Here is a 144,179-nt window from a genome sequence, read left to right as displayed (position 1 = left end):
TTCAAGGATTGATCAAATCAACACAAATTTCTCTTCAAGAGATCAAAGATGCAAAAATGGAGGCTAAGGGGACGTTTAGGTTTTTCTGGAGGTTTAGGGACAAGCAATGAGGCCAACCCTAAAGGTTAAGGATGAATATATAGGGTGCAACACCCTATGTTAGGGTTTCTAGAAGTCACACGTACGTCCAACGTACATAAGCATACGCCCAACATACGCACCCGGTGTCCCGATCCTTCTCAAGCTAGTACGCTAAGCGTACCAAGTGGTACGCCCCGCGTACTACTCCAAGGGCTAAAATGAAACTTATGCATTAATGAATGGAAAAAGTGAAACATACCAAGATCAGGGTGTTACAATTACAAAACAATGCTCTAAGCGGCAAAACATTTAACAACTAAATGATTAGAGCACATGCAACTTAAAGAGGATCTATGTCTTTCACATAAAGACAACATACTATTAACTATCAAACTACAAAATTTCCTAATGAAATCTGAATTCAAGAGGAAGATTACATACCTTGTTAACTGTTGTAGTAAACACTCAAGATTCCTTTCTTCAAGGCTTTTGGAAGAAAGCACCATAAGTGTCGTGCCTCTGATGGTTCACACCTAACCCTATTAGCTAGGATACTTGAAGAAAGAGGAGAGGAGAGGAGATATGTAATTTTTGGCCTTGGCTCTCAACAATGATGTGGTAGCCAAAAATTGAAGGCTAGGGGATGTTTATATAGTTGAAGGAATATTAGGGTAAAAGCAAAGGTTCTTGGGGATAAAGCTTAGATTTATTAGTATAATAATCAAACTATCTTATCTCCTTATCTAATCACCCTTGGACGAAAATTCTAGATGATCTCCAACCAATTTTCGTCCATCCCATCCCATGGGGTTATAGAGCATTCCTGCTTCATCTTTCAATAAATAACCAAATAGTCCATACACTTTTAATTAATCCAATTAATTCCAAAATTAATCTAATTAATTTCTGATTAATTATTAATTAAATAACATAATTTCTAATTAATATATTATTCTCATAACATATGTAACATCCCAAAATACGGGCCAAAATTTCATTTTTTTTATTTAAGTGATTTGCAAAACGTTTATAACAAACTACCATACGATCATATCATTTAATAAAACATGTCTCGTAACTGTAAACCAAAACGTAAAACATAATATTGTCATAGTACAAATCCCAGAATATCTCGTAGTGCGGAAAACAAAAGCGTGTGTGTGATATGCCGCTACCGCGCCAGCTCCTTCCCCTTCGCTGAAGAGGCACCTGAAACAACAACTGAAAACCGTAAGCACAAAGCTTAGTGAGTTCCCTCACCGTACCACATACCATATAACCACATAACATACATATACTGTCAAGCATATCTGGGTGTCCGATCTACCCCTTCGGTCCTCTCGACCGGATGCTGACTAACATATCTGGGTGCTGGTCTCCCCTTCGGTCCTCTCGACCGGATGCTGACTAGCATAACAAGATGTTGGTCTCACCTTCGGTCCTCTCGATCGGATGTTGGGGACTATTTCACCCCCTATTACTACCACATAACACGTATCACATAATCTATCTAGCATGGCTGGGCATGACTGCCCCTTCGGGCCTATCGACCGGTAATCTGGGACTATCTCCCATACTGTCACTAGCACATAGCATCATGTCACACTAGCACATAAACATATCACAGGTAGTAGCAACCCTAGATGAATATCACAGAGACAATCATCTAATCATACAACTCCTACTAGTGGGCCGACATTGTGGCCGTAGACACACTGTTACTGGAAGGTAACTCACCTCAAAAAGTAGCTGCCGAAAGTCTGCTTGCTAAGCGCCTGACTGCTGAACCGGTAATCCTTCGGCTATAAATCATAAACATAGATTAGCCACTCATAAACACCCTTAGGTCAGATGACTGACCCACCCCTAGTCCAAGATCAACTCATTGGCCAAAGTCAAACTTCCAGTTGACTGGACTCGCCGAGTCATGGCACAGACTCACCGAGTCCTTCTCCTACTACCCCGGTCCTACTCGACAAGTCCCTCTTCTAACTCACTGAGTCACCCTTAACTCACTACTTGGGACGAAAGAACCGACTCGCGATCCGACTCACCGAGTCCAAGAACAACTCGCCGAGTCCCCACGAGCAGATCTCTTACTCGCTTCCAAATCCTCACCGGAGCATCCTTTTTGAGGATTTAGGTTTCTGGGATTATTGCTACACGTTAAATTGCTAATTTCGCATGCAGATACGAAGGGTTGGACCTTCAACACCTAAACCCCTCTTACTCAGTAACAGTTCATATGACTCGCTGAGTTTGAAGAACAACTCGTCGAGTTCCAGACAATCTTCATAGGACTCGTCGAGTTGTTCATCCAACTCGCCGAGTCTAAGACCATCTTCATAGAACTCGCCGAGTTCCACTTTGGGACTCGCCGAGTCCCTTCAACCCACTTCCCATACAGACCAAATCTGAGACATGCAACGCTTCCAAACCATAGATCTATGTTCCTAGGGCATGCTTATCACGTAAAGTTGCAAACTTTACGTGCATGCATGGCCCTATAAGCTCCAAAAGGCAAATCCAAGCTCTTTATGAGGTCATACACTCAATAGGGACCTCAATCACTTCAACCACATAGACTTTATACTTCTAACGCGTCCATAAGGTCTAGATCTGAAGTCCTTTCGAATCATAGAGCACAAACACATGGAGTTTGGTGTTTTAGGGCTTGAAAACCACCAATTAGGGACAAAAGGGGGATCTAATGAACTAGTGATCAAGATAGGGACTTTTCTACCTGAATGGAAGCCTCTTGCAGGGTAGATGTCGGATCTACTTCTCCTCCTTGCACTCTTCCACCTCCTTTTTCTTCTCTTAAGCTTCAAACTTCCTTCACAAGGCCAAAATCACTCACAAGGACAAAAGGGGGCTAGGGTTTTGCTCTACAGCTCTTCTGGAAGTGTTAGGGACAAGGGAGACCGACTTAGAGTGTTTAAATAGGATGTAAACACCCGGGTTAGGGTTTTTGCCCAAACAGGGCCTACTCGCCGAGTCCAAAGCTTAGACCCCGTGTCTCATCCCGCTTCTACTCGGCGAGTTGGTCCTTCAACTCGCCGAGTCCAAGGCAAAATGTATTATTTAAGAAATATTAGATACAAGGAATACGTACCAGGAACCAGGTGCTACAACATGTTAACAAATCCATATTGGTTTCAAATTAATTTATTAATGACATAATAAATTAATAAATCAGTTTCTCTCTCTCTCTAAAAATCATCTTATTCAATTACTAGGTTTGAGTGCAACCTAAAAAGACTTTGCTAATAATTCAAGATTATACTAATTCAGTTATTGACTTAGACACTCAATCCAACATTTACACATAAAACTCCATCTTCAAAGCATCTACATGTAGGTTGTAATCTCCAAGGTTTGCTGCGAGGCAAGTGGAGAGAAAAATACAAATTTGTAAGTGTTTTTTAATAAGAAAGAAAGAGGGTATTTTATTTTTAATTGCTATAATAAAAAAAAAATGGAAAAGTAAATAATAAAAAGACAAAAATGCTTTTATATAAAAGTTCAAATAAAATTTTACAAAATTTGGAACAAAACGAAACTTTTAGAGTTCTCATGTTAGCCCAAACTTGTTTTAACCAGAAATGCAATTTTTTAACTAACCATAAAGAATATTTTTACAATTTTGTCTAAAAATTATTAACATATAAAAAAAAGTTGAAAATTTTAAAATATGTATATTTTCTAAAGGTTCAAATAAGGGTTAGAATATAAGGATTAAAAAGGCAATTCATCCAAAAACAGCGACTGTTGCTTAGCCTTGATGCTTTACTACTTTTCACACACTAATCTCTGTACCCACGTCTGACAAATAAAAAATTGCCACGTCAGTCAAATCACCTACTTCACGCGCTCACTCTCGCACGAACATTCACGGGCAATCCTGCGGCTAGTATTGTCCCTTAAGCTTCATCCGTAAGTACGTGTTTACACTCTCTCTTAACGCGCGTCGCTACTTCACTCCTTCTTTCTCTCTCTTCTCTTACTTTCTCTTTCTAAAAACTCCGAAAACCGCATTTTAGCAACATAGCTGTTGCAGATTATTCCCTTTCACCCTTGCCATCACCACCAACCACCACACGTCTCCACCGTTCGTCGGAGTTATCGCTGTTTTTACAATACACATCAAGTAGCTGATACTCGTGAATCTGGTTCTACGAGTTTGTTTGATTTGAGATCTGGAAGATCTAGAATGTCGAAAATATGGGGGAATATCGGCGCCTGGGCGGCGGAAGCGGAGCGTGCAGAGGCCGAAGAGAAAGAACAAGAGGCCGCAGCAGCGGCGGCAGCCGCGGCTGCTCCACCACAGAGTTATCCGAGCTTGAAAGAGGCGGTGAACACTAACAAAGGGAAGAAAAAGACGAAGATGACCTTGCAGGAGTTCACGATGGGCGGAGCTGGAGGTATCGGCGGTGGAGGTTCGCGTCGAGACTTGGCTTTCGAGCAGAAAGGATTGACTCCTGAAGAGATGATGCGGCTTCCGACCGGGCCGAAAGAGCGGTCTGCAGAAGAAATGCAATACGGGAGGATAGGCGGTGGTTTCTCGTCGTACGGAGGCGGTCGGTCTGGCGGAGGTCCTAGGATGAGAGATAGAGAAGCCGATGGTGACGGTTCATGGGGGAATAATCGGAGATCTTACGGTGGATTTGATGATGATCGTAGAGGTCCGCCTTCTCGGGGCCCGGAATACGAACAAACATCTAGGGCTGATGAGGTTGATAATTGGGCAATGGCGAAGAAACCTATGACTCCTTCATTTGATGCTGGTAGTAGACCTAACCGCTACAGTTCTCTTGGTGGAGGCGGCGGCCTTAGCGCAGGAGGAGGAGGAGGAGGGGGATTTTCTAGGGCTGATGAGATTGACAATTGGGCAATGAATAAGAAGCCTGTACCACCTGCTAGATCTTCTAACTTCGGTTCTGGTTTTCGTGATTCTGGAGGACCTGAACCTGACCGTTGGAGTAGGGGAGTTGTGCCTCGCGATGGTAACCAGGAACGGCTACCAGAGCGCCGGCGTTTGGTACTCGATCCACCTAAGGGTGAAAGTTCTCTGACTCAGCCCATCGTCAAGACAAATAAACCAAATCCTTTTGGGAATGCAAGGCCGAGAGAAGAGATATTAGCCGAGAAAGGTTTGGATTGGAAGAAAGCGGATTTAGAACTTGAAGCTAAGAAAATCAACAGTCGACCCACAAGCTCTCATTCTAACAGCAGGCCTGGGAGTGCACATTCTGGGAGGTCGGCAGAGGGTTCGATTTCATTGCAGGGATTAGAGAAGCCGAGGCCTAAGGTGAATCCTTTCGGTGATGCTAAGCCTCGGGAAGTCTTGCTTCAGGAGAAAGGTGTTGATTATCGGAAGATTGATTCAGAGTTGGAGCGGCGGCGCCTTGGCAGGTTCTAATCCTATATCTTATAATCTTATCTTTTACTGTCACTTCTGCTTAACGCTATTGACTCTGTGAACTTGGTGTCCAATGGGTCATTAAGAAACTATACCAAAATATATCTTGAATATCTGTCTTTGTAAAAGCCATTTTTGTGTCTGAGGTGAGACCTTAAGTGGGGATTTAAAGGTTATACAGTTATTAAAGCTGTGAAGAATATCATTATCAAGCAAGTTATTGTCTTAACAAATACTTGTATCACAAAATCATAGGACTACTTGATTCCATTTTGCCAAACACTCACCTATGTGTTATTTGGGAACTTAGTTTATGGCTTTGAGTGCATGGAAATTTTATGAATTTGACCTGTATAGTTTGAGTCTAACATGAAACCATCTTCTATCATCTCAACGTATTTGATTGTTGATACGAGTTCTATGCTTTGTTTGTTCTTTATGTCTAAGATGTTCAAGTGCAGTTCTTGTGATGCATTATTGAGAACATTGAGAATATGGTCTCATGAAAAATAGTGGATTTATTGCTACTGTCAGGTTCATAAGTTCCTGGTTTACAATGTATCTGCAAAGGTTTTTGATTAAATACATCTTTTAAGCATTTGGAAGGCAAGAAAACATGAAAAACTTAAAGGAGTTTTTGAGCATTTCTATTGCAAAACATGTTATACATTAACAGTTTCTATGTTTTTAGTGCACTAGCAAGAAGCATAAAATTGAACTTAAACTGGGAGCTTCAATGCTTCATAATATATAAAAAATTACGAATGCTTTTCAAATTTTAATGTATAACATGTTTTGCTATAGAAATGCTCAAGAACTCCTTTATGTTTTTTTTTGCTTCTTTTGGCCATAATAACTTAATGCTTCATGTGTACTTGACCACACATTACTATCAGCCTGAGCTTTATTTATGTGGAGGCCCCACATAGCTTTACCCTAAAAAAACTCTTAGTTCAACAAAATGATTTTTATTTTAGGTGGATTTACTCGCATAGGTGATGCTTGTGCATTTATATGGCATTCATTGTCAAATTGCTTTAAGTAGATTCTAAATTCTTGATTCTTGGTTTTCTATTCACATATCTTTTTTCTTCTCTTACTCCCAACTTTTTACAAGTTTGTCTTCTCTTATTTCTCTTTCGTTTCTCCAAACATGTCATCCATTGCTTGAATATCTTGTATTCATCTTATTATTTATATGTTTATAATCACTTAGTATATTGGTATATACATATTTAAATCAACATATTTCATAACTATATCATCTTATACTACATTCTAAGATATTTCCATTAGTTATCACATAACAAATACATCTGTACATCTTTTTGATTTAGAATTTGCTAAATTGTCATAATAATCTTTCATATTCAGTGATTCCTATTATGTTACTTGTCTTAAATGTAGTAATAATTTCACCTCAATAGTTTCTAAAACTTAGCAAAACATTATTCATATAATATGATATCATTACTTCAATACATCTTTTACATCAAATATTCAAGAACTTAAAGTGAGAAGGCAATGAATTATAAATTTTCAGGTTGGAGACAGAGGCAGAGAAGAACTTAAAGGAAGAAATAGATAATTTGAGAAGGGAGTTTGAGAAAGAGAAAGAGACAGAGTTACATGAAATGATAGTTGAGAAAGAAAGGGAGCTGGAACAATTAAGCCATGATCTGGATGATAAACTTCGGTTCAGTCAAAAAACATTTGAAAGACCAGGTTCTGGAGCAGGAAGACCGCCTTCTCAATCTGGTTCCTTTGATGACTCCAGAAGTGTTGACTTCTCAGACAGGCCTAAATCCCGTGATGACAGAAGAGGAGGTTTTGGTGGTGGAAATGGAAAAGATAGAGGTTTTTTGGGTAACACTGATCTTTCCAGGTAAATATTTTTTTTTTTTTTTTGCATCTGAAAATTCTTTAATAATAATAATAATATTAATGGCAACATTGTTATTGCATTTTGCTTTACATATAATAATAGCAATATGTAATTATGTTGGTCTAATATATGTGCATGTAAAATTTTGTTGTAGGTCTAGCTCAAGGGAGAGATGGTGACAAGTAGTTGAAAAGTAAGGGAGGAATAAAAAAAAATATAAAATTTTGGCGTTCAAGGAAAGAGAATGAGGGTTCTAACTTTAAAGAAGAAGTGTGTTGTTATAAGTAAGTGTCAACAAAGCTTCTTTCTATGAATGATGATTGATTTGGTGAAAAAAGGAAGGGAAGGAAGGACTAAGGAGGACTTAGCTGTGGTCTTGTGTTACTTATTATTATTTTGATTGTACATCTGGAATGAATTTATTATAACTCTTTCTTTGTTTCTTCATCTAAAACTAAAACTAACTTTTGTTCATTTCTCTCTCTGACCCAAAATTTGAGCACCTCTAGTTGAGTTGAATTGTGATTTTGTGAGAAGCTTTATTACAAATTGGGAAGAATACAAGTAGCTGCATAAATTAAATACTTTGTCACTCATTTGTCTGAAAAATGAAAATGGTTCCAAGTGTTTTGACAAATCACAACAACGAAACAGATGTAAATCTGAATAAGTTACTTAATTTGGGTTAAGTTATTATTATTTTTTTTTTTCCGGAAACAACGAATATTATTATTAATTTGGGTTAAGTAAGTGTGTGGTTTGTTGCTGATCGATGATATTTTTGCGTTGGAACAGCATAACTTACTCTGGAGCTACTTCATTGTTTTATTTTTTTTGGGAATGCGAAAATATATATAAGGAATAAAGACTGTGACTAGCAAGAAACCAAGGAGTAAACACTTTTTTTTCCAAAAACGATGGGATTTCTGCTTGGTTAAATGGACATGAAAGCCTACTCGGTATGAGTCTGTTGAGGGTTTAGGGACGATGTGGTCAAGCCTTTAATTTTGGATTCTGATATATCGATAATCAATTATTTATTATATGTATTGCTTCAATGTTAGATATACAATTGATTATCGATATATTAGAATCTAGCTTTAAGTTTAATAGAAATTTTTTAGATTGTTTTAATGTTTTACGAAAAAAATTTAGTTCTTGTTTATTAATATTTAAACTTACAAAACTCATGATTAAACAAAATGATAATGTTCTTCAAAGTTACATATAAAGTTTTTAGAATTTAATATAGTGGGGTGATGATATTAAATTTGTAATACGGAGAGTTGAAAACTATTGTGAAAGATGAATTGTAAATTTAACTTTTTGGTATATATTCATAATGATATTAAAACCTTCTTACGACAATTGTTTCAATTGTTGGTGAATTGATTTTTAATAACGATGACTTTTGAATATGAGTATTTATGAACAGATATGTAAAAGGATGAATATTCATTATCATGTTTATGATACTGCATATGCATATATTCTTATGAACAAAAGATTGAATATGCAAAATAATAATAAGAACGTTACTTAGCTCTGATACCAAAATTAAAGACATGTCATAATTAATAGAAAGTTATGATAAGATTATACATGAATGATGCGTCGGGATGGATTGCTTGAATTATATGGATGTTTATATGGATAGGTTTGGATAAGGCTCTGCTATTCAGAAATAGATAATCTATTTCAACAGAGGAAGAACTTTGAGATTCAACTCAAGTCTTAAACACTAAAATATCTCTTGTTTATTTCTTATGGGGAAAGGCCCTATTTATAGGCTCGAAAGAGCCGGTTACAATTATTGTTGCAATCGTATGATTGCAAACGACAAACATATATTTACATTTTAGACCCCTAGACTATGGAGGGTCTTACACTTTATGTTACATCCTACTGACACTACTTTATGTCATATTCTACCGAAAAATACAAACAATAATTATACAACGAAAAATAACAAATAATAATTCCTTTCACAACGAAAGGACAAGTGTCTTCAATATTAATGACTTTATATGTCATTGCGTGCGTCAATTCCCCCCCCCCCCCCCCCCACACACACACACAAACAAACACAATCGTTTTGATGGGGTTTGTGCAGTATGAAAACTATATGAACCTCCTCAACAATCAAAACTCACCACAAATACCATTTCATGAAAACTATTTTAATCCCACCACACCTCCAATGTGATTTCGTACATCGTCCTACATGCAACAAAACCCAAACCTACAAAAAAACATTTTCAATACTTTTTCTTCCATGCCACAAACAACCACACAACCACCACCCACACAACCAATGCAAAATACAATCGTCGAAATGTAACCGGGAGGTAGTCGGAGAGGAAGAAGGAAAGGGAAAAGGAGAAGGAAAGTGATCACGGAAAGTGAAGAACCTCCACTATGGCGGACACCGGATGAGGCGTACGCTTTGGCAGTGGCATGATGCTATACTTCAAAAAGTGAACACATATTTCACACTTATGAAGAAACTTGCATATCACAATACCGATATGCTTAGTAGCAAGTGAAATCCAATCAGTCGTAGGTACACCAACTTTAATGGGATCTACAACAAACTTGTTTCTCAAAAGCAAAGTGGTGCCAACGACTTCGATTTGTTTAAAGCCGCGAGAGATCAATATCGCATCAAAGTATGTCACGCTTTTGAGTATGAAAAAACATGTGAGATTGTGTGAAAAGATCCAAAATGGATAAAACTCCAACATCATCGAATGTACAATCGAAGAGGTCTCGAAATTCGAGCTCGTTTGACATTTCAAACACACGGACTAACATTGACCTCAACATCGACACCGATGAGATCCCGAACAACATTAAAAAGATCTCTCTCTCTCTCTCTCTCTCTCTCTCTTTCTCTCTCCCCCCCCACACACACATACACCATGATCGGTGGGGCGCGACAAAGCGAAGCAAGCTCAACGACATAAATATGAAACTGAAAGAAGGGCACACAAGTTGGTGAAAATGAAAGAAAAGTTCGACACCCACAACTTAATAGCAAAATAAAGAGTTGAAGTACAACGTCGAGTCGACACTTGGAATTCTTTCGTAGTCAAGCAGAGAAAGATCAAATAACGAAGGATTTGACACTCAACACTAGCGAGGAAGATTTGACGTCCCGAGATTTGGGTGTGCTTCAAGCAATGAATGAGAAGATCCACAAGAAATATTTTGACTAGGACTATCGTATCGTTTTGAGGGGGCTTAGAGGAAATTTTGAATCAAGTAAGAATATTTGAGATATATTAATTTTCAATTGGAAGTTTGGAAGCTTGAATCCACACCTTGTTGGAAAAAGGTAACCAATTCCTCATTTTCTCAAAATCTTATTCCTAATTCTACGAAGCTTCATAATTCGAATATGAGATATATATGTGTTAATAAGAAGAGTTTAGATAATGATTTCAGTCTAAGGATACAGTTCTAGTTTCAATCAAATTATGTTTCGGGAGTCTCAAAACCCTAAAAATAGAGGAATTCAAATTTGAGATTTATTAAATGAATTTAATGGTTGATTTAGCTTGGATTTGAGTTTCCTAAACTCATATTTAGCTAATGAATCCAAAATATATAATTATTGACTTCCACTGAACAAAATGAAGATTTCAAGTTATCAATGCAGACTCAATTGAGTCCTAAGTTGATTTGGTTCTGGATCCATTGGAACTCTAAGTTATGTCATAAATCTAGTTAAGATGATCAACGTGAATCATGTGTCACATAAAGATTGTCTTATTTAGAGGTTATGTGACTTCTATTGGATCTAATCAAGATTTGAAGTTATAAATCATTAGATCATCATATTATGATTGTAAATCATTGGGTTTATATGAGATGCTAATTAAATATTAAGGAATATTAAATAGCCGATATGATAATTAGTAGGTGAATGGAATATGTTAGGGTTGGTTCGGATATTAAATGGTGATTTAATTATGCAAAAACTATGAAATGGTGCGGCCTATAGCTCCACTTAACTAGGTAATATTGTGGACATATTTAATGTATCCCTCATAACTTTTGCATACAAGATCCAAATCAATTACGTTTTCTTCCAATGCCTTTCTATGATCATATGAAGATATGTAATGATTAAAATGAGAAGTTTGAGATTTATAACAATAATTAGAATGATTAGAGTGTAATTAGTTAATAATTACCCGAAGCATGTGTATCATTCAATGACTACTAAGTGTATAAACAACTTGAGAAGTAAAGTAAAGGTGTTACAACTAGTTAAGATGAGTTATCACCAAGAATAGATGTCATTATCTTATCATCTTTACCTCTTTTTTGATTTACATCTTTACATATTCTTTGGTTACCCATGACAAGTAGTCACATGCATTTCATCCCATCCGATCTTTCATAGAACATTAAATTTCCTCTCCATCTCAAATATTTGAATGTGAATCATGATAGGGTCGGGGTCCTATAATAGGAAGGTATTGGACTCTACTAGTTCATCAAAGAAGGTATGATTCAATATATCTCTTTTTAGTTTATTTATGTTGCTAAAAGGTCACTAGAACAAGATCCTTGATTTGTTGTGATAATCAAAGTTCTTTTTTATTATTTATTTTATAATAATAATAATAATAATAATAATAATAATAATAATAATAATTATTATTATTATTATTATTATTATTATTATTATTATTATTATTATTATTATTATTATTTTGCTTCCATTGTAATTTGTTTGAAAGATTATCATAATTCAACACTTGTTTCGTCATCCATACTTGAGTGTAACACCCCATTTCCGTTGGTGTTTTTCCATTCTTTAATTGGGGGTTTTATACTCCAAAGGAAAGTAGAAGGATGAGACGAAGCATGAATCCATTAATCGCACTTACTAAAAATCTATTAACCTAGAACTTATTGCATGAGACGCGGGGCGCCCTTTAAAAGACATGGCGCGCCTTCGGCCTATGGACTGACCGCGTTTTTAGGGTTTTGGGGTATTTAAAGGCCATTAACCCCTAGGGTTTGTCATTTCTTAGCCTCCATCAACCCTTGATCAATCCTTGAGAAACCCTAGCCTTCATTTGAAGGTTTTAAGCCTAACCTCTTTCCTCTCATATATTTTGGTGTGTTTTGGAGTGATGTCTTCTTGCAAGATTGATCTTTAAAGCTTTGCAACTGAAGGAATCTGTAACGCCCTGTTCCGAATCAATTCCTAATTCGAGGTTGTGGCCCGAAGAGCGGTCATCATAAGTATTAGGGCCTTTGAAAAGGTAAGATTTAGGCCCATATGGATGTGGGTAATGTATATATGTGACCTAATAGTTCGGTTTGCACTTTGGAGTCAAAGGGTAAAATGGGAATGTAGTGGTTTAGACTTCTTTTATGAAGTATGGATTTTAGTTCGATGTGTTTTAAGTTAAAAGTAATTAGATAGGGTTTTAGAGCTTCTCAATACCTTTCCATGGATATAAAGAATGTCGAAAACAGAGTTAGAACGATGAAGTTATGACTGTTTGAAGTTTGGGTGGTTTTGGGCCAAGCTGAGTACATTTGGCGTACAAAAAGGTGTACGCTGTGCGTACGCAATCAATGCCTAAACCTTATTTTCATGGTTTAATCCCTATTTAATCTCCTTAACTCCCCCACACCCACTCCATTCTCAGCCTCCACCTCTCCAACACCCCTTTCATGAAACCTTGACCGTTTGATGCTTAAAGTTTAGTGCATAAAGTTTTGGATGTTATGAGCTTTTGGTCATTTTAGTGCATAAAGTTTAGATCTTGAAAGTTAGTGACCTTTTTATAGATAAAGTTGGAAACTTTATCAATCTAAACATCATTGTGATTCAGATATGAAGCTTGGAGACTTGGACTTAATGGATTAAGTTGAAAAAGATGCATTTTTGGTCCCATTTGATGCTTAAAGGCTAGATCTTGGTGGTTTGGACCATTCTAATGGATAAAGTTGGAAACTTTATCCATTATGGAGCTTTTAGGATCCATAAAAATGTAACCTTGATCCTTCTATACCTTCCATGAGAGTGTCATGATGTCTTAATGGATTGATAAGTTAAGGTTTTAGCTTTTGGACCTTTTCTAGACATGGAAAGTCATAAAGGTGGAAACTTTATGACTTAGAATGATGTTGTGGGACTAGATTTGAGTGTTGGATGAAAGGACTTAAGAGATTAAGCACTCGTATGGGGGCCCGATTCTGGTTGGTAAGTACGCCGTGCGTACGAGCTGAGTACGTTGGGCGTACTCAGCCTGAAGTTTGACTAGTTGAATTTGACTTCCGTTGGCCGTTGACTTTTGACCAAGTTTTACCTTGGGCCAAACTTGAGGGTTTTGGCCTATTAAATAAGATTTATCTGGTTCTGGTATTGATAGCTCGGGAAGCCGGCGAGGCAGCAACTAAGGATTTCTTCCGGGGAGCTTTTGCATTCGAGGTGAGTCTCCTCACCATACCAATGGGTCGAAGGCACCAAGGCTGACCTATTACATGTTATGTGGTATGCTAGTTGATTATATGGTACGTGATATGCTAATTGTCTTTGTGATACTTGCATGGAAGACCCCGGGGGGAGCCCGTGGCACTTGGATGTCAGACTATGTGGGGGTGCCCATGACATTCCAAGTAGAGACCATGGGGGGGGGGATGCCCATGACACTTGGTTATAAGAACATGTGGGGGTGCCCATGGCATTCCAGGTAAGGACCATGGGGGTGCGCATGTCACTTGGTTATACGACCATGTGGGGGTGCCCATGACATTCCAAGTAAGACCATGGGGGGTGCCCATAACACATAGGTGTAAGACCCTGGGGGGAGCCCACAACACCCCTATAAGTTTATATGCATGGATTTTGTGATTGATATGGTTTATGTGATTATGTGGATTATGTGGGGTATGCTTTGGGGAAACTCACTACGATTTGTGCTTACAGTTTTATTTATGGTTTCAGGTATCATCGGTTTCGAAAGGAAGGGCCCGACTTGATCGCACCGCACTCACTCGTGTTTTCCGTAATATGTGATTTTGGGATGAACTCTGATAAATTTTTTTAATTAGCAATGATTTGGAATGTTGAATTAAACAATATCTGTGTTTTGACTATAATAAAAATGAAATTTTTACCCTTGATTTTTGGGTCGTGACAAGTTTATCAGAGCCTTGGTTTGAGGGATTCAAACATACTCTTGAGTGTGTTTGAAATAAAAATGAGGATTTGGTAAAGTTTTCAAAAGAGAAAAAATATTTTGAGAAAAGAAACTTTCTAAGATAAGAAAAAGGGTGTGGTGCATGCAATCAACTGAGCTCAAGTAAGTTTTACCAGAATACCCATATATGTTATATGTTATGACATTATTTATGAATCTGAGAATCGCATGCTAGTTAGCGCTAGGAGAGACGCCTTTACATGTATGAGCTGGTGGACTTACATGCTAGTGCTGAGTAGTCAGCGATAGATTGGCCTGATATGTGATGCTTGTAGCCTTGGGGATATTAGATGCTATGTTGGAATGGGAATGACTATTGGTATTAGTAACTGCTAAGTGTATGCTTTAAAAATTGTATATGGTTAGGATCTTATAGCCTTAGAATAATTGATTCGACCTTATTTCCTGTTCCTTGTCTGGTTGTGATCCTAGAGTAGAGTCTATTATTTGACAGTCTATTAGATCCTGTACTATGTATAATTTGCATGCATAAGGCAATCAACAATGAGGGTGGATTTGGATAGCATGAGTTGTGGTATGTGGGTTGAATGTTCTATGATAGTTTCATGGGTTGGAGAGTTACTGCACGAATGCTACTTGCTTTGTGCTTTGTGGAACTCTTGAATGATGGGATTCAGCTACTAAGTGAATATGACGATATTCAGGAGGTGGATGGCTGGCATCATGGGGAGTTCTTCAGCAGCTGATGGCAGGGTGAGGTTGGAAACCTAGGAAAGCCTAGGATATGCTCCAGTGAGTTAGTGGGGCGGTTCAGTGAGGTTGGGAGCCTAGGGGTTGCTTCGGTGGGTATTGTGCTGCTGTTTGGCGGATATTTGGTGTATCGGTAAAGTAGGTGACTTAGAGGATTCAGGAGGATTGCTGAGGAAAGTATGGATAGGTGTGGAAGGTAGTATTGGGCCCGTACTATTGAAAGAACAAGATCCATACTTGAAACGTTGAGAGTCTTAGAAAGTCTAAGAAGCTTATGGGAAGGAGAATTCTTGGTTATGCTTGGACCGTGGGAATAGCTGCTTTGCAGGATGAGGATGAGCACGCATACGGAAGGACCAGGGTTTGGTCCCGACTCCAGTGGTGAGCCAGTTAGTGGAAGGAATGCCAGGGTTTTAAGTTCGCATTGGATTAAGGAGAAGAAAATGGGTTTCCGCCACTAGTCCTTACCCCATAGGAGCTAAGGTTCGGTTCGACTTGGATCTCTTGTATCAGGCGACAAGGAGTTGTTGGGGATTGATTGTGCGATCTATTGCGCTTTCGGGATTGGAGATTATGTCTTAGGAGTAGTTTGTAGCTCGGGTTAGGGCAGAGTTTGCTCCAACTATTGCAGTTCAGCCGTTGACGATTGAGCTGGTGAGTGTGTCAGGGTGCTAGACCCTGAATGATATGAATCCAAGAGTCCAAGGGCGGGAGATCCATTTGGGGTACCTCGGGGAGAGAGTATCAGGTCAGGTACATTTAGTGGAGGGTCTCGGGAAGAGACCCAAGACTTTTGAACAGGGTTGGAAAGGCCAGCAGGGTCGGGGTCAGTGTAGCGCGTGTGAGAAATGCATAATGGAGCTTGCTAATCTAGATGTATGGGTTGCTATGAGCGTATCAGGTTGCTCATGTCAGTAGAGATTGTTCTCTAGGGGAGGCAAGGGAAGCTAGTGCTCCAGCAGGTAGTTCGGTGGGTGTGTTATCATTTACGATTCTTTTGGTTGCTATCAGTTTCTTGTTGCTTGGAATCTTATAGTACGTTGGGTTCACGTTATCTTTGGGTTGTGATTATGTCATCGTCAGGCTGTATATCTCGGGGAGTATCTTACGTCTTTTCATGTCGTGAATCATTAGTGGCTTATTGAAGGGTCACTTTTCTTATAGCAAGCTCCAAGTGTTCGGTTGCATGTTGGGTGGTACTCAAGATCGGTTAAGGGGCGTTATGTGGATGGTTTATGGTCAGGATTCAACGGGTTAACTCTCCCGTATTGTTAGGATTCAATAGCTTTTTCAGGCATGTCTTTGGAGTTTAGGGGCGACTAGGGATGTGGTCCATTGTAGAGGTTTTAGTTTGAGCATCAACTCTGAGGGTTGCAATTGTAGGGTATAGTATCATCTAAAGTATTTGGGATCAATCATGTTGTTGGGCTTCAGAAAGTGTTCAACAGATCTTGTAACACCGTAAATTTTAAAACAATTTTTCGCATTTTATAAAAACATAATTCATTTAATATTCATAAAAACATCAATGTTTGAAACTCAATCCATGTCCTATAAAAATCCCAAGATCTCATAACATAAAAATCTCGTGTGTGTATACTGATCAAGCCGGGGCCTTTCCACGGTCGTCACTAGTACCTGAAACAAATAACACCAAACACTGTAAACACAAAGCTTAGTGAGTTCCCCAAAATACCACACATAACACATATTAGCCACTCGAGGCTATAACTCTGTGGGTCCGTGGACCCTACTCTGTGAACCCTCTGGTTCTATCTCTGTGAACCTTCCGGTTCCAACTCTATAAACATACACAACATAAATCACATAGAAATAATGCAGTACAACACATAATATACATATAGCATACAAATACTCTGTCACATAACTCCGATTACCTACTCAAGGTAAAGTATAGTGAGAAGACTCACCTCGCGTATCTCGATAACTCGCAAATCCCGGAAATCACTCGCGCTCGATCCCCCGAGCTATAATCCTCCTATAACACAATATATCTCTAATTAACACTTTCACAACTAAGGTTGACTAACCCTATTAAGTCAACATTGGTCAACTCTGGTCAATGGTCAACGGTCAACTTTAACCGGACTCGGCGAGTGCACTAGAGCGACTCGATGAGTCTATACGTGTTCACTGAATCCCTCGGATCCTCTATTGACACGTCGAGTACTTCCCTAACTCGACGAGTTCCACCTGGCATGGATCGCGGGACCACCACGACTCAACTCGCCGAGTCTCAAGAACAACTCGGCGAGTTCCGGCTTGACTCAGCCCCCTATTGACTCTCCCTGACTCACTGGGTCATCCCCCAACCCGACGAGTCTACTCGCTGAACAATTTACGTGAAACCCCAACCCTACTCGCCGAGTCTCAAGAACAACTCGGCGAGTTCATGCCATGCACAAACTCTATTGACCTTCTGAGGTCAGATCTGCTTCCCCAACCCATAGATCTGGCCTTCCCAAGCATGAATGTCACGTAAAGTTCGGAACTTGATGCTTGTATAACCCCCACAAGGCATCAAAAGGAGATTTGGTCCCAAAAATGACAACCTAGGTCCAATAACTCCATAATAACCCAAAAAGCTCCAAGGGTTAGGGTCTCTGGACCTCTTTGAGTTTAGATCCAAGGCACAAACTCGAAGAGGGACCATTTGTGTCACATAATCACTCTCCAAAGGGGGTTAGAAAACCCTAACTCTAAAGATCAACCCTAAAACTGAAGGAGGTTCGAACTATTACCTCAAAATGAATCCTCTAGACTCTGGATCTGTTGGAATCTCACCTCCTCCTTGCTCTTGCCACCTTCTTCTTGCTAAACAAGGAATACAAAGGCCCAAAAGTGACTTCCTCTCTCCCAAAACGATTTTAACTCTCTTAGGGTTCTCTCAAGGGACTGGTAGCCGCAATGGGAGGCTATAAGTGCCCTTAAATAGGCTCCAAACCCGGGGAATTAGGGTTTCATTAAACAGCGTGGACTCGCCGAGTCCAGACGCGAACCCGTGCCCATAACCGCGATCATACTCGGCGAGTTTGGGCTCCAACTCGCCGAGTCTCCTCACAAATCACCAAAAATATAAGAATGAATAATACCTGGGGAATCTGGGCTGTTACAATTCTCCCCCACTAGAACTAGACTTCGCCCTCGAATATCCTCAGCATAATTCAGGCTCGCATCCACCTGAATATCCTTTAATGGAACCACTGCCGACCCATCGGCTATACACTTCCGCAATCGCGACATGTGGAAAGTGTCGTGAATCTGTCCCAAGTTTGCTGGCAATTCCAAATGATAGGCGACCCTGCCTACCCTCGTGAACACCCGGAATGGACCAATATATCGGGGCCCCAACTTGCCCCTCTTCCTTAATCGAATCACTCCTTTCCAAGGAGAGACCTTCAGGAGCACAAAGTCGCCGACCTGAAACTCAAGCTCGGACCGGCGTCTGTCCGCATAACTCTTCTGACGACTCTAGCTCAATCTCCCTTTTCCGGGCATTTGCCTGAAGCTCGGCAAATGTTCGGTACGAGGAGTTCGCCACGAACTCCCAAATGTCTCGCCTCAAAATACTAGGAGAGGTTCACTGCCATGTTCCGAGATGAGTAAGTTTCCCAGGTGGAGAGGGTGCATTTGGCCCAGGAGTTTCTGACCCTCAAGCAGGGTACTGAGTCTGTTACGGTGATTACCAGGATGTTCCACGAGAGGGCGATGTTCTGCCCTGAGCACGTGTCCACTGAGCATGCACGTATGAGTCGATATTTGAGTATTTTGAGGCGAGACATTCGGGAGTTCGTGGCGAACTCCTCGTACCGAACATTTTCTGAGCTTCAGGCAAATACCCGGAAAAGGGAGATTGAACGCACCCTCTCCACCTGAGTCTCTAGCTCAATCTCCCTCTTCCGGGCATTTTCCTGAAGCTCGGCAAATGTTCGGTACGAGGAGTTCGCCACGAACTCCCGAATGTCTCGCCTCAAAATACTCAAATATCGGCTCATACGTGCCTGCTCAGTGGACACGTGCTCAGGGCAGAACATCGCCCTCTCGTGGAACATCCTGGTAATCACCGTAACAGACTCAGTACCCTGCTTGAGGGTCAGAAACTCCTGGGCCAAACGCACCCTCTCCACCTGGGGAACGTACTCATCTCGGAACATGGCAGTGAACCTCTCCCAGGTCACTGCCGCAAGCTCAACAGGCGTAAAGTGCGCCGTCACAAACTTCCACCAGTCCTTTGCTCCCAAGCGAAGCTGGTTCAGCGCAAACCGAACTCTCAAATGCTCAGGAGATGAGCAAGTGAAGAAACACCCCTCTATGTCAGAAATCCTTCTCATAGCCGCCACCGGGTCCTGGGTCCCATCAAACTCTGGCGGTTTTGTGTTGCTGAACTCTCGGAACAGCAACGCATCACCACCCTACGGCCTCGCGGCAGCAATAGCTGCAGTGGCTGCTGCAACAGCAGCCTCAGAAAGAGCAGCATAACGCTCATCGAAAGTCTCAATCAACGTGGTCTTAATAGACCCGAACATCTCTGGTATCTCTACCCTGATGGCCGCAGCCACCTCCTCATGGATGATCCGAAGGATCTCCTTATCACTGGCCCCACTGCTCTCAGGCATAAGACGTGTCCTCACCATGATCTACCTCTAAAATACAACATACGATAAATTAGAATCCATTCGAGCATACTCACACTCGACAACTCATTCCTCCTTGATCCTTGGCATTCCAAAGATTCTTACTTGGGTTGTACACCGCCCCGGTGCTTTCAGTAGTACGGGCCCAATACTACTGTCCGCACCGTATTAGAATACACCCCAAGTCCTCCTCTTTGGATCCCAAGTTCCAAGTACTCTATTATGCATAATCCACTCTCTAACAGATCTCTCATAAGCCCCTCGCTGCTACCTACTCACTCTCAAGCATCTCATAGCAGCTCACCTCTCCCTAGGCTAAGGTATCACAAATCAGGCCACTCTAGTCCTAATAGGAGTACCTAGCCTACTCTAGCATGAGAATACATCATATCAATATCAAATAACATGAGGGTATTTTGGGAAATCACCGTTCGGGCGCGGACTGATCGTACACAGAACTCTGCTCTGCGTTTTTCCAAAAATCTTTTACTCTTTTTGAAAATACTTCTCAAATCCTTAGTTTGAGTTCAAATACGCCCGAAGGTGTACTCGAATCCCTCAAACCAAGGCTCTGATACCAACTTGTAACACCGTAAATTTCAAAACAATTTTTCGCATTTTATAAAAACATAATTCATTTAATATTCATAAAAACATCAATGTTTGAAACTCAATCCATGTCCTATAAAAATCCCAAGATCTCATAACATAAAAATCTCGTGTGTGTGTACTGATCAAGCCGGTGCCTTCCTACGGTCATCACTAATACCTGAAACAAAGAACACCAAACACTGTAAACACAAAGCTTAGTGAGTTCCCCAAAATACCACACATAACACATATTAGCCACTCTAGGCTATAACTTTGTGGGTCCGTGGACCCTACTCTGTGAACCCTCTGGTTCTATCTCTGTGAACCTTCCGGTTCCAACTCTATAAACATGCACAACATAAATCACATAGAAATAATGTAGTACAACACATAATATACATATAGCATACAAATACTCTGTCACATAACTCCGATTACCTACTCAAGGTAAAGTATAGTGAGAAAACTCACCTCGCGTATCTCGATAACTCGCAAATCCCGGAAATCACTCGCGCTCGATCCCCCGAGCTATAATCCTCCTATAACACAATATATCTCTAATTAACACTTTCACAACTAAGGTTGACTAACCCTATCAAGTCAACATTGGTCAACTCTGGTCAATGGTCAACGGTCAACTTTGACCGGACTCGGCGAGTGCACTAGAGCGACTCGACGAGTCTATACGTGTTCACTGACTCCCTCGAATCTTCTATTGACACGTCGAGTACTTCCCTAACTCGACGAGTTCCACCTGGCATGGATCGCGGGGCCACCACGACTCAACTCGCCGAGTCTCAAGAACAACTCGGCGAGTTCCGGCTTGACTCAGCCCCCTATTGACTCTCCCTGACTCACTGGGTCATCCCCCAACCCGGCGAGTCTACTCGCTGAACAATTTACGTGAAACCCCAACCCTACTCGCCGAGTCTCAAGAACAACTCGGCGAGTTCATGCCATGCACAAACTCTATTGACCTTCTGAGGTCAGATCTGCTTCCCCAACCCATAGATCTGGCCTTCCCAAGCATGAATGTCACGTAAAGTTCGGAACTTGATGCTTGTATAACCCCCACAAGGCATCAAAAGGAGATTTGGTCCCAAAAATGACAACCTAGGTCCAATAACTCCATAATAACCCAAAAAGCTCCAAGGGTTAGGGTCTATGGACCTCTTTGAGTCCAGATCCAAGGCACAAACTCGAAGAGGGACCATTTGCTTCACATAATCACTCTCCAAAGGGGGTTAGAAAACCCTAACTCTAAAGATCAACCCTAAAACTGAAGGAGGTTCGAACTATTACCTCAAAATGAAGCCTCTGGACTCTGTATCTGTTGGAATCTCACCTCCTCCTTGCTCTTGCCACCTTCTTCTTGCTAAACAAGGAATACAAAGGCCCAAAAGTGACTTCCTCTCTCCCAAAACGATTTTAGCTCTCTTAGGGTTCTCTCAAGGGACTGGTAGCCGCAATGGGAGGCTATAAGTGCCCTTAAATAGGCTCCAAACCCGGGGAATTAAGATTTCATTAAACAGCGTGGACTCGCCAAGTCCACTTTTGGACTCGGCGAGTCCAGACGCGAACCCGTGCCCATAGCCGTGATCATACTCGGCGAGTTTGGGCTCCAACTCGCCGAGTCTCCTCACAAATCACCAAAAATATAAGAATGAATAATACATGGGGAATCCGGGCTGTTACAGATCTTCGGGGATTGTATAGTCTTTTGGGATGGTTAGTGATGGAACAACAGCATTGGTAAGCGCGGGTTGTCAGCAGACCGTTTAGGGTAAGAAGGATTGGGGAAAATCCTTCAATTCTCATGTGCCGTGAGTACTTTTCGAATCGAAGTAGGGGAGAATCATTCAGGTATTTAGGAGTTGGAGCGATTATGAAACTAGGATGAGTTTCACATCCCCGTCGGGGAGGAAGGCGGCCCAAGTGGCTGTTTGGTTTGAGGGTTGTGTGAGTTGGCAGTTCGGTAAAAATTCCACAACATGTGAATCACATCTTCTTGGTGCTTGATAGTTGAATTTGGGGAATCAGGTTGGGGTTCTAGTCATGAAATGAGTTTAGTTGAGTGTTCGATCGAGTGCATGCTCGACTCTGTGTGCGATTCGAATTGATAGATTAGGGGTAAGGCATTGGGTTGCGATTGTGTTAGGGCGAAAGTATTGTAAGACTGCGGGGGAGCCGTAACATTCACTAATGGTCAGTTGAGGTGAAAGTGTTGTAAGACTACGGAGGAGCCGTAACATTCAATAGTAGTCAGATAGTATGGGAAATGTTGCAAGACTGCGGGGTGGCCGTAGCATTCATAAGCGGTCAGATAGTATGGAAAGTGATGTAGGACTGTGGGGGTAGCTGTAGCATTCACAAGCGGTCAGATAGTATGGAAGGTGTGTAAGACTGCGGAGGAGCCGTAGCATTCACAAGCGTCCGAATAGTGTGGAAAGTGTAGAAAGACTGCAGGGTAGCCGTGGCAATCAAAGAGTCCTTCAGATGACTTAGGCCAGGGTGGACCAGTTCGCAAGTTTGTGAGTATGTCACAAGCATGGAAGGGGGATCAGCTCGTGCTTTGGGGCATGCCGACCAAGGTTGTCAGGGAATTATTCTCTGTTCTAGGATGAGGGTCTTTGGGATCCGCGGGCAAGCTTGGGCGATTATGGAAATTCAGGTTGGAACTAGTAGAGACTGTTGAGTCAAGGGTTGAATCTTGAGTTGCAGGACATGCGGGCAACCAGTGTGTGACGCAGATGGGTTCGGGCTGGGTAGCTTGGTTGTTGACTCTTGGGAACATGGTGGTTGGACCAGGTGCGAGATTGGAAGTCTCGAAGAGAGTTTGGGTATACCAATCCATTGGTTAGGTAAAGGGGTTGGAAATCAGGAGGATGTGGTGTTAGATGCAGGTGCAGATTCGTAGATGTTGGGTTATGAGTGTGTATCAAATCAGTTTTGGGTAAGATCTCAAGTCGGGTATTGCACATGATTTTTTTTCGTTCCATCAGGATAAGGATGGAGATATTTATACGCTGAGGGCATCAATCGCAGGGTTCAAGGGTAATGGATGGGTCTAGTTGATGGCAGTTCGAGTTACTATGATGTTTCAGATGGGTTTTAGCCATATGAACATTCCTATGTGCACATGCAACCCTAATGCTTGGATGTAGGTTTCTCTAATTGAACATACATTGAATCCAAGACTTCTAATGGCTAATATACAATAGCAATAATATGAAATCAGAGATTAGAAGCTTACCTTGAATCACTTGCTTGATCTTGTTGTCCTTGAGGATTTAGAGTCACAATTGTCACTCATCTAGTGGCTTACAAACACCAACTAGCAAGGAGGATGATTTGAGAGAGAGGAGGGAAGAGAAATTCGGCCAGGGTTTCTTCTCTAAGCACAAGTGCCGAATTCCCTCAGCCTTAGGGATCTATTTATACTTGTAAGGCTCCTAGGGTTTCACCCTTAAACCCTAATTGGATAACTTAATCCCTAAGCAATCCAAATCCTTTCCATGATAAGCCTTGGACGATTTTATGGCTATCCTTAGCCCTAGAAATCGTCCACCTCTTATCCTTAAAGGATTTATAGCCCAAAGTGTAACTATCAAACAATTGACAGTTTATACCCCTTTATTTAATTAATCTTTTTAAGTCACCAAATTAATTCCTAATTAATTTATGACTTATATTAATCAAATAATAATATTATTATTCCTTATATCATTCTTATAATATATTAATAATATTCCTTCTCTCATTATAAATCATCCTGTCAAGTTGCTATGGTGAAGGCAACCCAAAAGGACCATGCACAACCGGGTCAAACACTTGCCTAATATAGTTGCAGCCTTAGACACTATTCCAACAGTCTCCCACTTGGATAAGTCAAGTAACTATATGCTCAAGTACAATCCGATTTGCAATCGTAGCTCTCAAAGACGCTGTCAAACTCTGATCTAATCAATCCTGTCCTTCAGATAAGGGATCATACAGTCCTCTGTTTAGACATCATTCTGACAATTCTATGGAACAATTTGTCTAGCATTTGGTTTTCTCGATCTCCGATTTATTTGACATAGAACTTAATCGAACACATCAATTCAGTTCTAACCGGGCCCGGCACATAAGTCAAATCAAATCATCGAGCGGCCGAGATATCGCTTTTACCCTCTTGGGATAAAAGTAACAGATAAACTTCGACTTATATGCATTTACTTATTCATTAATCAACTATACACAACAATGCGTTTTATAACATCAAGTTACTGATGCGGTTTTGCATTATCAATGTACAACCAATTAACAAATAACAAACCATATATCTTGGTTTTAAGACTATATGATATTATCGTCTTGCGATCACCCCTTTTATCACATTCCATAAGGTGATTCCAGCAAGCGCGGGTTTGTTCCAATGCTCAAAACTAGTTCATAAGCACTCATGAACGTTGCAACAAACTTTTGCTATGTCTAATACCATTTAGACAGTCTACACACCAATTCATGACAATCTTCATTCATACCTACTTCCAACATATGAACGATTGTGGAAAATTTGAATAATTCGCTTATTCTTAATAATCTCAATTATTCTGGAAGTCAAAACATGCAAAATGAAACAATAGTTAAACAATTAACATAAGACAGTAACATTACTCATAAATAATACTCTTTTATTTAATCATCAAATGTTAATTACATTTATCTATTACACGTTTCTACTACTATCTAATCTATACTAATATCATCCTTCAACCCAATACTCCTAGCATGCTGCAAGTTCTTAACCCTACTCAGTCCCTTCGTAAGCGGATCTACTGGGTTATCTTCTGATGATATCCTCTTCACTACGAGTTGTCCTTCTTCTACACGATGTCTAATAAAGTGATATTTTCTGTCGATATGTCTAGATCTACCATGATCCCTCGGTTCCTTGGTCAGGGCGACCGCTCCTTCATTATCACAGAAAATCTCCATGGGCTCCTTTATGGCGGGTACAACTCCAAGATCACCGATGAAGTTCTTTAACCATATTGCCTCCTTCGACGCTTCGCTCGCTGCAATGTACTCTGATTCGCACGTTGAATCAGCTACGGTTTCCTACTTGGAACTTTTCCAAGTTACTGCTCCTCCATTCAGGGTAAAGACCCAGCCCGACTGCGAACGGTAGTTGTCCCTGTCGGTCTGAAAGCCGGCATCACTATACCCTCGCACCTTCAAGTCATCACTCCCTCCAAGGACTAAGAACCATTCCTTCGTCCTACGAAGGTACTTAAGGATATTCTTGACCGTAATCCAATGGGCTCTGTCAAGGTTCTCTTGATATCTGCTAACCATGCTCAAAGCAAAGGCTACATCAGGGCGAGTACAAGTCATAGCATACATGATTGAGCCAACTGTGGAAGCGTATGGTACTCGGCTCATTTCTGCTATTTCAGCTTCGGTACTCGGACTTTGAGTCTTACTCAACTTGGCATTACTTTGTATCGGTAATTATCCCTTCTTCGAGTTTTCCATACTAAAACGTTTTAGTACCTTATCTAAGTAAGTGTTCTGACTAAGTCCTATTAGTCTCTTACTTCTTTCTCTCACTATCCTTATTCCCAAAATATAGGAAGCCTCTCCGAGGTCCTTCATAGCGAAGCACTTCTCGAGCCAGGACTTAACCTCCTGCAGAGTCGGGACGTCGTTTCCTATGAGTAGTATGTCGTCGATATACAGAACGAGGAAGCTTACTATACTCCCACTGGCTTTGACGTATACACATGATTCATCTTCGCTTCGTACAAATCCAAACTCTTTGACTTTCTCATCGAAGCAAAGATTCCATCTGCGAGACGCTTGCTTAAGTCCATAAATGGACTTCTCAAGCTTACACACTCTATTCGGATGCTTCGGATCGACAAAACCTTCTGGCTGAGCCATGTAAACATCCTCAGCCAACTTCCCATTAAGGAAAGAGGTTTTGACATCCATTTGCCAAATCTCATAATCATGAAATGCGGCAATAGCTAGCATCACTCTAATAGACTTTATCTTCGCAACTGGTGAGAAGGTCTCATCATAGTCAACTCCGAGAGTTTGAGTAAATCCCTTCGCAACCAATCGCGCCTTATAGGTGTGTACATTTCCATCTACGTCGGTCTTCTTCTTGAAGATCCATTTTCACCCAACGGTCTTACGTCTGGGCACATTATCAACCAGATTCCAAACTTGGTTGTCTTACATGGACTGAATCTCGCTGTCCAGACTCCGGGCCTGCCATGGCTTCCTTATAGCTATTAGGTTCATCAAGATTTATTAGTGTACCATCACTAATATACGTTTCCCCTTCGGTGGTAATATGAAAACCATAAAACTGGGGTTGAAATCTAACTCTTTCGGAATGTCTAAGAGGTAATGACTCGTCAATCGGTTCAACCGGAGTTTCCTCCTCGCGTTGAGCGCCAGCGGTAGAGGTTCCTTCATCTATTGATTCTTGAATCTCTTCAAGCTTGATTTGCCTCCCACTGTCTCCTTGGCTTATGAGTTCTCGCTCTCGGAAAACTCTCTCCTCGCAACAAAGACAACATTGTCCTTCGATCTATAGAAGAGATACCCAAAGGATTTCTGTGGGTAGCCGATGAAAATACATCGCTCACTACGAGGTTCGAGCTTGTCGTGAGTATCTCGTCTTACGAAAGCCTCGCAACCCCAAACCTTGATATGTGCCAATGAGGGAGCTTTCCCTTTCCACATCTCGTGAGGTGTTTTGGCAACCTTCTTAGTAGGGACTCAGTTAAGGATATGGGCGGCAGTCTCTAAGGCATACCCCCAAAAGAGATAGGCAGTGAAGCACGACTCATCATAGAGCGAACCATGTCTAACAAGGTTTGATTACACCTTTCTGCCACACCATTCAACTGCGGTGCCCTAGGTGGCGTCAATTGTGAAACTATTCCACACTCCTTGAGATAATCGTGGAATTCAAGACTTAGGTACTCTCCTCCTCGATCGGATCGAAGCATCTTGATTTTCCTGCCCAATTGATTCTCCACTTCATTTTTGAACTCTTTGAACTTTTCAAAAGTTTCCGACTTTTGCTTGATTAAGTAAATATACCCATATCTACTATAGTCATCGATAAAAGTCACATAGAAGCGGTTTCCATCCTTCGTGGTTGATCTAAACGGTCCACATACATCGGTATGTATTAAGTCCAATAGACCCTCACCCCTTTCACATGTACTTGTGAAGGGTGACTTTGTCATCTTTCCAAGTAAACAAGACTCGCATGTGTCATCTTCCCTAAGGTCGAATGACTCCAACACTCCATCCTTTTGGAGTTGGGCTATGCGCTTCTTTTTGACATGTCCAAGACGACAATGCCACAAGGATGCTCTATCCACACCATTGGAAGAATCCATGCATAAAACATCATTTCCTAAGTTATCTACAATCATAACAGTTTCATAAATTCCATTACATGGTATAGCTTCAAAATACAAGACACCATTTAGATAAGCAAGAATAGAACCATTCTCATTATTAAAAGAAAATCTAAAACCTTGTCTAAACAAACCATGAAATGAAATGATGTTCCTAGCCATTTCTGGAGAATAGCAACAATTGTTCAAATCTAAAGATAAACCATTCCTAAGCACTAAAGAATACACTCCAATCTTGGTCACAGGCGATGATCTTCTGTTCCCCATGATTAGATTTATTCTTCCATGCTCCACATCCCTATTTCTTCTTAGTCCCTGCAAATCGGAACAAATATGGTAACCACAACCGGTATCAAGGACCCAAGAATTAGCATGAGATGAATCATTAGATTTAATTGTATAAATACCTGCGAAAGATGGCTTGATCTTTCCTTCCCTTATGGCTTGCAGGTAGTCTGGGCAGCTTCTCTTCTAATGCCCTATTTTATGGCAATGATGGCACTCTGCCTCCTTAGGGTTAGGATAGGGTTTAGCAGGATCAACTTTGGTCCCACTAGAAGAGGAATCATCTCGGGACTTTCCCTTGCGGTGGCTCTTAGACGGAGCCTTCCTCTTCTTGCCTCTTCCTTGCCCAATGGCCAAAACATGAGCAGCGGGTGGATTAGGAGTGGGTGCAACAGACTTGTCCTTTAGGTTGCTTTCAACAACCCTAAGGAGACCTTGGAGCTTGCTTAGGGTGACCTCTTCCTTGTTCATGTGGTAGATTATCCTAAATTAATTGTAACATGGAGGCAAAGAGTGAAGCACCATGTCGATCGCCAAGTCATACCTAAAGTCAACATTCAACTTGCGAAGACGATCGACAAACCTTTGCATCTTTTGCAGGTGCACGGTAAGAGATTCTCCATGACCCATTTTAGCGGAAATCATGTTAGTGAAAATCTCGTAACGCTCTTGCCTCGCGTTCTGGTGGTATCTCTCCAACAAGTCTTGGTGCATTTCATACGGATACATGTCCTCATAGGACTTTTGGAATTCGGCATTCATGGTGGCTATCATGATGCAATGTACCTTCGTTGCATCACGCTCGTGAGTTTCAAAAGCGGTCATTTCAGCCGGAGTAGCGATTTCTGGGTTGATTTTCTCGAGCTTCTCATCTAGGACATACTCCTTGTCCTTATAGCGAGCAATTGTGCGAATGTATCTTATCCATTCGCTAAAGTTCGTCCCATCGAAAGTAACCTTTTGACAAAGGCTCATCAATGTGAATGAACTAGCAGCAGCGTTGTTTGCGTTCGACATCTACAAATAGAAAGGACAAAGATAGATTAGAATATGAATCCCTAATTATCACCCAATAAGAAAAATTAGGGCTAGGATCCAACAACAATATTTACATATTAGAAAAGGGATGTCGTAATCTAACATGCAAACAATTTGAAGGTAAGTGAATGACGATTCACTAATTCTCCACCACATAACTTTAAGTTCTAAATGTATTGAGAATTCCTAGGTTTGGAGGAGATTCATTGAAAACTTTTCAATGGCATGTTTAAATCTCGATATGCCCCTCTCGTTTGTGACTGGGATACCGAGGATCACAAAGTGGGTGCGAATTACCATGCAAATTTACATGGTGCCTTCATTGTAACGATCACCTATTCGATGTGCCGGTAAACCACACACGCTCCATCAAACTATGATAAACAATGAATCACCCTTTTCCACCTTTTCTTAGAACCAATTAGTGTGCTGGTAAACCACACACGCTCCACTAACTTCTTAGCAAGGGTGCAAAGTGTAGTTTCATGGGATTGCATCAATTCACTTTTCCTAAAGTAACTAAGATTGGGAAATTTTTGAAAAACATGTAGTTACTTTTTATTTTATATTATACTTTTAATGTAGAGATGAGATTGCCCTATCCTACCCGTTCGGCTAACAACCCTCCACCGATCAAGCAAGCGGTGGGTGTGAGTGTACACCCATTAAGCGCCATTTTATAGGCAGCAACCTTATACCCACCTTATAGACCGGTTTCGTGAATGAGGCCTACTAACGGTAAGACTAACATTTTAATTATACATATATATATATATATATATATATATATATATATATTAATCTTGTAATATTATATTAGTATAGGGTTGGATTTTAAACTTGTAAAATTCTAGGGTTTGAAATTTAAATTGTCTAAATTAAACTTTTAATCACAACACATAAATTTTAAAACTTGAGGGGAAGTTTTAAACTTTTAAAAAACATAGAGGATCAAATAACAAATAATCTTAATTAACAATTAATTCCATAATTATCCATATTTGATTTATTTAATAATTTCTTGCAAAACAATTTACCAATTTAATAAAATAATTAATCAATTATCACATAAGGAAAAAAGTATTTTATTAATTGATAAATATCTTCAATTAGGTCAAGAATATACTCATATATATATATATATATATATATATATATATATATATATCATAAAATCGGATTTATATTGATCTAATATGATTAAGGCATGTATCTCAAAGATAAACAACAAGAAATCCCGAAGTTTCCTTTTTCTGACGTTCGAACTCGCCGAGTACCCAGATGGACTCGCCGAGTTGAGCCTACTCGCCGAGTACCACCATGGGACTCGCCGAGTTCATCAGCCAAAGAACAAAAAACGATTTTTTCAGCAACAAACAAGCAATCAAAGTATGAATTCAATAGAAACCAATCTAGGCTCTGATACCACTGATGGGTTTTAGCCATATGAACATTCCTATGTGCACATGCAACCCTACTGCTTGGATCTAGGTTCCTCTAATTGAACATACATTGAATCCAAGACTTCTAATGGCTAATATACAATAGCAATAATATGAAATCAGAGATTAGAAGCTTACCTTGAATCACTTGCTTGATCTTGTTGTCCTTGAGGATTTAGAGTCACAATTGTCACTCCTCTAATGGCTTACAAACACCAACTAGCAAGGAGGATGATTTGAGAGAGAGGAGGGAAGAGAAATTCGGCCATGGTTTCTTCTCTAAGCACAAGTGCCGAATTCCCTCAGCCTTAGGGATCTATTTATACTTGTAAGGCTCCTGGGGTTTCACCCTTAAACCCTAATTGGATAACTTAAGCCCTAAGCAATCCAAATCCTTTCCATGATAAGCCTTGGACGATTTTATGGCTATCCTTAGCCCTAGAAATCGTCCACCTCTTATCCTTAAAGGATTTATAGCCCAAAGTGTAACTATCAAACAATTGACAGTTTATACCCCTTTATTTAATTAATCTTTTTAAGTCACCAAATTAATTCCTAATTAATTTATGACTTATATTAATCAAATAATAATATTATTATTCCTTATATTATTCTTATAATATATTAATACTATTCCTTCTCTCATTATAAATCATCCTGTCAAGTTGCTATGGTGAAGGCAACCCAAAAGGACCATGCACAACCGGGTCAAATACTTGCCTAATATAGTTGCAGCCTTAGACACTATTCCAATAGTTTCTTGGGTTGGTTTTATCCGTGAAAGAGCCATAGTGTAACACACATAAAAATTCAAGCCAATTTAAACTTTAAAACATGTCAAATCCATTAAACATTACAACTTGTTTTCAAAATGTATCACATCAGAGTATCCCAGAAACAAATTTATAAAAAGTGAGGAGCTGTACGATCACGCCTTGGCCTTGCCCCGATCCCCTGAAGTACCTGAAACAATAAACTGAAACTGTAAGCCCGAAAGCTTAGTGAGTTCCCCCAAAATACCGATACACATACAGTCCACATAACCATGTCAGCAACATCATAACACAATCAAACAGAATGCAACGGGTCCATAGCTTTACAGAATGGATTACCCCCTGGGACCACAGTGTGAGTCTGGATTGCCTTGCGGGCCCACAGCTCGCATCTGGCTTGCCATCGAGCCCACAATACGAGTCTCCCTTAGCCCGTAACTGGAATGCTCCCGGGTCTGTTGGTTACCGCACGAAGCAGTCCCACCTCAACCCATCCCACATAACATATCAACATATAGAATAACCACTGAGCATGCAGATAATCATATAACAACACAGGTAGTCCTACAGATCTACCTAACTGGCATAATCAATAAGCATGCAGATAATCATATAACAACACAGGTAGTCCTACAGGTCTACCTAACTGGCATAACCATTGAGCATGCAACATTAACTTCATACTCAACATACTAACGCTGCAAGGATAACATATTCAATGGGCCAACCTTGGTGCCTTAGACCCCTTAGTATAATGAGGATAACTCACCTCGCAAATGCCGACTCGGTAAATAAACTCCAACTCTCGGATCACTGCCGCAAACTCCACCACCTATTATCATAGTATAACCATATTCATAAGTTCCCAACTCTTCAAGGTACCCCATAAGTCAACTAGGCAACCCCTGGTCTAAGTCAAAGTCAACAATCAAGGTCAACAGTCCATGTTGACCCTTACTCGTCGAGTACCCTCGGCTACTCGCCGAGTTCCTCGAGATACTAGTTCACACGCCGAGTCTCCGGAGTGACTCATCGAGTTCCTAAGGTTCGCGGTCGAACCCTAAGGCCACTCATCGAGTTTACTTCTTGCAGCTCGACAGGTTCACACACATTCTTCAATATGGGGAAACATTAACCGACTGGCCGAGTTGTTCATCTAACTCGTCGGGTCTACGACAATCTTCATCGGACTCGCCGAGTTGTTCATCCAACTCTTCGAGTTCAATGCCTATCTTCATATGACTCACCGAGTCCCTTCAACCCTTTAACCATGCAGACACTTTTCAAGCCATGCCAAGGCCCCAAATTGCAGATCCAACTTCCTTAGGCATGCTTATCACGTAAAGTTACAAATTTTACGTGCATGCAAGGCTTTAAGACCTTAAAATGGCACAACTGAGCCTGCAATGAAGTCACTTCCTTGGGGGAAGGCTCATACTAGACAAGGCTGATGGCTTTATGAATCTAGAAGCCAAGGGGAGTCCAGATCTGAAGTTACAACTTCAGATCTTGGGAACCCTTTCCTAAACTCATGCACAAAAGGGTTTAGGAGAAAATGAGACAAGGGAAAACGATCTAATACCTTCAAGAGAGCCCTTTCTGATGTAGAACTTGAAGCCCTCAAACTCTTGCTTCAACTAGCTTGTTTCCCCCAGGTGATTCCTCCACCAAAACTTCCCTTCAAGCTTATACCTCTAAAGAATATACATACACTCGAGTTAGGGCCTTTCTAGACTCTCAATGGACTGTAAGGAGGCCAAAGTAGGCTTGTGCTTCTTTAAATAGGGTGAAAACCCCCGAGATTTAGGGTTTCATCTGCCAGCTCCTACTCGTCGAGTCCCTTCTTGGACTCGGCGAATAGGTCACTAAAACACATGGACCAACCCGTTGCTATTCGACGAGTAGGGAAACCAACTCGTTGAGTAGACCCAAAGACCAAAAAGGATTCAACATAACTCAATATCTGAAAATCGAGGCGTTACAACTCTCCCCCACTTGAATTAGACTTCGCCCTCACAGTTCGATGCGATGAACAATGTCGGGTAATGCTCCCGCATTTCTGCCTCCGGCTCCCACTTCCACTCAGATCGCTTCCGATGCTCCCATTATACCTTCACCAAAGGTATCTCCTTATTCCGCAAAACTTTCATCTTCCTCTCAAGTATGGCCACATGCCTCTCCACATAATTCAGGCGCTTATCTACCTGAATATCATCCAATGGCACCACTGCCTCCTGATCTACAATGCACTTACGCAACTGCTAAACATGGAAAGTGTTGTGGATCTGACTAAGCTCCTCCGGAAGCTCTAACCTGTATGCCACCTTGCCAACCCTGACAATGACCCTGAGCGGCCCAATGTATAGGGGACCCAATTTCCCCTGCTTCCTGAAGCGAATCACATCCTTCCAGGGCGATACCTTCAGGAGCACCATATCATCTACCTAAAACTCTAACTCGGATCGACGTCTAGCTCATCTGTCCCATCTGTACCATAGGCTCAGGTGTTAGCGACACCTCCTGGCCTCCGTCCCCTGATCCTGATCCCGACCCGGATGTAGTCACAAAACGTCTCGTCATCACCATGCTGAAAACACACCAACAGATATCAGAGGGTCGCATAACAATAGGGGACCAACTCCCGACTAAACCCTAGAGGTTGTGACTTCCTGGTTACACGTATGGGTCCTATGCTTTCAGTAGTACGGGCCCATACTACCTTCCACACCTACCCATATTTGTCTTAAGTATCACCACAATACACTAACAACATACATATCATAGCTAGCGCCCAACCCTCATTCCTAAAGCAATGCTAAACTATCGCACGACTGGCCTCACGGCCTCTCACTACCCATCCACCCATGAAACTTCCATCAACCCTGCAGCGCTAATGTATGCTAGCCATACATAACGCTGGGCCTTATAGACCTTCAAATATCCGATCCTACCTTAAAGGTCGAATTAAACATTCTCATACTATAAGATCTTGATTATATACAGTCGTGATGCATACACAAGTAACTACAGTAATGATGTCAATCTCATATAAGGAAAACCCTAGGCTAGCAGGCATCATGTAATCAGGCAATTCCATCATGCAACTCCTAAAGATCCCTAGCCTAGTACTAGCATGTTGTTCTAACATATCACATAATCAAATAGATGTATGGTATTTTAGGGATCTACTTACTGGCTCCGGCTGATCGTACAACTTGCATCCTCCTTTACTTATTTTGAAAACCATTTAAAACCATTTTGAAAATCTTTCCTTGATTTGAGACTACATTCCCACGAATGTTCCTCCATTTCACTCAAACCAAGGCTCTGATACCAACTTGTAACACCCATAAAAATTCAAGCCAATTTAAACTTTAAAACATTTCAAATCCATTAAACATTACAACTTGTTTTCAAAATGTATCACATTAGAGTATCCCAGAAACAAATTTATAAAAAGTGATTAGCTGTACGATCATGCCTTGGCCTTGGCCTTGCCCTGATCCCCTGAAGTACCTGAAACAATAAACTAAAACTGTAAGCCCGAAAGCTTAGTGAGTTCCCCCAAAATACCAATACACATACAGTCCACATAACCATGTCAGCAACATCATAACACAATCAAACAGAATGCAACGGGTCCACAACTTTACAGACTGGATTACCCCTGGGACCACATTGTGAGTCTGGATTGCCTTGGTGGCCCACAGCTCGCATTTGGCTTGCCATCGAGCCCACAGTCCGAGTCTCCCTTATCCCGTAACTGGAATGCTCCCGGGTCTGTTGGTTACCGCACGAAGCAGTCCCACCTCAACCCATCCCACATAACATATCAACATATAGCACAACCACTGAGCATGCAGATAATCATATAACAACACAGGTAGTCCTACAGATCTACCTAACTGGCATAATCACTAAGCATGCAAATAATCATATAACAACACAGGTAGTCCTACAGGTCTACCTAACTGGCATAACCACTAAGCATGCAACATTAACTTCATACTCAACATACTAACGCTGCAAGGATAACATATTCAATGGGCCAACCTTGGTGCCTTAGACCCCTTAGTATAGTGAGGATAACTCACCTCGCAAATGCCGACTCGGTAAATAAACTCCAACTCTCGGATCACTGCCGCAAACTCCACCACCTATTATCATAGTATAACCATATTCATAAGTTCCCAACTCTTCAAGGTACCCCATAAGTCAACTAGGCAACCCCTGGTCTAAGTCAAAGTCAACAATCAAGGTCAACAGTCCATGTTGACCCTTACTCGTCGAGTACCCTCGGCTACTCGCCGAGTTCCTCGAGATACTAGTTCACACGCCGAGTCTCCGGAGTGACTCATCGAGTTCCTAAGGTTCGCGGTCGAACCCTAAGGCCACTCATCGAGTTTCCTTCTTGCAGCTCGACAGGTTCACACACATTCTTCAATATGGGGAAACATTAACCGACTGGCCGAGTTGTTCGTCCAACTCATCGGGTCTACAACAATCTTCATCGGACTCGCCGAGTTGTTCATCCAACTCTTCGAGTTCAATGCCTATCTTCATATGACTTGCCGAGTCGACTATGCGACTCGCCGAGTCCCTCCAACCCTTTAACCATGCAGACACTTTTCAAGCCATGCCAAGGCCCCAAATTGCAGATCCAACTTCCTTAGGCATGCTTATCACATAAAGTTACAAACTTTACGTGCATGCAAGGCTTTAAGACCCTAAAATGGCACAACTAAGCTTGCAATGAAGTCACATTCTTGGGGGAAGGCTCATACTAGACAAGGCTGATGGCTTTATGAATCTAGAAGCCAAGGGGAGTCCAGATCTGAAGTTACAATTTCAGATCTTGGATTAAACACAAGAACCCTTTCCTAAACTCATGCACAAAAGGGTTTAGGAGAAAATGAGACAAGGGAAAACGATCTAATACCTTCAAGAGAGCCCTTTCTGATGTAGAACTTGAAGCCCTCAAACTCTTGCTTCAACTAGCTTGTTTCCCCTAGGTGATTCCTCCACCAAAACTTCCCTTCAAGCTTATACCTCTAAAGAATATACATACACTCGAGTTAGGGCCTTTCTAGACTCTCAATGGACTGTAAGGAGGACAAAGGAGGCTTGTGCTTCTTTAAATAGGGTGCAAAACCCTTGGATTTAGGGTTTCATCTGCCAGCTCCTACTCGTCGAGTCCCTTCTTGGACTAGGCGAGTAGGTCGCCAAAAAGCTTTGTGTTTTAGGTCACTAAAGCACAAAAGGGTTTAGGAGAAAATTAGCCAAGGGAAAACGATCTAATACCTTCAAGAGAGCCCTTTCTGATGTAGAACTTGAATCCCTCAAACTCTTGCTTCAACTAGCTTGTTTCCTCCAAGTGATTCCTCCACCAAAACTTCCCTTCAAGCTTAAACCTCTAAAGAATACACACACACTCGAGTTTGGGCCTTTCTAGACTCTCAATGGACTGTAAGGATGCCAAAGGAGGCTTGTGCTTCTTTAAATAGGGTGCAAAACCCCGAGATTTAGGGTTTCATCTGCCAGCTCCTACTCGTCGAGCCTCTTCTTGGACTCGGCGAGTAGGTCACTAAAACACATGGACCAACCCGCTGCTACTCGACGAGTAGGGCAACCGACTCTTCGAGTAGACCCAAATACCAAAAAGGATTCAACATAACTCAATATCTGAAAATCGAGGCATTACACATAGCGTGTTTGAGGTGTGGAAAAGATTGGTTGTTGGAGATCGGGTAGGAGATGAGACTGTAGTGGGCCTTATAGCGTTCATTTTGTTAGCAGAAGTTTTGATAGCAAGGTGTGTTATGCAAGCCCTTCCAGTTGGTTTTCTTTATGGGAGACGAATGGGGCTGCTGTGCATGCATGTCTTTTGGCTCCGCAATCGGTTAGGTGTCCGGTATTTTGGATAATGGGTAGACGAATTAGGACCAGGGAGGTCTTAGTTGTTTTTGGGAAACAGCTAAGTTGCAGCAAGATAAACCAGAGTGGGTTCCATGACTGGGATTCATGTATGAAGTCGCTTGTATTTAGGGGAAGTGTTGAGTGATTGCGGTTGGGTTGACTAATCTCGAAGTGGTTGATTGGACCCTACTGTGTAGCTCTCGTCTGAGTCTAACCATTACAGAGATGGTTCCTCTACTCGAAGGATTATTTGGACTATCTATTAAGATGGGAGTTCGACATCTGGACATGGTAAGTGAATTCATTCGGTTGGTAACACCGAGATAATCAGGACCGGAAGTGGTTGTTCGATCAGTTATCCATGAAGGAAAATTGTACTGTATGATTCCAGTGTGGGAGGTCTGTCGAGGAGTTAGACCAATTTGAGGTCTCAGGATATGAGGAGGCAGGAGTAGTTTCCTGCATGAGATGAAGGATTTATCCTTCACCAGGATTAGAGATAGTCTGGTTTGGTTGGTTTTGGTTGCCTTGGGAAGGCTGTAATTATTCCCGTGTTGTGTAGGTATTTAGCAGATTGTTGAATGTGTTGGGGAAGGTAAGGACGGATTTTGAGGACGAAATCTAATTCAAGTGGCGGAGAGTTGTAATGCCCTGTTCCGAATCAATTCCTAATTCGAGGTTATGGCCCGAAGAGCGGTCATCATAAGGATTAGGGCCTTTGAAACCATTTGGATGTGGGTAATGTAGATATGTGACCAAATAGTTCGGTTTGCACTTTGGAGTCAAAGGGTAAAATGGAAATGTAGTGGTTCATACTTCTTTTATGAATTATAGATTTTAGTTCGATGTGTTTTAAGTCTAAAGTAATTAGATAGGGTTGTAGAGATCCTCAATACTTTTCCGTGGATATAAAGAACGTCGAAAACGAAGTTAGAACGAAGAAGTTATGACCGTTTGAAGTTTGGGTAGTTTTGGGACAAGCTGAGTACGCTGGGCGTACAAAAGGGTGCACGCTAGGTGTACTAATGGAATCCTACCAGAAGTACTGTAACGCCTGGTTCCTGATATGTATTTAATTCATAATTATTTATTTTTGTATAGAAACTCGATGAGTTAGAGGCCCCAAACTCATCGAGTAGAGATGGATTGGGACGTAGGTTAAGAAGTCTACTCGACGAGTTGAGAAGCCTCAACTCGACGAATGAAACCCTAATTTTCAGGGTTTTTCACCCTATCAAAACACCTTAACCCCCATAAGATGGCCTCATTTCCAGCCTCCATTATCCCAAACTCTAGCCTCGAAACCCTAATTCATTTTTGAGAGTTTTAAGCCAACTTTTGTGGATTCTTTGTGATTTTGAAGAAGAAGGTACTTGAAGAAGGACCAAGGACGTGTAGGAGTAGAGTAGATCTAGAAGTTGGGCTTCATTTCTGGTTCATCTGAGGTATAAAGCTCCTACCTTGTCTATAGCATGCTTAGATCTTGTTTTAGGATGCTTTTTTCATGTTATGGTCCAAGTATGTAAGTTTTTGGGATTTGGACGTCCCATGTGGGCAAACCCTTCAGATCAAGGGTATTGAGGGGACTTCATGGCATAAAGGTGCCAACTTTATTGTAACACCCATAAAAATCATGCCAATTTAAAAAAATTTAAATCATTCAAAAACCAAAAGTTATTACAAACACTACTAGAAAAACAGCCTTTTACAACACGCAATGCGTGTCGTAAAACGCTCAGACGACGCGCAAATGCGTGTCAAGAAAGGCCCTGTCATAACGAGAGACGACACGCATTTATGACGCGCAATTACGACACGCGATTCACAACACACATTTACGACACGCAATGCGTATCAAGGAAGGCCCTGTCGTAAAGGAAGACGACACGCATTTGCGTGTCGTAACCTTACGACGTGCATTTACGACTCGTATTACGTATCATTAAAGCTCCCGTCAAGAAAGGCCATGTCAAAAATGAAGATGACACACATTTTTGTGTATCGTAATTTTATATGTTTAAAAAAAATATTATTTATAGATTTACTAATTTTTGAATTAAATTTGAATTTAATGTCTCATAATAAATAAAATATCATATACAAAATACAATCCATTGCATAAAATTTAATGTCAGACAAATAACCGTTCCATGGAAAGATAAAACAAATCAATAAAAGTTGTAACGGAAATTTACAAACTAATTAGATACAAGAAATATGAAAATCTTGAAATCCCTAAGATTAATAGTTCTAACAGAAGCATCACGTGAGATACATACAGTTAGACCAGTAAGCAAGGATGTTCCCGAATCCACAATAGCAACATAAGTTAAATTTGTTTTCAAAATGGTTTCATGTCAGAGTATCCCATAATCAAATAATAAAAATATAAGGAGGTGCACGATCACGTCTTCACCTCTCCGCGATCATCAGAAGTACCTGAAACATAATCAACAACTGTAAGCCCAAATCTTAGTGAGTTTCCCCCAAAATACCAACGCCATACAAATATAACCATATCATAACAAACAACATGCATAATGAGCCATCAGCCTGACTGGACCGACTCGCAGGGCCATCAGTCTATCTGGACCGCTCTCTGAGCCATCAACACGTCTGGACCGCCTCAACCGGGTCTGCAGTCTATCTGGTCCGCCCTAGGTATGTTGGTGCAAGAACAAAGCATGACCGCCTCAACCCAACCCCTAATCAAACAATTATGTGCACATAAATATCATACGCTATCTAGCATGTATAGATACTCATATAGATTTAACAGATTACTAACATAGCATCATCCTATATACCAAGATACCGACCTAACTAGTCCCTAAGATAGCATCATCCTATATACCAGGATACTGACCTAACAGGTCACTAAGCATATCATCAAGCAATAACCAGGATAACAAACCAAATGAAGGGACGACATTGGTGCCTTTGACCTTGGTAGTATAGTGAGGACAACTCACCTCACAAGTAGCTCGGGATGATAATGTCAAACTCCCCAAGTACAACTCCAAACTCAATCACCTACATCCACCAATGATCCACTTCCATAAATTTCCAAATTACTAAAACACCCCAAGAAGTCAAACTGGTCAACCCTTTGTCAAAGTCAAATTCAACGGTCAAGGTCAATAGTCCATGTTGACCCAAATTGTCGTGTGTAGCTCATTGACTCGTCGAGTTCCTTCAGAACTCAAGAAATCATGAAAACCCTAGTCGACTCGCCGAGTTTCCGGACAACTCGTCGAGTCCATGCAATGTCCAAAAATATCGGGAAAACCCTAACCAACTCGTCGAGTTGCCCCTCCAACTCTTCGAGTTCATGCAGAATCCAGAAGGCGGGAAACCTTCATTCAACTCGTCGAGTTGACTATGCAACTTGCCGAGTTCCTTCTGTCCATTTCTCATTCAGATGCTTTTAAGTGAAACCAAAGCTCCAAACTATAGGTCTTGGTTCCTAGGATGTTGTTATCACGTAAAGTTGCTAACTTTACGTGCATACGAGGCTCCATGAAGCTAAAACACTCATAAATAGCCTTAGAAGAAGGTTTTGGACACGAAGGAGGGCCAAAGCTTCATAAAGCTTGAGGCTTTATGTCCATAAGGTCCTAGAGGAATCAAGATCTGAAACCATGCCCTTGTGATAAGCTCAAATCTGAATGTGACTCCATTTTGCACAAAATGCCCATATTTCAACACAAGAGAGATCTAAGAAATGGAAATCCAAGGTAAACACGTTTTACCTTCAAATGAAAGCCAAGACGATGTAGATACTGGATCTACAAGCTTCTTCTCGTTCCAAGCTTCTTAACATTCAAGCTTCTTTAGCAAATGCACCAAAAACACACTTTTAGCCGCTCACACACTCAAGAATATGGTTTAGATCAATTAGGGTTGCTTCTGGTCGTCAAAGGTTGTAAGGAGGCTGGAGGAAAGGACTTAAGGTCCTTTAAGTAGGGTGCAAACCTTAAAAATTAGGGTTTTCATGCACAAACTCTACTCGTCGAGTTGGGGTCCTCCAGCTCGTTGAGTAGGAGCCATAAACCATGCAGCCTGAGTAGGTTCGACATGACGAGTTTGGGCCTCCAACTCGTTGAGTTCCCTCAATAAAATGAATACAGAGCTTTTAAATTTTATACCTGGGATTTGGGATGTTACTGTTCTCCCCTACTTGAACTAGACTTCGTCCTCAAAGTCGGCTGCGGTGAACAACTCCGGATAATGCTCCCGCATCTCTGCCTCTGACTCCCAAGTCCATTCGGATCCCCCCCCCCGATGCTCCCATTGTATCTTTACCAAAGGTACTTCCTTGTTCCGTAGAACCTTCACTTTCCTCTCTAGATCGGGCACTGAACTTTCCATGTAATTCAGGAACTCGTCGACTTGTATATGATCCAATGACACCACTGCCACCTCATCTAATATGCACCTCCACAATTGTGAAACATGGAAAGTGTTATGGATCCGACTAAGCTCCTCCAAGAGATCTAGTCTATACGCCACCTTGCCAACCCTAGCGATGATCCTGAATGACCCAATGTATTTGGGACCCAACTTCCCCCTCTTCTTGAAGAGAATCATGCCATTCCAGGGTGATACCTTCAGTAATACCATGTCACCAACCAGGAACTCCAGCTCAAATGGGTGTCTGTCAGCGTAACACTTCAACCGACTCTGCGCGGTCTGCAACCACTGTCTGATCTGCTGAATCCTCATAGTAGTCTGCTGAACTACCTCTATCCGTCCCATCACCCTGTGACTGATCTCACCCCAACAGACTGGGGTGCGACATCTCCGTCCATACAACAACTCATATGGTGGAACACCAGTATTGGAATGAAAGTTGTTGTTGTAGGAGAACTCTGCAAGGGGTAGGTAGGACTCCCAACTCCCAACGAAGTCAATAACGTAGGCTCTCAGCATATACTTGAGAGTCTGTATGGTCTGCTCACTCTGGCCTTTTGTCTGCGGATGATAGGTTGTACTGAACTGTAGCCGCGTGCCCAATTCCTTGTGAAACTTCTGCCAGAAACGAGAGGTGAACCGAACATTACGGTCTGAGACAATAGAGACCGGTACCCCATGGCGAGCAATGATCTCGCAGATATACAAATCGGCAAACTTCTCGGTCGATGAACTCTCCCATCTCGCTAAAAAGTGGGTACTCTTGGTCAATCGATCCACGATGACCCAAATAGCATCGAAGCCCCTAGCCGTTCCCGGTGGCTTGGTAATTAAATCCATCGTGATTTGCTCCCATTTCCACATGGGAATCTTTAGAGGCTCCAGTTGACCATGCGGCCTCTACTGATCAGCCTTGACTATCCGGCAGGTCAAGAACCTCTCAACGTACCATGAAATCTCCTTCTTCATGCATGGCCACCAGTAACTCAGTCGTAGATCTCGGTACATCTTGGTGGCCCCTGGGTGAATAGAGAAACGATACTTATAAGCCTCCTCCATAACAATCTATCTGAACCCACCATACATCGAAACCCAGACCCGACTGCAACGGGTGTTCTCACCTCTAATCCTCTCAAGCTTCTAGTTCTCCGGTTGCATATCCACAGCCTGAGCTTCCCTAATCAAGCTCACGAGTGGAGAATCCATAGATATCCTCATACATGCAGCTGGAGCAGAAGGTCCAGCTGACTTGCAGCTCTGGGCGTCCGTAACCACATTTGCTTTACCAGTATGGTAAAGGATCTCATTGTCATAATCCTTGACTACGTCAAGCCACCTACGTCTTCTCATGTTTAGGTTCGGCTGATCCATGATGTGTCTCAGACTCTTGTGGTCCGTGTAAATGGTACAATGGACCCCGTAGAGATAATGTCTCTAAATATTGAGAGCGAATACTACCGCTCCTAACTCCAAATTGTGCATGGGGTATCTCGTCTCATGCAACTTCAATTGCCGCGACGCCTAGGCTATCACCCGTCCTCTCTGCATGAGGACCGCTCCCAGTCCCGTGATGGATGTATCACAGAACACTACAAAATCTTCAACTCCCTCTGGGAGAGTCAAGACTGGAGCCTCGCAAAGTCGCTGTCTAAGGGTCTCAAATGCCCTCTGCTGCTCGGGGCCCCACCAGAAATCCACCCCTTTCCTCGTCAGATGACCAAGGGGTACTACAATCTTGGAGAAATCATGTATGAATCTCCAATAGTAACCAGCCAATCCCAGGAAGCTCTTGATATTTTAGGGAGATTTCAGAACCTCCCACTACATAACCGCCTCAATTTTGGCCGGATCGACCAAAATCCCCTCCTGGTTAACGAGATGTCCAAGGAATTGAACCTCTCGTAACCAAAACTCGCACTTCGAGAACTTGGCATAAAGTTGTTCTAACCTCAAGACTCCCAATAGCTCCCGAAGATGCTCCTCGTGCTGCTCCCTGGTCTTGGAGTACACCAATATACCATCTATGAACACGATGACCGAGAGATCAAGCATCGGTCTACAGAACCGATCTATCAGGTCCATAAACACTGTCGGCACGTTGGTGAGCCCAAAAGGCATCACCACGAACTTGTAATGTCCGTAACGAGTCCGGAACGCGGTCTTCTCCATGTCCTCCTCCCTAACCCTGACCTGATGGTACCCGAACCTCAGGTCTATCTTGGAGAACCAAGATGCTCCCTGCAACTGATCGAAAATATCATCTATCCTTGAGAGTGGATAACAGTTCTTCACTATCAACTTGTTTAACTCCCGGTAGTCGATGCACATTTGGTGTGAACCATACTTCTTCCTGACGAAGAGAATCAACGCTCCCCATGGAGAACTGCTTGGATGAATGAACTGCTTGCCCAATAGTTTCTGGAGATATTATGGAAATTCCTGCATCTCTGTAGATGACAATCGGTACGGCGCCTTGGTGATAGGGGCCACACCTGGCACTAGGTCGATCCTAAACTCGACCTGCCTCTCCGGAGGCACTCTGTTCAACTCCTGCAGGAACACATCAGCAAACTCCCTGACTATTGGAACCTCTGAAACCAAGGTCTGATCCCTGACCCGCGTATCCACCACATACGCTAGATAACCTACACACCCGTGCTGAATATATTGTCGAGCCCTGGCGGCTGAGCATAACCCTGAACCCAACCTAGTGCCCTCGCTGAAGATAACAAGTTCTCCCCCACTTGGGGTTGGAACTACCACCCACTGACCCTCGCAGTGGATCATGACACCCAAGTGACTAATCCAGTCCATACCCACAATAACACACACACCCCCCCATGGGAATCGGAATCAAGTTTATCGGGAAAGATACCCCAAAGATATCCAACACGCAACCTCGATAGACTGAAGAAGCGGAAATCCCATGTTCGTTGGAGATAGTGACTCGCAACAGACAGTCTAGCTCACCTACTGGAAAACCGAACTCCCTACTGAATGACTGAGAGACAAATAATCGACTCGCCCCTGAGTCAAATAATACCAAAGTAGGTAAGCAGTTCACTAAGAATGTACCTAACATGGTACAATACATATAAGCTTAAAACAAATATAATCAATAAGATAAATCATAGAAACATACCAGCAACCACATCTGTTGCTACCCTGGCCTCCTCGGCTGTAAGCTGGAAGTCACGTCCTTGAGCCCTCGGGGGCCATGCTCTACCCTAACTCCCGTCAGTAATCCTCAGTGTAGCCGATGCTGGAGCCTGCGCCGGCCTGGCACCGAGCTGTGGACGGTTGGTCTTCACGTGACCAACCTGATGGCAGTGGTAGCAGATCCTCATATCCTGAACTGGGGCTGGCTGGTGGCAATCCCTCGCAAAGTGCCCCTCCTTTCCGCATTTACGACACACACTACCAGATCTACAAATCCCCGAGTGACCATTCCTTCATTTGCCACAAGTGCAACCATGTTGTCCTCCTGACCTAGAATCAGTGGTCTTAGACCACTTTGGTGTTGGCTGTTACTGCACCGGGGCCTGCCTTTGCTCCCATAACTGTAACTCGATCTCAAACTCTCTCTGCCTAACGGCCTCCTGTAACTCCACCAGTGTATCGCAAAGTTGGGTGGGAACAAACTGAAGGATGTCATTCTTGAGCATGCTCAGATAACGTGTCATCTGAGCCGGCTCGGAAGTAAACTCCGGGCAGAACAGCACCCTCTCAGTGAACATACGGGTGATCTTCGTCACCGTCTCAACATCCTGTCTTAACTCAAAGAACTCCTGAGCAAACTGATCCCACTCGACCCACGGAATGTAGCGAGCACGAAACTTATCCTTGAACTGCTCCCAAGTAACCGCAGATCTCTGATCATCAGTGTACGACCTTGTGATCAACCTCCACTAGTCCTTTGCCCCGGACCTCAGCAAGTTCAGGACACATCTGACCTTCTGGTCAGCAGGACATGAGTACATGAAGAAACATCCCTCCACGTCAGACAACCACCTCATGGCTAAAATCGGGTCTTGAATCCCATCAAAAGTCAGGGGCTTCGTGTTATCGAAGTCCTGGTACTAAAAAGCCCGATTGGTCCCACCACCAGCAACTGTTAGGGCTACGGAGGCTGCAGAGACATCCGTCTCAGCAAAAGCTGCATAACGCTCGTCAAAGTACTCCACCATGGCGGTCTTGAGAGACCCAAACATCTCTGGCAACTATGCCCAGAGCAGAGTAGCAACCTCATCATGCATGATCTCTCGAATTCTGGTATCCAACGCATCCGACCTCATCTGACCAATGACCTCAGACACTACTTGTCCCTCCTGACCACCATCTCCTGATCCTGATCTGGATCCAATCACAAATTGTCTAGTAACCACCATGCTGAAAATATACCAGCAAGATATCAGATATTCCATATAATAATCCGGGAACCAACTCCCAACAAAGCCCTAGGGCTGTGACTTCCTTGCTACGCATATGGGTCTTATGCTTTTAGTAGTATGGCCCATACTACCTTCCACCCCTACCCGTATTTGTCTCAAGTATCACCACAACACCCTAACAATATACATAAATATAGCGAGCGTTCAATCCTCACTCCTAGAGGAGTGCTAAATATCTCATAACTGTCCTCTCGACCTCTCACAACCCACCCATGGAGCTTCCACTAACCCTGCAGCACTTGTATATGCTAGCCATACATAACGTTGGACCCTATAGACTTTCGAATATATGATCCTACCCTAAGCCCTTCATACAACAAGAACAGGAAATAAGGCCAAACCAAACACTCTCAGGCTATAAGATCTTAATTACGTACGACCATGATGCATACACTAAGCAACTGCAATAATGATGCCAATTTCATATAAGGAAAAATCCTAGGCTATCAGGCATCATATAATCAGACAATTCTATCATGCAATTCCTGAATATCCCTAGCCTAGTACTAGCATGTTGTTCTAACATATCACAAAATCAAATAATCCGTAAGGTATTTTGGGGTCTACTTACTAGCTCCGGATGATCGTACACTTGCATCCTCCTTTATTATTTTGAAAAGCATTTGAAAAATCATTGTAAAATCTTGTCCTTAGTTTGAGACTGGATACACACGAGTTTTTCTTGCAATTCACTCAAACCAAGGATCTGATACCAACTTGTAACACCCATAAAAATCATGCCAATTTAAAAAAATTTAAATCATTCAAAAACCAATAATTATTACAAATTTGTTTCCAAAATGGTTTCATGTTAGAGCATCCCAGAATCAAGTCATAAAAATATAAGGAGGTGCACGATCACGCCTTCGCCTTCCCAAGATCATCAGAAGTACCTGAAACATAATCAACAACTGTAAGCCCGAAGCTTAGTGAGTTCCCCCAAAATAACAACACCATACAAATATAACTATATCATAACAAACAACATGCATAATAAGCCATCAGCCTGACTGGACCGACTCGTAGGGCCATCAGTCTATCTAGAGCCATCAGCGCGTCTGGACCTCCTCAACCGGGTCTGCAGTCTATCCGGTCCGCCCTAGGTATGTTGGTGCAAGCACAAAGCATGACCGCCTCAACCCAACCCCCAATCAAACAATCATGTGCACATAAATACCATACGCTATCTAGCATGTATATATAGTCAAATAGATTTAACAAATTACTAACATAGCATCATCCTATATACCAGGATACCGACCTAACTAGTCACTAAGATAGCATCATCCTATATACCAGGATACCGAACTAACAAGTCACTAAGCATATCATCATGCAATAACCAGGATAACAATCCAAATGAAGGGACGGCATTGGTGCCTTCGACCCTGTTAGTATAGTGTGGACAACTCACCTCACAAGTAGCTCGGGATGATAATGTCAAACCCCCCAAATACAGCTCCAAACTCAATCACCTACATCCACCAATATGTAATGCCCGGCCCAATTCTCAGGTATTGTCTAAATTCGAGTTTTAGGGCTAAGCCCTACTCGACGAGTCGGTTGATCTACTCGTCGAGTAGCAGTGGGAAGGATCAAGGGTTAAGTGACCTACTCGATGAGTGCATATTGGGACTCGGCGAGTAGGAGCTGGCAGCTAAAACCCTAAATCCCGGGGTTGTGCACCCTATTTAAAAGAACACAAACATCTTTCAGCCACTTTGCAGTCTCTTATCAACCCTAATACGTGTGTGTGTGTGTGCATTGGGTGTTTGAAGCCTTGGAAGGGGATTTTGGTGAAAAGAGCTTGGGAAGCAAGTGGTTTGAAGCAAGGAGTTTGGGGGAAATCTGGATCTACTCCATTTGTCATCTCTTAGGAAGGTATCAAGCTGTTATCCTATTTCTATTTCGTTCTAGACTATAAAGTCATTTTCTAGGGTATAAGCCAAGATCTGAAGTTGTAACTTCAGATCTAAACTCTCTGAGGATTAAGGGACCATAAAGTTATTAGTTTTAGCAAGTTTGAGCCCCTCCCTATGTGTAAAACCCCATTTCAATCATAGTTTGGGCTTTTTGAGACATTGGAGCCTTGCATGCACGTAAAGTTTGCAACTTTACATGATAAGCAGGCCTAAGGAGGTTGGATCTACAATGTGGGGCCTTGCCATGGCTTAAAAGTTGTCTGCATGATAAAATGACTGAATGAACTCAGCGAGTGCACAGTTGACTCGGCGAGTCACATGAAGATGGTTGTGAACTCGACGAGTTGGAAGAACAACTCGGCGAGTCTGATGAAGATTGACATAAGACTCGACGAGTTGAAGAAAAACTTGGCGAGTCGGATGAGTTTTAACCTGGACACGTTTGCATGTATGTCCGTCGAGTTCAAGGAGGGAAATCGACGAGTGGCCTTAAGGGTTGATCGAAGATTCGAAGGAGCTCGACGAGTCACTCTGATGACTCGGCGAGTTGGAGTGTGCTTCAAAGAACTCGACGAGTACCCAAGTGTACTCGGCGAGTTAAGGTCAACATGGACTGTTGACCTTGATTGTGGACTTTAACTATGACAAGGGGTTGACTAGTGGTTTATGCAGCACCTTATAAGGTGAAGGACTTATGAGCATGTCATATTATGGTAATAGGTGGTGGAGTCTTTGACAAGTGATCGGAGAGCTTTGATTATTTACCGAGCTGACATCTTCGAGGTGAGTTATCCTCACTATACTAAGTGGTCTAAGACACCAAGGCTGGCCCATTGGATTTGATAACCTAGTAGTTGTTGATATGTTGAGTTGAGTTAGTAATGTATGCCAGTTGATATGCTAGTCGGGTAGATCTGTAGGACTGCCTGTGATACTGATTGATTACCTGTATGTGCATTTATTTGTTACATGTCGACATGTTATGTGGGTGGGTTGAGCTTGTACTGCTCCGTACGGTAGCCAACAAGTCCGAGAGTATTCCAGATATGAGCTGAGGGCCCAATAGGCATTCCAGACTCATACTGAGGACTTGGGAGCATTCCAGATACGAGCTGAGGGCCCGGTAGGCATTCCAGACTCATACTGAGGACTCAGGAGCATTCTAGATACAAGCTGAGGGCCCGGTAGGCATTCCAGACTCGTACGTAGGGCTCGATGGCATTCCAGATACGAGCTGAGGGCCCGGAAGGTATTCCAGACTCATACTGAGGGCCTAGGGGGTAATCCAGCTTGTTAAGATGTGGGCCCAGTGCATGCTGTTCTGTTTATTGATATGATATGCTAATGTTGATATTGCTATATGGACTGTATGTGTATCGGTATTTTGGGGGTAACTCACTAAGATTTCGGGCTTACAGTTTCAATTTATTGTTTCAGGTACATCAGAGGATCGCGGCAAGGCGAAGGCGTGATCGTACTGCTCCTCCTATTATATTTATGTTTCTGGGAAAAACTCTGATAACCAATATTTTGAAAACAAAGTTGTAATGTTTTGATGAACTTGACATGTATAAAAAGTTTAAATTGGTTCGAAATTTTTGGGTGTTACACAATGATCCGCTTCCATAAATTTCCAAATTACTAAAACACACCCAGAAGTCAAACTGGTCAACCCTTGGTCAAAGTCAAAGTCAACGGTCAAGGTCAACAGTCCATGTTGACCCAACTCGTCGAGTGTAACTCACTGACTCGTCGAGTTCCTTCAGAACTCAAGAAATCGTGAAAACCCTAATCGACTCGCCTAGTTTCTAGACAACTCGTCGAGTCCATGTAGTGTCTAAAAATGTCGGGAAAACCTTAACCAACTCGTCGAGTTGCCCCTCCAACACGCCGAGTTCATGCAGAATCCAGAAGGCGGGAAACCTTCATTCAACTCGTCGAGTTGACTATGTAACTCGTCAAGTTCCTTCAATCCATTTCTCATTCAGATTCTTTTAATTGAAACCAACGCTCCAAATTGTAGATCTAGGCTCCTAGGGTGTTGTTATCACGTAAAGTTGCTAACTTTACGTGCATACGAGGCTCCATGAAGCTAAAACACTCATAACTAGCCTTAGAAGAAGGTTTTGGACATGAAGGAGGGCCAACGCTTCATAAAGCTTGAGGCTTTATGTCCATAAGGTCTAAGAGGAGTCAAGATCTGAAACCATGCCCTTGTGACAAGCTCAAATCTAAAAGTGACTCCATTTTGCACCAAAATGCAATATTTCAACATAAGAGATATCTAAGAAATGGAAAGCCAAGGTAAAGACTTTTTACCTTCAAATGAAAGCCAAGACGGTGTAGATATTGTATCTACAAGCTTCTTCTCATTCCAAGCTTCTTAACATTCATGTTTCTTCAACAAATGCACCAAAATCACACTTCTAGCCTCTCACACACTCAAGAATAGGGTTTAGATCGATTAGGGTTGCTTTTGGCTATTAAAAGGTGGTAAGGAGGATGGAGGAAAGGAATTAAGGTCCTTTAAATAGGGTGAAAACCCTAAAAATTAGGGTTTTCATGCACAACCTCTACTCGTCGAGTTGGGGTCCTCCAACTCGTCGAGTAGGAGCCATAAACCACGCGGCCTGACTAGGTTCGACATGACGAGTTGGGGCCTCCAACTCGTCGAGTTCCCTCAATAAAATGAATACAAAGCTTTTAAAATTTATACATGGGATTGGAGATGTTACATTTATGGCCATGGAAGTCCCATGCAACTTTTAGACCATCTGTTTGGTCTTTTGAGCCAAGTAGGTCATGCATGAAAGTAAAGATAGGAACTTTACGTGACCAAATCGTCCCTAGAGTCTAGATCTATGACCTCATGGTCTATCTTGAACTTTTGATGGCTTTTGGAGTTGGATCTAAGCCATTTTGAGTTAGGGTTAGAGCTTATTCCTTCTAGGATGGGTTTTAATGGGTAAAGTTGGAAACTTTACCCTCCTAGGTGTGTTTCTGACTTCGATTTGGAATATGGGACTTGGATTTGAAGAATGATAGCTTAATATATTGAGAAAGCTTAACAGACAGAAGAAATCGATGAGTTCATAGAGGAACTCGACGAGTTGGGTCGAAGTGTCCCGATTATGTTAAAAGGAAGAACTCGACGAGTTAAAGGATGGACTCGACGGGTTAATTTGAGAAGTCCAAATTCTGTTGATAGGGAGGAACTCGACGAGTTCATGAAAGAACTCGACGAGTTGGATTGCGATTTCAGGTTTTTATGATTTATGGAACTCGGCAAGTTGAGTCAACTCGAAATAATGACTTTGACTTGGACCAAAGTTGTCCCTTAAGGGTTCATGAGTTTAAAAGCGTAATTAAGGAAATCTTTTATGTATAAGAGCTTGAGTTGGGTTGATTGTCGGAGTTGAGGATTTCCAGCTACTTTCGATATTCGAGGTTAGTTACCTTCCAGTAGAAGTGGGTTGAAGGCACCAATGTCAACCCACTAGTAGCTGATTATAGTTGAGATGATTGTCTGGTATGCCACTATATGTTATGATTTATGTGCTAGTATGTTATGATATTATGTGATAGTGGTAGGAAGGGTGAGATAGACCCCGTAACCGGTTGAAATGACCGAAGGAGTAGGCTAGCACCCAGATATGCTAGGCAGTATGTGACTTATGTGTTTATGTACTAAGATGATATGTGGTAGTAATAGGGGGTGAAATAGTCACCGATACTGGTTGAAAGAGACCGAAGGGGTAGGCCAGCACCCAGATATGCTAGGCAGTTACCGTTTGAAAGAGACCGAAGGGGTAGGCCAACACCTTGATATGCTAGGCGGTTATCGGTTGAAAGAGACCGAAGGGGTAGGCCAACACCCATATATGCTTGGAAATATGTTATTGTATGGTATGTGGTATGATGAGGGAACTCACTAAGCTTTGTGCTTACGGTTTTCAGTTTTGGTTTCAGGTACTTCTTCTTCGAAAGGAAAGAAGTCGGCATGATTGCAACGCATCACACCATGATTTCCATACATGAGATCTTTGGGAGTTATACTATGATGTTGTTTTATCATCACATGTTTTGACTATTGATACACTGGTTTTGATATGATTTGATACTATGGATGTTTTCAGACAATTGGTTTTATAATTATTATATTAAAAAAAATTGGTCTTAAATTTTGGGATGTTATAAGTTGGTATCAGAGCCTTGGTTTAAGGGATTCGGACACACCTTAGGGGGTGTCTGGACTCAAATCTAGGGTTTGAGAAATTTTTACTATGAAAATGATTTTTCAAAAATTAAAATTAAGGGTTTTGAAAGAACAAGGAGTGTGATGCATGCAATCAGACGAGCTCAAGTAAGTTTCCCCAAGATACCATACATGTTTATTATAATATGTGATATGATTATGAGAATTGGATGCTAGAATAGGCTAACAATCTAGGAAGGATGCCTTATATGCCTACTGTATGTGAATGAGAATTGCATTCTAGATTAGGGATAAGGATCTAAGAAGATGCCTTATATTCCTACTGTATGTGCTTATTGAACTGATTGCTAGTAATGATTAGTCGGTAATATGATGGTTTGATTAGGATATGCTTGATTTTGGTTACTCGATGCTCGAATGCGGATTGCTTTGTGCTTTTAGGAGTCTAGCCTTATTTCGCAGCTCTTGTTTGAGTCCAACCGTTGTAGGGTAGGACCTCTTATTCGAAGAATTTTTTGGTCTTAGTAATATGTAATGGTACTCGCGAGCTAGTTAAGGAGAGATAGAAGGGACTTCTTATGCAGTTGATGGCATAGAGTATGTTGGAGATTATCCTAGGAAAAGCCTAGGGTGAGATTAGTGCTGATAGTAGTAGTAGTGATAGGGACTTAGTGAAGTCAAGGAAATTCTTGAGGAAAGTATGGATAGATGTGGAAGGTAGTATGCGCCCGTACTACTGAAAGCAGAGTATCTGTACTCGAATCAAGGAAGAGCTGAGATTAAACCAGGTAACTTATAGCGAGCATGAGGTCTCTCGATATTATGTATGACTCTGATTATTGTGTGGTTTGTTTCAGAATGGTGATGACACCTCATGGAGTAAGAGGTTCATGGTTTGGGTTAGGTTCGGGTACAGGTTCCGAGCTAGTTGATGACGAATTGCATGAGTTCATTGCATCCGAGATTACAAGAGGCATCCTTGAGGTGACCCCGGTGATTTTCGGGTCGATCAAGGAGAGTATCATTGAGTTGATGGAGGATTGCTTTAGGGCATTCAGAAGTGCCATGGAACTTGGCCAGTCGGGGACTCACACACTCTCCTTCAAGGATTTCAGGGGATGCGGAGTGCCAGAATTCAGCGGGGTGAAGGACCCCATCGTGGCGAGACAATGGATCGTGGACATTAAGTCTGTGTAGGTGACGAGCTTTTGCCCTGGGGGGTCGAATGTCAGGTTTGCTGCTTGTTGTTTGAGAGAGCGGGCCAGAGACTGGTAGGAGGTAGTAAGTGATACGTTGGGAGCCCCAACCATTAAGGCTATGACATGGTCGGACTTTGTGACCAGATTCCGGGCCGAGTTTACGCCAGCTATGGAGATTCAGCAGCTAGCCATGGAGTTTTTGGATATGAGACGGACTACGGAGACAGTGGCGGAGATTACCGCCAAATTCAGGGAGAGTGCCTTATTGGTACCTCAGTATGCTGGTGATGAGGAAATGAAGAAAGCCCAGTATCATAATATGTTGAGAGCTGACATTCAGAAATATGTCAACTATTCGGCGTGCCCAGCTTTGGATGATATGATAGCCAGGGCATGAGATAAGGATATTGACATAGAGCACGTTAAGAAGAGGAAGGCAGAGGCTGGGCAGATGATTGGGGTTTTAGGGAAGAAACCCAAGGGATTCGACTCGAGGTCGAAGGGCCAGTAGGGTCGGAGCCGCTGTGGGAAATGCGGCAAGACTCATGAAAGAGTTTGCAGATTAAGGGGATCGGGCTGCTATAAGTGCGGCAAGTTCAGGCACCTTGGCGGGGATTGTATTGCCCCTACCCCCACCCTTCAGACATATGACCTGATTTGCTTTCAATGCCATCAAAAGGGCCATAAAAGGCCAACTGTCCGATATTGGTATCAGGAGCGCCAGTAACGACACCGGCTCTAGCGACCCTACGGATCATAGATGGCCGCCAGGGCAAGACAAATGCTCATGTGGTGAGGAGCCAAGCCTTCCATCTGACAGCCGAGGAGGTACGTGTTGCATTGGATGTGATGATGGGTATGTTTTCTTCACCCTAACTTTTATTATATGCCAGTTTTGATATTTATATTCTATGTGTTTTGTTTAGGACCGTTCCATGTGAATGACATCCTAGTACATGTATTATTTGACTTGGGGGCTACCCGATCATTCGTATCTCTTGCACTTAGCAAGAGGTTTGTTGAGTCTTCATGCATGTTTGATTATCCTTTAAAGGTCGAGATTGCAGACGGCCGATCCGTCCGGGCCTCAAAGGTTTACAGAGATTGTGTCCTGAGGATGTATGACGAGCGTTACCTCGTGGATTTGGTTCCCATTCCTTTGCGTGGGAACAAGGTCATCATAGACATGGATTGGTTGAGCCCTAACGGGACGGTGATCGACTGTAAGCAACAGTTGGTTCATATCAGGACCCCAAGTGGGAGAGAGTTGGTGATTTAGGGAGAGAGGTTGGAACGTGGTCCGACTTTATGTTCAGCAGCGAGATCTAGGCGCTACCTTCAGCAGGGTTGCGCGGGTTATGTCGCCTATGTTATGGACACCCTGTAAGGGGGTAAGGCGACCGTGAGCGATGCGCCAGTTGTACGGGAGTATCCAGATGTGTTTCCAGAGGAGTTTCCTGGGATATCTCCGGAGAGATAAGTGGAGTTCATGATTGACCTAGTTCTTGGTGCGACTCTGATAGCCAAGGCACCATATCGGTTGGCTCCTCCTGAGATACAGGAGTTGTCTACGCAGCTGCAGGAGCTATTAGACCAGGGATTTATAAGGACGAGTAGTTCGCCATGGGGAGCCCCGATCCTTTTTGTGAAGAAGAAGGAAGGGTCACATCGGATGTGTATAGATTACCAGGAGTTGAATAAGGTAACGGTGAAGAACCGTAACCCACTCCCGAGGATTGACGATCTCTTTGACCATCTTCAGGGAGCATCTTGGTTTTCCAAGATTTATTTACGATCAGGCTACCATTAGATAAGAGGCGGAGACGAGGATGTGCAGAAGACAACACTTCAGACTCGCTATGGCAACTATGAGTTCATGGTGATTCCATTTGGGCTCACCAATGCTCCTGCCGCGTTCATGGATTTCATGAACCGAGTATGAAGATCGATGCTGGATCGGTTTGTGATAGTTTTCATTGATGATATCTTGTTTATTCCAAGATGCAGGGGCAACATGAGGAACACTTGCGAGAGGTGTTGGATACCCTAAGGAGGGAGAGATTGTACGCCAAGTTCTCCAAGTGCGAGTTCTGGTTGTGTAAGGTGCAGTTTCTGGGGCACCTTGTCAACCAGAACGGTATTCTGGGTGATCCGACCAAGGTGGAGGCCGTGATGAGATGGGAGGTTCTGAAGTCTCAATCCGAGATTCGGAGCTTCCTCAGTTTAGCAGGATATTATCAAAGATTCATCCAAGATTTCTCCAAGATCGCGGTTCTACTGACCCAACTGACCAAGAAGTTGGTGACATTCTGCTGGGGGCGTGAGCAGCAGGCAACGTTCGAGACTTTGAGGCAGAGGTTTTGCGAGGCGCCAATCTTAGCCCTGCCAGAGGGCGTTGAGGATTTTATAATGTATTGTGATGCGTCCATATCGGGTTTGGGCGCAGTGTTGATGCAGAGAGGGCACGTCATCGCCTACGCCTCGAGGCAGTTGAAGCCTCACGAGGAGAATTACTCGAAGCACTACTTGGGGTTGGGGGAGGTTGTTTTTGCCCTCAATATTTGACGACACTACCTTTATGGGGTCCGTTGTACCATTTACACGGATCACAAGAGTTTGAGGTACTTGACGGACCAGCCAAATCTAAACATGAGACAACGACGATTGTTAGATGTCGTGAAGGATTACGATTGTGAGATCCTCGACCACTCGGGGAAGGCCAATGTTGTGGCCGATTCACTTAGTAGTAGGGCATTTGCAACCCCGATCAGAGACATCTGCCTGAGGATGACAGTAGTGACCCCGCTTTTGGAGCGGATTCGGGAGGCCCAACAAGAGGCTATGAAGGAGGAACACCGGAAGAGTGAGCGTATCATGGGTCAGATTTCCTACTTCGACTATGATAGCCGCGGGCTGTTGACACTCCACCGCAGAGTGTGGGTTTCGTACGCGGGTGGTGTGCGCCAAATCCTGATGTAGGAGGTGCACAAATCCATATTTTCCATCCATCTTGGGGTGACAAAGATGTATAGAGATCTTCGTCCTGATTATTGGTGACCCTGTATGAAATGGGATGTAGCCCGGTATGTCGAGAGGTGCTTGACCTGCAGGAAGGTCAAGGCTGAACACCAAAGACCTCATAGCAAGACGCAACTATTGGATATCCCTGTGTGGAAATGGGAGGATATTACTATGGATTTCTTCATGAAGCTTCCCAGGACTGCACGATGAGTGGATTCAATTTAGGTCATCGTGGATCGGTTGACCAAGAGTGCCCATTTCATTCCGATTCAGGAGAGAATTTCGGCCGAGAAGCTAGCTGACATCTTTTTTAAATGAACCACCTTAATATTTTTGAATAAAATTTAAAATTTATTTTTTAAGTTATATAACTTAAAATTTGTGACCCACCTAAAAATTTTTAAATGAACCACCTTAATAGTTTTTACAAAGAAAAAATATATAAATCATATTTTTAAAGCCCACATTCTATATTTTCATAGCCCAATATCTTTTTAAGATATAATTCAATTTTCATAGCTCAATACATGTTAAACTAAAAAATAATACTTCCTCCGTCCCAAAACAATAGTCCACAGACAAAAAACACACAGTTTAAGAAAACATTAATTACTATTAACTTTATTAAATGAAATGACAGTCTTACCCTTATGTTGCATTTAATTCTATGGTTGTTATATTTAATTTTATGGTAATTTAACTAATAATGAGGGATATTATGGTAAAAGACATATTTATTTTTAGAAGTAGACAATTATTTTGGGACAAACCAAAAAAGAAACATGGACTATTAATATGGGACGGAGGGAGTAATAACAAATGTGAACCACGAATTAGCAATGTCGTTTCATAACACATAACGCTTCAACCCTTCACAGTCGTCGATCCAGTATTGCCTATGGGCTGTTGCAACTGTCGATAAGTTATATTCTACTTTATTAACTTTGTAAGCATTAAATAAAATATATAGAAGTTCTATAGTCAATTCCATGAGCAGTTAATTCATCGTGGACCACAATTGTGAATTAATGATAGTAATTTAGTTCAGTGTAGGCAGTAAGTTTAATTGTATTGGATCTTTTTTTTTTTTAATTATTTTTTGTTAATATTTATTATATAAGCATTAAAGCTATTGAATGTTTGTTAATTATTAATAATGATTTTTTTTTTCATCTTTTTTTTATTGTTGGATAATTCCATAATATTTTTTTTATTGTTTCAAACTTTCAATATTATAAATGATTAGTAATGATATAAGTGTTAAGAATATATCTGGATATCATCAGCACAATTGTACGATTTTTTTGCTACATTTAGGCCGGATTACCGTATTACTTAAAAATAAAAAATAAAAAATAAATAACGATATCATTTTGTCTGGTTATACTACATCAGGTGAGATGTATTCTGACTCGATCAATTCGAGGCCATCATCTTGAGTTCATGTTGAGGTGCTATCCAGGTGTTTGCTAAAAGTCCCAAGTGAAAATTTCAGTTATTTCAACCAATTTCCGTTGCCCAACTTGAACCATGGACTGGAGACGACGACTCGCCAATCTAAGCAGAGGAGTGAGTTGGATCGTGGCAATAGGATCCCTCTTAGTTGGTACATTCTCTATTTTGATGATGGTTAGAAGAGGTAGAATCTCAAATCTTTATGATGCTCAATCGAGTTCTTGTCAGTTTCCAGCAATCTACAACTTTGGAGATTCGAATTCAGATACAGGAGCTGTATCTGCTGTATTTGGCCGCGTTCATCCTCCTTTTGGGATGACCTATTTTCATAAACCTTCTGGCAGGTACTCCGATGGGCGTCTAATCATCGATTTCTTAGGTAAATTTATTGAAATTTTTTACTTAAATGGTTAAATTTTAGATCTTTCTGTTAGTTTCTCAATACTTGGAGTCGATTTAGATTTACTTTGTTTGATCTTCATCTGTGGTTGATTTCGAAGCTTTGGTTGAATCTTGAGTTGACTCTTTAAGATTTAGTATTTGACCAAATTTTCCGATACTGGAAAAAGTTTAGTATGAATTGGGCATTATAGCTTCTACTTTAAAGTTGGATACTAAATAAGAATCTGAGTTAATTTATATTATTTTGTTTAATCTCTATGTGGGGTTGATATAAAGATTCATTTTTTTAAAAGTTATGGTTAGATTTTGAGTAATCAAACTTTTCATAAAGATATTCAAAGGCTTGAATTATGTTTCTATATGTGGATATCTGCAGCTGAACGATTAGGTTTACCATACTTAAGTGCATATTTGGACTCCATCGGAACAAATTTTCAACATGGGGCTAATTTTGCTGCTAGTGGGTCCACCATTCAGCCTGCAGATGCTTTGATGCTAAATCGGACTTTTAACCCTCTCACTCTTAATGTACAACTTTCACAGTTTGAACAATTCAAAGATAGATCTACCGATTTGTATCGTGAAGGTAGAATATTAACCTGTCACTGTCACTGTCACTGTCACTGTTATAATGTTGATTCATTTTAGGGTCTGACAGTAAAGATGGTTTTCCACGGCCCGAGGATTATAAGCGGGCCCTTTACATATTTGACATAGGACAAAATGATCTTCATGCTGGGATTACATCAATGAAGGAAGAGCAAGTGAAGACATATATCCCTACCATAATCAATGAGTTTGTTTCAGTCGTAGAGGTATGGATAGAGGATCAATTTGGTTATATTTTGTTGATGATAGGCTAAATGGGTAAATTTTATAATTATTTAGACTCTATACAATCAAAAAATCATAATTATAATAAGTTTATATGTTGTTATTATTATAGAAACTTTATCAACAAGGAGCAAGAACATTTTGGATTCACAATACGGGTCCAATCGGATGCCTACCTTTTTTTGTGAAAAACTATCCACCAACTCCCGAAAACACGGACCAAATCGGATGTGTAAGGTCATACAATAATGTAGCACAAGAATTCAACAAAAACCTCAAAGATAAAGTTTCACAACTCCAAAAACAACTTCAAGATACATCGTTTGTGTATGTTGACATGTATTCGGTCAAATATTCTCTCATAAGTCAAGCAAACAAACATGGTAAGCAAAATTTTCCTACTTTTAGTGATCCAAGGCCAGAAAGGACCTTACCAGATAGTGGGCCAGGCCGATCCTGATCCACTATCTTTTTACCATTTTACCCTTTTGAATATGCATAAAAAGGTAATATTTTTGCAGGCTTTACGGATCCTCTAGGGCAATGCATAGGGCAAGATGGGGATTTTAGTAGAGGTTGTGCGAACCCGTTAGAATATATTAGTTGGGATGGAGTACATTATACAGAAGCAGGTAACAAATGGATTGCTAATCGGCTTCAAGATGGCTCTTTTTCTGCTCCAAAGCTTCCCCTCATGAAAGCATGTGAAGCCTTTTTGGGGTCCTAATACTCATTGTCTTTGATTCTTTGGCCATGGGATTTTAGATTGTATATTGAAATTGGTTTTATGATAGTTTAAGATAATTATTGTGACGTTTTTTTTGGAGAAAAGTAGCTGGATATATAGCATTAATGTACTTTGTCGTTTTTTTAAGTAGTATATTGAACTATAGTGAGACTTTTTTTTGAAAAAAAGTAAACAAAAAAGTTATCGACTCTGCTGGGGATCGAACCCAGAATCTCTGGTTCCGTAGACCAGCGCCTTATCCATTGGGCCACAGAGTCACTTTTGATTTTTACAGTGATTTACCACATATATAAATATCAATATACAAATATATAAATAAATTACTTTTGTTTTGGTTTGGTATGAATATGATACGCTTCAACCTTCAAGCTCCAACTCAATTAATCCGTTTCACAATTTCACCACACAGCAGTTAGGCCAACCGTTGGGTTGGTTTAATTAAAATTTTTAACTACCATCATTGTAATTTTATTATAAACTGCATTTTTTTTACCCATCAAAGCGTAAATTGCATAGACAACACATATTTTGAGCTTATTTATTATTTATGACTCATATTCACAAAAATAAATAAATAAATAAATAAAATACAGATAGATTATGGTACACACATAAATATACGTCTTAAGATTTATAATTTTATTTTGCAACGCTTTAGGGTTGGCAATGTTTCTAGATTTTTTTTTGGAACCGGTGAATAAATATATATAAAATAAAAGAAACGCAACTCTAGCAAGTTACTAGAGAGGGAGAAATACAAAACATATATACAAAGACAACTTAAGTACAAAAAAAAGGATCAATACACCAAATATTCCAGTCCATTTTTCTCCCGGTTGTTCCTCGGAATTTGATCCAATTGAATACCAAGGACTGTATCATGTCAGTTGGTTTAGTCGGTTTAGAAGGTGATATTCGCTGGTTGTTAAATATTCTATTGTTTCTGTGGTTTAGAAGGACTGTATCATTTCAGTTGGTTTAGTCGGTTTAGAAGGTGATATTCGTTGGTTGTTAAATATTCTATTGTTTCTGTGGTTTAGAAGGACTGTATCATGTCAGTCGGTTTAGAAGGTGATATTCGGCGGTTGCAGGCTAGTCCTGATGGTGGGCAACCCGGGCGACCACCCAGGGCCTACGACTCTAGAGGGCCCAAATTTTTTAGAATATGTAATATATTTATACATGTAATTTTTATTTATCTGCATATTTGTGTAGAGACCAAAATTAGATCAACTTATAAACTGAGATTAGCCTAAAAAAGTAACAAAAAATATGTTGCTTTGTTTGCAATTGTTGAACGTGTAGTAGGAAAGTCTAAGGAAGAAAGCGGGAATGTGGGAAATATCCGATTAGGACACCAGATAATCAATCGACGCCTTCAGAATTGTATCGACAAAATCGTCTCTATTAGTCTTTGTTTATTGTCTTACAATCAACACTTTACATAATCGCTAACGGCTGTTTAGTAATTACCAATTCCTCTTCTGCTTGATTGCTTCTTTCTCGATTCGACGATTCTAAAATCCAAATCTCTATATCACTGAGTTGTTGTCTCTTTTTTGGTCTCGAATGTTGGATAACTATCGATTGGAGAGTCTGAGTCTAGAATGTAGACACCGACGCGCGATTGTCAAACTCAAACAAACATATTGGGCTGACCATTGCTACTTGCGAGTTGCGACTGTGAGTTGTGACACAGGCACACACAAATGGACGTCAGGTAAACAACTTTTAGTTACTGATTCTTCTTTCGCATTCTAATTTCTAGACTTCTAGGTTATATTTTAGTTTATGATTTTTGTTTATTTTCTTTGTATATCATATTTCCGAAGTTGTATATTCAGAGTTAGTGAAAATCAATGCTCTTTGTTTCAGAAATCGGAATTTTCACTCAATTAGGTATTAATTTTGTATATTCTAATTTTGTTTCTGAATCTTCTTTGTATATCAAATTTTAGTTTTTTTCTTTGAATGTATATCGGATAATGTTCCAAATTTAACCTTAAAATCGTTATCTAATACTCGTTGAGAAAGTGGGTTCAAAAGTATAAAAACAATTAGATTTCAAGCTCCTCAAATAGAAATTGCTTTTCAAAAATTAAGTAAACATGTGAAGGCCCAAAAATCAAAAAGTGAAGTTGAATGTTTAATACTTTTTTTTCTAAAGATAATGTCTTCAATGTGGATTCGAATGAACTTTTTGCAGAATTAAAGTGTTGAAAATGACCTTAGCTAATAATGTAGTTTCTGCTATTGAAATTTTGGAGTTTGTTAAAGTTATTGATTGTTACCCAAATACCTTTATTGCATATAGTATTTTGTTAACCATTCATGCCACTGTTGCATCTGCAGAGAGAAGTTTTTCAAAGTTGAAGTTATTAAAGAATTATTTAATATTGTCGATGTCGCAAGAAATGTTAAATGGTTAGGCAATATCATGTATAGAGAAAGCTATGTTAGATACAATTGATCTTGATAGTATTATTAATGATTTTGCATCTAAAAAGGCTATAAGAAATATTTTTCTTTAAATTATTTGTTTTTGTAATGTTGTGACCATATTTGTGTTTTTTTATTAATAACGAATTTTGTAAATTTTATAATGATTTGTTTATTTTGAATTATTTTTATTATATTTATGACTTCAGGGGGCCCATTTTTTGTTTTCGCCTTGGGCCCGTTGTATCTGTGGACCGGCCCTGGACAGTTGTTAAATATTCTATTGTTTCTTTCTTTCCATATACTCCACAGGGTGCCATAGATAATGGCTTGAAGGATACGTCTTTCTTTGGGCAATTCCCCCAGCCTGCAGCAAAATCAATAACTTCCGTTATTGTATTGAATTGATAAGCTTGTAAACCACACCACTTAAATATCCACTCCAACACCATACTAGCGAACCGACATTGAACTTTACCACATTCCTCCTCATGGTTACAATATTTGCAAGCTGTGGAATCAAGATACACCCTCCTTCATTGCAAAGCCATAACAGATGGAAATCTGCCTAAAATGGCCCTCCAAACGAAAAATGAAACTTTATTAGGAACCTCTTTTAAACAATTTAACTTAGGTAAGTCTATAGGGGTATTTTGGTCAACTCTTCGTCGTACTAAATTAACCAGGTATTTCCCATCCGAGGCTAAGTTGCATCTCCATTCTATGTTATCCCCGTTAACTGTTTTTTAAGAGAATTTCAGATATAGGAATGCCAAATTTAGTCAATTCCTTTTTTACCCCCGAAATATTTTCCATGGCCCTGCTATATATTTGTTCGCATAGTACTTATCTGGTTTAGAATGAAGCCCGTGATGTTATTTTTCCTATTTTTATTACTTACCCATCCATGGAAAAAGCTGGTATTCTCATCACCATCTATCGCCCAATGAATTCTTGATTTTTGTTTAAGATCAAGACTAATCAATTTTTCGAGTTTAGCGATTTTTTTGAAAACATCACGCCTTTATGCTTTCTAGATGAGTTGTACTTTCGGAACCAACTGATATAAAAGAATTAGTGGTGGCTGGAAATGGTTATTTAAAACAACTTACGCGTATTTATAAAAATACCTATTAGATTTTCCGGTGTTAAAACGGAATTCTATAAAAAAAAAATATATATATATATATATATATATATATATATATATATATATATATATATATATATATATATATATATATATATATATATTTGGATTATTAGGGGTTTAAAGATAAAAATGGCTTTGGTTAAGTTGAAAACCAGATGCCTTGTATACCGTAAGGAAAGTGAAATTTCCGCTTATTTTTCTTGATTTATCCGCTTAAATAAAAATGTTTTTTTGATTTTTATACCATTCATTTAAAGTGAATAGAAAGAATCTTGACAAGGGGTATAATGCTAAACTTTTTTTTTTCTAAGTTGATGGATAAAATCATAAATGAAAATTAATAATCAACTACAAAAACATAAAAAAGGTTTCTTTTACTATTGGAATGACTTATTGGTAGGATCAACAATATAGCAATTAATATTCTACTAAATGTTTATTTGAGTTTTCATGTTTTGTAGAATTGATCATTTCTATCTAGTAATTTTAATTTCTATTCCTTTTTATTACATTTAATCTTTAGAACTTTATTAAAGTGTCGACCACTCTTTAAATTTGTTGGAATCTTTACAAGATCAATTTTTTTGGGGTTTAATGAGTTAGTTAGAAAGGGTGATGACTATTAAAAATGATGGTGGGCTTGGTGTCTGTAGTATTTGATGGTGGGCTTGGTGTCTGTAGTATTTTTTTTTCTTCCCTGAATCATGTTTTTTTGATTCAAAGTGGAAGGAGGTTCTTTCATCATGGAGACTCTCTTTTGTAAGATTAAGGTCTTGATCTTGATCACTTTTGTAAGATGAAGGTGAGTAATAGGCGGAGTACCAAGATTTGGATTGATACTTAGCTTGGGAACATACCATTTAAGTTGCAATTTTCTAAGGTCTTTGTTTCAGGCCTTAGAAAAATTGCAATATCTTATCGGCTTGATATCATACTGTTAAGACTTATGGAGTCATGAACAAATTGACAAGTCCCTAAGAGCTAAATGGCCATAAATGTAACTTGGCAATTAACAATTAAATTGAATTGCTGAGTAAACCTCACTATCACCAACTCTCATGTGAAAAATGAAAGACTCTCATGTGAAAAATGAAATTTGTTTCGGCAGAAAAACAACATTAAATGTATGAGAATTATTTCAAGCTACACATATTTTCAAGGAGGCTATTTTCTTCTTTGGTAGACAATTTACAAATGTCAAATGGTGGGTATTCACTTTTCACATTAGAGTGAATTATTGTTACGCCTCACAACATATATATATATATATATATATATATATATATATATATATATATATATATATATATATATGTGTGTGTGTGTGTGTGTGTGTGTTGTAAGTAGAAATAGCAGAGAGCACAACACAACGATCATATATACACAAAAAAGAAATAGTGAGGTTGTATTTTATTTTCGGCAGTTACAATACGAGTGATACCTTACAGTGAGCGACCAGATTACAAGTGCAATTTTAGCCTTGTATGATTGTAATTTTCTTTGGTGTTAATAAAATCCCCTCTCTCTTGTTCACTCGTGGATGTAGGTCAGATTAGACCGAACCGCGTTAAATATCGTGTTCAATTTCGTTTGCAATTTTTCAGTAGTCTTTATTCCGCGAGTGTTACCGAAATCGTTAATCGTTTTGTTCGAAGTGCTTAACTTGTTTGTTATATTCCTAACAAACTAGTATCAGAGTTATGGTTGAAGATGGGAAAGTTAAGATCGAAAAATTCAATGGTCCAGATTTCGGTTTTTGGAGAATGCAAATCGAAGATTATCTCTACCAGAAGAAGTTACACCAACCTTTGTCCAAAGACAAACCCGAAGCGATGACGCAGGAGGAGTGGGACTTATTAGATCGGTAGGCACTTGGAGTGATAAGGTTATCATTGGCAAAGAATATATCTTACAATATTGTCAATGTGAAGACAACCTACAATCTGATAAATGCGTTGTCTAATATGTACGAAAAACCTTCAACGGCAAATAAGGTTTTCTTGATCCGGCAACTTGTAAATCTGAAGATGAAGGAGGGTAGCTCAGTGACAGACCACGTGAACGAACTCAACTCAATAATATCAAGATTGATATCTGCTGATATTGGACTTGAAGATGAAGTCATGGCGTTGCTACTATTATCATCGTTACCCGATAGTTGGTCTGGCACGATGAGGCCGTTAGCAGTTCAGCCGAAGGTGCCAAGCTATCATTCGAAGGTATTCGCGATTTAATCCTTGGTGATGATGTGCGTAGAAGGAGTGCCGGAGAAGCTTCCAGTAGTCTTCTAACTACTGAAGGCAGAGGAAGAAAGACCAACAGAAGAGGTGGTGATAGAGGAAGATCGAAGTCAAGAAAGAGAGGTCAGTCGAAGAACAGGAAAGATATTACCTATTGGAACTGTAATGAGAAAGGTCATTTCAGAAATCAGTGCCCAAAGCCTTTGGCAGACAAAGGCAAGAAGGAAGTAAATACGACAACAGATTTTGAAGATGATGCGCTCATTTGTTGTGTCGAAAACTCAATTGAATCCTGGATCATGGATTCTGGTGCGTCATTTCATGTTAGTCATTCCAACGAAGTAATGCATAATTTCAAGCAGTACAAAAGGAAAGTCAGATTAGCAGATAACAAGAGTCTGGATATTACTGGAGTTGGGGATGTGGTCCTCATGACAACCTTGGGTACGAAGTGGACTTTGAAGAATGTCAAGTTCATTCTAGAATTGAAGAAGATGTTAATATCTGAGGGGGTAGCTTGATGATGAAGGTCATTGATGACATGCCTAGGGCAGCACGACAGAAGCACGAGCTAGGCACGCCAACCGGGCCCAGCCCAGCAGGCTTAGCGTCCGCTGGCGCCCTGGAAGCGGAATGCACATGCTAAAGGCTAGCGCACACCAACAGGGCCCAACCCAACAAGCTTAGCATCCGCTGGCGCCCCTGGGAGCGGAATGCACAGGCGAAAGGCTCGCACCCGCCAAGGGACGCTCCCGGCTCCGAGACAAAAGATACGGTCAAGAGACAAGCAGGAGGATCAAACCATTACCGTCAGAGCCAATAAGGGCGCCCTAACGGTTGAAGGCGCATGACTCTCCAATCAGCGCCCCTGATCCTGTCTCCCCAAAAAGCGATCGTGTCTGGTACGGATCATGCAAGGGAGCTAGGTATAAAAGGATACGCTCTCAGACCTATGAGGTAAGCTCTCTGGACTCTCTAAGAGCGCACACCCAAAGATCCTAAACACTCTCTAACTTGACCGTCAGAGCGTTCTTCCGGGAGCTCTTCCCGGAAAATGGCTGACGGCCTCCTTTCTTTGTGATCGTGCAGAGGCAGCAGAGAATCCAAGTGAACAATATCGATCGAGCCAAGCCAGGGTCGCATCATTTGGCGCCATCCGTTTGTGAGATTAAGAACACAAACTAAAAGCACGAAAGTGATAAGTGAATGGTGTCCAACGGCAGTGAGGGACAACAGGCTAGTCCCATACGTCTGATGGCAGCGTTGGACGAAACACCGCCGTCTACAGCGGTCAGCAGGGCCGCTACAGGAGAAGGAAGCTCAACGGTAACCACTGAAGGTGCCCCACAACCGCCAGTTCACCAGCCAAGAACAACTCCAGTGGGGCCATTTCCAACAACGTCCTTTCAGATGCCACCGTTCTTCATGCCGCCATTGCAACAAACACAACCGGTTCACTCAACAATGCTTCCACCAGGCCATGTTTTCAACATCCCGCCGTTGTTTACAGCCACACCGTCGTACCAGGTGACGAGCGGACAGAGTTCAATGCTTTCAGTGCCACCGTTGGCGCAAACCATGATAGCTCATACACCACCTGTCTATTCACTGGCCGGTACATGGACCGGACCAACCATCATCGCCAACAATAACTTACAACAAACAACAACGGTTAGCCCTATGACCTCTATACACCCTTTCCCCTCTCGTTACTCCCTCCAACTACCATTCCAGCCATACCCCTTTTACGGACCAAGCCCTGGTTATCACATGCCGCCACCATATGGCTTAAATACACAATACCAGTAGCCGAGAGTGTCCACCACCCCAGGCCACAAATGCCTTTCCCGTAGTGTGACGTCTCCATTTGTCAAAGAATTGTTGGACTACGAAATACCAAACATAGCCAAACTACCGACGCTCAAGACATATAACGGAACCACTGACCCAGATAGCCACATCGACACATATGAATGGACAATGACGTCATTAAAGCATGATGAGAGGTTTTGGTGCACGTATTTCCCAACTACACTCGATGGCAACGCCGACACATGGTTCAAGACGCTACGACCGGGCAGCATTTCCAATTTTGCCCAGCTTAAGTATCTTTTTCTCACCAACTTTATGCAATTACGCAAGTACAATGGAGACTCTCATTCAATCATAGGCTGTAAGCAAAAGGAGGGTGAAACTGTACGGGAATACTTCACAAGGTTCATAAACACCACGTTAGACATACCCTGATGACCCGAAGGAAAATATTGCCTAGCCTCCACCTATTCACAAAATAAATACTCTTATAAATATAACTCTCGAGACTAGACTCAACCTGCCATTGGCACCCTTAGAAAGGTAAACGACTATTTTACCCTCCCCTCTTGTCACAAGGACTCTATTGACAACCAAACCCTAAAAGTCAACAAAAGTCAACGGTCCCACTTTGACCCTACTCGCCGAGTGCACCCTGATGACTCGGCGAGTTCTCATATGTCCTTTAACCCCTTTGTCCCGCTTGACACGCCGAGTCCCTCCCTATACTCGACGAGCCATACCAGCCATGAATCGCGGGGCCACCCCGACTCAACTCGCCAAGTCTCAAGAACAACTCGGCGAGTACCGTCTTGAACTTCAGTCCTCTAACTCTGTCCTGACTCACTGAGTCATCCCCCAACCCGACGAGTCTACTCGCTGAACAATTTACGTGAAACCCTAACCCTACTCGCCGAGTCTCAAGAGCAACTCGGCAAGTTCATGCCATGCACAAACTCTATTGACCTCCTGAGGTCAGATCTGTTTCCCCAAACCATAGATCTGGCCTCCCCAAGCATGAATGTCACGTAAAGTTCGAAACTTGATGCTTGTATAACCACAACAAGGCATCAAAAGGAGATTTGGTCCCAAAAATGACAACCTAAGTTCAATAACCCCAAACTAACCCATAAAGCTCCAAGGGTTAAGATCTCTGGACCTCTTTGAGTCCAGATCCAAGGCACAAACTCGAAGAGGGACCATTTGCTCCACATAATCACTCTCCAGAGGGGCTTAGAAAACCCTAACTCTAAAGATCAACACTAAAACTGAAGGAGGTTCGAACTATTACCTCAAAATGAAGTCTCTAAGCTCTGGATCTGCTTGAATCGCACCTCATCCTTGCTCTTGTCACCTTCTTCTTGCTAAACCAAGGATACAAGGATCAAAAAGGGTCTTCTTCTCTCTCACAGCGATTTAGCTCTCTTAGGGTTCTCTCAAGGGACTGGTAGCCGCAATGGGAGGCTATAAGTGCCCTTAAATAGGCTCCAAACCCAGGGAATTAGGGTTTCATTAAACAGCGTGGACTCATCGAGTCCACTAATGGACTCGCCGAGTCCGGACGCAAACCCGGATAAACATCCGCGACTCTACTCGGCGAGTCTAGGCTCCAACTCGCCAAGTTCCTCCACAAATTCCAAAATAAATAAATAAATTAATATACCTGGAAATTCAAGATGTTACACATGGGTGTAGTGAGAAGACTCACCTTAATCTGCTGAACACAATAGCTGCTCGCCTAACAATCTGAAACCTCACACTAAACAATAATACAAATAACCCTAAATTAGAATTATAATTCCACCTAATCAAAGAGTCCAAACACTTTAGCCCAAGCCCTTCCATGGTGGCCCAAAAGTCTTTCCTTTACTAATGGGCCTAGGATCCAAGATAAAAGTTATTAATGGGCCTCATGGCCCAACAAGCCCAACCAATACAACCATGGCCCAAAAAAATAACAGTCCACTAGACTCTAAATGGGACCATGACCAAAACAGAATAAGGCCCAATAAGCTTGCGAGCCCACACAAAGCCCAACCCCATCTGAGGTGTGTACGCCCAACGTACCACTCCAATATGCTTAGCGTACTGAGCCCCTTGGCTGTAAACGCAGCGTACATGATATTACGCCCGGCGTACGAGCTGATTATGCACCAACGGCCATTAAGTGCTTAATGCTTGAGATTTCAACGTTAAATTTCATATCTGTGTCCATTAAGATGTCTTAGGGCATAAAGTTGGCAACTTTATGCCCTTGCATGCCATAAGGGTCCCCAATACTCTATACTTCCCATTAAGACCTCATTTAAGACTTCAAGCTCATGCATGGAATCAAAATAACCTTCAAGATGGCACCTTTATGCATCTAACATGCTCAAAGAGCTTAGATCTAACCATCCTAGTCTCTGGAGTTGCTCAACTCACAAGAGAGGGTCCAATAACCAAAAGGGACTTCATAACAAAACCCTAGCTCAAACTAACAAAAGAGATGACAAGTTTATGACTTTATACCTCTCGAAGTTCCTTAAGATGAACTAGATGCAGGATCTAGAAGCTCAATGACACCTAAGACTTGCTCACCACCTTCTCCTTCAAGGATCACACTCTCACGAAAATCTGGGGTTAAGGGACGAAATGAGGCTATAGAGGCTGATTAGGATTTGGTACAAATGATATAAGGTTGCTTACATAGGGTGCAAGTCCAAGGATTAGGGTTTTAGATATCTAACATGTAGGCTCTGCGTACCTGCTCGTACGCCCAACGTATGAGCCTCAGCCACCCGATGCGCATCTCTCATGTACGCTAAGCGTACCAAATGTACGCCCAGCGTACGGAAAGGTCCTTTTGCCAAAAAAATACAAGGAGATAGACAATGGAATGCCTGGATTGGAGTGTTACAACTCTCCCCGACTTGAACTAGACTTTGTCCTCGAAGTCCACAATCGTAAATAGATCCGAGTAATGCTCCCGCATCTCGTCCTCTGGCTCCCAAGTCCATTTGGAGCCCTTCTGGTGCTGCCACTGCACCTTTACTAGCTTGACCACCTTGTTACGAAGAGCTTTAGTTTTTCTATCCAAAACTGAAATGGGCTTCTTCACATAATTCAGACTCCTATCCACCTGAATATCATCCAGAGAAATAACAACAGCCTCATCTGCAACAAACTTCTGGAGCTGAGACACATGCAAGGTGTTAAGGATCTGACCAAGCTCGTCCGGAAGATCCAACTGATAAGCAACCCTTCCAATTCGGGCATAAATCCTGAAAGGACCAATGAATCGGGGCCTTAGCTTGTCCCTCTTCCGAAACCGAATGGCACCCTTCCAAGGTGACACCTTTAGCAACACAAAATCACCCACTTGGAACTCGAGATCTGATCGAAGCCGGTCAACATAGCACTTTTGGAGGCTCCGCACAACCCTCAGTCTATCACACATCTGCTGAATCAACTTAGTGGTGTTAAGCACCACTTCGGTACTTCCCATGACTCGATGCCCAACTTCACACCCAACTAACTAGAGTCCTACACCTCCGACCATACAACATCTCAAACGGGGGTCAGTCAATACTAGCATGATAATTATTGTTGTATGAGAATTCTGCTAGTATAAGGCAAGTATCCCAACGCCCTCTGAAATCCAATACACATGCTCGAAGCATATACTCGAGTGTCTGAATTGTCCGCTCGCTTTGAACATCTGTCTGGGGGTGGTAAGTGTTGGGTTTTGAGCAATCTAACACTTCCTAAGTGTGCATGCAACCCTAATAAACCTTGGATCTATGTTTGTCTAAATACATGCAAAATAATAATTTTCCAAGGTTTATAACCTATCTAACATGGCATGGGGAACATTTCAACATAAAAGAGTTAGAAGAGATTACATACCTTTTTGATGAGTTTGGTTCTTGAGGAGTTTGACGGCCAAGCACCAATAGTGTGAATGCCTCAAATGGAATCACAAAACACCACAAACTCTTGGAAAACTTTGAAAGAGTATACACACTTGTATATTTCGGCCACACACAAGCTCACACACACTAGTTCACTAGTTACCATTTCATGCTCCAAAAGCATGCTTATATAGTGTGCATGGTTAGGGTGAAACCCTAATAACCCATGTCTTTTCCTTTCCAAGGATCCATGGGTTAAAAGCTCCATGGATCATCCATGGACTTCCATATAAGCCTAGCCCATTAACAAATGAGTGTTATCCCACACCATATAAAACAAATAGCCCATAATCTAATTAGTCTTCCTTTTAATCTCTAAATTAATTCATAATTAATTTAAGACTAAAACTAATTAAATAACATAACCTCATATTAATATATTATAACTTATAATATAGTAATAAACATATGTGTATAACTCCCATAAAATTATCCATAAATAGTTCGGGTGAGATGCAACCCAAATGGACCATGCCGGGTCGGGTCAAGTATATACCAAATAAGTTATGGACTTAGACACCTTATCCAACAGACTCCCACTTGGATAAGTCTAATAACTGTATTTTCCTATATAACTTCAGGAACCAACCAGCAATCGTAGCTCTCAAAAACTCCGTTGAACTATGAAGTGCCATTTTAAGACAAGTGATCATATAATCCTCTGTTCTCATGATATCAGCCGGACAAACACATGGAACTATGTCTTGCTTATTGTCTGGCAGTTGTTTCTCGATTTCCGATTTGTTTGACAAAGAACTTCACTGAACACATCGGTTTAGTTCTGACCGGGCCCGGTACATGGGTCAACACAAAATCATCGAGGGGCCCAGATATCGCTTCTATTTCTAGAAGGAATAGATAAACTTCGACTGATATGCTTGTTCTACTACTTATTGAATTGTACACAAAGGCACGTTTTATGACATCAAGTTACTGATGCGTTTACGTGCAATCAATGCACAACCAACTCATAGGTAACAACTCATATCTCTAGGTTTAAAGATTTATATGATATTATCGTCTCACGATCACTCGAGATAAATTCCATGAAGTGATACAAGTGAGCGTGGGTTTATACCAATACTCATAACTTATGAGTACTCATGAATGTTGCAGCAACCATTGCCATGTCTAAACACTTTTAGCCATCTACAAACCCAATTCATGACAATCTTGATTCATACCTACTTCCGACGTATGATCGATTGTGGAGGTTTGAATAAATTAATTATTCTGGAAGTCAAAACATGCAAAACTGAAACAATAGTAAATAATTGACAATGACAGTAACACTTTACTCATAAATAAATCACAAATTTTATTCATCATCAAACGTCGATTACATTTTACAAGTTTCAGAAAAACTATCTAATCTGTAAAACTAATATCGTCTCTCAGCCCGATGCTCCTCGCATGCTGAAAATGCTTAACCCTCGTCAGTCCCTTCGTAAGGGGATCTGCAGGATTCTCATCCGACGATATCCTCCTTGTCACGAGGAGTCCTTCTTCAATCTTGTGTCTTATGAAGTGATATTTTCTGTCAATGTGTCGGGATCTGCCATGATCTCTTGGTTCCTTGGCTAAGGCAACCGCACTATTGTTGTCACAGAAAATCTCCATAGGTTCCTTAATAGCTGGTACAACTCCAAGGTCTCCGATGAAGTTCTTTAGCCATATCGCCTCCTTCGCTGCTTCACTCGCTGCTATATACTCTGATTCACAAGTTGAATCAGCCACCATCTCCTGTTTGGAACTCTTCCAAGAAATTGCCCCTCCATTTAAGGTAAAGATCCAGCCCGACTGAGAGCGGAAGTTATCCCTATCAGTCTGAAAACTAGCATCACTATACCCTAATACTCTCAAGTCATCACTCCCACCAAGGGTAAGGATCCAATCCTTAGTCCTCCGCAGGTACTTGAGAATGTTCTTTACCGCGGTCCAATGAGCCTTGCCAGGGTTCCCCTGATACCTGCTGACCATGCTCAAAGAAAAGACCACATCAGGGCGGGTACAAGTCATAGCATACATGATCGAGCCAACAGTGGAAGCATACGGTAGTTGGCTCATCTCAGCTATTTCTGCCTCTGTACTCGGACTCTGAGTCTTACTCAGTTTGGCATTGCTTTGGATTGGTAAATCTCCTTTCTTGGAATTATCCATGTTGAACCTTTTCAACACCTTATCCAAGTAGGTACTCTGACTAAGTCCAATTAGTCTTTTACTCCTTTCTCTTAATATCCTTATCCCTAGGATATAGGCAGCCTCCCCTAGGTCCTTCATAGCAAAGCACTTCCCAAGCCAGGACTTGACCTCCTGCAAGGTTGGGATGTCATTTCCTATAAGTAGTATGTCATCCACATACAGTACCAAGAAGCTAACTATACTCCCACTAGCTCTGACATACATGCAAGACTCATCTTCACTTCTCGAGAAACCAAACTCTTTGACCTTCTCATCAAAACAAAGATTCCAGCTACGAGATGCTTGTTTTAATCCATAAATGGACTTCTTAAGCTTGCATACTCTATTTGGGTACTCTGCACTGACAAAACCCTCTGGCTGATTCATGTACACATCCTCAGCCAACTTTCCATTAAGGAAAGCGGTTTTGACATCCATTTTCCATATTTCATAATCATGAAATGCAGCAATGGCTAGCATAACCCTAATAGACTTAATCTTTGCTACCGGCGAGAAGGTTTCATCATAATCAATACCTTGAGTTTGAGTAAAACCCTTCGCAACCAGTCGAGCCTTATAAGTATGCACTTTTCCTTCCATGTCGGTCTTCTTCTTGAAGATCCATTTGCACCCGACTGTTTTACGGCCTGGTACATTGTCAACCAAGTTCCAAACTTGATTGTCATACATGGACTGTATCTCGCTGTCCATAGCCTCCTTCCATTTAGCAGACTCCGGGCCTGCCATGGCTTCCTTAACACTGCTAGGTTCATCCAAATTTACCAGTGTACTATCACTGATAAACGTATCACCCTCTGTAGTAATATGAAAGCCATAATAAAATGAAGGTGTGTTCCTAGCCCGTGTGGAACGCCTCGGAGGTACAGACATGTCAACTTGCTCAACAGGAGTTTCCTCCTCAGGTTGATTGCTAGTGTCTGAGGTTCCTTCACCAGTTGCTTCTTGAATTTCCTCAAGATCAATTTGCCTCCCACTGTCTCCTTGGCTTATAAATTCTCTCTCACGAAAGACCCCTCTTCTTGCTACAAAGACCACATTCTCACTGGGTCTGTAGAAGAGGTAACCGAAGGATTTCTGTGGGTAGCCGATGAAAATACACATTTCACTTCGGGGTTCGAGCTTATCATGAGTCTCACGCCTCACGAAAGCCTCGCAACCCCAAATCTTGATGTGGTCTAAATTGGGAACCTTCCCAGTCCACATCTCATGAGGTGTTTTGGTAACCTTCTTTGTAGGGACTAAATTAAGGATATGGGCGGCAATCTCTAAGGCATACCCCCAAAAAGAGATTGGTAACGAAACTCGACTCATCATAGAGCGAACCATGTCCAACAAGGTTCGATTACGCCTCTCAGCTACACCATTCAGCTGTGGTGTCCTGGGAGGAGTCAATTGTGAGACAGCCCACACTCCTTAAGATAGTCAAGGAACTCGGTACTAAGATACTCACCACCTCGATCGGATCGAAGCATCTTAACGTTCCTGCCCAATTGATTTTCTACTTCCTGTTTGAATTCTTTAAACCTTTCAAAGGTTTCTGACTTATGTTTGAGTAAGTAGACATACCCATATCTACTAAAATCATCAATAAAAGTCACATAATACCGATTAGCATCCCTTGTGGCGGTTTTGGATGGCCCACACACATCAGTATGTATTAGGTCCAACAAACCCTCACCCCTCTCACAAGTTCCAGTGAAGGGTGATTTTGTCATCTTTCCAAGTAGACAAGATTCACAACTATCATCCGATTTAAGGTCGAATGATTCCAAGACTCCACTCTTTTGGAGTTGGCCTATGCGTTTCTTGTTTACATGTCCAAGACGACAATGCCACAATGATGCTTTATCTAGGCTAGTAGAAGAATCAATATACAACACATTATTTCCTAAGTTGTCTACAATCGACACAGTTTCATACACACCATCACAAGGTAACGCTTTAAAATAAAACACATTATTAAAGAAAGCATTAATACCACCACATTCATTATCAAACGAAAAGGTAAAACCTTGTTTGTACAAAGCATGAAAAGAAATAATATTCCTCGCCATATCAGACGAGTACACACATTTATTCAAATCTAATTTTAACCCATTATTAAGCAACAAAGTATAAACTCCAATCTTGGAAACAGGTGAAGCCTTCCTATTCCCCATGATCAAGTTTATCTTCCCGTGCTCCACATCCTCACTTCTTCTTAGGCCCTGCAAATCAGAACATATGTGAATACCACATCCTGTATCAAGCACCCAAGAGTTAGAATATGTTGAGTAATTAGACAATATAGTGTAAATACCTGCATGGGTGGGTTTCACTTTCCCATCCTTTAGATCTTGCAAGTACTTAGGGCAGTTTCGCTTCCAGTGTGCCTTTTCATGGCAATAAAAGCATTCAGCATCCTTGGGAATGGCAGAAGGAGTGACAGAACCGCTCTTGGTCTTTAATGAGGAGCCTTCAAGAGACTTTCCCTTGGTACCCTTCGAAGGGTGCTTCCTCTTTTTCCCTTTGCCTTTCCCGATAGCCAAAACAGGGGTAGATGTAGGAGTAGGAGTAGTAGAGGTAACAACCGCCTTGCCCTTAAGACCGGATTCAGCGGTCTTCAAGAGTCCTTGAAGCTTGATGAGGGTAACTTCCTCCTTGTTCATATGATATGTCATACGAAAATGATCATAACAAGAAGGTAAGGAGTGCAAAATTATGTCAATTGCCAACTCCTAAGGGATGTTCACATTCAGCTTCAGCAAACGGTCCACATACCTTTGCATCTTTTGCATGTGAGCCGTGACGGAATCATTGTCCTTCATGCGGGTAGTTATTATGGAGGAGATTATTTCATACCGCTCCTGACGAGCACTCTGATGGTACCTTTCCATCAGGTCTTGGTGCATCTCAAAAGGGTAGAAATCTTCATATGACTTTTGGAGCTCGGCTGTCATCGTGGCCATCATGATACATGCCACCTTAGTAGCATCTCTCTCATGAGTCCTGAATTCAGCGATCTCCTCAAGAGTAGCAGTAGACTCATCAAGCTCTTTTAACTCCTTATCGAGGACATATTCCTTGTCCTCATAACGAGTAACCATCCTGATGTTCCTAATCCAATCCATGAAGTTGGAACCATCAAAGATGACCCTCCCACAAAGATTCATGAGAGAGAAAGAACCAGTTGGGTTAGAGCCCGAAGCATTAGTGTTGGAAGACATCTGAAAGAAGAAAGCAAGTTTAGATTAGATATATAGAATCCTTAATAAGACACCCAAATGTAATATTAAGGCTAGGACCCAATCACAATATATTATACTTAGAAGAGGGATGCCGTAATCTAAGTAATAATATATTTGAAAGGTAGGTGAATGACGATTCACCAATTTCCACCATGAAAACAAAATGTATTATTAGGTTTTAATTGGATTTGAAATTCCTAGATTCTTTTGAGATTCATTGAACTTTTCAATGGCATGTTTCAATCTCGATTGTGCCCTTCAAGTTTTGTGACTGGGATGCCGAGGATCACAAAACAAGGTGTGAATAACCATGCTAATTCACTTGGTACCCTTAATATTATCACCTAATCAATGTGTCGGTTAACCACACACGCTCCATTCATCTATGACAAACATTAAGTCACCCTTCGTGATCCTTACTAGTCCAAGTTAGTGTGCCGGTTAACCACACACGCTCCACCAACGACTTGGTAAGGTACAAAGTGTGAATTCCATGGACTAGCACCATGTTCACATTTTTCCTAAAATAACTAAGATTGGGAATTAAAGAGGTTTAGTTACTTTATAATAATCATTATACTTTTAATGAGGATTTAAAGTCATTGTCCTACCTGTTCGGCTAACGACCCTCCACCAGTCAAGCAAGCGGTGGGTGAGAGTGGACACCCATTAAGTCGCCATTTTATAGGCAACAACCTTATACCCACCTTATAGACCGGCTTCGTGAATGAGGCCTACTAACGGTAGAACGACTTATTCTTATACATATATATATATAATAATTAACCATTAATGTTATAAATAGTATAAGGGTTGAATTTTAACTATGAAAACTCTAAGGGTTGGAATTAAAGTTTATTAAAGTGTGTGAAACTTTACAAATTCCAAAACTTTAGGGCAAGTTTTGTAACTATCCAAGACTTTTCATTTCATAACTTATGAATTAAAGGTTCATAAAAATGAAGACTCTTCATTTTCATGTAACTTATGTGTTTAAATGTGTGTGTTAAAGAAAGTGACCTTTGGATATCCATAACTTGAGGACAAATTATGGACTCCATTAAAACACATAAATGATCAAGAATTAATTCTAAACAATTCAGCAAATAATTCCTATCATCTTCTAAATTCATAAGAACATGAACATGATCATCAAAATTTCAAGAATTATATGAACACATAAAATCATGGAATTTTGATATATGCTATTGTAAATGGATTAGAACAACCATTACACCAACTAAAACAAGTTTTAAAACACCAAAACAGCTTAGGGTAATGTTTCTAGTCCATTTCCAGCAGCTAAAGTCGAAAATCTGCACTCTGTCGCTCCTACTCGTCGAGTGCATGGACCTACTCGGCGAGTAGGTTGAAGATACACATGGACTGGGCGAGTCCCCCCATGGACTCGGCGAGTTCATCAGTCAGACAACAAGTTTTTCGACTTTTTCAACTATTTTGCATCAAGTATCAAACAAGCAAGCCCAGGCTCTGATACCACTGTTGGGTTTTGAGCAATCTAACACTTCCTAAGTGTGCATGCAACCCTAATAAACCTTGGATCTATGTTTGTCTAAATACATGCAAAATAATAATTTTCCAAGGTTTATAACCTATCTAACATGGCATGGGGAACATTTCAACATAAAAGAGTTAGAAGAGATTACATACCTTTTTGATGAGTTTGGTTCTTGAGGAGTTTGACGGCCAAGCACCAATAGTGTGAATGCCTCAAATGGAATCACAAAACACCACAAACTCTTGGAAAACTTTGAAAGAGTATACACACTTGTATATTTCGGCCACACACAAGCTCACACACACTAGTTCACTAGTTACCATTTCATGCTCCAAAAGCATGCTTATATAGTGTGCATGGTTAGGGTGAAACCCTAATAACCCATGTCTTTTCCTTTCCAAGGATCCATGGGTTAAAAGCTCCATGGATCATCCATGGACTTCCATATAAGCCTAGCCCATTAACAAATGAATGTTAGCCCACACCATATAAAACAAATAGCCCATAATCTAATTAGTCTTCCTTTTAATCTCTAAATTAATTCATAATTAATTTAAGACTAAAACTAATTAAATAACATAACCTCATATTAATATATTATAACTTATAATATAGTAATAAACATATGTGTATAACTCTCATAAAATTATCCATAAATAGTTCGGGTGAGATGCAACCCAAATGGACCATGCGCGGGTCGGGTCAAGTATATACCAAATAAGTTATGAACTTAGACACCTTATCCAGCAGTAAGTAGTGTTGAAATGAAATTGAGTACCCAACTCATCATAAAACTTCCTCCAGAATCTGGAGGTGAAACGAACATCACAGTCCAAGACCATAGGTATCAGCACTCCGTGCCTGACCACCACCTCCCGCACATATATATCTGCTAATTTCTCAGCGGCGATACTCTCGGAAATCGGAATAAAATGCGCACTCTTCGTCAACCTGTCCACAATAACCTAAATGGAATCCACACCCCGCGTCGTCCTAGGTAACTTCGTGATAAAATCCATGGCTATCTCTTATCATTTTCACATGGGAATAGGTAGCGACTGAACTTTTCCATGAGGCCTCTTATGTTCGACTTTGACCTTTCTGCAGGTCAAACACAGATTAACAAACCACGCAATCTCCCACTTCATGCAGAGCCACCAATAGCTCAATCTCAGGTCTCGGTACATATTTGTGCCCCCCGGATGAATAGAAAACTTGGACTTATGCAACTCCTATAAGATCCTATGCTTCACTCCCCTAAATGCCAAAACTCAAACTCAGCCACACTGAGTCAATAACCCCCGGCTGTCTCGAACAAACAATAGAATTTGCCCCCGAATCCGCTCAATCTTCCAGTTCTCCCTTTTCAAACCCTCCACATGTGCCTCCTTGATCATATCCTATAAAAGTGAAATCACCGTCATCCTCAAGCAGACGTCTCGAATCAGAGCACTTGCCGTCTTATAGCTCAAAGCATCAGCCACCACATTGGCCTTTCCGGGATGGTATAAAATCTCACAATCATAATCTTTTACCACATATAACCATCTCCTCTACCTCATATTCAAATTCAGCTGGTCCATCAAATATTTCAAACTCTTGTGATTGGTGAAAATCGTGCATCAGACTCGATATAAATAATGCCTCCAAATCTTGAGGACAAATACCGCCGCCCCCAATTCCAAATCATGAGTGGGGTAATTCGCCTCATGAGGCTTCAACTGCCTCGAGGCATAAGCAATCACATTCCCCCTCTGCATCAGAGTACCAATAGACTGGATAATAGAATTATTAATCCAAGTAATGATCTTGGAGTTATCAGTATCCCATGAATCCAGTAAGGTTGCATAATTATCAGCCTTCTCTTCTGTTAGTTTCTTCTTGTCACCTGTAATAATCCCCCATATAGTCTTGCCTCGCAAGAATTTTTCATAACATAACTCCAATAGGTATAGTTTTTTCCATCAAGTTAAATACTAATGGACTGAAGAGAATCATCTCTTGGGGCCATATTTTAATATCAGTCAAACAGTAAATACGAGTAGCAGTAGAAACAATCAAGATCTCGAAATCAACAAAGTTAACAGACGAAACAAAACCCTCAAAAACCGACAAAATGAACAAATCAAATCAAACCAAATACAGAAACGAGCAAGAAAACCATACCCAAATTTGCAAACAGTGTCAATGTGCACGTGAATAGTGTAATGAACAGTACTCGATGACCAATACGTGAACAGTGCTCGATGAACAGTAACTCACCCCCCAAAACGAAAAGTACAGATAATCAACTGAACTCTGATACCATGTAAACTAACAAGTGAGAAAACATATAATGGATAGGGTTTTGTATTATTATCAAAGAGAAGTACAAATACAATGAAAGGGAAATACATAATATATAGACTAGCTAATTAGGATTTCCTAGCTAAAAGACACAATCATAAAACTCAATATAAGATAAAGGGAAAGACATAATATATAGACTAGCTAATTAGGGTTTCCTAGCTAAAAGACACAATTATAAAACCCAATATAAGATAAAACCCAAAATCTTATAGGCTAAATTGTAACTTACAAAATGTATAGAGTAAATTACACGAATGGTCCCTATGTTTTAGGGTAATTTACGCGTTTGGTCCCTAACTTATTGTTTTAACTCGGAAGGTCCCTACTGTTTGTTTTTGTTAAGCGTTTGGTCCCTGCCTTACCTAAAAAAACTATTTTTCCCTTGAATTTTTAATTTATTTAAATAAATACACTCCCAACCTCACCCATCTCACCTTATATTACCTACTCTACCATTTTTTCCTATTTAAATAATAGTTTTTTTTGGTAAGACAGGGACCAAGCGCGTAACAAAAACAAACAGTAGGGACCAAGAGCGTAATAAAAACAAATATTAAGGACTTTTCGAGTTAAAAAAATAAGTTAGGGACCAAATGCGCAAATTATCCATAACCATAAGGATCATTGGTGTGATTTAGTCAAATGTATAATAACAATTCTAACTTACAAAATGGATAAGCTCCGCCGAAAGATTAGTTAAATATAATTTATCATTTATGATACGTCTGTTCTTTGTTATTATTTTATCCATATACCCTTTTGTCCCTTTTCCGTTGTTATAACTTGTCTATATAATAAATCAGCAGGAATCGAGAACCCATATCTTTCCTACACAAGTTGAAGTTGAAGCCCTCTTTTGATTCTAAACAATTTACGTGTCTGTCGAGGTGTCATCCAGGTGTTTGTTAAAAGTCCCAAGTAAGAATTTCAGTTATTTCACCAATTATGCTTAAACCACCTTCAACAATGCACCGGAGACAAGGAGTGAGTTTGATTGTGGCAAGACGATCTCTCTTAGTTTGTATATTCTCTATTTCGATGTTGGTTAGAGGAGGCAGAATCTCAAATCTTTATGAAGATCAATCAAGTTCTTGTCAGTTTCCAGCAATCTTCAACTTTGGTGATTCGAATTCTGATACAGGATCGGTGTCTGCTGTATTTGGTCCCTTTCGTCTTCCTTATGGGATGGCCTATTTCCATAAACCCTCCGGCAGGTTATCTGATGGGCGTCTAATCATTGATTTCATAGGTAAATTCATTAAAAATGTTTTTACATGAAAAATGGCTGAATTTTAGATCTTTCTGGTCGTTTTTTAATATTGGAAGAGATAATATGAATTCGGTTCTAAGAATCCCACTTTTAAGTTCGTTTTTTTTATCAAGATTTTGAGTCGATTTAGATTGTATTGATTGATCTTGAGTTGACTTCTGAATCAAATCATCACTTAGATATCTACTTATATGTCGGATTGTAATTAAGAATCTGAGTTTCTTTGTATATTTTTTCTTAATCTCCATGTGGGGTTCATATAAAGATAAATTTTTATATGTGGGTTTGAATTTGTGAACCGATATATGCAGCTGAAAGATTAGGTTTACCATACTTAAGTGCATATTTGGACTCCATCGGAACAAATTTTAAACACGGAGCTAATTTTGCTGCGAGTGGGTGCACCATTCAGCCTGCGGATGCTCTTATGCTAAACCGGACTTTTAACCCTCTCACTCTTGATGTACAACTTTCACAGTTTCAACAATTCAAAGAACGGTCTTCCGATTTGTATCACCAAGGTATACTCTTATGCTTTCGTTTTACACGGTCACTATTGTTGTTAATGTCAATGTCATTGTGTCACTCTCCGGTTTTATAGTGTCACTGGTGTTGTTACTGTCACTGTCATTGTGTCATTGTGTCACTCTCTGGTTTTACAGTGTCACTGGTGTTGTTACTGTCACAGTCATTGTGTCACTCTCTGGTTTTACAGTGTCACTGGTGTTGTTACTGTCACTGTCATTGTGTCACTCTCTGTTTTTATAGTGTCACTGGTGTTGTTACTGTCACTGTCATTGTCATTGTTGTTGTTACTGTCACTGTCACTGTTTTTTTCAGGGTCGGTGAAAAGCTTGGACATTACAGATCGTTTTCCACGGCCTGAGGATTATAAGCGAGCCCTTTACACATTTGACATAGGACAAAATGATCTTCATGCTGGGATTAAATCAATGAAGGAAGAGCAAGTGAAGACATATATCCCTACCATAATCAATGAGTTTGTTTCAGTGGTAGAGGTATGGATAGAGGATCAATTTGGTTATATTCTGTTGATGATAGGCTAAATGGGTAAATTTTATAATTATTTAGACTCTATACAATCAAAAAATCATAATTATAATAAGTTTATATGTTGTTATTATTATAGAAACTTTATCAACAAGGAGCAAGAACATTTTGGATTCACAATACGGGTCCAATCGGATGCCTGCCATTTTTTGTGAAAAACTATCCACCAACTCCCGAAAACACGGACCAAATCGGATGTGTAAAGTCATACAATAATGTAGCACAAGAATTCAACAAAAACCTCAAAGATAAAGTTTCACAACTCCAAAAACAACTTCAAGATACATTGTTAGTGTATGTTGACATTTATTCGATCAAATATTATCTCATAAGTGAAGCAACCACTTATGGTAGGCAAATTATTTTTACTTTTAATAGGACCAGACTGGTCCACTACCTTTTTATCATTTTACCCTTTTCTTTTTGCAGGATTTAAGGATCCTCTCGGCCAATGTTTAGGGCAAGATGGTAATTTTAGTAGAGCTTGTGAGAACCCATTAGAGTATATTAATTGGGATGGAATACATTATACAGAAGCAGCTAACAAATGGATAGCTAATCGTCTTCAAGATGGCTCCTTTTCTGCTCCAAATCTTCCCCTCAAGAAATCTTGTCAAGCCATTTTAGGGTCCCAATACTTTCTGTAATTAAAACATTTAAATTGAATGAATTGAAAAGAAAAAACATTATTTTTCAAATCTTAAAAAAATAAATTTGTTCGACTCTGCTGGGGATCGAACCCAGAATCTCTGGTTCCGTAGACCAGCGCCTTATCCATTGGGCCACAGAGTCGCTTTTGCTTGTTTGTTCTAATTTACGAATATAAATGCAACACATGTTTTTTTTTTAAAATACATTAACAACCATTTCACATAAAAATAAATATATGGTATGAATATTGTATTTTACATTTATACTAGATGAATAGATGTATGGTTGATACCCGGTTTTCCGCTATATTAAAGATGAGATTCCAAGTAGTTCCGATTCGACTTAAAATGTTTCCAATGCAACTATTTATTTTTGCGATTTCATAACAAATCTTTCACAATCCTTAACAGATTAACTTAGGGTGCATTCGTTAGGCCAAGGTAATAAATTCTTTTTTGACTACCATTATTGTAATTTTTTGATAAACTAACAGAGGATAAACTCCTTTGCTTCTCCCATTAGATTTTAAGGGTATCTATGCACATTACATATGATAACTAGGACACTTTCCTATAATAATAATAATAATAATAATAATAATACATCCTTGTCGGAATCAAAGTCACAGGAGGAGTAGGATGCATTCTCAGACAGTTTTTGAGATCTTTATACATTGTTGTTGTAGCGGGTTGCCAGATAGATACTGTTTGGCATCGTCACAATAAACGTGTGTAGCTTAGTGACTGGATCAAGAAAGGGTGTTATAAAGCTTTTGCACCTGATTGGTTTACCATCTTGAAGACCATGCGATATGGTTGTTAGGGGTGGTGCGGTCCGGTGTGGTTTTTTGGCCAAAACCGAACCAAAAACCATAACTTCGGTTTTTTGAAGTTTAGAAAACGCACCGTTCGATTTTTATGCATTTCGGTTCTTGCGGTTTTTTGTGGTTCGTTTTTTTTTTTTTTTTGCGGTTTTTTGTCTTTTTTTTTTTGCCGTTTTACTAAAACTCAGGTAATTTGGCGAGTTACTTTGACTCAGATGAAGGGTGCTAATCATTTCTTGGAAATGAACCGATACCAACAACTCATAGTTTGAAATTAAATGATATAACCACTAATCCAACATGTTTGAATGCTTGAATATAATATGAATTAAATATAATATTTGTTTCAAAGTTACACATAATAATATCTATTAATGTATTCATATAAATGATATTATCATTACTAGTACTTTTCATACTTAAATGTTAAAAATATCATAAACATGATTTGTTATTGTATATATCATTAAATGTATGCTTAAAAATATACAATTATCTTTTGACAAGATAGATATTTATATTTAAAGAAATTTTAATTGTCAGTGGGTTATTTGTTCTTACAATCATCTTTGATAATATATATATATATATATATATATATATATATATATATATATATATATATATATATATATATATATATATATATATATGCGGTGCGGTTCGGTTTGGTTTTTTATGGTTTTTGTAAGACCAGAAACCGCACCGCACCGAATATTTTCAGTTTTTGCCAAATTAAAAACCGCACCATTGGTTTTCATTTTGGTTTCTATTTTTCGGTTTTTTTGTTTGCGTTTCGGTTTTTACTCACCTATAATGGTCGTTACCTAGAAAAATGCAATAAGTTTATGTGTATGTGGACATGTAAAGCAAAAACTCATTCTATTTTATTTGGTGAACTGAAAATTGTTTTAGTCCCTACCATTTTCGAATGGAGAAATTTAGATTTTTGCTTGGAATGTGTTTGGTAAAGGTGATATGTTTTGAAAGTATTAGAAGACTTGCGATGTAGTCCGTTATTGGAATAATCCATAAAAATGTATAATCATCTAAAAAGGGTGCCTATTATTTGTGACCACCATTTCTTAGGATGGAAGGAGTCCATACAGCATATGTGGTGTTACTGAGTAAACAAGAATTTCAATCGTTCGACCCTCGATTATAATTACATTATAATTACACGTGATTTATTTTGTTCATATAGCAGAATGTAGTACCATGGTCACATGGAAGTCCAAAGACATAAATGTGGAATGAAATGTCTTGTGTGGGATAAACATATAGACGGGGGCGGAACATAAACATCGAAACTGGAGGGGCCAAAACCAAAACATAAAAAATCATATACACAATTTTCTTTTTTGTTTTTCTTGTGTGATTGATTTTCCATACATATATACCAAGTGTATCTGGCACTTAAAAACAATATAATAATATAATAATTGCAAATACATTTTGCAATCTATTAATATTTTTTTAACTCGGTGACAATGATTTTATGACAATTGATTATACTAGATCGACAATTAACAATTTAACCAATATTAAAATAATGTATCAATTAATAAACACATTTTTATCAAACAAAATCTTTCTAAAATTCTAATTCAATTTTGTTAGATGTCCCCGATTTAAAAAAAAAAATTAAAAAAAGTACCATCTTTTTAGATTATAAAACTGAATAGGTTAAATCTATATCTATATTTATATCTATATCTATATCTATATCATACATATTTATAAAGCTAGCATTTTTTCTTGAATTTCATGCATTTGAAACCCCCATTATTTTTCCTTTCACCACATTCATTTAAAACTCTCATGACTTTTCAATTTCTTTATAATAATGATAATTATAATTTGGTAATTAGGTTAAATAAATATCAAACCTAAAGTGTAATCATATATAAACTAAATTTCAATATTAAAATAATATATTTACTTCTACTGATAAAATTATGTTTTTTTAACTTTTAACATGTTGTACTTCATTTATTCGTTTTAATATATTGTTGGATGTAAACCATTATCATTTTAAAGGTATAATTATTGAACAATTTGTATAAAATAATTAAATTATTAATTAAAATATAACATTACATGCTCAACTTAAATATAAATTTTATTTAACTTAAACAACCCAAATAATATTTTATAAGTAGTTAAAAGTGATAAATTGTAGTGTCATTCTAATAATGATTATAAGTTGGTTAATAAGGTTCAATAAATATCAAACCTAAAGTGTAATCATAAATAGACTAAATTTCAATTTTAAACTAATATATTTACTTCTATTTATAAAGTTATGTCTTTAAATTTTAACATATTATACTTAATTTATTAGATTTAATATGTTATTATATGTAAACCATTATCAATTTAAAGTTACAACTTTTGAACAGTTTTGACAAAAGACTTAAATTGTTAATTTAAATATAACATTACAGTGTCAACTTAAATATAAATTTTAGTTCCACTAAAAAAGCCAAAGAATATTTTGTAAATAATTAAAGTGATAAATTATATTGATAAATGCAAAAAATAAATTGTAATATCAATTTAACTAAAATATTTCCTAAAGATATTTTAATAATCGTTAGAAGTTTTCAAATAAGTAGCTTAAAATAACTTACAATAACAATAGTTAAAAATAACTCTATATAAATGATTATATTTTACCTTTAAAATCAAAAAATAATGTTTGATGTTTTAAATAATTATAATAATATAAATTAAAACATTAAGCAAATAAATTTTAAAAAATTAGTTAACAATAACAAAATCTATAAATAATATTAAACCATATATATAGTATTTAATTTTATTGATGTGTAACTCGCGAGTAGAAGTCATTCAAACGATTGATGTTATGACGTTATAATAGATGTATATATTATCATATAATTCAAAATAATCAATATATTATATCAAATTAATATACGAATTATCATATCAAATTTAACAACAACGTTAGTGTTATATTTAAAAAATACATATACATATATATATATATATATATATATATATATATATATATATATATATATAAAGACTTCAACTATATAGGTGTTTCTACGCATTACAATGTCAACTCAAATATATATATATATATATATATATATATATATATATATATATATATATATATATATATATTCAGTTCCATTTAAAAACCTAAAGAATATTGTGTAAATAGTTAAAAGTGATAAATTGTAGTAATAAATGCAAAAATTAAATTGTAATCTCAATTTAACTAAAATATTTCCTAAATATGTTTTTATAATCATTAAAAGTTTCCAAATAAGTAACTTAAAATAACTTACAATAACAATAGTTAAAAATAATTCTATATAAGTTATTATAATTTTAGCTTTAAAATAAAAAAAACAATGTTTGATGTTTTAAATAATTATAATGATAGAAATTAAAACATTAAGTAAATAAATTTTAAAAAATTAATTAACAATAAAAACATCTATAAATAACATCAAATCATATATTATATTAAATTTTATTCATGTGTAACTCGTGGGTAGAAGTCATTCAAACGATTGAGATTATGAAGTTATAATAGATGTATATATTATCATATAATTCAAAATAATAAATATATTATATCAATTTATTATATATACAAATTATTATGTCAAATTTAACAACATCATTATTGTTATATTTAAAAAAACATATATTTGTAAAGACTTCAACTATGTAGTTGTTTCTGCACAACGTGCGGGCATTCACCTAGTATCTTATAAAGCTAGCATTTTTTCTTGAACCACATGCATTTGAAACTCCCATGCATTTTTTCTTTCACCACATTCATTTGAAACTCCCATGACTTTTCAATTTCTTTCTAATAATAATTATAAGTTGGTTAATAAGGTTAAATAAATATCAAACCTAAAGTGTAATCATATATAAACTAAATTTCAATATTAAAATAATATATTTACTTCTACTTATAAAGTTATGTTTTTAACTTTTAACATATTATACTTAATAATTAGTTTTAATATATTGTTGGATGTAAATGATTATCATTTTAAAGATATAATTTTGGAACAATTTGTATAAAATAGTTAAATTATTAATTTAAATATAACACTACAGGGTCAATTTAAATATAAATTTTTGTTTACCTTAAGCAACCCAAAAATTATTTTGTAAATAGTTAAAAGTGATAAATTGTAGTGTCTTTTTAATAAAGATGATAAGTTGGTTAATAAGGTTAAATAAATATCAATTCTAAAGTATAATCGTAAATAAACTAAATTTCAATTTTAAAATAATATATTTACTTCTACTTATAAAGTTATGTCTTTAACTTTTAACATATTCTATTTAATTTATTAGATTTAAAATGTTATTGTATAACATTACATTGTCAACTTAAATATAAATTTCAGTTCCATTTAAAAAAACCAAAGATATTTTGTAAATAGTTAAAAGTGATAAATTGTAGTGATAAATGCAAAAACTAAATTGTAATCTCAATTAACTAAAATATTTGCTAAAGATATTTTTATAATCATTAAAAAAATGCAAATAAATAGTTTAAAATAACTTACAATGACAATAGTTAAAAATAACTATATATAAATGGTTATATTCTTACCTTTAAAATCAAAAACAATGTTTGATGTTTTAAATAACTATAATGATAGAAATTAAAACATTAAGCAAATAAGTTTTAAAAACTTTATTAACAATAACAATAACAATAACTATAAATAACATTAAACCATATATTATATTTAATTTTATTCATGTGTAACTCGCGAGTAGAAGTCATTGAAACGATTGAGATAAATTAGTTATAATAGATGTATATATTATCATATAATTCAAAATAATCAATAATATCAATTTAGTATACAAAATATTATATCAAATTTAACAACATTATTGTTATATTTAAAAAAAACATATATTTGTAAAGACTTCAACTATATAGGTGTTTCTGCGCAACGCGTGAGTATTCGCCTAGTAATAACATATAACAAGGAGTTGTCAGCCTACTTTTAGCTTTTTAGGTTTTTTTGTTTTCAAAACAACTATTCATCTTCGTTTATGAGTTATGACTTGTGAAAGAAAGAGAGAAAGATAGAAAGAAGTACAAGAAGAGAATGCGAGCGTACAAGTTTTTTTTCTCCGGTGGAGAGATCCATGTGCTTGAAGGTCGCCGGTCGGGGAAGGACCGAAGGTGGCGGGTGTGGCAAATGCCATAGACCGTATACGGTTATCGCACGAAGGTGAGCATAAAGGGCAGATAGACGAACGGTAGTGATGATATTTTCCTGTGAACTTAGCACCCTTTTTCCCAATCGCAACAAAGATTTTTTTTAGGGTTTTTATCATCCCAAATATCAACAGCTAATATATCTAAATAGTTATTTTGTTTTTTATTGTTTTAGTTTCCTACTTAAACGATATTCTAATATGGCTTGAACTTTTCGGTGATTTTCATGTTCTTAGTTAAATACTTATATATTTTCTTAACTTATAAATCTCATAATCTTTATATATATATATATATATATATATATATATATATATATATATATATATATATATATATATATATATTCTTTTTATGTTTAGTCATGTGTAAAAACAAAGTCAAAATTCTTGGACGGGCCATAAGATAAATTACATGATTTTTTGAAGGTTGTTAAGTGTATATATTATATATGATAACTCAAAAAACAGGGGGGCCATGGCCCCCTCTGGCCCTCACGAGCATCCGCCACTGCATATAAACATATTTAGTGTTCTTATATCTCATGGTGTGTTGCTTGATGTGTAAACCCTTCATAGTGAAACCAAATAGATCAAATTCAAATGAAACATTATTTTCGGTTCCAAGGATTCCAAGTTCGTTTGAGTTTTGTAGTCGAGCCCAAATGATATTTTGAAGCATACAAATGTTGTAATTTGCCTTGACCACAACTATTAATCTTGGCATTGGATTGAGTATATTGGTCTCGTAGTGTAGGAGGATGTAAGAAGGATGGTAGTCGCGTTGTTGGATGTAAAGAGGTTTGCTTGGGATCCTAATACTACTTGTTTTTGGTCATGAGCTTTTAGATTGTGTATTGAAAAAGGTTAAATATTGGTTGTTGGAGAGTTTAAGATAGTTATGGTGATGTTTTTTATGAAAAAAATATGGGAAATAGCAAAAATACTTGATTTTTATTTATTTTAGCAGTGATTGATTATTGAAAACTTGAAAAAGAAATTATATTTTCTGAAAGAGGATAGATATATATTAATAATAAAAAGGATCGACTCTGCTGGGGATCGAACCCAGAATCTCTGGTTCCGTAGACCAGCGCCTTATCCATTGGGCCACAGAGTCAATTTTGACTTTTTAACCAATTTACATAATATAAAATAATAACCTTGTTTTTGGTTTTTACACACTTTCAAGTCGATTAATCCGTTTCACAATTTCATAGTTCATACCAAGTCTCACACTCCTGTTAAATGACACTGCATTCGTTAAGCGAACCCTTGGGTTCTTTAAATAAAACTTTTAAGTACCATCATTGTAATTATATATATTAAATACCAAAATGAGTTTGTGAGACGAGATTACCATTCCTTAGGTTTTATATTTTTCAAGCTAAAACTATAAAATTCAGATCATATCAAAATTGTTAAAACATTTAATACAAAATTTTAATAAGGTTATATTTTGAAATAACAATTTTGATTCTTTTTATAGCAAACTTTTATATTTATATATTTTCCCCTAAACTAGTTTTGAAATAATAGTTTTCATTTCTAATTATTATAAAGTTATACCATTAATATTTTGTAAGTTGCAATTTCGGTCCCTTATTATATTTTAAAGTTACGTTTTTCATCCGTTTTTATAGTATTCATTTTCATTAATATTTATTTTTGTTAATTAGATTAATTTTTATTAATTGTTTTGTAGTATTGTACCAAATATAATATATATTAAATTTTACTTTTGTCCATCTCTTCTATACATAATTGTTAAGATAGAAACTTTATTGTTATACTTTTGTGGTACAATTTGCAAAATGTTACTTTGGGAACTCTAATTTTTATAACACCTGCTTATGTTTTTTTTTTGAAGATAATAAAAGATTAACAAATGTTTGAATTGTTGTTTGATTTGACTAAAGATCGTCACCATAAAACTGCATAAATTAGCATCATTGTGGTAGGAAATAACATTGTAGTGTAACGGTCGGGATCCATGTATTACATTTCTTACCCTTAGTATGAAAGTTATTGCAAAATTTGGTCCCTTCATATACTGGGCGTACTTAAGGAGTACGCTTAGCGTACTAAGGATAGTTGATCGCGGAGGTTCGTCACGTACGCTAGGCGTACCAAGGGGGTGTGTGGGGCATACGTGACTGAAGACCAAAACCCTAATATCTGAGCTTGAGACCTATATAAATGTCCTTAAGTCTTTTAGACCAAACCCTAACCGGCCTCCATAGCCTCATTTCGTCCCTTAACCTCAGATTTCCTTGTGAGTGCGATTCTTGAGCTTAGAAAGTGTGTTGGTGGCCATTTTAGAGATCATTCAAGAAGGAGATGATGGTGATCAAGACGTGGGTGTCATTGAGCTTCTAGATCCTGCATCTAGTTCATCTTGAGGATCTTCTGGAGGTATAAAGTCATAACCTTGTCATCTCTTTTGATTGTTTGAGCTAGGATTTTGTTATGGAGTCCCTTTTTGGCTTTTGGACCTTCTCTTGTGAGTTGAGCAACTCCATAGATTAGTATTGCTAGATCTAAGCTCCTTGAGCATGTTTGATGCATAAAGGTGCCATCTTGAAGGTTGTTTTGATTCCATGCATAAGTTAGAGGTCTTAATCGGAAGAATGAAGTATTGGTGTCACTCATGACATGCAAGGGCATTAAGTTGCCAACTTTATGCCCTGGGACATCTTAATGGACTCAAATCTAAAGTTTGACATTGAAATCCCAAGTATTAAGCACTTAATGGTCGATTGATGCATGTCTTGCTTGTACGATGTGCGTAACAATGTGTACACAGCACGTACTGCTTAAGGGTCTGATACGCTAAGCGTACTAGAGTGGTACGTAGGGTGTATGCACTCTAGTTGGATTTGGGCTTTGTGTGGGTTTGTAAGCTTATTGGGCCTTATTTTTTTTGGGCCTAGTCCCATTTAGAGTTTTGGGCTGATATTTTGATTTGGGCCATAGTTGTTTTGGTTGGGCCTTATTGGGCTATGTGGTCCATTAATGGCATTTATCTTGGATATTAGGCCCATTAGCAAAGGGAAGACTTTTGGGCCACTATGGAAGGAATTAGGCTTAGGTGTTCAAACTCTTTGATTAGCTCGTGTTATAATCCTAATTTAGGGTTAATTGTATCATTGTTCAGTGTGTGGTTTCAGACTGTTAGGCGTTCAACTTTTGTGTTCAGCAGACTGAGGTGAGTCTTCTCACTACACTCATAGGTCAAAGGCACCAAGGCCGACCCATTAATTGATATGAGATGATTAGTAATGGAGTATGTAACGGTTTTCTATTTGATCTATATGTGGACTTATGTGAAGACCATGGGAGGAACCCATGACACATGGCAAGTCCATCGAAGGAGCCCATAGCTCGGGGATACAAGACCATGGGGATAGCTCATGGTATTCCAAATGAAGACCATGGAGGGAGTCCATGGCAAACTTATATGTATGTGTGCATGACATTATGTGATTATATGTTTCGTGTGGTTTGGGAAACTCACTAAGCACGTACTTACAGTTTTGTTGGATGTTTTAGGTACTTCTAATTCTAAGGGCAAGGGCCCGGCTTGATGGAGCGGCGCGCATGCTCCGATATTTTCGCGTTGAGTTTTGATACTTTGATCTTTTAAAACACTATGGTCATGTAATGGGATTTTTGGAAACAATTGTGGTTGGTATTTATGATTATAAAATGTTAAAATTTTCTATAAAATTTGGGTTGTTACAAGTTGGTATCAGAGTCTTGTTTTGAGAGATTCAGACACACTCTTGGGTGTGTCAGAAATCAAACTGAGGAAATTGGTAAAAATTGTTTTTCAAAAAGAAACCAAAAGTTAAAATTTTCCTAAAAATGATTTTTGTAAGAAAAAAGGAGATAGTGCAATGCGCGTAATCGGCCGAGCTCAAGTAAGTGTTCTGCCATGCTATAGTATATATGGAAATTGATGTTGAGTGGATTATTTTCTAAGTGTATGCTTTCAAAGTTGTACATGCTTAGGATTTTATAGCCCTAGAATAAGGGAATTTCACTTATTATTGTTCCTTGTCTGGTTGTAGTTTAGGGTAGAAGCTTTATTTGACAGTCTATGTGAATCTTTTTGTGTATAACTTGCATGCATAGGGCAACATGCTATGATTGATTTGTGCTTCTGGTTTGATGAGGATTGAGAATCCTAGAACAGTTTAGGACCTGAGGTAGTGTTGTGTTTATGGGTCATGATTTGTGGTTGAATAATTTAAGGATTTCAGGTATGGTCTTGGGGAAGGTACAGGTCGGTGTGGAAGGTAGTATTGTATTGGATTAGGTGTCTAAGCCCATAACTATAATTGATATGTATTTGACCCGATAGTAGCATGGTCCATTTCGGGTTGCCTTCATCAGGACAATTTGATATGATGGATATTTGAGTAAGAGGTTATTTATGATTTATTAATATATTATAAGTATTATATATTAATTGAGAAATCACATTATTTAATTAGTATTGATCAAGAATTAATTTGTATTATTTTAGTGATCAAAAGAGACTAATTAAATTAACAGGGACTGATTATGTAAATCAATGAGACATATGGTTTAGGCTAATGATCCATGATTAATTTGTAATGGGCTAAACTTATGTGAAAGTCCATAAATTATTAGTCAATGTAAGTTATGGATCATAAGCCTAGGTGTAAGAATTAGGGTTACACGTAACTCTTGGAATTCTACAATATATATGTGTAACCCCTTTAGCAAAAATTGGTCCTAAGAGTGACATTGCAAGAGGATGGACGATTTTGGTGCCTAAACTCTCTCTCATTTGTCTTCCAATTGTTCATGATGTTTGTGACTTGTTTGAGGCACAAAACTTGGGGTGCTAAGCTCTTGAAAGGCCAACTTCTACAAGCTACACCAGAGAGGTAATCTTCTAACTTACTTTTATGATTTATATGTCAAATTGCATGCTAGTTGTAAGCTTCATGCTTTGGAAATTTTGTTGCATGTATAACTAGAGAAAACTTAGATTCAAAGCTATTAGGGTTGTATGTGTACCATAGGAGTGTTATAGTACACAAAACCCAACATATTGGGCCCATACTCCTGAAAGCACAAGACCTATACTTGAATCAATGACAGACCTGATAGCTCTTAGGAGTCCAGTGAGGAGGAATCCCTTTTGAATTCCTTATCCTTGTTATGTGTGATATTTTCAGTTGAGGATGGTGATGATCACGCTAGGTTCTGGTTCAGGATCAGGTTTAGGCTATGGCGCAGAGCCAATTGATGAGAGACGGTGTGATCTTATCGCGACTGAGGTTACTCATGGCATTCTTGACGCTACCCTGGTGATCTTTGGTACCGTCAAGGAGGGAATCATGGAGATCATGTAGGAGTGGCTTAGGTCTTTCCGAGCCAAGATTGCTACAGGCCAGGTTGGGGCTTGATCTCCCTCATTTCGGGAGTTCAAGGCATGCGGTGCGCCTGAGTTCTTTGGGATTAGGGATCCCATCACTAGTCGATGATGGGTGGCAGACTTGGAGAATGCTCAATGCATGAGCTTTTGCCCCGAGGCGGAAAAGGTGGGGTTCGCATCTTGTATGTTGAGGGATCGAGCACGAGATTGGTAGGAGGAGGTTACTCGGGAGGTGGGATCAGCGGGTGTGGTTGAGATGTCTTGGGAGGAGTTTGTGAGGAGGTTTGATCAGGAGTTTGCACCGTCCATTGAGGTGCAACATTTTGGTGAGAGAGTTCCAGGATTTGCAGCATACTACCAAGATTGTGGCGGATATCACCGCTAAGTTTCGCGAGAGGGTACTATTGGTCCCGCAGTACGTTGTGGATGAGGAGATGAAGAAGACGAGGTATCATTCCTGCCGAGGGATGATATCCAAGAGTTTGTGAGCTTTATTGTAACATTTGGGATTAATAAGGTACTAATTTTATTATTATTAGATTAATGAATCGAAATGGATTGGGCTTAGACCATCGGATCCTTGTGTTTAGGCTGAGAAGAGTCATACGTGGGGCGTACAATGCCAAGTACGCTCAGCGTAATCATGAGATGAAGACGCCCATGCCATGCACATACGCCCAACGTACCAAAGGGTATGTGCAGCATACGCAGGAAGATTCTAAAACCCTAAAATTTAGGGTTTGATCCGTATATAAAGGATCTTATACCCTTAGTCCAGCCCCCCTCTCACCCTTAGACAACCACCACGAAAACCCTAACCCATATTTATGTGTTCTTGTGATTTGGTAGCCATTTGAGAGCATGTTGGTGTTGTTGTTATTGGATAAGGTGTCTAAGTTCGTAACTATATTTCGTATATACTTGACCGGACCCAAGATGGTCCATTTGGGTTGCACTTCACCCGAACAATTCTTATGAATAATAATTATGATTTATTAATATATTATAAGTTATAATATATTAATATGAAATCATATTATTTAATTAGTATTGATCTAGAATTAATGTAGTGATCAAAAGTAACTAATTAAATATAGACTCTTATATATATAATGGTCTAATGTTCATTTATAATAGGCTAGGCTTGCATGGAAGTCCATGGATAGTCCATGGAGCTTTTAACCCATGGATCCTATGGAAAGGAAAGGTCATGGGTATTAGGGTTTACATAGATGTAACCCTAACCCACCATACTATATAAAGAGGTCTTTGTGTAAGTCCCCAAAATGCATGTGTATCAATCAAATCCGTTTGATGGTGCGAAATCTCAATCAAACGGATGATGTCAGATCAAATAGAAGAGAAGGAGAATAAGAAGATGATGAATATTGTATTATTAGATGATTAGAATGTAGATCCAAATACAAGATTCACACACAACACACACTCTTTTCTCTCTCTCTAGGTCGTACACTTCTTTTCTGTTCATCAATCTACTCCTCAACCCTAACACCTATATATATATATATATATACACTAGGGAATATGGGCTTGGTGAACATGGGCCGTAAATGGTTTTACGGTCGTAAACACAACCGTAAACCCGTTTACGGCCGTAAACACTGACCTGTTTACGGTCCTTTACATAAAAATACATTTTCCTAGAAAAGTAAAGTATAAACCATACTTTTGACCCAACAATCTCCCCCTTGGTTTATAACTTTCTTTTCTTAATTGACCCAATAAGCTCCCCCTAAAAAGTAGCTGGCTTTTCTTGTTAATCTTCATCGAGAGCTTGGCTTCAGCATTAATCTTCAAATTCTTCACAACTTCAAGATGAACTTGATGAATCTTCAATGAATGACCTCATATTGAGCAATTGAGCTTTTCTGCAGAATTTGACATTGAACGCCCATTGAGTGAGGAGGCTTGACGTACTGATTCTTGAAAGATAGAGCTTTCAGCTTGAGAATCTTCAAAGAGAACATCAAAGAGAACAAATCCTCTGGATCACTTTAGCAGGTACAACGATAGCATCAGACTCATTGAGAAGGCTTCAATGCAATCCGTCACATAATCTTCAATTTCTGCTTCACCTTGCTTCTGGGGTAGAATAATTTAATGTTGAAAGAATAATCTTCATTTCTTGCTCCTTCGAATGAGAATTCTTCGATGATTACGGATGAAGCATTGGCTCAGAAAATCCTCGATTCAGTCTCCATGAGTCTTATCTATACTTGAAATCACTTTTCAAGATAAAACAAAACTAGAAGAAAACTTAAAACAGAAACAAAACAGAAATAACACTATTTTTGGATTTTTAATTTTTCTGAATTTTTGAAATTTTCTGATTTTTCTTTGATTTTTGAATTTTTCTGGTTTTTTTTAATTCTCCCCCTAAATTTGTGCATAGAGGAAAACTATGAACAAATTTAACAAAAACAAAAAAAATATTTGGGATCAAAGTTGTGAGACAGCCTGAACTTGTTTATCAGTACCTTCACTTTTATGAATAGATCTGGTCAATTGTCGGTATTGTGGTCCACTTAAACACAAAGAGTATCGACAAACTTTTCTAAATAAACCATTTAGCTGATGACGACCACGGGTATTGTTGTCCACTTAAATTAAGTAGCGAGATCTACAAACAACCTCTAAATGGTTCAATTTTAGTTGCACTAGAACGCGTTCCCCACTTCCCGATATACCCTGGTTATCAAGAACTTCCAAAGAACTCCTTACTCTAGGTGAGTAAACAATTATTAAGGAGGAAGTCATATTTAGAGATAGATGGATATGTTGTGTCCCAGGTCAGATATATTTCAATCACGCAGAGGGGACAACATATGGCTAACTAGGATAGAGGGATTGCGAGGTAGAATGTTGCATATGTTGTGTCCAGGTCGGATCTTCCGATCACACAGAGGGGATAGCATATGGTTAACAGTTAGAAAGAATTTCATAGATAAAGATATGCATAGAAATAGAGTTGCATATGTTGTATTCCAGGTCAGATCTTCCGATCACGCAGAGGAAGCAACATATGACTAACAGACAGAAAGAAAGAAGATAATCTTCTACAGACCTACTTTATCAGAACCCCCCAGTCACCCTATCAGAACCAGAATTAAGGACATAAGTCCGTACATCAAAGAAAATTCGAACCACTGTTCTAGATGCGTATTAATTTAGTGTATCCTGTAGGTTCCCGTGTTTATCTCACTGCTCAATCTACCCGAGCTTCGTATGGTTAGTCCAAACAATCGTATCTAAATCCACACTTTCAAATCCTTTGTGCCTACCAGCACATTGAACACAGAGTCTAGACAATTCAGATTCAGTCCTTTACACATATTTTAGACTGCCCATTATCACTTTCTTGATATCACTTCCCAATAATAACTACTAATGAAAGATTATTAAGAAAATAAAAAATTGTCTTTGAAATGAATCAGATTAAGATCAACTCAGGAGTATAGAGAAGAAAACTCAAACCGTAATTCATTGATTGAATTCGCATCCAGAAGGTCTGAGAACAACATGCATAATCTCAGAAAAGATCCAAAAATTCTTCATGTCATTAATCACTAGCCCCATGTGATCCCTTCCTTTATTCCCTTCTTTCCTTTCCCGAAAAGGACACATACTCTCGAACAAAGTTTTGAGTGTTGTACAGTTGAGAGATGTCTCCATATCATGTGCCTGGAATAACAACTACCAACAAACTGAAGTCTGATGATATGCCTCCATAGCTGCTTTGACACAGAGCGGGATCAGTTGGTCTTTGGAACCTAGTCCATTTTGAAACTGGGTCAACCTTTGTCATCAATGCACGATACTCTCTCCCATGACATATCCTGCTTATCACAAACAGAAGATGTAGAAACGTTAGAAGCATTAGGAGATTTGGGAGAGTGAACCTTCGGAACCCATCTGTAGTTAGGTTTAACCCATTTCTTTTTTGATCTGATGAGTGGCTCAGTACTTGCTTTTGAACTTGATGTCGGCCGTTGAGATGACATTGACCTAACTGGTCTTTGTTTCACTGGAGCATCTCTTGGATTGGGCTTCTTGGCTGACATTTCCTTCTTGCCCTTGGGATTCAGATTCTTGGCCTTATAGGTTTGAGTCTTGGCCTTCTGCGTATTCCAGTCACCATTGTCTGAACGTGACCTGGAAGAGTTTCTTTTGAAGTATCTCCCACTTGGCGCGTTTTTCCATCCTTGTGCGTAGTAGGGAACGTACGCGCGATTAGGACAATTTCTGGCAATGTGTCCAGGTGTTCCACAGTGAAAACATGTCTTTTTCTTCACTGTAAAGTTATTTCTTCCTGCCCCTAGTGGCGTATCCATGCCTTGTCTCTTATTGATCCCACATGCACACTTGCAACAAGCACTCTATTGCGCTGGAATTGGAGGCCTGTATTTCTCAATGGCAGGTTTGTTAGGAGTAACAAAATTTGAAGCAACAAATTCTAAGTTCAAGGAGTCATTTGTTTGTTCAGTAGTGTTCTCCTTGTTCTCATCTTCTGCTACTTTACCTGCACATGAAGTAGAAACATTAGTATTTTCAACTTGAATACCTCCTGACACAAATCCAATTGGTTTGCCATATTGAAGATGTGCCTCCCTGTCAATTTCTTTCTATGTCATAGGGATGGATGTGTAGTTATGATTGAAAGGTGGAGGAACACTATCATACCATAGACCCTTATTTTGATTATCTTTGAATTTTAATTGGGCTTCAAATAAGGACTCGACTGTCTGACTTGATGCAGTATAATTTTTAAAACTAACATCTATTTTTCCACACTTAATTTTCAAAGTGTCAAGTTCTCTAGTTACAGCAACAATTTGTCTCTTAATATAGTCATAATATTCACACTTGTTGCTATACTTTTCCTGAAGCTTCCTAAAGTCTTTGGTTTTTGCTTCTAATTCAGCCTTCAGGGGTTTCTGTCCTTTCCTAAGTTGATATCCTTCGTATTTTAGGTCATCGACTTCCCTTTTTAGCAAATCATTATGTTCACGAAGAATTTTAATCTTATCTTCACAAGATGGAGAGCATGAAACTTCATTGGCCGGAATGTTCGTGGAACTCATTGTTTTTCCACATTTCAAAGCATCAAGCTCTTCAATTACATCAGCAATACTAAGACGATTGAGATCTTTTGTCTTCTTGATGACAGCTACGTTTATATCCCACAATTTTGGAAGTGAATTTAGTAGCTTTTTGTTTATCTCAGATTTGGTCAAGAAGATCCCAACTATATTCATCTCAGTAGTGAGTGTGGTAAATTGTTGCAACTGAGTTTCGAGGGTTTCTCTAGGGATATAATCAAAAATGTTGAAATTTTGTCTTAACATATCATGACGACTCTCTTTCATGTTTTTAACTCCCTCGTAGACCTTAAAAGCCATTAAAAAGCACAACTAGAAGCCAAAATCAAACATAAAAGTCAAACCCTTTGATTATAAACCTCAAAAGTCAACCTTAAAAGTCAAATTTAAAAGTTAAACTCAAAAGTCAAACCGAAAAGCTAAATTTGAAATTTTAAAAGTTAAACGAAAAAGTGAAAGTTTAAAGTCAAAGGTCAAACTTGAAAGTCAAAGTCAAAATTTAAGGTCAAAAGTTAAAAAAAATAAAAGTCAAAAATCGAAATATAATTTTATTTATTAATAATAATAATAATAATAATAATTATTATTATTATTATTATTATTATTATTATTATTATATATATATATATATATATTATTTTGGATGAAAAGGAATTTTAAAAAAAAAATAAAAGAAATTGAATTTTGGGTTAAAAGTGTCAAATTTTGAAAGTTGAAACCGAGAATAATGGGTTATGAATTAAATTTCGAAAGATTGTAACAAGGGATCAGGTAGCCGAGTTGGATAAGGCGTTGTGTTGTTGATCTAGAGGTCCCGGGTTCAATCCTGGGCACCCTCAATTCCTTTTCGTTTTTTTATGAAGGCGCTGATGCGAGGAACCCTAGCCGTCCACTGAGCCGAGCCGCGAACCGCGAATTCTGAGCCGTAAACCGCCGGCCGTAAACTCCGGCGACCATAAACAGTTTCCGGCCGTAAACCCTTCAAATGCCGTAAACTCTTCGCAGATTACGTGAAAACAACGATATTTGCCCCTTTTTGCTCCAAAACTCGAACAAAAACTCGTTTTTATCAAAAACGCAAAGAATAGACCCCCCTTAATTTTCGGAGATCTATCCAAAAACGCAAAAATATTTTGAAAATAAGATCAGATAAGCTCCAGATCTATCAAAAATGACTGATACAATCCAAGCTCTGATACCAATTGTAAGCCCCCAAAATGCCTGTGTATCAATCAAATCCGTTTGATGGTGCGGAATCTCAATCAAACGGATGATATCAGATCAAATAGAAGAGAAGGAGAATAAGAAGATGATGAATATTGTATTATTTGATGATTAGAATGTAGATCCAAATACAAGATTCACACACAACACACACTCTTTTCTCTCTCTCTAGGCCGTACACTTCTTTTCTGTTCATCAATCTACTCCTCAAACCTAACACCTATATATATACTAGGGAATATGGGCTTGGTGAACATAGGTCGTAAGTAGTTTTACGACCGTAAACCTGTTTATGGCTGTAAACACAACTGTAAACCCGTTTACGGCCGTAAACACTGACTTGTTTACGGTCCTTTACATAAAAATACATTTTCCTAGAAAAGTAAAGTATAAACCATATTTTTGACCCAACACTTTGGCACATGAAATGACAAGAAGAGTAGGCCAATTTTCTAGTGTGCATACTATTCTCTCAAGTTTTCCAAGTTATGTGGTGATTTGTGATTCCATTTGAGGCATCCACATTATTGGTGCTCGGCTCTCAAAACTCCAAGCAATCAACCACAAGAAAAGGTATGTAATTATACTAGTTTTTTTTATGTTACAAGTACCCCATAACATGCTAGTTAGGATGAGAACCTTGGAAAATTCTTATTTGCATCTATATTAGAGAAAACATAGATCCAAGGTTTCTAGGGTTGCATGTACACCATTGGAGTGTTTGAAGTCTCAAAACCCATCAGTGGTATCAGAGCCTAGGCTTGTTTTCATTATACTTGATGCAAATTGCTGAAAAATGTCAAAATTCTGCTATCTGTTTAGTAAAATCGCCGAGTCCATAGGGGGACTCGACGAGTCCATGTACATCTTCATCCTACACGTCGAGTAGGTTCTTGCACTCGGCGAGTAGGAGGCCCAGAGTGCAGTTTTTCGAGTTTTTATGCTGGAATTGGACTAGAATCATTACACTAAACTGTTTTGAACTTATAAAACCTGTTTTTGATGTGGTAATGATTATGCTAATCCAATTTCAAAGGTTATTATCAAATTTTCAAATTTTGTATGTGTTTATATGATTCTTGAAATTGTTGATATGAATGTTCATGCACTTATGAGTTTTAGTAGATAATATGAATTATTTGCAAATTGTTTGTTAGTTTAATTCTCGATCTAAATGTTTTTAATGGAGTCCATAATTTGTCCTTTTTAATGGAGTCGATATGGATTACCAAAAGTCATTTCTTTTAAAGATCCATTAAAGAACTCATAGATTACATAAAATGAAGAGTCTTCATTTTAATACACCATTAAACTCATAAGTTATGGAATTGAAAAGTTTTGAAGAGTTTCAAAGCATGCCCTCAAGTTTTGGAATTTGTAAAGTCTCACACACTTATTGAATACTTAAATTCGAACCCTTAGAATTTTAAAAGTTTAAAATTCAACCCTTATACTATTGTAATATTAATGGTTAATATGTATATATATATATATATATGTGTGTGTGTGTGTATAAGAGCAAGTCGTTTTACCGTTAGTAGGCCTCATTCACGAAGTCGGTCTATAAGGGGGTATAAGGTTGTTGCCTATAAAATGGCAGATGAATGGGTGTCCACTCTCACCCACCGCTTCCTTGACTGGTGGAGGGTCGTTATCCGAATGGGTAGGATAATGACTTTAATTCTCATTTAAAGTATAATGATTATTATAAAGTAACTAAATGTTTTCATAAATTCCCAGTCACAAAACTTGAAGGGCACAATCGAGATTTAAACATGCCGTTGAAAAGTTCAATGAATCTCAAAAGAATCTAGGAATTTCAAACCGATTAAAACCTAATAATTTATTTCATTTTTTATGGTGGAAATTGGTGAGTCGTCATTCACATACCTTCAAATATTTTATAGCTTGGATTACGGCATCCCTCTTCTAAGTTATAAAATATTGTGTTGGGTCCTAGCATTAATATTACATTTAGGTGTCTTATTAAGGACTCTTTATCTAATCTAAACTTGTTTTTCTTCTTTTCAGATGTCTTTCAACAGTGCTTCTGGCTCAAACCCTACCGGGTCCTTCTCTCTCATGAACATTTGTGGGAGAGTCATCTTTGATGGTTCCAACTTCAATGATTGGATCAAGAACATCAGGATGGTCACACGCTATGAGGACAAGGAATACGTCCTCGACAAGGAGCGTAAGGAAATTGATGAGTCTTCTGCTACTCCAGAGGAGATCGCTGACTTCAGGACTCATGAGAGAGATGCCACTAAAGTGGCATGTATCATGTTGGCCATGATGACAGCCGAGCTCCAAAAGTCCTATGAGGACTTTTAGCCTTTTGAGATTCACCATGATCTGATGGAAAGATACCATCAGAGTGCTCGTCAAGAGCAGTATGAAATCATCTCCTCCATGACAACAACCCGAATGAAGGATGGTGAACCCATCACGGGCCACATGCAGAAAATGCAAAGGTTTGTGAACCGTTTGCTGAAGTTGAATGTGAACTTCCCTGAGGAGTTGGCTATTGACATCATATTGCACTCCTTACCTTCTTGTTATGATCAGTTCCGAATGATCTATCACATGAACAAGGATGAAGTCACACTCAACAAGCTTCAAGGACTTTTGAAGACCGCCGAAGGTGGTCTTAAATGTAAGTCGGTTGTTATCACTCCTACTCCTACTGCAACCCATGTTCTGGCTATCGAGCAAGGTAAAGGGAAGAAGAGGAAAACCCCTTCGAAGGGTACCAAGGGAAAGTCTCTTGATGGCTCCTCTTAAAGTGGAACCAAAGGTGGTTCTACTACTCCTTCTTCCAACCCTAAGGAAGCTGAATGCTTCTATTGCCATCATAAGGGGCACTGGAAGCGAAACTGCCCGAAGTACTTGCAGGATGTTAAGGATGGGAAAGTAAAACCCTCCCATGCAGGTATTTACATGATTGCTTGTTACGAGGACAAAGAATATGTCCTCGACGAGAAGCTTGAAAAGATCAATCTAGAAGTCGCTACTCCTGAAGAGTTGGTTGTCTTTGAGGCCCAGGAGCATGATGCAATGAAAGTTCATTGCATTATGCTGGCCACCATGAATCTTGAACTCCAAAAGTCCTATGAGGACATGTATCCATATGAAATGCATCAATATTTGCTGGAGAGGTACCACTAAAGCGCAAGGTAAAAGCGCTATGAGATCATCACCAACATGATCAACGCTAAGATGGGGAGTGGAGAGTCCCTAACCTCGCATTTGCAGAAGATGCAGAGGTATGTTGATCGTCTTCGCAAGTTAAATGTTAACTTTAGGAAAGATTTGGCTATCCACACCATTCTGCACTCCTTGCCCTCGTGCTACAACCAATTTAGGATGATCTACCATATGAATAAATAAGAGGTCACCTTGAGCAAAATCCAAGGGCTCCTAAGGACTGCTGAGAGCAATCTTAAGGATAAATATGTTGCATCATCCACTACTATGGTTGCTCCTGTGTTGGAAATTGGTCAAGGAAAGGGTAAGAAGAGGAAGGCTCCAAGTAAGAGCCACCAAAAGGGTAATCCCCATGATGGTTCCTCTTCTAGTGGAACCAAAGCTAGTTCAGTCAAACCCAGACCCCAAAGAAGCAAAGTGCTACTTCTACCACGAGAAGGGCCACTGGAAACGAAGTTGCGCCAAGAATCTGCAAGACGTAAAGGATGGGAAGATAAAGCCCACCTTTGCAGGTATGTATTCTATTAAATCTAAAAACTAATCATTTGCTACTTCATGGGTTCTTGATACAGGATGTGGTTTCCACATTTGTTCTGATATGCAGGGCCTAAGAAGAAGTCAGGGGGTTGAACATAGGAAGATAAACTTGATTATGGGAAACAGAAGATCGTCGCCTATGACCAGAGTCAGAGTTTATTCTTTAGTGTTGAGTAATGGGTTAGGATTAGATTTAAATAATTGTTGCTATTCGCCAGATATGGCAAGAAACATCATTTCATTTCATGGATTGTTTAGACAAGGTTTCAGATACTCATTTGATAATAGTAATGGTTCTATTAATGTTTATTTGAATGGTGTCTTTTATTTCAATGCATTACCTTGAAATGGGATTTATGAATCTGTGTTGGTTGTTGATAATTTAGGAAATGATGTGTTGAATATTGATTTGTCTAATAGTCTAGACAAAGCATGCATGTGGCATTGTCGCCTTGGCCATGTCAACAAGAAACACATAACCCAACTCCAAAAGGATGGAGTGCTGGATTCATTCGACCTTAGGGACGATGTCGTGTGTGAATCTTGTTTACTTGGGAAGATGACCAAGTACCCTTTACTGGCACTTGTGAAAGGGGTGAGGGTCTATTGGATCTCATACACACTGATGTATGTGGGCCCTTTAGATCCACCATAAGGGATGCTTGCCGCTTCTACGTGACTTTTATAGATGATTATAGCAGATATGGATATATCTATTTAATCAAGCAAAAGTCGGAAACCTTTGAATAGTTCAAATAGTTTAAGAATGAAGTGGAGAATCAGCTGGGCAGGAAAATCAAGATGCTTCGGTCAGACCAAGGAGGAGAGTACCTAAGTCTTGAGTTTCACAACTATCTAAAGGAATGCGGAATTGTTTCGTAATTGACGCCTCCAACAATGCCACAATTGAATGGTGTGGCTGAGATACGTAATCGGACCTTGTTGGACATGGTTCGCTCTATGATGAGTCGGGATTTGTTACCAATAGCTTTCTGGGGGTATGCCTTAGAGATTGTCACCCATATCCTTAACTTAGTTCCCACCAAGAAGGTTACCAAGACACCTCACGAGATGTGGACAGGGAAAGCTCCCTCGTTGGCACATACCAAGGTTTGGGGTTGCGAGGCTTTCGTTAGACGAGAGACTCACGACAATCTTGATCCTCATAGTGAGAAGTGTTATTTCATTGGCTATCCATAGAAGTCTTTTGGCTATCTCTTCTATAGACCGAGTGACAATGTTGTCTTCGTTGCTAGAAGAGGAGTTTTCCGAGAAAGGGAACTGATAAGTCAAGAGGAGAGTGGGAGGCAAATTAATCTTGAAGAGATTCAAGAACAAAGAAATGAAGGAACCTCTAACACTGGCACTCAACCCGAGGAGGAAACTCCTGTTGAGCCCATTGATGAGTCCTTACCTCGTAGACGTTTCAGTATGGTTAGTGTTCAACCCAGTTTTATGGTTTTCATATTACTGCTGAAGGGGATACGTTTATTAGTGATAAAACACAGATAAATTTGGACGAACCTAGCAGCTACAAGGAAGCCATGGCAGGCCCGGAGTCTGCTAAATGGAAAGAGGCGATGGACAACGAGATTCAGTCCATGTACGACAACCAAGTTTGGAATTTGGTTAATAATGTATCGGGTCATAAGACAGTCAGGTGCAAGTGGATCTTCAAGAAGAAGACAGAAATGGATGGGAAAGTGCACACTTATAAAGCACGATTGGTTGCGAAGGGCTTTACTGAAACTCTTGGAGTTGACTATGATGAGACCTTCTCACCAGTTGCTAAAATAAAGTCTATTAGGTTAATGCTTGCAATAGCTACATTTCATGATTATGAAATCTGGCAGATGGATGTGAAAACCGCTTTCCTTAATGGGAAGTTGGTTGAGGATGTGTACATGAATCAGCCAGAGGGTTTTTTCGATGTGAAGCATCCCAATAGAGTGTGCAAGCTTGAGAAATTCATTTAAGGATTGAAACAAGCGTCTTGCAGGTGGAATCTTTGTTTTGAAGAGAAGTTCAAAGAGTTTGGTTTTCTACGAAGCATAAAAGAGTCATGTGTATATGTCAAAGCCAGTGGGAGTATAGTAAGCTTCCTCGTATTGTATGTCGATGACATACTACTCATATGAAACGATGTCCCAACCTTGCAGGAGGTCAAGTCCTGGCTTGGGAAGTGTTTCGCTATGAAGGACCTCGGAGAGGCTGCTTATATTCTGTGAATAAGGATAGTGAGAAACAGGGAAAAGAGACCGATAGGACTCAGTCAGGATACATACTTAGGTAAGGTACTAAAGCATTTTAGTATGAAAAAATCAAAGAAAGGGGAGTTGCCAATCCAAAGCAATACCAAGCTGAGTAAGACTCAGAGCCTGAGTATAGGGGCAAAGATAGATGATATGAGTTGAGTACCTTACGCTTCCGCAGTCGGCTGTATCATGTACGCTATGACTTGTACTCGCCCTGATGTGGCCTTCGCTTTGAGCATGGTCAGCAGATATCAAGGGAACCCTAGTATAGCTCATTGGATTGCAGTTAAGAATATTCTTAAGTACCTACGAAGGACGAAGGAATGGTTTCTAGTCCTCGGTGGGAGTGATGACTTAAGGGTACGAGGGTACAGTGACGCAAGTTTTCAGACGGATCGGGATAATTACCGATCACAGTCGGGATGGGTCTTTACCCTAAATGGAGGAGCAGTGACTTGAAAAAGTTCCAAGCAGGAGACCGTAGCTGATTCAACGTGCGAATCAGAGTACATTGCGGCAAGCAAAGCGTCAAAGGAGGCTATATGGTTGAAGAACTTCATTGGAGACCTTGGATTTGTGCCATCCATAAAGTAGCCAAGAGAAATTTTCTGTGATAATGAAGGAGCGGCTGCCTTAACCAAGGAACCAAGAGATCATGGCAGATCTTGACATATCGACAGAAAATACCACTTTATTAGACATCGGGTATAAGAGGGACTCATCGTTGTGAAGAGGGTATCCTCAAAAGATAACCCAGCAGATCCCCTTACGAAGGGACTGAGTAGGGTCAAACACTTGCAGCACGCTAGGAGCATTGGGCTAAAGGACGATATAAGTTTAGATTAGATAGATAAGAAACGTGTAATAGATAATTTGTACTTGACATTTGATGAATAAATAAAGTTGTGTTATTTATGAGTAAAGCTACTATCTTGTGTTGGTTATTTATCTATTGTTTCAATTTTGCATGTTTTGACTTCCTGAATAATAAGATTATTCAAACAGTCCATAGTCGTTCATATTTTGGAAGTAGATATGAATGAAAACTGTCATGAATTTGTTTGTAGTTTGTCTAAAAGGTTTTGGGCATAACAAAGGTTTGCTATAAAGTTCATGAGTGCTTATGAATATGATTTGAGCATTGGAATAAACGCGCTTGCTGGTATCACTATTTTTTATTACGAGTGATCGCAAGATGATAATATCATATGATCTTTAAACCTAGAGACATGGTTATTATTTGCTAGTTATTATACATTGATAATGTGTAAACGCATCAGTAACTTGATGTTATAAAACACATTATTGTGTGTGACTTAGCTAGTGAGTGATAAAAGCATATAAGTCGAAGTTTTTCTGTTCCTTTTATCCTAAGAGGGTAAGAGCGATATCTGGCCACTTGATGATTTGGTTTGACTTATGTGTCGGGCCTGGTCAGAATGAAGTTGATGTGTTCGACTATATTCTATGTCGAACAAATCAGAGATCGAGGAATAAATGCTAGACAATAAGTATTGTCGGCATGATATCTAGAACAGAGGATTGTACGATCCCTTATTTGAAGGACTAGTTTTGATCAGAGTTGACAGAAGCGTATAAGAGCTACGATTGCTGATTGGATCCTGAAGTCATATGTGAGATATAGTTACTAGACTTATCCAAGTGGGAGACTGTTGGATTAGTGTCTAAGTCTGTAACTATGTTTGGTATGCACTTGTCCTGGTTGTGCATGGTCCTTTTGGGTTGCCTTCACCAAAGCTACTTGACAAGGTAATTCAAGAAGAGAGAGAGAGAGAGAGAGAGAGAGAGAGAGAGGATATTATGGTTTATTGATATATTATAAGAATAATATATTAAAGGAGAAATCATATTTATTTAATTAGTATTAGTCATAAATTAATTAGGAATTAATTTGGTGACTAAAAGAGATTAATTAAATAAAGGGGCATAAACTGTCAAATGTGTGATAGTTGATTTTCGGGCTAGGAAACCTAATGGACTAAGGGGGAATGAAATTATGATGAGGGATCATCATATTTTCGTCCAAGGGCCTTATTCCAGAAGGTTCCTTGGGCTGCTTGGTGACTAAGTTGTCCATTAGGGTTTAGACTGAAACCCTAGAAGTCTGCACTATAAATAAGACCCCAAGGCTCCAATTTTCAGCCACTTTCTTCCAAGAGAAACCCTAGAGCCGAAAATTAGCGTCTTCCCTCCTCTCTCAAAGTTGCCTTCTTGCTTGTGGTGTTTGTGACTCATTAGAGGAGTTACAATTGTGACTCTAAGCTCAAGAGAAGAAGATTCAAGCCACTATTGAAGAGGTAAACATCTAGATCTGATGTAATTAGCTAATTTCGAAATTATGTATGCTAGATTAGGGTTTGCAAGTCTTGGATTCATTGCATGTACAATAGAGAAACCTAGATCCAAGAATTAGGGTTTATATGAGCACATAGGATTGTTCTTATGCATAAAACCCATCACTCATATCATACTCAAAACCCATGTATCAAATATCTCAAAACATGTCATATAAAAATAATGTCAGAGTACATCTCTCATAGATCTCATGTGCGGAAAATCGTGTGTGATGCGCTGCTATCATGCCGGCTCCTTTTTATTCGAAGAAGAAGGACCTGAAATCAAAACTAAAAACTGTAAGCACGAAGCATAGTGATTTCCCCCATCATATCACATAAACACATACTGCTAGGCATATCTGGGTGCCTGGCCTACCATGTTAGGCATATCTAGGGTGTCACACCCCGTTAAAGCGGAAACACGAAGGGTGATAGGCTAAGGTCTCATAACACAAGGTAAATAGGAGTACCAACCATAATCATTGAGAATTTTAAGTTTACATCATATTTGAATCAAAATTACATTTTAATTCCTTACTACAAAGTCTAATACATAACAAAAGAAACATCAAGTGCAAATTCTTGTTGATGTCTAATTTAGATCACTGACCGTTCCCTGAAAAGCATGCAAAAACGAGGGTCAACTATAAAATAGTTGGTGAGTTTCACAGGTTTATAAAAGTACATCATTTCAGTGAGAAAATATAGGTTTGTTCAAAAGTTCCAACTCGAAATGAGTGTTGAATGCCAAAGCACTCCGTTCACAACCAAGCCTACCGACGGTTCTTGCCCCATTCCATTATATCCATGGTTCCCATAATGTCAGTTCACGGAAATATGCACTCGCGGTTATGGGCGAGTGGGGGCTGTCGACCCCTAATAGCGCTATCCATAAGACCATCGGCTCCAATATGAGTTAATAGGTTGTATCGGTTCTCCGGGGACTTAATCATACAAGTTCATACACCAAGTTCATAATACAAGTTCATATCACAAGGTTCATATAAAAATTTAATAGCATGAAGTTCATAACAGAAAGTTCATCAAAGAGTATAGTTCCAAGTTCGTCAAGTTCATAAAACAATATTGTTACAAGTTCGTTAAGTTCATAAAACAATATCTTTCCAAGTTAAATAAGTTCATAAAGCAAGACTTATCAAGTTCATAAAACAAAGTTCAACAAGTTCACAAAACAATATCGTTCCAAGTTCATTAAGTTCATAAAATAATTTTCATAGATATTGTAGCATGCTTTCCACCCCAAAACATGAAAACAGTAAAAATAGGGGAGTGCGTGAATACTCACCCTGGAAAGTTTGCGGCTCAGGCTTTGCGGGTTGATGTTGGTGAGTGTGAATCCTAATAGCGTCCTATGGAACAAATAGTATCTAGTGAGATATAATTCACTAAACCATTATCTAAGTCTACTTGTCCTACTAGTGGTGTCATTAAGTGCCCAATGTTTGTTTGGTTCATCATTAGTATTATTGAATTCATGGTGTCTTATATTAAAAAATTCATAAAGGCATGAAAATGAACTCCAAAAATTGTAATACTTTATATTGTGTTTCTACATGAGGTTATTAGTGTCCAGAAATTTTATAGACATTTTTTATGGTCGTTTTATATTTATTTGTAATTTAGGATCAAATAATATAGAAAATCCAAATAAATTGGTAAACAGTTTCTAAAATTACCAATTTAATTTTTACAGGTTCTTATAATGTTCTTAAGGTTGAGAAAAATATTGGTTAGGAACTTTGAGTCCAATAACCCAAGATTATAATTTCATGCTCCCATTTAATGAAAAATAGGGAATAAATATCAAAAAGTGTCCAAATTGTCTGAAAATTTACATGGCTTTCTTATTCTATGATTTTATTCATAGTGGGCGAGGCCCGTATCTCCCAGCTAGCGAAGCGTGGGCGAGGCCCGTATCTCCATGAGTGTGGGCGAGGCTCGTATCTCCTAGCTGTTCATTATATGATTTTATGGTATGTGGTATTATGGGGGGACTCACTAAGCTTCGTGCTTACATATTACAATTTTGTTTTCAGGTACCTCTTCTTTGAAGGGGAAGGAGCTGGCGCGGTAGCGACACATCATACACGCACATTGTTTACGGCACCATGAGTTATTCTGGGATTTGTACTCTGACATTATCGTCGTTTTTATGTTTTGGTTTTCAGACACGAAATATGTTTATGAAATGATGGGATCAAAGGATGTTTATTCACAAATGTTTTCCAAAGTGTTGATTTAAGAATGAAATTTTTGGTCGTGAAAATTGGGTCGTTACAAGGCGTCCCCAAGATCTTTCATCTCAAAATGCTTTGAAAGAAATTTCTTGGTCTCATATAAGACCCCTAAATCATTGGTGGCAAGTAATATATCATCAACATACAAGACCAGAAAGATGTATTTACTCCCACTGAATTTGTGATATACACAATCATCTACTATATTTGCTTCAAAACCAATTGAGACAACTATTTGATGATTTGTGGTACCACTGACAGGAGGCTTGCTTGAGTCCATACACAAATTTATTTAGTTTGCAAACCATTTCCTTTGAGTCTTTCGATACGAAGTTTTCTGGTTACACCATATATATAGTTTCATCAATGTCACCATTGAGAAATGATGTCTTAACATCCATCTGATGTAACTCAAGATTGTAATGTGCGACTAGTGCCATGATCAACCTAAAAGAATCTTTTGATGAAACCGGAGAGAATGTCTCTTTAAAATCAATTCCTTCCTTTTGAGTATAGCCCTTAGCTACAAGACGTGCCTTATGTTTTTCCACATTACCTTTTGAATCCCTTTTGGTCTTAAAAATCCATTTGCAACCAATAGGCTTTGTACCTTCAGGTAATGGAACAAGTTCCCAAACTTTATTGTCTTGCATAGACTTATACTCCTCGTTCATGGCATCAATCCACTTTTGAGAATTTGAACTTTGCATGGCCTGAGAGAAGTTGATTGGATCATTTTCAATCATTCCATCTGGTTCTTCATTTTCTTGGAGATATACATGGAAATCCGAAGGGATTGCACTTCAGCTTTCTCTAGTGGATCTCCTAAGTTAAGGTTGTTGAGGTTGTTCATTATGAACAGGAGAGTGAATAACATTGTCTTGTTGAGGTTCTTGAATTACTTCTTCCCCGACAGGCACATTAATTTGTGTATCGTCAAAAGTAACAGTAGGAATCGAGATTGATTCCTCCTCAAAGACAATGTCTCTAACCTTATTTTCCCCCCAAACTCAAGATACTCAAAAAACGTTGCAGATCCTGTTTCAAAAATTGATTTTGTTGCAGGATCATAAAACTTATAACCCCTGGATCGTTCATAATAGCCAATGAAGTAGCTGCTAACGGTTTTGGAGTCCAATTTCTTTTCATTCAGCCTATAAGGCCTTGCCTCAGCTAGACATCCCCAAATACAAAAATGAGTTAAACAAGACTTTTTCCCTGTCCAAAGCTCATAAGGTGTTTTAACAGCTGCTTTAGTTGGTACTCTATTAAGAATGTAAGCTGCAGTCTTATGTGCTTCACCCCAGAGTGACTCTGGTAAAGTAGAGTGACTTATCATACTCCTAACCATATCCTTAAGAGTTCTATTGCGTCTTTCAGATACACCATTCATGCTAGGCGAACCTGGCATTGTGTATTGAGGGACAATTCCACATTCCTCTAGGAATTTAGCAAAAGGTCCTGAACGTTGTTCACCTGATCCGTCATATCTACCATAGTACTCACCACCACGGTCAGATCTAACACATTTAATCTTTTTATTAAGTTGGTTCTCAACTTCAAGTTTAAAAGATTTAAACACTTCTAATGATTGAGATTTTTCATGAATAAGATATAGATACCCATAACGTGAGTAATCGTCTATGAATGATATAAAATATTGTTGACCATTCCAAGAAGCCGAAGGGAATGGTCGACAAATATCTGTATGTATCAATTCTAAGACATCTGAAGACCTGGTGGCATCTAATCTTTTGGTTTTTGTCTGTTGTCCCTTGATGCATTCAACACAAATTTTCAAATTTGTGAAGTTGAGGTTACTTAACACTCCATCTAATACAAGCCTATCAATTCTCATTTTTGAGATATGGCCTAAGCGTTTGTGCCATAGTGTTGCTGAACTTTCATTATTTAATTTTCGCTTAGTACCACGTGAATCCACGTGCAAGGTTTCATTATATGAAGTAACAATATCAAGCATATATAACTTATCACAATACGTTAGAGAACCAGTACCGATAACATTTGAATTTAAACACAAACTAAATTCACGATTTCCAAAAGAACAATAATAACCAGATTTATCCAATTTAGAAACAGAAACCAAATTGCGTCTAAAAGACGGTACAATGCAAGTGTCTTGAAAATCCAAATAAAAACCAGTATCTAGTAATAAACGAAATGTGCCAACTGCTTTGACTTCTACCTGCTTGCCATCACCCACATAGATATATCTTTCAACATCATTTGGTTTTCGGTAGTTTAGGCAACCCTGCATAGAAACACTTACGTGAGTAGTAGCACCAGAATCTATCCACCAAGTATTTTTAGGTACAGAAACTAAATTAACCTCAGAACAGACCAAAGCACGGATTATACCTTTCTTAACTCGCCAAGCGTGGTATTTTGGACAATCCGGTTTCAAGTGACCAGGCTCTTGATAAAAGAAGCATTTTGGAGGTCCTGATTCCTTTTTCTTTTGATCATTGCCTAAATGTTGTTTCTTTTGCACTGGTCCCTTATTAGCAGCTTCTTTTCTATTTCTTTTGCCCTTACCTTTAGAAGTACTGGCAAAATGAGCACTTTTAGTTGTTTCCTGCTTCATCCTTTCTTCTTCTTGCACACAAAAGGAAATGAGCTCATTAAGAGTCCATTTGTCCCTTTGGCAGTTGTAACTGACCTTGAACTGGTTAAATTGTATAGGAAGAGAAAGCAATACCAAATGAACTAGAAAATCATCAGAAATTTCTAGTTTCAATGCCTTAAGTTTTGAAGCAAGATGAGACATCTCCATGATGTGCTCCCTTATGTTTCCTTTGCCTTTATACTTCATTGAAATCATCTTTTGCAAAAAGGTACTTGTTTCAGCCTTATCATTTTTTGCAAAACGTTGTTCAATTTCAGCAAGAAAATCTTTAGCATTAATAGACTGCTCGTTTGCACCTCTAAAGGCTACTGGAACGCCGCACTTAATGATCATTAGACTCATGCGATTTGAGCGATCCCATTTTTCAACATCCCTTTATTCTCCACTGAACTTATGGGAGTAAGGATGGGTTGCTCAATCCGAAGTGCAAGGTCAAGATCCATGCAGCCGAGAACTAACATAATGTTCTCTTTCCATTCCTTGAAGTTAGTCCCATTGAGAACTGGAATGTGATTCAAGTTGGAAGATATTATACCACGATTAGCATTTGCTGGATTTCAGAACAAAATACTAATTAGTTTTTATGCTCATTAAACCATAATTATAATCAATCAAATTCAAATTATGACATCACAAGGTATCAACACAACATTAATATCAAGTCTTTGAACAACAATATTAACTTTTAAGAGATATCTTGTTTAAGTAGTAAAAATATTGACAATAAAACATGTTAATCAATAAGTCTCTCTTTGGATTGACTAATTAATCATATGAAACCCAAAAATTATCATATATTTACCACTATATAAATTTATGTTTATCCGACCAAATATTAACCTACCTTTGGGTCGATTAATATCCGCATTGACAAACACATAAACCATAAAAATTTAATAATAATATTTGACAACAAATCATCCCGTTTAACAAGTTCCTCTTTGGATTGACTTATTAACGACATGTAACCAAAAATAATTGTCGTATATTCATTATTATATGCATGTTTATTCGGCAAAATATCAACCTACCTTTGGGTCGATAACTGAATTTATTGATAAACCAAAATATTTTCATATATTATTAACAATGCATATTAGAATTCAAATTATACCGTTCTAAAATTAAACTGCATACACATGAATAACAAGTGAAGAAACAATATATGAAATAACAATTTAAACATTAATAAACTAACCCTACAAAAATAAATAAATGGCATAATTTAACAGAAACTACTTTGTAAAGCAAATAAGTGCATCACAAAAATTCAATGGCAGAAATAAAATAAACAAATACAATTTCAAATTAAATATTATAATCGCATACTTTCAAAAACAAATAAATAAATAAAATTCCAAAAGCAAGTATAGGTAAGTGAGCTTTGGCCATTAAGTAATTCGTATACACATTGGCAGAAAAATAAAATAAACAAATAATGGGTAGACTTTTATGATTGAGACATGACGGTGAACTTTAAGTATAATATATGTATATTCAGCAGAAAAGAAAATATTTGTGTCAGCGAAAAGATATTACTTTTAACTGTTTTCAGAGAACTTAATTAAAAGAAAAGAAAACCCATCTCACTTTCATAAAACACAAAGATATATGTTAACAAGGGTTGTTCATTCTGCTTCAGGTATGCTATAGTTTATAACAAACAAATATATATATATATATATATATATATATATATATATATATATATATATATATATATATATATATATATATATATATATATATATATTCTAATATCAGATTCAAGAAGGCTCTGATACCAATTGTTAGCATATAAAAAACTTAATCTATATGTGCGGAAGCTTTCAAGGCCAGACTTTCAAACTTGAATCTGGATAAAAGAAGTAGGAGAAGGAGAATGTGTATCTGCTTCCATTGAAGCTTTTGGATCTGAAGAACAAGTTTGGTTTTCCAGTTGATCTCAAGACAACTCTAAGAACCCTTTGCAATAAAAAAAAACGAATTTGTGAAGTAATTTCGTGTGTCTTGATTTGCTTGTCATCACATATGTTTATAGATGGAAATAAACCCTAATGTGAGAGATGGAAGAGATCTTGAGGATCTTGAGTCAAACCGGGAACTCAAGCCACAAATGGTAAGTGAATATCGGTCCATCAACAATCTTATACATTTGCCATAATATCTTTGATTTAAATGATAACAATATATATGTTCATTTATAGAATGGTCAATGATTTTCTAACAATTTTCTATTCCAAAGATTCCAAGTCCGTTTGAGTTTTGTGGTTGAGCCCAAATGGTATTAGAAGTATACAAATGTTGTAATTTGTCTCAACCACGACTATTAATCTTGGCATTGGATTGAGTATTTTGGTCCCGTAGTGTAGGAGGATGTGAGAAGTCGCATTGTTGGATGTAAAGAGGCTTGCTTGGGATCTTAAGAGTACTTGTCTTTGATCATGGGCTTTTAGACTTGTGTATTGAAATTGGGTAAAAATTGGTTATATGAGAGTTTAAGATCGTTATGGGCTTATGGCAATGCTTTTTAGGAAAAAAAATGTGGGAAATAGCAAAAATACTTGATTCTTATTTATATTAGCTGTGATTGTGTTTGATTATTGAACTTGAAAATGAAATTATATTTTCTGAAAGAGTATAATTAAAAATACTTGACAGCAAGAGCATCAATTAAAATTACTCGACTCTGCTGGGGATCGAACCCAGAATCTCTGGTTCCGTAGACCAGCGCCTTATCCATTGGGCCACAGAGTCGACTTTGAATTTTTTTTACCGATTTGAAAATATATAATTATGATACCCTACCAAGTCTCACACTCCTTTTAAGTGACAGTGCATTCGTTAGGCCAACCCTTGGGTTGGTTTAAATTAAATTTTTAGCTACCATCATTGTAGTTTTGACATATTTAAATAAAGTGCATCTTGTACCCATTTAAACCATAATTACATTTACAAGAGATATTTTGACCTTATTTATAATCTATGATTAATGTTTAAAAAACAAAGAAATTATACCTACTATAAATATACAACATTTTTAAGATTTATACTTTTATTTTGTAACGTTTTAGGGTTAACTGATTTTTTTAGCTAGAATTGTGCAAAACCATTCACAACCTAAGTATTTTATAACGGCTTAATTTTTTGAGTTTACCAAAATGCTATAAAATAAAAAAGGCAATTACAACGAAATAATGGCTCCAATGTTTTGCACAAAAACAATTCAATTAAGCTTAAGTTTGACACTTTTATTTACTACCCAATTAAACAAATACACGGCACTAATATAAAAAATAAAGCGTCTAGGAGGATCAAAAAGTGTCCATGATTCTCAATCTCCAAATCATCCAACATGTATTCAAGCACACCACTTTTAAACATGATCGTTGATTCTATTGACCATTAATTTCATCTATTCTACATAACAATTTATGTAGATATCCTGTACACCATTTCATGTCATTGCCCGTAATCTTTCCAACCTCTATTAGTCGATTAAATTCTTTGATAACCGATGTGACATCCTCAATTATACGACTAATTAAAAGCTTTTTCTTTATGTTTATTTAAAATAGAGTATCTTTTAAAAAGAATACATTAATTTAGAATTTGTCCCAAAACATTATTTTGATGTGAGATCATATTAATATCAAGTCACTTCCAGAGAAACGTTTTTCATTACTACTTAAAAGCTTAGATGTCATAACTGATACAGAAAACATAAGCATAAATTTGTTTTTACAGGTCTTACAACAACTTATTATACTAATGACCTAAACTCATCGAATCTCTCATATTCAAATATCACTATTAAAAATTAATAAAATTTGGTGAAATGTTAATATGAGTATTTCTTTGAAGGAAAAGGTTGTGAAATGATGTGTCGTTAATATTGAATGAAAGATTAAAATAATGAAAGACTTAGGGTCTTATGTCGAGTTCGGACGGGCTAATACCAAAAAATGATAAAAGAACTATACATCATTTCATGAATTTTAATTTTAGCAGATTGATTATCCAATGAGAACCGGTCCAAAGTTCAAACATATTTCCTTCCTTAGAAAATTTCAAAATTTATTTCAAATTGTAGTTTTGTATATTATTACTTTTCAACACTATTCATGCATTTGATAACTTGTATTATACAATTTTAAAACTCTCATCCGGATCACCCTATCCAACCACCCACCTTTGTCGGAGATATGTGTAAAACTCAGTTTAGTTAAAAAGATATATGTTGCCATAAACATATGCTTTTGTGTTAGATGCGTAAAATGGCACCATAATTTTAAACATATATTTTTTAATTCCAGGTCATAGATAACTATAAACATGAATGTTTATGGAATTTATTAACCTAAAGATAAAAGTATAATGTTATAAACAATAGAAAAATGAGATTAAATTTGTATTGTACACATCTTATCCCATTTTACAACATCAAAGACTCAAAGAGTCAAAGTAAACAGTTTATGTAAGTTCGACCCGACTAATACTAAAACACGATATAACAATATTATTTTGTTAGCTAAATCTCAATTAAAGAATTATTAAATAAGATTACTATTCAATATAACTTCATGCATTTGATAATTTGTATTATCCTATTTCACAACTCTCATCCCCATCAACATACCCAACCACCCAACTTTGTTGTGCAAAACTTAGTTTAGATGAACAAAATCAAGATTAGACAAAAATATATTAAAAGGGACTTTATTTTGTGCAATTAACCAGTTTTCAGTGCGATTTATCAATGTTCTTTTGTGTTAAATGCATAAAATAGCAACATATTTGAGTATTAGTTTTTATCTCTATAAAAATATATCTTTTTTTAAAGTTTCAAGCTATGCATTGCAACAAACATAAAGTTCTATAAAATATGTTGCTATAAAAGCTATAAAAAAATCCGCACTTATAAAAGTAGACAATTCAACCCATGTTATTAAACTTGATCTTTTTTCTTCGAGCTTTAAATTACATTACATCTTAGGTTTGGGTACAGTTTTTCATTATATTTATAGTTAAATAATACTAAAAAAAGATGTAACAAAATCTTTTCCTTGAAAACATATAAATCATTATTTTTATAGTTTTAGTCTCAAACAGAAAGTGGGATATCGTTTTGTAAACCTATATTTAGCCAAGACGACAGTTTTGAAGCTCATATCATCCTGTTTTACTCTCGAAAAGACATAAATACCCCTTAATCTTGCTTCTTTTTATTCCTTGCCCATGAAACCCACCACTTTCGAAAGACCCATTTTGGTAATTCCTTACTATATGCAAATGGCATAAAGCCCATGATGCACATGTAATGGGTTAGTTTTTACTGACACATTATCTTCTTCGTTTTCCTACCAATTTCTCCCCCCTCACCGTTTTCTCTATCTCTCAGTCAGTCATGGAGCTCCGCCTCCGGAGAAATCTTCCGGCAGAAGCTTTTATGTTGTTTTTAGTGGTTTTGTTGAGGAACTCAGTTGTCGGTGCCATTACCAGTAAACACCCATGTGATTTTCCGGCGATCTTCAACTTTGGAGACTCCAATTCCGACACTGGTGGCTTATCGGCGGCGTTTGGGCAGGCCGGACCACCCCACGGAGAGTCCTTTTTCCATGGTCCGGCCGGTAGGTACTGTGATGGCCGGCTTATTATCGATTTTATAGGTATTTATTATACAAATCTCTTTCTTTTACATATTCAATAAGATATTTCTTGGGTAAAATTTGTATGATCCATTAGTTACTTGGTTGAAATCAGAAAATTGATGTATTTATTGGATAATCATTAAAATTAAAATGACATAAAGGGTAGTATTATAATTATAGATAACAATATTTACCATATTTAATTATTTATCAATAGTAAAATGAACTTTTTGGATTTTCTCTATGTGGCTAGTTTCATGATTTTTTCAATAATGATATGATTATCTCGCGATAGAAAAAGTCATTTAATTGTACAAAAGATTTATTTTTATATGACCTGAAAACACGACTATATTCTATTCACGTGACAGACTATTAATGGTGTCCCTAACTCGTGTCCAAAATCGTATAATTGGAGCTGCACGTGACTGAATGGCATAACAATACTTTTTTGTTTTTTAATAAAATATTTTATATATGAAAGATCTACTAAGTTATAATTATAGATTATATTTCTTTTATAAATGTTTTATACTTCTATTTTTTTTCTGTATCATAACAATGAGAACTGTTAGAAATGAATTGTTTTTCCCAGTAAAAATCTGTAAAAAAGAAAAATATGGTATGATAAATAAATTAATGAAATTATATTATATATTTGATGATGTGTGTTTAACCATAAATAAAATTATATATGACCTTTCAATTTAACTAGTTCACCATATTCATTAATATAAACTTTATATTAATTCTAAGATAAAATGTACATTTGTATAATTCTTAAAACATTATCTAGCAATTAATGTTTTTTTTTTTTTAAATTTTGCAGCTGAAAGCTTCGAGCTGCCATACTTGAGTGCATACTTAGATGCACTTGGCTCGAACTTCACCCAAGGAGCCAATTTTGCCACAGCTGGTTCGACCATTAGGCCACAAAACCAAACCCTCCACCAAAGTGGGTTCAGTCCTTTTTCTCTAAATGTTCAATGGTATCAATTTAATGATTTCCATCGTAGGGTACAAAATTTTCGCACCAAAAAAGGTAACATTTTTCATATTATTATGATATCTAATAATCATATTTATAAGCATTTGTGTGATTTATAAATTTCATTGTGTAGTTGATGAAGTATTTAAGCGTTTGATGCCCAAAACTGAGGACTTTTCACGTGCTTTATATACATTTGATATCGGGCAAAATGACTTGACTGCTGGCTTATTCCAAAACTTATCTCTTAGGCAAGTTAGGGAGTCCGTACCAGATATATTAGGTCAATTCAAAACTGTGATCAAGGTGAGTGTTTCCCTTTTAATTTTCGTATATAATATATATGAACCATTTCAGAAACAAATATTATGATCATATAATATGTTTATTATTACATTTTGTAACGAATTTAGTTTTTTTATTAGGATATCTATAATCAAGGAGGCAGAGCGTTTTGGATACACAATACTGGTCCATTTGGGTGTCTACCATACGTCCTCGATCGTCAACCAGTCACAACTGGACAAGTGGACAAATATGGATGTGTGGGCCCATTTAACGAACTTGCTCGGTATTTTAACCTTCGGTTAAAACAAACTGTAGATCAACTACGTGAGCATCTACCAAAAGCAGCAATCACCTACGTCGATATCTATTCAGTCAAATATGCACTCATTACCCAAAGCATCAATCACCTACGTGAGTGATTTTATTCAATTCTTTAATTTAAGATAAATCTTGCATTATTTGCAAATAAGGTACAAGAAAGTGTTTTGTTTATGTGATTTAAAGACTTGTATGTTTGTTTGAAATTTAGGGTTTAAACATGCATTGAGAGCTTGTTGTGGTCATGGAGGAAAGTACAACTACAATGTGCATATTGGTTGTGGTGGGAAGATCAAAATCAATGGTACGGAAATCTTGGTGGGTAAAGCTTGTGCAGATCCAACGACTGCGATAAATTGGGATGGCGTACATTACACCCAAGCAGCCAATAAATGGGTATTTGATCAAATTGTAAATGGGTCATTTTCTGACCCGCCAATCCCGTTAGGATTGGCCTGCCGTAGACAACATTAAGGTAGTATTTGGCTTTGATATCCAAATTTGTTATAGGTAGGGTTCTTAGTGGAAATTATTCGAATTCTAAGTTTTAGGGACTTGAATCAAACATGCTTTATTTTTGTTATATTTATTGAATATAGATGGTGCTTATAGTTGTTATTCTAAAATCTGAATTTTGGGCTCAGGCTTATTTTATTAAAAGTTATTTCAAATGATAACTTTAAATTATCCTGAGATGTCTAATCTTTCTCGAATCAAGTTTGAGTAACACTCATCATGTTGTTAAATCAAATTCAAACTTACGAGTTGTTAGATTAAAATAAGTCATTTAGTGTTGAATGATTCTGATATTTTACTGGTTAAAAGAAGGTAGATTTTATTAACCGTTTAAAGGCTTTTGATTAGTTTAGAGACAATATCAAAGTCGTATTGAATGTTGACCGATTTAAAGGTCACCTCTTAATAGTTTCATTAAGAGGTTATCAAATAGCCCCTTAATTTAGTATTGTTGAATTAACCTTGAGCTCTTTCCAACTCGTTTGGAACCTATCAAATTGCACCACCCAAGACTAAAAACTTCAAATATATTGATCCATTTTTAAGCATTCCTATCTATTAAAACTTAATTACTTGAAAAGGAGGTGTACCTTACAATGATGTAAACTTTTGATAAATTGAAAGAGAATAATGTAATTAATATATAGGTAAATGTTATAAAAGACATTCTATTGTTATTTTTTCGATTTTGATGTTGTATTGTTTTCCTAAATTGAATATCATGTTTTCCAATTTTGTTCAATATTGACCACATAACGGGTTTCCTATAATTCTCTCGGTAACACCCTTGATGTCACCCCTTTTCTTATTAAACCCTCAATCATGTGGAAATGAACATTGATAAACTCAGAAAAAAATAACGCCTCATTCAAGAGGATATTTAATTAGGGTTTGTCCAAAGAAGAAAGCTCAAATGAAATTCCACCGACTAATAGCAACATTGGACCATTGACACTATTAATGTAATGTGTGTATGGTAAAAATCCCTCCTTTATTTATAAGTTGTGTTAAAATTATAGATTTCTTACTTTATAGTTTATGGTCGAAAGTAATCCTTACATGAGAGATTATTATGACTTAGACTTTGAAGAAAGTGAGTTGTCTTAGAACGTGATGAGGATGGCCATATGTTTTTGGTGGATGAGAGGAATTGAATGACAATGATAAACAGGATGAAGTCAAAATTCAATATTAGGTTTGTGTTTTTTTATTTAAAAGAAAAATAGACTTAATTAAAAAAAATTTCCAAAAGAATTTTCCGAAAAATATAACATATTTCATCATCGTGCATCACATTTAAAAACACCATAAAAAGTAAAACATAAAAAATGCAACACTTTAGGTAATAAAAACTCCATATGGATTGCCATTTTAAATGTATTTTACTTTTATTTTATATATGAAAAATGAAGGAAAATGTATAAATATTGTTATATGATTAACATATTTGACTTAAGGGTTGAAGAAGCACCGAAAAACTAACACCCTTTAAACTTATACTCAAAAACTGATAAAATCTCAAACCTCAATCGGCTTCTTCTCCTTTCTAAATTTCAAATCTCTCTCTCAAGAGATCTCTCCGATGAAAATGTTTCCGATCTGTGGATTAATGATCTCTGTTACATTACTGCTACTAATTCCGACTTTCTCTTCGCCGGACTGTAATTTTCCGGCAGTATTCAACTTCGGTGATTCAAATTCGGATACTGGTGGTTTATCGGCGATGTTCGGACAAGCTCCTCCGCCTAACGGCGAAACTTTCTTCCATTCTCCTTCCGGCCGCTACTGCGATGGCCGTCTACTAATCGATTTCATAGGTTCGTAATTCCCTATCTTCTGCTCCGAAAAAACACTCCATCAATTTATCAGAATCGTAAGTGTAGTTTACCCTGAGAATCCAAATTCATCGATCCTGAAACTCATAATTTTCCGATTTATGATGCTAAGCGTAAAGTCGTATCTTATCAGTTCAAATTGATCCATCGATTTTAGTGAAATCAACATATAGACGAAACTTTAATTGTAGTTTTTAATCCCGTGGTTCCCCAAATGTGTTTTGGAATTTGGCTGTATTATGATCAGAATCTTCATGCCAGGGTTTGTTAGTCAAAAATTTGAACCATGCAATTTTAATTTCCCGACTTTATTTGTTCATTTTTATATTATTGATGGCGATACATATCTAATTAGTCAATAAACGTTACATATTTTATACATATTTCTTTTGATACATATATATTTTTTTTCTACTCCCAAAAGATAATTTTGACAAGTTCCATAACTTTTCTTCAAAAAAATCCATCTTAAGAAATATCAAAGAAATCAAAGGAAACAATTTTAACATGACCATTAATTTTTGGGCAGATTCATATATAATGACAATATTTTACAATAATGTAACATTATAAGAAGCCGAATTGAGTGGATTTTGTTTTAATTTTCAGCTGAAGGTTTAGGAATACCTTATCTTAGTCCATTTTTGGATTCAATGGGTACAAATTTCAGCCACGGAGCCAATTATGCGACAGCTGGATCCACAATCCGGCGTCAAAACACTACAATTTTTCAAAGTGGGTATAGCCCGATTTCTTTAGACATTCAGTATGCAGAATTCTTTGATTTTTTGAACAGATCCCAAATAATCCGACAAAAAGGTACTTACTTTTTGGCTCATTTATTATAACAACTTGTCTTTTATGCATTAAAATATTATACATGATGTGCAGGAGATGTCTTTAAGGACTTGTTTCCTGAAATGGACAAGTTTTCAAGCGCATTGTACACATTTGATATTGGCCAAAATGACCTCACTGCTGGGTATCGACTTAATATGACTACTGAAGAAGTAAAAGCATACGTTCCTGATGTTATATCACAGTTTACAAATGTTGTGAAGGTGAGATTTATACCCCTGTCTTTTTCCTATTAACTCTTAATTTGATAAATTAAAATATTTTAGATAAAGAAAGTACACTTGAAATGGAAAAAAAAGTACATGATGATTTATTTATTTGACTTTTTCTTTTAAGTAGATATTTCTTCATCATGTCAAAAAGAAAACGCTCATATATTGCTTAGGGCTTTTTTTTTTTTTTTGCTTAATATAAACTTAATGGGTGAAACACTTAATCTAAACAGCTATATATGAATATTCCTTTTTGAGTTAATCTAGGGATTAAATGACATAACGGGTTAAAAAATGGCTTAATGTATTAAGAATCGACCCCTTTACATATTTGACCTTCTTTTTTCACCCAACTCCCAACACGTTAAAATTGATGAATATTGTTAAAACCATTTGCTGGATTTTTAGGGTTTTATGGCCATTTAGGGTATGTTTAGTTAATTTATTTTTTTGAGTTTTTAGGTTGTCATTTTAGCAAACCAAAATATAGCTAATAAGTTAGTTTATAAACTGGGTTTTTAAAAAAGCTACCGACTTATTGAGTTTTTTAAAATTCTACCAAATATACATTTTGTTAATTATAAAAAAAAACACAATCTTCTTTATGCGCTTTTATGTCATTTTACATATTTCAGCAAAATTATCGATTAGGTTTATCAAACGTCATATTTTATCAGCTATCAGCTACCTTTTCGGCTAATCTACAAAACATAGCCTTAGTCTTGTTCAAATGATTTATTCCATTTATTTAGTAAAAAACAATTTATTATATTACAAACACGGTATTATTAAACTCATGTTTCCAATTGTATCATTAATTATTTCTTGAAAAAAAATTGTAATTAAATAGAAAGTGTACGATCGAGGCGGGAGATCATTTTGGATACACAACACGGGTCCCGTTGGTTGCTTGCCGTACATAATGGATAGGTACTTGATTGCGGCGGCGCAAGTGGATAAATACGGTTGTGCCGCCCCGTATAATGACGTGGCACAGTATTTCAACGAGAAACTTAAAGCCGCAGTTCACCAACTTCGAAAGAATCTTCCTTTGGCCGCCATCACCTATGTTGATGTCTATTCGGCCAAGTATTCACTCGTTGTACAAGCAAAAAAACTCGGTAACATCGTTTTTCCTTATGATTTTTAGAAAGAAAAAAAAAACGATCTGATCTGTTTAGGGTCTGTTTGGTATTTTATACAGAAACCAAACAGACCCAAAACCCTAAAACAATGTTGTTTTGGGGTAGTTTGGTTTTTTTTTCATGAAAAAAACCAAAAAAACACAAAACAGTATCATTATAAATTTAACTTTTTTGAGTTTATAAGCTAACTTATTAATAAACTATCTCAAACAGCTTATAAAAAAGCTAGTTTATAAGCTACTTTTGTGTTTTCATCAAATACTAAATTGCAATAAACTCAAAAAATAAGCTAACTTATACGCGTAGAGGGAGTCTGACTGAATTAATAAGCTACCTTATACGCGTAGAGGGAGTCTGACTGAATTAAGATGACAGGATTTGGTGATCCGTTTTTGGTGTGTTGTGGGCACGGTGGAAAGTACAACTTCAACAACGCAAGGAGGTGTGGGGCCACGAAAATGATAAAAGGCGAAGAATTATTGATTGCAAAATCGTGTGAAAATCCTTTGTTGAGAATCCTTTGGGATGGGATTCACTACACCGAGGCAGCTAATAAATGGATGTACGATCAAATTGCTAATGGGACATTCTCTGATCCACCTGTTCCCTTAAACATGGCTTGTCATGCTCATAGATAAGAGAAACAAAAACTCACTTGTATTCTACTAATAGTATCTACAACTCTCAAAGACTCGACCATCAAATTGAATTCACATGAACCAATTAAAATACAGTTGGATAATTTGGTTTGGTTTTGGAATATGAAATCTTTAATTCATGCAAAGGCTACATTAAAGGTGGCGTGTTGTTAGTTGTGACGTTTTTGTAACAAATTTTTGGAATGTTAATATGTGTCATTATGTAGGTGTTGACGTATTGGTTTTAGTGAAAAGTCAAATAGAAAGTTTTGAGTGTGGTTTAGTAAGAACTAGGGAAGAATCCCTGCTTTGCGGGGTTGGATACGTCAAAGAAGTGGACACAATAGGAAGATTTTATTGAGTAACATTGGATTGTTTTAGAAAAAACTAACTGATAGAAAAAAATTATCATACCGCTTATTGCTTAAGTCGATTTAATTTAAACATAAGAAACAATACAATTACAAACTTCCAAACTAACATAAATAAAATGATGGCAAAAAACAGAAACTAAAATTTAATGTAATAGCAGTGATCATTCAGCTGGAAGATGGTTGGATACCGTTCAAAACTTGCCAAGGGATAATAATCATAATCTTCTTAATATCAGCATATGATCTAATATAAGAGATAACGACTCACCATAATTGAATTATGGGAGGCGTTTGCACCTAGGCCCAACGGGAAAGACCTGAAATATTGATAAAAATTACAGTAAGTTTTGTTCCTATAAGTATATAACATCAATCATCAATTTGGATCCGTTTGTTTACCCTTTATTTTATCATCATCTAATAGTAAAAAAAAATGTAAGATATGAGAATATAATAAGAGAAATATTACCTTTCTTCACTGGTAGTGCCCAAGTCTTCTTTCCGATGGTAATGATTGATGTTCAAATCTTCCAATCGTCACAAATAGATTTTTGGTTCATCTTTTATCTTTGAGTGTCAATCATTTACCTTCACAAACTTCCTAAGTTTGGAGGAAATTCTGCAATATTAAAAATAAAATTTGTTAAGAAAAAGGGCATAACTAAAAAAGTTTTAGTTAAGATTGGCTATCATCATCCACGACATACCTTCTACATTCCTCTTTCTCTATGGAATGCAATCCAAGTAGAAGACTATAATCAATAATCTGCTGAGATTCTAAAAACAAACAGTCTAGCTGGATTTGCCTGCAAAATAACATACTTGTGTTAAAATCATAAATTATTTTAACTTATTATAATAAAATATAATAGACATACTCGAAAAGGGCCTCACGCAGTGTCTTGTCCATATGAAATTCATATGCAAGATCAAGGTCTTTTAATTTGGTGCCCTCGTCTATATGATCCTTACATGTAAAGCTTCCTTGATATGAACCCTTCAGATCATACCTCCCGTGTATCCATAATTCTGTTTTAAACATATTTCCCATCACTATAAACCACACCTAAAACAAAATAAAATTTGTAAATCACATTAAACTAAAATAAATAAATTACACAAAATATACCTTCTTGCCACCTCATCCGACATATGAGAAAACATTTCTGTTCTCTCAGAAGTAGAAAACTCTCTAGTGGAATCCCCAAGGGTATAATCGTCATCCGGCGGGATTCTCCTGCTTGTTATACAACTCGACTCTCTAAAAAAACTACTAAAAGTAAATTTTTCAGAATAAGTTCGGGAAACATTACGTTCTGGATCCCTGAATCTTTGAGAATGGGCTTTTTTTTCTAAAAGATGAGCATTTACTTCCTGCTGGATAAAATGTGCATTGACCATCTTTAAGCCCTTTTGTCCATGTCCCAAAATAATAATTACCATCTGAAAACCTATAAACACCTGACCCATGTCTATACCCATTTAACCAAGATCCATCAAAAAGGTCACCATTTACCCATTTCATTACCCCTCTACCAAACATTTTACCAGATTTTCCAGTTCCCTATATACGTGTTTCCATTCCCCCAAGCGTACTTTCCACTTCCTTCATGAACTCCATCTTTCCAACAACCATCATAAACATCGGAATTACTATACTCCTTTCTTCCAACACCATTTTGAATGTTCAATCTCCATGACCCTTTGTATGCAGATCCATCAGGAGTTGTTAATGTGCCAAAACCATGGAAATATCCACCAGAAAAATCACCCTCATAACTTGTTCCAGAAGACCATGAGATTCGACCTCTACCACACATCTTTCCATCTTCCCAATTACCATCATAAACTGTGCCATCTGACCATGTGTAGCTACCCATGCCATGGGGGAGTTTACCATTGACATTACCAAAGTAAACATCTCCATGTAACTTTATCTCTTGACTCATCCTGAAAACCATCAGGTGTTGATATGGTTATAATAATGAAGATATATAAAAATCTAAAACTAAAAGTAAGATATGTTTTGATATAGATCTAAAGAACTCAACTTACAAAGGGGAGATAGTGTTTGAATAGTAAAAGCAGACATTGTAAGAATCGACTGACCACAAGAAGCAGCGTTTGAAATTTGAAAGAAACAAATAGATATTGTATTATATCCTGGAGTAATTAACTCCAAGATAAAAAAAAAGAATATATAATGACAATAGTCAGTAATGATGTAATTTTCTTCATGCATGTCTTCTTAAGACCTGAAAAGTAGTTTTATCAATACAAGTGAAAAGCTGTTGAGCTAAAATCCTATAAACCCTAAAATATCGACATTGGTATTGCAAGTACCTGAGTTAGTCTTTGGGCTTGGGGATAGAGTATTGGATGTCGTCAGAGCGATGGTAGATGTAGCAAGACCATTACTCTGTGCATTCTCCGTCAATTGTAGTTGCAGTTTCCCCATCGCCTTCAAATTCACAGGCTGAAATGCATGTTTCACCAGCATTCCGTCCTTAACCGAACCACCGACCAGCCAGACATGATGATTTATCGGTGTACTCCGTACTGGATTCTGGAACTTCAAGCGAGATCTTGCCTTCAACAATGGAGGAAGAGGAGCTGATGTTGTATGTATTCACTATCATCGATTGTGAAAAGAGAAGATAGATGTTGCGTCGCCGTATGGTTTCGCTTACAGATACGTCTTTGGAGAACAGAGAGAGAGTAAATTCGTGGGGAGCTGAAATGGGTATATCGGTGAAGGGATGAAAGTAACTCAGGTGGAGGGAAGTTCATAGGCATTAGGAAGCATCAAGAGGTCTAGTGGCGGTGGGTTGTCTGAGAACATAACACGTAGTTACAACAATTTTATTCTTATTGGTTTAGACAGGACAAGTAGCCATGAAATAAATAAATAAAAGTAAATCATCAAAAAAAAATCGAAAATCCAGCCAATGAAAGTCAAGAACTGTTCAAGTGGTTGTTGTAAATTAGTATGTATATATAATAAGAAAAAAACTTGAATAGGGTGCTTGTTTTAACAATGAAAAACAATGGAAAGATGTTCCTTCAACGGTTCAGCTTTAGGTCTCGTTTTTGGTGCTTTTCATGATTGTGGTGTTTGATTGGGATGAACATTCATGTATTCATGTGATCATGTCCTTACTTAGAGGTCAAGTTGCCACATCAAAGGGGAGGGGGATTTGCCAACACAACACCAATAATCAAACATTATAAATATTTTACATATTAGCTTTTGGTGTTGATAGGAAAGGTAAACTAAAAGATAGGTATTCTTTAAGGGAGGAGGGAGTCGTTCCCTCCCAACCCACCGAACCCACTGCCACATCAATTTTTGTCTCTTTTTTTTCTTCATCTTTCCCAAATCACAACACATGGAAATCCTATCTTTTTGAACCCACTCAACCCACTCAATTAAAAAAAATACAAAACAACTAAGGACAAGTTTTAAAACACATGGTACAAGAGAAAATAAGAAAGAGAAAGTAGAGAGAGATGATGATGTGGGTTAGTGAAACCAATCAACCCACTCATTGAAGCGTGAATGGTACCGCCGATAACTCTATTGCAAATTAAGATTTTACATTTGATTGTTTTGTATTTTTTTTTAATTGAGTGGGTTGAGTGGGTTCAAAAAGATAGGGTTTCCGTGTGTTGTGGGTTCGGAAAGATGAAGAAAAATAAAAGAGGAAAAATGATGTGACAGTGGGTTCAGTGGTTTGGGAGGGAATGACTCCCTCCTCCCTAATAAAATTATTTCAGATATTTTGAACATAACTATTTTGACATGTTATGGTCGCATCTTTGTCAAGTACCTAATAAATCTGTTTAAACATGTTAGCATATAACATCTTTGTCAAGTACCTAATAAATTTGTTTAAACATGTTAGCACATTACTTATAACTTTTGTATTGATTCAAATATATGTGAAGAGATTTATTAATCGAATATAATAAAACTCCATTGAAACCCTAGGTTGATGCGACCGCTTTAGAACCACTATGGTTTTGCGGTTATTTCGTTGCTATGACGTTTTGATACCACCACCAAACCGACACCGCTACACGATGAAAAACTCATCTGTACTCATCTCTATATCCGCCATTGCATATCACTACTTTATTACTATTATTGTTATGCAATCATTGAGAAAATAACAGTGCGATATATATTGCGAAAAATTATGTTTTTTTCATGAGCCGACAAAACATATTAAGATTGAGGAAATAGACTTATTAAGCAATTAACTTTTCAGTTTGTCCACATCTAGGTAACTATCTTTTTTTACACATCTAGGTAACGAAGTTTTTGGAAATGTTCACGTATAATCATTATGACTGACTATAACATGTTACATCCAGTCATAATGGTCATATATGAACACTTCCAAAAAGTTCGTTACCTAGATGTGTACAAAAAAAAGATAGTTATCCATATGCGGACAAACTGAAAAGCTAATTACCTTTTTAATTTATTTGTTATGTAGGGTCTATTAATTTTTTAAATATATACAAAATAAATACATAAATAAAAAATAATTAAAAAGGACACAGTAGTCTTTTGAGGTAAGACAAGACCAAACGCACAAACAAAATGAACAATATGTATCATCTGAGTTAAAAAAGAAGTTAACGACCAAACACACAAATTACCCAAACCACAGGGACCATTCGTGTAATTTACTCTTGCCTTTTTAGTTTGTTCACAACTGGGTAACTACTTTTTTTTTGTACGCATCTAGGTAACGAAGTTTTGTAGAAGTGTTCACATATGACCGGTTATGACCGGATTTAACCTGCTACAGCCGTTCATAATGGTCATATGTGAACACTTCCAAAAAGTTTGTTACCTGGATGTGTACAAAAAAAGATAGTTACCTAGATATTAACAAACCGAAAAGTTAATTACCTTAATAAGTCTATTTCCCTTAAGATTGATTTTCATTTCACTCATCATCATCTACATCTTGGAACCATCTCCATCAACCTTGCATATGGATGTCAACGGGACCAAATGGGGGCGGAAATAGATGCGCCCCCACCTAAATTGTAACGCCCAGTTTCTGAATTGTTACCGATTTGGGCGTGGGTAATTAAATGTAGATATTTCGGGCATTCAGATTTGGATTGTAACGTCCCAAATTTCGAGTCCAAAATTTCATTTTTAATTAATTGCTTTATAAAACAGTTACTGAAAATATTGTTAATATCACAACGAACCATAAATCATTCAAAGCATGTTCCAAATCAAAACACCAATAGTAGTAAAATCATAGTACAATCCCATGATCAATAATGCGAAAATCTGATGTGTGTGTGATGTGCAGCTACCGCGCAGGTTCCTTCCCCTTCGCTGAAGAGGTACCTGAAACAAAACTAAAAATTGTAAGCACGAAGCTTAGTGAGTTCCCCCATCTTACCACATACCATACAAACATAAAACATAAATACTTCCAGGCATATCTAGGTGCCAGACCTACCCCTTCGGTCCTTTCGACCGGACATTGCCTAGCATATCTAGGTGTTGGCCTCCCCTTCGGTCCTTTCGACCGGATATTGCCTAGCATATTTGGGTGCTAGCCTCCCCTTCGATCCTTTCGACCGGCATCGGGGACTATTTCACCCCTCTACTACTACCACATAACATATATCACATAATCATAATCCATTTTCGGCCCTATCGACCGGTAATCTTGGGAACTATCTCCCCTACTGCTACTATCACATAACATCATAACATACTAGCACATAAACATATCAGGTAGTAGCAAACCTAGATGAATATCACAAAGACAATCATCTAACATACAACTCCTACTGGTGGGCCGACATTGTAGTCGTAGACCCGCTGCTACTGGAAGGTAACTCACCTCGTACAAGTGACTACTGATAAACTGGGTGAGAAATCTTTGTCTGCTGCTGCTCCGGCTATAATTTCCATAAAGACACTTAATCAGAAGCTGATAACTAATCTTGGGGTAAAATAACCATTTTACCCCTTTGACCCAATTGGACATACCGAAGTCCCAAATCTAACTTATTAGGCCTAACTCTCCTGTGGCTCCTTTAACGATTCCCTAAGGACCCACTAACTGACCATTTACCGAATTGGGCTTTATTCCCTAAATGGGCCCAAAATATCCAAGTCCAACATAATAATTCTCAAGGGTCCAACTTGGCCCAAGAAGGCCCAATACTCGAGTCCTAAGTCCTCAAGTCCGAAATCATGCTTCACAGTGGGCCATGAGGCCCAAAAGTCCAGGCCCATTTCCTTTAGGCCCAAAAGTCCATTAGTTCTCGAACTGCAGACGTATACACAGCGTAACGGGCATGTACGCCCAGCGTACGCTACCTTGACTAGAGATCGGGGATTTGACCCAATACGCGACGTGTAACAGGGAGTACGCCCAACGTACTGGCCAATTCCCTAAAAGCTTAATTTTTGACTTAATCCGGTAAGCCTTTTTGTCCAAACTGTAGATCCAAGTCTTTTAAGACATCTTAAACCATAAAGTCACGAACTTTATATGCATGCATGCAAGGCTGCGGTCAAAACATGACTTTGGTCCATTTAACTAGCCCCAAAACTTAATAACCCTTGCATGGTTGTTTCTTAACCATCAAGATCCAATTTTTATGACTCCTAGTGCCTCTAGGAGCCCAAAAGGACAGGTATTATGGTCTGAAGTCGTTAAGATGCAAGAACTCTCAACAATGGAGTCCAAAAGTAACTTTAAACACTCCCAACAACAAATCTAAGAAGATAATGGCCAAGGTTGGAACTTGATACCTCACTAAGTCAGAAATTGTGCTACTCTTCTAGATCTACAAGCTCTTGGTGGATCCTTACTCCTTCTTCAAGTTCCTTTTTCTTCCAATGCCCCCCAAAACTACACCAAATGCTCCCCAATGGCTAAGAACACACAAAAGTAGGCTAGGGTTTTCGATATGACTGCTTAAGGGAGTTAGGGAGGATGGTCCAAGGTCATAACATCCTTTATATAGGGATAAGTCCCAAAAATTAGGGTTTAAGACACTGCGCGTGTACGTTGCGCATACCATTTGGTATGTTGGGCGTACGCGATTAAGCCCGCGTCTTGTATCCTCGATTACGTTGGGCGTACATGGGGGTTACGCACCGCGTTCGTCCGTCATCAGCCTTGTAATGAAGGCCCAAATCCGAACTCATAAAATTATTTTCCTTAAATAAATACAAATTTAATACCTCATAAATCTCGAGCGCTACATGGATATCGGAGCTAATGGGTATTTTGGTAAAATGGCAGCGGGATTTTATGGAAATTGTATTTCCGTTCGGGGATCTTTATGACAAGTATGATTTGATAAAAGTGTAGAGTTTCTCGATACCTTTTCATGGATATAAGGATGGTCGGATTCAAAGTTGTATCGAGAAAGTTATGGCTGTAACGCCTGTGTTTCTGGCTAAGCACTATCATAATGATGTAATAGTTAGGGTCAACAACTGTAACCTATTTTGAAGTAATGAAGAGGAATTACTTGAATATTATGTGATTTATGTGATTTTGTGTGCATCATACTTATTTATAATGATGTAATAAAATAATAATAAAAATAAGCATAAAAAATAAGATAATAGGTAGGCTCAATATTTATGAAGAAAGTTGAAGTAGTCGTAACAATGACTTCGGGAATATAAGGAACGATGAAATCAGACTTATAACGAAGAAGTTATGGTCTGTCAAAATTTTGCGACTAAACCGACACGATACCGGGAATCGTAAAAAGTGAGTTTGCGATAGAATACTTTTTAGCCTTAGCGATCTAAACTAAAGTTGTAGAATATGTTAAACTGAGACCGTGCATAAAAAGAACATCCAAATATGACTTCGTTTGAGGAAGTTATGATTTTTCTAAGAGTTAGCATAACAATACACAGCCCGGAATTCGAATTTTAGATCGACCGATTTTTAGTCGAAACAATGTAATGACCCAAATTTCAAACCTTTTTTTTCATTTTTAATTAACCAAACATTTCCATAAAGTGTGAAGTAACATTAATTATTGTTTTCAAAATTCATAACATTAACATTTTATTCAAAACATCAGAGTGTCCCATTGTGACAACCCCAAATTTAACTTCGTTACAAACCCCGTTTTCACTAACGGAACGTGTCACTATACGTTATTTTATGTAATATTTGAAATCGTCAATATCCGAATGTCTAAATTTAAACATGGCTTGATATTATTATAAGAAATATACCTCGTATGTGTTAACCCCGGTTAACCTAATAGAGTTGTATTACCTTTTCAACCACTTCACCCGGGTAAAAAGTTTTAACCCAGTTAACTTTAAACATCGGGTAGCCGTGTATCGGGTGCGATTCCCGAGACATATGCAATGGGTGTGCACAACATTTGAACACTCATTTACTACACACCCACTCTCTCTCACTACCTTCTCTCTCTAGACTCTAAAACGACCCCGATTCCGCTAATTTCCGACTTCCAAACGTAAGTACTCATCCTCTATCTTATTCTAGACATGCTTCATTGAATTTGAGGGCCAAAAATCATAGGAATCAAGGTCCAAAGAGGAGTTTACAGCCTAAGAAGCTCCTTAGGCCGTAAACCCCCAAAACCAAGCCAAAGACCAAGTTTTTCCTTCTTGTGAGTTAGTATACTAATTAAGGCTTATAACTAGAAGAGTTTGGACATTAAAACACTAGAAATTGATGCTCAAAAAGGAGTTTACGGCCCAAGCATGTGCTTAGGCCGTAAACACCTCAAACACCCCATAAATCTATGTTTTAAGCCCCAAAAACACTTCTAGGATGTTTGGTAAATTAGACTTGACTCCAAGGAACACTTAAATGCATTAAACAACTCCATTTGAGGCCAAAAAGAGGAGTTTACGGCCTAGCTTAAGCTTGGGCCGTAAACACCCAAATTTTTGTGTCAAACAAGTCCCTAAACTACCCTAATGCATGAAAGGAATTTATCTAAGGCCTATGGAAGTGTGTTGTACAATTAAACTTCACATTTGGGAACAAAATGAAGAGTTTACGGCCAAGGATGTTCTTGGGCCATAAACTCCCCAAAAATGTATGCCAAATTGTTCCAAACTCACTATAGGGCCTTCTAGGATTTTTCTAAGACATATGAGACCATGTTGTACAAGTAAAACCTACATCTTGAGGGATCTATAGGAGTTTACGGCCCAAGATCAAGTCTTGGCCGTAAACTCCCTAAAAATGACACAAATTATGATGTTTAATCCTTCCCTCTTGGTCCAAAACACACACCACTAAATTAAGGAAGTGAGATAAGGCCCTAAACACACATTTTGGAGTGTCACAAGAGTTTACGGCCAAGCCTAGGGGTCTTACGGCCGTAAACTCCCAAAGAATGGCTTTTAGGCCATAAACTCTAAGAGAGTGAACTCAAGGACCCTCCCGTAAATCATCCATGGCCTCGTACCACTCCCGGGAACCCTTTCTAGGCCTTAAAACCCCGAAAACGACACTAGAATGTCCAAATACTATAATGAAAAGCATAAGATGATTAACTTCTTGTAAAATACATATTTCATATGACATTAGGGTCCTAAAAGGTGCTCAAGTGGTTATTTGGTACCAAACGCTCAATCGACACTATTACCCGATTTACCCGATTTACCCGATTCACCCGATTTCTGCGATTTCAGGTGAGTTCATACCCCTTTAATGAACCTTTCAAGTGTTTTACATGTTTTAGGGGGGAGATACAAGTTGCTTATAAATGTTTATGTAAAGTTTTACAGAACGATTTCCGAGTTACAAGGATTAATCACATGTGATTCACTACTCTTAGTTCAAATCACATGTGATTTGTCCCTATGCCTTATAAACGGGTTTCACCCTTTTCAAACTATTTTTAAACAGTGAGTCAGATAATAAATGTTCTTTTGGAAAAATACTTTTATTAAATCAATTTACTTATAAAATGTAACCACTCTGATATATTTATATAAATAAGACTTGGAGGACTTAGGACCGATATCTCGCCTTATTTCCTGTTCTTGTTTGATTGTGGGCTTAGGGTAGTAGTTATCCGTCAAGAAAATGAAGAATGCATACTTTTCACAGATTTTCACTTACAATGTATTTTCTGGAAAATATGAGATTTTCTAAGTTTCTACTACCTATGAATACAAATGACACATTATTCGTACTAATGTTTTGTATACAAAAATCTCACACTAAACTCTTATGAACTCACCAGCTTTATGCTGATATTCGTTTTCAAAATAACTTGTATCTTCAGGTCAAAGATAGACAGGTACAGGCGCAGTATTTTTGGAGAAGGTGGAGCACACAAGACCCATCTCTTATTTTTGATTACTTTTGGGTGATTGTTAAACATTACAAAACACGCTTGTAATTAAATTCACTATGTAATGCTATGGTTGTATGTTTCTTGTTTCTACTATTATGCAATTGTAATGATACTGTTCGCTACGTCATCCACCCCGAAACGTATTCCGCCGTTATCGGTTTTGGGGTGTGACAGATTGGTATCAGAGCATTGTTTATAGTGAATCAAGTGTATCAACCTATAAAAGATATACGAACTATAAACACTTCGGGACTAAAACACTCTGACCAAGAATATATACTGTTAAGTATCTAAAAGATCTAACTAAGTATATATACACTCACATCACTATAAAACACAGGAATCCGTATTATTCTAGAACAAAACAAAAGTATTAAGATTGTTGGGCAGCGCAATTGGGTTTAGAGACATATAGTCACATTCAGGACGATGTAGCCTGATCAACTACGTTTTCCTGAGAGTGACTAGCATGTGCCTAAGTTTGGGTTGCGATGTTTCAACAAGTCTAAAACTTACCAACAATACCACAATAACGCTACCATAAGAATACTATAGGAGTATTCTGTATCTCTAGGTTATACGTAAGTGTTAACAAAAAGGGTCGTTATTGGTAGGACAATAGTTGCTAAGTGGATACACCACGATAACATGTGATTAGGGCGCTATAGACTCAGAATCTGCAGCCTTTACTTCATTCCCTGTTCTTGTTTGATTGGGGGTCTGAAGTTAGGGTGGTTTATTCGAAGGACTATCTTGCTTCGATTACATGTAATCGGTATGCACTATGCAAGTATTGGGTCAACTAGTAATGATTCTCCCTATAAGTATCTTAGAATAGTACGTCTATTAATCTTCTTTTCCCCCTTTCTCGCGTAGATAGCATGGCTGGCTTCCACCTACCCGGCGATCCGTACTTTCCGAACCAGGGCAATGGAGGATGGCTCGAAGAAGAGTCCGACGACGATCACCCTATTCCTTTGGATGATCATCATGCCGAAGGCTTCTCGGATAGCTCGAGCTCCGAGCCAGAAGTCAACAACCAACCTCCTGAAGCCCCAAACCCTAACCCCCGACCCGCATTTCAGGGCCCCACTCCTATGTGGGCAATATCCTTGCGTCGATGGAGCGAGGAGCAGGGTCAGCCCTTACCTTACAATGGAGACCGAAGTTTCTACAACATAAGCGAAGGAGGATCAGCAGATCGGGTTCTGCCCATCATGATCTGAAGAATTGCCAGGAATGTTGAGCAAAGTCAAGCTGCCATTGGTCGAGTGGTAGAAGTGGATGCCAACTCAAACCTCAACACTGTTCGCATTCGCCAACTCGAGGAAGCCGTGGACAGGGCAAGGAGGACCAACGAGGCTCTGCAGCATCAGCTGGCTGCATCCCGAGCTGAAGTTAGGGAACTCCGAGCACGCCAAAGGACCCATGATCGATACCTTCAAGAAGTTATGCGTCAACTAGAGGATCTGAGGATTCGCCCGACAAGCAGCCGTCGCCAGTAGAAGACATCTAGTTACCTCACTCTTTTGCTTAAAGGACTAGCCTTTTATCCCTATGTTCTGTAGATCTCTTGTCTGTAAACATTCCTAGTTAAAAGTACTCTAGCTGAACCTCTAAACTGCCAACATTTTCTCTATGGTGTGATGTAAGACCTACTGCTAGGTCAATTTTCATGAACTTCTGTTGCATCATTAATACCAGTATATTGGCAGATGATTTCTCTATTACTATAACTCTTACCCCGATCTTGGATTATGTTGATTTAATCCACGAAACGCACTATTCATGTTCGCAATAGGCTCTTACTATTGCTATCATTTCTATGATCTTCCAGTGAAGGATGCCTCCACGAAAGCGTCCCAGCAGAGGAAGACCTGAAACTCAAACCCCTTCTCCACCACCTCCTCCTCCGCAGTTCGATCCGGTGTTGTTTCAAGCGGCTGTGACTGCGGCTGTAACAGCAGCCATGGCCCAAATGAACTCGGGTGATGCGAGCGGTGGAAATTCTAGATTTGGTGAAGTCCACCAACGAGTGCAGGGATGCACTTATAAGGACTTCATGAATTGTAAACCTGCTTTCTTCGATGGTACCGGAGGAATTCTGGCATTGTCCCAATGGTTTGAAAGGACCGAAGCTGTATTCGAAATGTGCTCTTGTCCCGAAGAGAGCAAAATCAAGTTCGCTACCGCTACCCTCACTAACAGGGCTTTGTCATGGTGGAACGGCCATGTCAACGCACTCTCCTTGGTCACAGCCAATGCCATGGGCTGGGACACTCTAAAAGATCTCATGAGAGGAGAGTACTGCCCTAGGGGCGAAGTTCAGAAGCTTGAGGAAGAACTCTGGAACCTCAAGATGAAGGGGACCGACATAACGGCTTATACGGCCAGGTTTTGCGACTTGGCGGCTATGTGTCCCAACATGATCCCCTCTGAAAGCAAGAAGATTGAACGTTACATCTGGGGTTTAGTGCCCCCGTATCGAGGAAATGTTCTGGCTTCACGCCCTACCACTTTCGACAGCGCCAAGGAATTGGCCCAGAGTCTGATCAATCACGAAATCTCCTCCACTCCAACAACAACAACCACAACAACCACTGCACTATCCGGATCATCCGACAGAAAGAGGAAACGATGGGATAAGAAGAAAGGCAAGAAAACTCAAACCGCCTCCAGGGATCAGCAAATTGTGGCGGTTCATGCTGCCACCACCCCGGCCGCACCAGCTGCTCCAGCCCCACCGAAAGCTTACAGTGGGAATTTGCCTAAGTGTCCCAAGTGCCCTTTTCACCACAACGGTCCATGCCGTGAATTGCAGTGTTCCAACTGCGGACGGAAGGGCCATACTGTCCGATTTTGCAAGGCCCCTCCCAAACCTATTACACAGGTTCCTGGTACGGGAGTGACCCCGACGTGTTATGGCTGCGGCGAAGCAGGCCATTTTAAGAAGAACTGTCCGAAGACTGCAAATGCTGGGGGAACTGGAAGGTTACTTGCGATCGGTCACAATGAAGCGGTAGCCGATCCCACAGTGGTCACGGGTACGTTTCTTCTCAACAACTCTTATGCCTGTGTCTTATTCGATAGTGGGGCAGAAAGAAGCTTCATAAATCAAAACTTTAAACACCTACTCAAACAAACCCCTCAATCACTAAAAGAAACATTCGTTGTAGAAATGGCTAATGGGAAGACAGAAAGCTCTAATGAAATCTATATAGGTTGTACTCTCACGTTAGATGATCACCCCTTTTTAATCGATCTTATACCAGTCTCAATCAAAAATTTCGATGTCATTGTTGGTATGGATTGGCTAAGCCTTCACTACGCCGACATCCTGTGTTCCGAGAAAGCCATTCACCTGAACTTTCCGAATCGAGAGACCCTAGTGATATACGGAGATAAGCCAAGTACAAACCTTCGTATCATCTCTAGTATTCAGGCTCAGAAATACTTGCGCAAGGAATATCGCGCCTTTCTTGCTCACGTCGTCGACACTAACCAGAAATCGAAAGATCCAAAAGACATTCCTGTAGTATGCGATTTTCCTGATGTCTTTCCGAAGGATCTTCCAGGCCTACCTCCCAAACGACAAGTTGAATTCAGAATCGACCTAATCCCAGGAGCTACTCCCGTAGCTAAGTCGCCCTACCGCCTAGCGCCCGCCGAAATGCAAGAACTATCCGGTCAACTCAACGAACTGCTCAGCAAGGGCTTTATAAGACCAAGCTTCTCACCTTGGGGAGCTCCGGTCTTGTTCGTGAAGAAAAAGGATGGGTCGTTTCGGATGTGCATCGATTATAGGGAACTCAATAAACTCACGATCAAAAATCGCTATCCTCTCCCTCGTATCGACGATCTATTCGACCAACTCCAAGGAGCAAGTTACTTCTCCAAGATTGATCTTAGATCGGGGTACCATCAGTTACGGGTACTTGAGGAAGATGTTCCAAAGACAGCTTTCCGAACCCGCTACGGGCATTTCGAGTTCGTAGTAATGCCCTTTGGACTGACTAACGCCCCTGCAGTATTCATGGACTTGATGAATAGGGTGTGTCGTCCATACCTAGATCAGTTCGTCATCGTCTTTATTGACGACATTCTCGTCTACTCTCGAAGCGAGGAAGAGCACAGAAATCATTTACGATTAGTCTTGGAAACCCTGCGATCCGAGAAGTTGTATGCGAAGTTCTCTAAGTGCGAGTTTTGGATCCGGAGAGTTGAATTCTTAGGACACGTGGTCAGTGAAGAAGGAATCCACGTGGACCCCTCCAAGATCAAAGCTATTGAGAACTGGTCGGCACCAAAGACGCCTACGGAAATTCGTCAATTTCTAGGCCTCGCTGGCTACTACCGTCGATTCATCCAAAATTTCTCTCGGATTGCGAAACCTCTCACCACGTTAACACAGAAGGGTGTATCATTCGACTGGGAAGAGAAACAGGAGAAGGCTTTTCAGACCTTGAAGCGAGCCCTATGCACCGCACCAGTATTATCCCTTCCCGAAGGAACAGAAGATTTCGTCGTATACTGTGATGCATCCAATCAGGGGCTCGGGTGTGTCTTGATGCAACGAGGCAAAGTTATCGCCTATGCCTCGAGACAACTAAAGAACCATGAAGTGAACTACACTACTCACGACCTTGAGTTAGGAGCGGTCGTCTTCGCACTAAAAATCTGGAGACACTACTTGTATGGGACGAAGAGCGTGGTGTACACTGATCATAAGAGCCTCCAACACATACTAAACCAAAAAGAACTCAACATGAGACAGCGTCGATGGGTCGAATTACTTAACGATTACGACTGTGAAATTAGATATCATCCGGGGAAAGCTAACGTAGTAGCAGACGCCCTGAGCAGAAAAGAATACTCCGGACGAAGGACCAAGTCGTTGACAATGACTATACATTCACATCTATCCACGCAGATCAAAGAGGCTCAGCTGGAAGCTTTAAAGCCTGGAAATGTGAAGGGAGAATCTCGGCGCGGAATGGATAAAAATCTGGAGGTTAAGGGTGACGGAGCCTATTACTTTATGGACCGAATCTGGACTCCACGCCATGGAGGTTTCAGAGATTTGGTTATGAGGGAAGCACACAACACTCGTTACTCCGTCCACCCGGGTTCAGATAAGATGTATCTGGATCTCAAAAAGCTATACTGGTGGCCAAACATGAAAGCGGAGATCGCTACCTTTGTAGGTAAGTGCCTTACTTGCGCGAAGGTCAAAGTAGAATGTCAAAAGCCATCAGGACTCCTCCAACAACCGGAAATACCAGAATGGAAGTGGGAGCGAATCACAATGGACTTCATCACCAAGCTGCCCAAGACAGCAGGTGGATTAGATACCATTTGGGTCATCGTTGACAGGTTGACCAAGTCCGCCCACTTCCTACCCATCAAAGAGACGGATAAGATGGAAAAGCTCACTAGAACTTATATAAAAGAAATAGTGCGATTGCATGGCGTCCCTATATCTATTATATCAGACAGAGATAGTAGATTCACCTCTAGATTTTGGCAATCATTACAAAAGGCACTAGGGACGAGGCTGGATATGAGTACAGCCTACCATCCGCAGACTGACGGACAAAGTGAGAGGACGATCCAAACATTAGAAGACATGCTGCGAGCTTGTGTGATCGACTTCGGGAAATCGTGGGATACACACTTACCTCTTGTAGAGTTTTCCTACAACAATAGTTATCACACGAGCATCAAGGCAGCTCCATTCGAAGCTCTCTACGGCCGAAAGTGCAGATCCCCTTTGTGCTGGGCCGAGGTGGGAGACACTCAGTTAGCTAAAGGACGAGTTCCTGACAGCACCCTCACTGGTCCAGAGATCATTCGAGAGACGACCGAGAAAATTGTACAGATACGTGAACGACT

At 38.7% G+C, this 144,179-nt stretch overlaps 5 protein-coding genes, 1 long non-coding RNA gene, 4 other non-coding genes and 1 pseudogene across 12 annotated transcripts; 6 read left to right on the top strand and 5 right to left on the bottom strand.

The window, feature by feature from the left end:
• Positions 1–4,134: 4,134 nt before the first annotated feature.
• LOC145065878 (eukaryotic translation initiation factor 4B2-like) lies at positions 4,135–7,862 on the top strand. Its single transcript, XM_079012975.1, has 3 exons — positions 4,135–5,496; positions 7,047–7,388; positions 7,543–7,862. Exons 1-3 carry the CDS (start codon positions 4,295–4,297, stop codon positions 7,565–7,567), a joined length of 1,569 nt encoding a protein of 522 aa, XP_078869101.1. The 5' UTR covers positions 4,135–4,294; the 3' UTR covers positions 7,568–7,862.
• Positions 7,863–58,066: 50,204 nt separating this feature from the next.
• Positions 58,067–60,231, top strand: LOC145069010 (GDSL esterase/lipase At3g27950-like). Of its 2 annotated transcripts, none has more exons than XM_079015981.1 (5): positions 58,067–58,517; positions 58,917–59,126; positions 59,204–59,355; positions 59,487–59,757; positions 59,896–60,231. In XM_079015981.1, exons 1-5 carry the CDS (start codon positions 58,214–58,216, stop codon positions 60,099–60,101), a joined length of 1,143 nt encoding a protein of 380 aa, XP_078872107.1. In that variant the 5' UTR covers positions 58,067–58,213; the 3' UTR covers positions 60,102–60,231. The 2 variants fall into 2 exon arrangements, with proteins under 2 accessions (XP_078872107.1, XP_078872106.1); XM_079015980.1 differs by having other exon boundaries at positions 58,068–58,517; positions 59,189–59,355.
• Positions 60,232–60,306: 75 nt separating this feature from the next.
• TRNAR-ACG (transfer RNA arginine (anticodon ACG)) lies at positions 60,307–60,379 on the bottom strand. Its single transcript has one exon. It is a non-coding gene; the product is annotated as a tRNA-Arg (tRNA).
• Positions 60,380–61,455: 1,076 nt separating this feature from the next.
• Positions 61,456–62,755, top strand: LOC145069011 (uncharacterized). Its single transcript, XR_013689213.1, has 2 exons — positions 61,456–61,842; positions 62,475–62,755. It is a non-coding gene; the product is annotated as an uncharacterized LOC145069011 (long non-coding RNA).
• Positions 62,756–81,801: 19,046 nt separating this feature from the next.
• On the top strand, positions 81,802–84,055 carry LOC145069009 (GDSL esterase/lipase At3g27950-like). The gene is made up of 5 exons (XM_079015979.1): positions 81,802–82,265; positions 82,598–82,807; positions 83,127–83,305; positions 83,437–83,707; positions 83,787–84,055. Exons 1-5 carry the CDS (start codon positions 81,962–81,964, stop codon positions 84,002–84,004), a joined length of 1,182 nt encoding a protein of 393 aa, XP_078872105.1. The 5' UTR covers positions 81,802–81,961; the 3' UTR covers positions 84,005–84,055.
• Positions 84,056–84,076: 21 nt separating this feature from the next.
• Positions 84,077–84,149, bottom strand: TRNAR-ACG (transfer RNA arginine (anticodon ACG)). The gene has a single exon. It is a non-coding gene; the product is annotated as a tRNA-Arg (tRNA).
• A 6,970-nt stretch (positions 84,150–91,119) lies between these two features.
• Positions 91,120–91,192, bottom strand: TRNAR-ACG (transfer RNA arginine (anticodon ACG)). The gene has a single exon. It is a non-coding gene; the product is annotated as a tRNA-Arg (tRNA).
• Positions 91,193–117,774: 26,582 nt separating this feature from the next.
• Positions 117,775–117,847, bottom strand: TRNAR-ACG (transfer RNA arginine (anticodon ACG)). The gene has a single exon. It is a non-coding gene; the product is annotated as a tRNA-Arg (tRNA).
• Positions 117,848–120,369: 2,522 nt separating this feature from the next.
• Positions 120,370–122,961, top strand: LOC145069008 (alpha-L-fucosidase 3-like). The gene is made up of 5 exons (XM_079015978.1): positions 120,370–120,759; positions 121,571–121,783; positions 121,863–122,035; positions 122,155–122,428; positions 122,547–122,961. Exons 1-5 carry the CDS (start codon positions 120,498–120,500, stop codon positions 122,807–122,809), a joined length of 1,185 nt encoding a protein of 394 aa, XP_078872104.1. The 5' UTR covers positions 120,370–120,497; the 3' UTR covers positions 122,810–122,961.
• Positions 122,962–124,315: 1,354 nt separating this feature from the next.
• Positions 124,316–127,685, top strand: LOC145070110 (GDSL esterase/lipase At3g26430-like). Its single transcript, XM_079017054.1, has 5 exons — positions 124,316–124,668; positions 125,296–125,505; positions 125,578–125,747; positions 126,607–126,877; positions 127,277–127,685. Exons 1-5 carry the CDS (start codon positions 124,434–124,436, stop codon positions 127,537–127,539), a joined length of 1,149 nt encoding a protein of 382 aa, XP_078873180.1. The 5' UTR covers positions 124,316–124,433; the 3' UTR covers positions 127,540–127,685.
• A 715-nt stretch (positions 127,686–128,400) lies between these two features.
• On the bottom strand, positions 128,401–130,741 carry LOC145068144 (uncharacterized; annotated as a pseudogene). Its single transcript, XR_013688932.1, has 4 exons — positions 129,015–130,741; positions 128,792–128,979; positions 128,621–128,719; positions 128,401–128,532 (listed from the first exon to the last, which is right to left on the bottom strand). The product of XR_013688932.1 is annotated as an uncharacterized LOC145068144 (transcript).
• Positions 130,742–144,179: the final 13,438 nt, after the last annotated feature.

Source organism: Lactuca serriola, chromosome 8 (genome assembly GCF_051521515.1).
Source record: "Lactuca serriola cultivar US96UC23 chromosome 8, Lser_US96UC23_V15, whole genome shotgun sequence".
NCBI classification, from domain to species: domain Eukaryota; kingdom Viridiplantae; phylum Streptophyta; class Magnoliopsida; order Asterales; family Asteraceae; genus Lactuca; species Lactuca serriola.
This window is presented reverse-complemented; position numbering and strand designations above follow the sequence as displayed.

Coding starts and splice junctions, on each gene's coding strand:
- LOC145065878 (XM_079012975.1), top strand. CDS start 4,295: ATGTCGAAAATATGGGGGAATATCGGCGCCTGGGCGGCGGAAGCGGAG. Junction 5,497..7,046: donor GAGCGGCGGCGCCTTGGCAG/GTTCTAATCCTA, acceptor ATAAATTTTCAG/GTTGGAGACAGAGGCAGAGA. Junction 7,389..7,542: donor GGTAACACTGATCTTTCCAG/GTAAATATTTTT, acceptor ATTTTGTTGTAG/GTCTAGCTCAAGGGAGAGAT.
- LOC145069008 (XM_079015978.1), top strand. CDS start 120,498: ATGGAGCTCCGCCTCCGGAGAAATCTTCCGGCAGAAGCTTTTATGTTG. Junction 120,760..121,570: donor GCTTATTATCGATTTTATAG/GTATTTATTATA, acceptor TAAATTTTGCAG/CTGAAAGCTTCGAGCTGCCA. Junction 122,429..122,546: donor CCAAAGCATCAATCACCTAC/GTGAGTGATTTT, acceptor TTTGAAATTTAG/GGTTTAAACATGCATTGAGA.
- LOC145069009 (XM_079015979.1), top strand. CDS start 81,962: ATGCTTAAACCACCTTCAACAATGCACCGGAGACAAGGAGTGAGTTTG. Junction 82,266..82,597: donor TCTAATCATTGATTTCATAG/GTAAATTCATTA, acceptor CGATATATGCAG/CTGAAAGATTAGGTTTACCA. Junction 82,808..83,126: donor TTCCGATTTGTATCACCAAG/GTATACTCTTAT, acceptor TGTTTTTTTCAG/GGTCGGTGAAAAGCTTGGAC.
- LOC145070110 (XM_079017054.1), top strand. CDS start 124,434: ATGAAAATGTTTCCGATCTGTGGATTAATGATCTCTGTTACATTACTG. Junction 124,669..125,295: donor TCTACTAATCGATTTCATAG/GTTCGTAATTCC, acceptor TTTAATTTTCAG/CTGAAGGTTTAGGAATACCT. Junction 125,748..126,606: donor AGTTTACAAATGTTGTGAAG/GTGAGATTTATA, acceptor GTAATTAAATAG/AAAGTGTACGATCGAGGCGG.
- LOC145069010 (XM_079015980.1), top strand. CDS start 58,214: ATGGACTGGAGACGACGACTCGCCAATCTAAGCAGAGGAGTGAGTTGG. Junction 59,356..59,486: donor AGTTTGTTTCAGTCGTAGAG/GTATGGATAGAG, acceptor TTATTATTATAG/AAACTTTATCAACAAGGAGC. Junction 59,758..59,895: donor AAGTCAAGCAAACAAACATG/GTAAGCAAAATT, acceptor ATATTTTTGCAG/GCTTTACGGATCCTCTAGGG.